This window comes from Argiope bruennichi, chromosome 6 (assembly GCF_947563725.1).
Source record: "Argiope bruennichi chromosome 6, qqArgBrue1.1, whole genome shotgun sequence".
NCBI lineage: Eukaryota > Metazoa > Arthropoda > Arachnida > Araneae > Araneidae > Argiope > Argiope bruennichi.
The window spans coordinates 88,473,735-88,615,084 of NC_079156.1; the positions used below are offsets into that span (position 1 = coordinate 88,473,735).

The following is a 141,350-nucleotide window of genomic DNA, read 5'->3' on the forward strand; positions in this document are numbered from 1 at the left end:
GTATTGTTCATTTAAATTTATTCTATAGTTGTGATGCACTGTGCAAACTTATATGTATTGTGTCTTTTGAAAACAATTTTTTCTTTCTACTTTATTTAATCAGGAGCATACACTTGAGATTTTATAGAAGCTGGCATAACATCTGCAAAATACAGTGACATCAAATGTTGCATTATTTAAATAAACGATTTCACATGAACTATATAGCAAGGGGGGGAAAAAAACCAATTTTTATCTATCTGAAAAATGAGTATTTATTTCAAATTTTACACTTAAAAATTTACAAATTTGGCAGCTGATGGATGTAGTCAAATATAATAAATTATCATCAGTGCACCATATCATAAAAACAGATATGAGTTATTTGCAGCATGAGTAACTTCTAATGACTGTTCTGAATAAAGTTCACAGGAATGGAATCACATCATCGGCGCCACGATCGAGCTTCACTGTCTTCCTCTTCATCCTCTTCTTCTTCATCATCTCCTTCAGGAACTGGAGAAGTAATCTGTATGGTGGGAATACATTATTAGATTGTACAGTCAAACTAATTAATCTTTATGGCCAATTATATATATATTATTAATTCTTAAAAGTTTCATGCATAAAAATTTAGAAGTAAAAATGCATATCATTACAACTAATGCTTATAAAATTATGAATACAAGAATGAAAATATATAACAGAGTATAATACATAATTGAAGCAAATTGACTAGATTATAATGCATAATGTCTTATTAAGTGGAAAAAGGAAATTAAGATAGCTGGAAATTTCCACATCAAAGGTCATAATATCAGGGATGAGTCGAATCCATACATTGTGTCATCATTATGGAGCCAATTTTCCAACAAGATAAAGCCTGATCTAATGGAAGTGTTGTGGTCCATCATTCATATATACTTACGTGGCTTGATCTAAAGTCTATTTTCCCTTTTGGTTTTGCACTATAGTATCCTATAGTAAAGATTGGCAATGGTCCTCTCACTCAAAATGGGTGATATCTGGCCAAATATTGTATCCTGGGTTCCAATGTCGCCCCTGAAGAGCACTGACCACAGGAAAAAGAGAGGGGCAGGGTGTGAAGAGGCAAGTAGAGGACACCATGTGCAGTAGTGTTTGTTGATTTATTAGGAATGATTCTTGAGCCATCAAAACCATATATTCCTCAAATATTAACCCCTGTACATAATGTAATTAAATCTATAGCCTAGAAACTGGTGCTTGGTCTTTATTTCAGAAGACAGGCATTTAACCACATCTACACTACATGAACTATCAGACTAATTAACAGAACAGACAACCTGGGCCGTTGTGAAACACAGGAACTCGTCGTAGCTGGATGGGAAAACTTTACTCCGATTATCTATACCTATACAATCCAGATGTTTTCAACTAAATTAGATCGAGTTTTATTTTTTCTAATAGAAAAATATTCAAAACCTCAACAAAATTTTAATAAAATGTTTAAGAGGAAAATCTACAAAACAGTATCTAAAAAAATTTGTATTTTGAAACAAACTCATCATGTATTCTCATATTACTGAAAATTGATAAAAAAGGAGGTGTTAGATAACATGATATATAATTATTAACCCTTTCGTGATGGGCATGTCATATATGCACCACCTAGGAAAGTATCTTGCAGCTGGATGTACAATCCTTGCATTTCTGGATATCAAACTCATAGAATGGTGATAATATATGCATTTTAAATTTAAAAAAAAAATTTAAACACCATTATATGTTATCACCTCCTTGTATCCATTACTTTTGGAATAAATATCGTTTAATATCCTGACCTTTAGTTTGCTCATATTCAGCCTGACCCTGGTATTTTACTCCTCAGCTGTTGCAGGGAGGGGAATAATATAAATGAACAGAGGTGGGTTGTGTAATTTTCCACTTGATAGAATCATTCGCATTTTTGGTCTCCCATCAAATTTCTTTTTCTTTTTTATTACAGTGTAACTGTAACAAATCTTTTTGGGTTTTGCTGTTGGATTTGGCATAACTTTCGGATACATTTCATGCACTTTTCTTTTTACTACGGAAAGCCTTGGTTTCGGTTTTATTATGGCAAGAAAACACCATTTTTCAGTAGAAGAATGTATTTGCATTAAAATTTAATAAATAAACTAAAAAATGGCAACATTAGAACTTAAACTTTACTTTTATTGATTTTTTTTCAAAGTTAGGCTTAGAGATGCAAAACTCCCGTCATGTGGGATGATTTCATTCCTGTATGTTCCATCCCATATGTGCATCTAGGATTGAGGCCTCCCATCCGAAAGGGTTAAAGAGTCATGAGTTTTGAAAGTTGCCTTCATAATAGTTGCTTAATTATTAGCAAAACAGTTTTCTACCATAAAAAGGTTAATGGTCAGCAACAAGGAGACACAATTTTACTCGGTATCATTTTTGAAGGAGAAAGGATGTACTTAAAGCTTAAAAAAGACTCACTTAGAACAGCTTTAGTGCATAGCAAACTGTTTAACAATACACAAACTGATCATATATTCACACATTATTGAAAATTAACAAAACACTACATAGTATAAATGCTAAAGAACTGTGAATTTTGTAAATTTTCTATAATTCAATAATCAAGAGCTTGAATTTAAGCAAGGAGAGAGAAAGAGAAACTGAACAATGACTTACCTGCTTTGATTCTGAATCATTATTGTGGTCTATATTCTGAACAGCAGTTAATTGAGGATCATGGAACCAAGAAATAGAAAGAATGCTATCGCCAAATTTAGAACCATGACCATGTGCCTAAAACAAGAGATAAATTTTATATAAAGGAATATTTTTGAAAATAAAACTGTTATACAATGTCTTTCAGGACAAGAAATATCCTTGGATCCAAAGATATATTATATATATATATATATATCTTTTTTTTAGCTAGATATAATTATAATAGTAATATTTTTCTCTTATCATCCTTTGCATTTAATTCTTTTTTGTCAATATAAATCCATCTAATTCCTGATATTAGTGGCATAAATAACATCTTCCAGATAGCCAAATATGTATTTCTGAACTAGCCATAAATTAGTATTTTATTCCATTTTGTCAAAATTTAGTTTTACACATACTCTTCACAAATATTATTGAATTCTACAAACTTGTGTTCTTTAATTAGTACTTCCTGGGAAGAAGATATGTGATGTGGCTCTTAAGATAATAACTATCAATGATATACACTGAAAAACCACAAAATCAAGAACTAACCACTAATTTATAGATTCATTTTGTTTCTAAATATGGTTGATTTTGCAAAGCAAAGCTGAGACACTTATGATGCATAATTCAAGGGAGTACTTAAAATACAGCAATCAAATTTGGAAAAATCAATTTTTTTTTTTTTTTTTTTTTTGCAATACTTTGCAAAGGCAGCCATCGTTCAAAATATACATTTCAGTATTAATATCTAACTTTGTAAACAATACCAAGATAATACATTTCTTCATAATAATAGCTGTTGTTGCGGCTGTATATATCTATGTATCATCTGGATGTATGTTCCATATATCTTCCTAAACACCCAGTATAAATTCAAAAACTTATTATATATGACACAAAAAAGAATATTGCCAAGTTAAGTTGCCAAAGCACAAAAATTAATTTTACATTAAATTCATTAGAAATACACAAATTTTTTCTCTACATTTTTAACTATACCATTATTTTTTAAAATTATTTTAATATGTCCTTTGACAATGAACTTAATGGTCATAAAAATAACAATTTAATCATGCTTAAAATTAAATTTAAGTCAATCACTCAATGGAGATGATTCTTCTTATACTTCAACATTTGAGAGTAAAATCTGGAGTTAAATCTAATATAACAAATACTAAAACTTGTGAACAAAATTAGATATTAAAAATTTTAAAAATCTTTTAGTTCAAATGATATTCTAATTTAATCAAATGCAAATGGTAAAAAACCAAAACTTTTAGAGTAGAATAATAATTTTTTTTTAAAAGTAATATACCAAAATATTTTTTTAAACATTAATAATATTATACAAGGGAAGATTTTAATTACCAGTAACAAAAGGTATATATCAACTAGTTTATATATAGTTTTAATTAAAAAGGTATCTGTCTATTAGCATTTTTGTTACTATTACTACTTACACTTTAAGTAAGTGGCTATATACCTCATCAAGAGTTATTGCAGAACTTAAACCGTTTGTAATGTTAAGATTAAGGGTGTAGGGATTTTTTTTATTTCAAATCATTAGAATCTTTTAATAATAATCACATTTTAACTATCACTTTATTTTGTATAAAAAATGATTTGGTTTTGCCGTCATATTTTCTTTATCAAACAAACTGTATAGTATTTCTGTTATTATTTACTAGTCACCTTTGGTGATCACCTGTTTTAACAGGATAAATGCTCACTAAAATTTCAATTAAATATTTTATGCAACTTAGTCTCTTAAACAGCTTCTTCAACAAAATATTTTTAAGCTTCAAATTTTGATAGTCATACAACTCATATTATTATAAGCCTAAAGCCATTTTGTTCATTATACTATGCATCTCTCAAACATAGCCTCCCATATCTTCTGCCAGTCCTCATAAAATTTGAGCTTCTGAAATATTCTTTGCTGCAACCATGCATTTTTTTTTTTTTAAATTTTATATGAATACAGAAAACAGAATTGTTTGGACTTTAATTTATGCAATATCTCAAAGAGTTATTCAAAAAAAAAAAAAAAAAAAAACTGGGTTTTTTTTCTTCAAAATTCAGATTTTAATTTTACTTTCAAAAGGATTTAAATAACATAAATAATATTTTTTAACTTTGTTTTGGTTAATAAATATACTTTAAAAAAAAGATGGAATCTAAATTTTATGCAGACCTTTGGTTTTAAGGAATTATTTTCTGTGAAATATTCTATACACTCCATGTTTTAAATAATTATTTTAAAAAAATTAAATTTTGTGATCAAATCTCAGAGAATTCTGCAGTTTTGAATACTATAATTTTAGACCAATCAACAATTTTATAAACTTTGTTAAAGCTATGTTATTTTAGCAGCCTATTACATATAATCTATTTATTTTGTAGATGGACCTTTCTAATTGATATCTGCCACATGGCATTATGTGTTATTAGAACATTTATCTATCTTCTGAATTTTGCAATATTGTCATCATTTTTTTATACCTCTCATAAATTACAGAAATATAAAGCAGAAAAAATGTTCTTTAGCTTTCAACTATGGAAAGAAAAAAAAATCCTGAGATCAACAATTGATGAAACAATGAAAAATTGAAATAGGAATAAGCTTCAAGTTAAGCTAATTTAATCTATTGATCAAAACCAGACAAAAAATTGCAATTAAGCAAAAATTTGCACATCTATTAAAATGCATCACGTAAAAGATAACTTTTTAAATTTTGAAAAAATGTAAAATGTATTTTTTTTCAACAATATTTTTGAAAGCTATTGTGGGAAAATGTCAACATTCAGCCAATTTTTAATTAATTAAAATTCTAATAAAAATTTCAGAAAAATGCTATGCAGTGTAAATTCTTAACTACATGCACTAAATTTGGTAGATGTAGGTAAAACGGTCAAGCCTGTAGAGCAGCAAGACACACATATTCATCTTCATTACTGCTAGAGATGTACAAATTAATTATCAATTTTGCACTTTTCTTTTGGCTATATTTTTAAAAATCAATAAAAAAAAAATTACAATTCAAATTTTTAATTTCACTCAAAATTTTATTATTTCTTAAAATAGGTATTTATATAGGTAATATAGCTATTTAAGTAAAACAGCTATAATTTAGTCATAAAAAAATTGCTTTTTTTCAACATGTCAATAATTTCTTACTTTACATGACTAATAGGCCAGGGGACTTTATTAAGATAGAATATGTAACTTCTTTATAAATAAATTTATTGATTCAAACAGCATAAAATATAATTATTCCTGTCATTTAAGACATTTTTTTTTCTATTGGAACTATATGTCAATGATCTAGAAATTAGCTATTAGATCAAAATAACAACAAATACCTTGCATGCATGTGTAAGTGTGTGTGTGTATGTATATATATATATATATATATATATATATATATATATATATATATATATATATATATACACACACACAAATTTATTTTATTTTAATTGTTTTATAATTCAATGTTACAAATAATATGGAACATTAAAAATAATTTTTCTCAATTTCATAACTAGATGGTGGCATTGATAATGGAATCAAAATTTAAAATTAATCAATTAACTCATAAATAATCTATAAAAACACTGTAATGTCAATGGCAAAAAATTCCATCTTTACAAATATGAGATACATTAGAGATAGGCATATAAAATTTGAAATACTTATTCAAGTTCTTTAAATTTAAGAATTAATTGTTAATCAAATAAAGAATATTTCTGTCAAAAATATTTATTCTAAAATATAGAGTGTTTACTTACTGTCTCTGCTTCTTGTCTTGTGCTAAATGTAAAAATAAAGCCTACAGAAGTTTCTTCAACTTTTTCTACGCTTCCATATTGCTAAAAAATATATACAAACATCAGTTAACAATTTCAAAATGCAGTAAAATAAACCAAAAAAAGTAATGATATATATATATGCATACACACAATCTACCAATAAGTAATTGGACACCTATGATATTACAAAAACACAATGTATTCATATTCAATGGTTAGTAGAGCCTCCACCTGAGACATTTATAGCCTTTATACACCGAGGTATGCTTTTCACAAGTGTTTGGATGATTGACAGTCGTATTTTCTTCCACTCACTTGGACAAACATGTAAATTCTTTCACCAATTTTGGACGGTTGCTATACCTTTTAATTTGGCGACCCAACTAGTTCTAAAGGTTTTTTTTATAGGATTCAAGTCTGGATTCTGGGCAGCCAGGTTAGTCGGTTCAACCCATTGTTACTCATAATAATCCATGGTGGACCTTGTAACGTGCCAAGTGGCTGGAAATTACAATGGATTGGAAATTACACTGGAAATTCATACTGGAAATTACAATGATCCAACCCCAAAATTGCCACAGCATAGGAAGCACATAATAATGGAGTCAGAATTAGCATTGAGCCTACCATGAATTAGGATCAAAGGTCCTATCCATACTACGAGAAACATCCCTAGACAATAATTCCACCACCGCTAAAGTTTACTGTAGGCACAATCATTCTGGCAAAAGGCGTTCTCCTTACATACACCAAACCCAGACTCTGCCATTCAACTGGAAGAGATACAACCTTGATTCATCACTCCAGAGAACCTGTTTTCACTAATCTACAGTGCAATTTTAATGTGCCTTGCACATCCTCAATTGAACGGAGTGGTTGGATTTTGTAATTAAAGGATTATGGGCAGCAGCACAATCATGGAAATGAAGCAAATATGCTTCTTTGCAAATAGTATTTATCTAAGCAACAGTCCCATATGCTTGTTGGAACCCTTGGAATATGTGGGCCATTGGTTTGGTGCAGTTTTTCTGAATTTCTTTGGACAACCAACACTGGTTGGTCTTTATCTCTCCAGGTTGAAACATATTCTGACAATACCATTCACCTTCCACTTTTTAATGATAAAAACCACTGTCGATTTTGGAATATTTAACTCACTAGATATGCCCCTAAAGGATCGGCCATTTCTATGATATCTGACAACTATGCCTTTCTCGAAATCACACAACTTCGAATTCCATGTATCTTGCTTGCAACTAATGTAAATGCTGTTTCTTATACGATATTTAAATGCAGAAAGTGTGACGTAGATAAGAACCGCAGATATCCTCATTTGCATGGATGTCCAAGCACTTAATGGTAGTACATGTATGTATGTATATATATAGATATATAGTATTTAATATAAGTATGATTAATATAATGTATAATCAATATAATAATATTATGTGTTTTATAAGAACTGTGAGTAGATAAAATAAATCCAGACAGTCAAAATTAATATTTATTCAAGCTCAAAAATTTCAAATACAATTGTATTTATTCCATGATCAATTAATGCAATAAGAGATTTCATTAATAAATACCATAAGGTGCTTTGTTAAGCCATCTTTGTTAGTTGATCCAGTTACAAGTATCTTTCGAGGACGATGATCTACACTATGGTGACTAAAAGCTGGTACATTCCTAGAAGAATACCTGGAATTCACATGTCTAGATTGTGGTCCTAGTAAAGGCGAATGAGGTAAATTGTCAAGAAGTCCTAGAGCTTTTGCCTAAATGGAAAAAATTTTAAAAGTCTTATAAACCATTTTCAAAAATGGGGAAAAGTTCTTTTGAAATGTTATAAAAAAAGGTACAAGGCAGTTTTGATGAATAGTATTTATAGATCACTATTACAACATTTCAATTAAAAAAAATGACCTTTTTGATAAAGAGTACAACAACTATTTTTAAAAGAATGTATTTTAAATATGTAATATGCAATGAAATCGAAATAATTAGTTTCTTTCTTGTATGTCAAAGTAGAAGTAGATATTTAGAAAAATATCATCAAAAAATAAACTACAATATCTTTCTGATACAGAACATAATTCATATTATTAAAGTTTGTCACATAAATCCTAACCAAAAAGGATTAACAATTTTGGAATATAATAAATAATTTTTATTTAAGAAAGTAAAATTAGTACAGTACAGTATTAGCAATTACTTTATTGTATTTCTTTATTTCCATACTTATCAATTTAAAAATTGAAGAAGTAAATGCAGATTTTATTTTAAATATATTAAAATTCCAAACTAATTTATTTATTTATTATGATGCTTCAAAATAAATGACTCTTTTACTACTTCAATTAGTAAAAATGAAAATATGATATGATTTTATGCATTAAATTAATATTCCTTTCTGAAGAAATCCTGTAAAATAGTAAGGAAGAATTTCAGAATTTTAAACTCTAATCAGATAACGAGGATAAATCTCAAAGAGGCATCCAATCTGAAACCTTTAACTCCAAAAATCCATACCATGCTGACACTAGGATGCTAACAGTGTTACATATTTAAGTACACAAGCCTTACATTCATGGTAGATCATTATTGAAATCCAGGTTTGACTTTTACACAACAAATAAGAAATCCTGATACATTACTGATTTGTGAGAGAAAATAATATGAATAACAAAAACAAATTTTGAAAAAATAAATGGATTAATTTAGAAATATTTTTTAAAAACTTTTCTTTAATATTATGATAAGGAAGAATAATTAAATATATAGTTAATTACAATTTATCAATCAAAAAAAAATTTCATCTTATCTAAATCAATGCATGCAAAAATGTATAAGTTGGCCATTTTATGTTAAATGCACTTTACATTCTAATCCATTTTTCTAGCATCGGGTTTCAATTTTTAAAAAATAATTAAAATTATTAGGCTTTGCAGAAAGTTCAAAAATGAACCAGACTTTTCATTTACATCATATTCTCAATAAACATTTCAACACGGTTAAAATCCAAATAAAACAAAAAGTGTAATTTTATTTATTGAAAAATATATAATACAAAAACTACTATTCTTTGAGAAAGAAAGAAAAAAATGTGCTTGAGAATTCAAGAGCTTTTAATTTCTTACTTTTTTCTTCAATTCATTAACTCTTGACAGCAGTTCTGCAGTCCCAGAATCATCTCCTGTATGCTGTTTATTATACAAATCCATTTCAGCATCAAGTAATTCTTTCTCAGCCTAAATTAAAATATGATCAGTTAGATTTAAAAAAATTACACATTTGTGAAAACTACTGACAGCTGCAGGCAAAAACATACATAAACATTTTGAGTGTGGGGAAAAAAATGTATATGGATAAAATATGTTTTTGATCATAAAAATCAAATTAAATTAAATTTCTAACTACAGAACAACATTATTCAACATAATAGCCTAGCAGAAATAGAGGAAAATTATTTCCTGTAATTGGAAAAGAAAGCTTCCATAGTACATATTTAACTTTTTCACGAAATTATTAAACACAGCATATTGTGCATCACTACACACATAAGTTGATGGTAATGGTGGAAAGGGCTTTCATGCCCATGGACTGCCAGTACTTTTGAGGGTTTATTACCTCCTGCTCTACACCACTGCTCTTCCACTATATGTTTATCAATGCAGAAGAGGACAGAAGGAGAAAGTATCAGATTATCTATGAAAAGGATGAACATTCCACTCTTTACTGAATAAAAAGAGTATAAAAACAGACTGAGGGTCAGTTAAAATATAATTAAGGAATTATATTTCTATTCATAAAACAGACTAGGCAGGAATGTTGAGAGAGACAGACAGAAGGAGAAACACAATTTTATGACTTCTAACAAAATGGTTTCATTTATAGCTGAACAATGAAGCTTTAGTAAGGTTGATTAAAATTATTCGAATCCTCAAATTTAAACAATTTTGGTATCAACTACACATTGAGAATAGAATGCAAAATAAAAAAAAAAATGCCATCACCAATAAAGAAACATCAGAATAACATTTTTTAATGATAATTATTTTTTACGTTAAATGAATATTCTACAGATTTTTTCCTTTCAAGAATTTATCTGAGTGCATTTCCTCCCCCTCTCTTGATAAAATAAACTTATTCACAATTAGAATTTACTTTCTTGTGCCTTCATTAACATTAAATACATTAAGCAGAATTTTAAAATATAATTTTTACCTGTTATTAATAGCACATTAATTACAGAAAATATAAGTTATGGAGCTAAACTTATATAAGCAAACTGATTATCTACTGAATATCAATATTTGTCTTTTGAAAATAATTAATTTCCTAATTAAATATTTTTATTAATGCATAACATTATAAACATAATATAAAGTAACAAAAAAGTGAGATTTATTTAATACAAACTTCAGTTTTTGTCAGATGTGATTGACTGCTGGCTGTTTTCAGCATATTTTTCAATTCCAATGAATCTTTCTTCACATCATTTTGAATAGATGCTATCTTTTCAGAAAGAGTTTGTATAGTCTAGGTAGGGAAAAAAAAAAAAAAAAAAAAAAAAAAAAACGTATGAATAAATAATGAAATAATATTAAACAAAAGTTTAATTTCACTCAAAAAAATCAACACAAATATTGATAATGTCTTTTGTTTCATCATTTTGCTTTTTAACACTAAAAAATAATACAACTTCATATTGACATAATGAGTTCCTTAATCATGAAAATCTTTCATTGTCTTTCCTATAGGAACATCAATATTTTAGCATCGGCAAACTGCATTACAATTATTCAATATTTCAAATTATATCAATATATTTGTCATTGAATATATTTCTATAATTATCATGATGAATAAAGAAGTTTTACTTTAGATGGTATTTGTAAATAACAGAAAACTGAAATTTATTCACCCAAGAACAATGAAAAAGAGATGCCTTGCCCATTTAGAAAATTATAAAATGTATGTGAATCTGTAACAAAACCATATAAAATTTAGTATACTTTGAAATATATTCATTACCTGAAAATTATTTCATAATTTTTTTAATTTATTATACGTTTAATTCAAAAAATTAATTATCTGAGTATATTAATCTCACCTGCTTTAAGAATTCCTTTTCTTTTTCATTCTTGCACTTGCTTAATTTATCCAAAATAACCTAGAAGTTGAAAAATTGACAAAATTAATTTTTTGTGTAATAATACATTTTTTTCATAAAGTTTTTATATTTTAAAAAGTTAGAAAACTTTTTTTATTTTTTCCTATTATTAAGTTGGAAGAAAAGAAAATATAGCAGAAAAGTGAAAAAAGATTCCTTTTTGTCTAGGTTAAGTATATATGTATGCTACTTGCATATATTTAGGATATTTCGAGGAGTCTAGCCTTAAATACACAATTCTTCACTAATTTCAAAGCTGAGACTTTGCCATGAGGCCATCAAAGTTTTAGAAAATTAAGAGAAACAAGACATACATGCATATTGAAAGGTTTTTATCTATTAGTAAAGTTATCAACTCATAACTTATACAGGGTAGCAAGTACAAAAAACTTCATAGAAAAAAACCTATTCACCTTAAAATATGTGTTTTCTCTACAACTTATCTCTATTTGGCTCAAAAAAACTTCATAGAAAAAAAAACTATTCACCTTATAAAAAATGTTCAAATTATTAAAATAAATTGAATGATTTCTCAAAAATTACAGAATTATAGAAAAATGAAAATTTTCAAGAAAATTAATTTTAAAAATGTAAAAAATATGTGTTTTCTCTATAACATCTCTATTTGATTCAAAATCACAATATGCACACAAAGAAACATTGATTGTTAGATGAGCATGAGAGTTGTAAAAAAGAATGAGTATAAATAAGTATTTTTTTTTAATGTTTTTTGGAAATATATGATTTGGAAATTAAGTAATATACTGATATCAACGAGGCTTAAAAAGAGAATATAGAAATGTGTTCAAAATTTTTATGCACTGGAGAAGTAACTTACAAAATAAATAAATAAATGAACTCAGCATTTCTTTTGGGTGTGCAATTTTTGTGTGAATCATTGGCTCAGTGGTATATAGTTAAAGCAATAAAAATTAGTTCTAAAGTTGAATAGAAAAAAATCAGAAGCCCTTTGAAGTTTAGCTGACTTTTATGTTTGAACTTATGTGGTTAAAAAATGAATTAATTTTTAAAATACAGATTGAATTTATTATACATTTTATATAAATTTTTGAATTCAGGGTGCTTTTAGGTAATAGGTGGTACAATCAGAAAAGATCTGTAGAAATTTTCTACAACTCATATCATGAGAATCATCAGAATAGGCTAATTCTTTAAAAAGACTTTACCTAAAAGTCAGAATAATTCTTGATCTTCTGAAAACCATTAATACAAATTTACAAAAATTCTAAGCACTTTAAATAATAAAACAGTCATACTTTTTTCCAACAAATTTAGAATATCTAATTAGCAGTTACATGAATTTAAGTAAAAAAAATCTGAAAGGTTGGAAGCAATTTACCTTCTGATGTTCAATTTGTGACTTTAAGAATTCTTGTTTTTTCTTGTGCAGTTCTAATCGTTTTTGAAGTGCATCCTGTAATTAATAAAATCAACAGTTAAAAATTTAAGTACACAGGATATTGATCTTCATATTTGAGGGAACACTAACAATTTTTCTTAAAGTCATATAACTTAATCAACAAACATCAAAATATTTTGGATAAGAAGATAAGAAAATAAATAAATTCTAAGGTAATTCTTAGAATACAATAATAATTTTTTTATAATCTTTTAAATAAACATATATGACATAAGAAAAAAATAATATATGTCTTTTTTTTTTTTTAATTTAGTAAAGTGGCCACATTTTCAGATATCCAACACTTTTAACTCAATTTTGTCAATTCACAAAGATTCTGAATGTTTGGATTTTAATTTTTACAAGGTACTAAATGTTTATTATGAATGCCATCATAGTTTGAAATCTTTTTTTCTATGTAAAATCACTATTTGAAATTAATTAAACAATAAAAAATTCATTTGAAAATTCATGAAACATTTATCTCATGTCTAAAAAAATACATTTGTTGATAAATAAGATGATCTTTATCTCTTTAATTGCTTAATTTAATGCTGAATAAATTTATTGATCATTATGCATTTTTAAAACATACAGAAATTCTCATATTCTAATAAAATTTTCTAACATATACCAGTTAATAACATCTTTTAATAATAATAAACAGAAATAAAGAATGAAAAATGAGAAGCTTAATGCAGTTTTATAATATCTTTCGAAACAAAACATTTTTATATAACAAAAATTCTTACATTTACCTGTTTCTTTACTGGCTCTTTATTTATCCTTCTTGTTTGTGTAATGACAGGAGCAGGAGTGGAAGTAAAATTTGGTGTGCTTTTTTTCACAGATGGAATGAATACTGTTCTAGATAAATTTCCCTTGGAAGTATATATAGTTGACTGTAAAAAAAATTCTAGAAAATTATATGTATATAACAAAAAAGAATACCTTCAAGCATATATTTTATATGTAATTTAAATCTGACTATATAATATAATTTATAAAAAAAAAAGTTAAGTAATTAAAAAGTTGAAGGGCATTTCATGTTGAAAAGTAAATTAAATTTCTGTGCAAACTTAATATTGAAGCAAATAATTTTCATTTATCCCCCCCCCCAAAAAAAAGACAAATAAGAAGTGAGAAATCCAGTTAGAGAAAAAATTAAAAAAATGTGCAAGGCAGATGAATCATAAAACAATGCCTGGTTGTCTTTGACAAATGTCTCTTCTCAACATTTCATGGATTTGCTAAATTATGGAAAAAAACTAAGCTAAGACAGCAATCACATAAAAATGAAGAGTGGTCTAAAATAAAATTACACAATATACATAACAAGAGTTTCAAAATTAATAGCAAATTCAAAAAACAAAAAGAAAACAAATCATAAGAAGAATTAATAATGGGTAAATGAATTTTTTTTAAAAATCCACCCAAAGAAAAAATTCTTATATTATCAAAGTTAATAAAAGTACTTTTTCTACATATGAAAAAAAGAATATGCATTTATTAATCAGTTACTTTTTTGTCATTTACTCTCAAAAGTCACTTATTATAAAATGCTGGGACACCTAATCATCTAAGGGAAATCTTTTCTTTTTTAACATATACTTTTCTTTATTAAACATTAAAATGCCAGTTAAAGAAACATTTTCTTTTTCAGTTCATAGTGAATAATTTATTTTTTCCTTAACCTAGTATTAAATGAGCTTATAGCTATACTTAAACTAAATGTGAAAGGGGGGAAAAAATCTCAATTCACTAGAAGATAATTTTGTATTACTGTTGTCATTAGCCCATGAAGTTTATAAGATAATCTTGATTTTGGAAGGGGGGGGGAACTTTTATTATTTATATTTAAAAAAAGTCTGAAATCAGCCATATTAAAATAACCACAAAAAAGTGTTTTGCTGAAAATCTATTAATAGCCTGAAATAGTTCAAACATTAAAAGCTTTATCTGCTATCTAAGATTTTCTTATTTATTATATAAAGACAATTATCGAAAAAAGTTCAGAAACATTGATATAAATCAAGATTGTTGCAAATAATTTAATCGGAAAATTGATTTTCTATGATTTATTTCAAAACTTTCTCCATTTCCTGAAGCCAATAAACCCACCCTAATAATATCTAATAGGCCATTATCAGATTTAATATAAATAAGAGTTGAATAAGAAAACACTTTACCATGTTACTTCTCAAAACATCACTTTGGCGTGTTTCTTCTGCATTCAGGTCATTAGAATTATTTATTTGTAATTGATTAGTTCTATTTAAATTATTTACAGAAATTTCATTTGTAGTTTTATCTTCCTCCTTTTTCTGTGGATTGTGATAAAAAACTTTGATAAATCTATTATTTAATATAGCCTCTGCAGATCTATAGGCAGCAGTTGCTTCAGCATCAGTCATGAATTGCACTAAAGCAGCTTCAGGATCACCATCATAGCCAACCTAAATTGGCAATAAAAAATTAATTATTAAAATTAATTAATTGCACAAAATAATAATTTTTACTTAACAAAAGTGTAAAATCACATATTAACATGAACACACACAATGACAAAAAAAAAAAAAAGGAAATGAAAGGAAAGGAAAAAAAAAATCATAACTCATTAGAGTTAATGCATAAACTCAATGCAACAATTAGAGGGGGGAAAAAACCCTCAAACATTTAAAAAATAATTTCAAAAATACAAACATAAATTTAAATGCATTACTTTTGTATTTGTTTTCAAACATCAATTTTAATATTAACAAACATTTAAATATGAAAAAAAAAAAAAAATCTATTTTTGTAGGGTTTTCACAGTTCTAGAATATGCCAATGGGTGCTAAAAATATGAAGTTAAAACTGCAAATGATTCTTTCACTCAGTACTACAAATAAACTAATACTTGTCCAATTAAAAGATCAAATTCCCAGAAATTGAAACACCAGGAAATTTTTCAGAAGATAACTCTTTTTGTAGTGAATAAATGCAATCAAATGTAATTATTACTTTAATTATTCAATACACAGTTTTAACACCTTTTAACAATTTTTGATAGCAGCAATAAAATTGTCACTATTAAAAAATTTGAATACACAGCAAAATTTTAAAAATCAGATTACAGGGCTGCCACTGAAATCTGGGAAAAAAATTCCCTGTGTTTTCCCAGTACATATATTCAAGAAATGAGAAAATGTGCAAATAGCATTCATGCACTAGTTATGATTTTAAGGAGTGGAAAAAGCAAGGAAAGGAAGCAACAATGTAACATTATTCGAAATAATAGCATATTAAAAGAAGATTTATATTTATATACAAAAAAAAAAAAAAAAACTAACTTTATTTATTATCCAGAATTTAGAAAGACAAAATTTACAAATTAAGGAGAGGAGGAGGGGACAGAATATTACCTTCATGCTTTTTAATTTTAAGTCACACAAAAATTAAGGACTTGCATGAAATAAAACACAAAACATTTTTGTTACCATGATACAAATCATTTAATGATTAATTAACAAAAAAACATAACAAAGCAAGATTATTTTAATTCTTTTTTCACTATGTATTTAGGCATCAATTTCAGCAGATTTTTCAGATAATAGTTCCATGGAGATAATGGACTTAATCCATAACAAATAAGGTACAACATTTCTGCATGGCCTAATGTACATTTTTTAACTATTTTACTTTCTGTGAACATATATAAAATATCTCCTGGAATTAATTAAGGGACACATGTAACACAACAAGTTTTAATGCCCATAAAAATTCAGCTTTAAATGATTGTTCTTGAACTAAAAAGTTCAAAATTGGCTTATTCTCAGACATTAAAACTAATGTTTTCAAATTTGACAAGTTGTTCCATTTAGATACTAAGTCCAGCATCAATGACGACTCTTTTGAACAGGCACACAATCCTGTATGTTTTCCTCTTTTGACATGACTAGTAAGAGCCTGTTTTTCCATATTACTTAGGCTTATAATCTTCTTACAAAACGAGCTATATGCAACAAACTGATTTTGTGGAACTTCTCGAACCATTCAGCAAAATCAGGATTGATTTTTTTTATACGTCTAATTTGTATTGCATACGGATTTTGAGCAGCTCGTTAATTTTAAAATATTCTCTGATCTACTTTGAATAAACTCCCAGTTTCTTAAATAATAAACAAACCATTCAATAAACTCAATTATTGTAGACTAAACATCACCACACTGCTAAAGCAGATTGAATGCTGCTAATCCCACAGAGAAATGCATTTTATTCTTTTGAGCAAATGCAGAAATGTAGCACATCCTAATTAGCTGTAATATGAGAATCTCGTGGAAAAAGAACTGTCTCGCAAATCAAAACTAGAGTGGTCTATACAGAAAAAAAGGGGAGAGTGAAAAAGGGAGTTTCCAGATTACACAATTACAAATGATATTGTTTTGTTTTGGGAAGCTATGACTATGATCTATTATTCTTACAATCTTCAGAGATTGGTATTTTTTTGGTTGGGAAAAGTAACTAAAAAAACTAAAAACTCCTGGTTTTTGTGAACATTTTCGTATTTCCTTGCATTTTCCTGGTAGTGTGGTAACTCTGATATTAGTACAGAAATAAAAATGTCAAAAATTTACAGAAATAAAGCAAACATTGATTATTAAAATCCAATACATTATAGGCAATGACATACATGTATTGTCCAAAAACTGTCAATGACATACTAAAGACTACAAAAATCTTCTGATGAGTGACATGATTCATATATCAATGCATATAATATGATATTATAAAAACAGAACTCATAAATAACAAACTGTATTTGAAAGATTTCATAATATTAAGTGATAAAAGATATTACCCCTTAAAAATATATCAAAATTATAAACACTGCAGATTTGAAAAAATGCAAAAGTATAAAATTCTTACCTGAAGATTCACAATTCGACCAAATTTAGAAAAATGACTATTAAGCATAGATATTGTATTCAGATGTTGGGGAACTTTTCTAACTTCTAATGTGCTACGACTATTGTTCAGTTTTTTTACTATTTTTCTAGGACTTGCACCTAACCGGCTGTAATCAAATGTCTTTCTTTTCAGTTCATTCACAACTATATTAGCACTTTTGTTCTTTTCTTCAGCTGTATAAGATTTCAAACAATTCTCTGAATTTTCATCAGCAGGTTTGATTTCTTTGTTTCTTTCTTTTTCTCTTTCCTTTTCTACAGTCAAATCTGAAAAATAATTTTTAAAGGCTTATGTAACCAGTTAGTTAAAATTCTTCCCCCCCCCTCTTAAATTTCAACAAAAATTAATAATAAATTATAAAAGATTCTAAGCATTACCATAAAAAGATTTCATTATATCAAGAGTATTTCAAGCATTTCTCAACACAGAAATTTAGAATACAATAAAGAAGTTTTTGAAAATTATAAATAGATTATGATCACATTAATATATATATATCATTATATTTAAATAAATGAACTTGGTTAATTTAAGTACATCAAAAAACATTTTTTCTAATCCTTTGATTTTCCTATTTAAAATAACATTACAATACTGGCCATAAACCAAATTTATTTTGTTTCATTCAAAGCTAAAACTAAAAATTGCTTTTGTTTTAAAATTGTTTTGATCAATGAAGTATTTCCATACCTCATATCTTTGGTGACTGCAAATGAATAATTTTTAGAAGAACCTAAATTCACTCAAAAATTATACAACTAATCTATTCTGTAAAAAAAGTAATATTTTTGCTTTAATGATCTTAAATTTTGAATTCATTAAATATAAATCTTTGATCGTTCTCTCAGAATGATAACTATTGCTAAACACACAGAAATACTTATTTACAATGGCTGGAATAATTCTGAAGAAATATATTTCAATTCTTTTAGACAATTTAAATGACTGAAATTTTAGTTAAATGGCAACTTTTACAATATTCAAAAAAAAAAAAAAAAAAGTATAACAACAATTGAACCTTAATATATACCATTTGGGACTGGCTATAGGTAAAGTCATCAAAATATATTTAAAAACTGGAATAAACAGGATGAATTTTTATACTCGGGGGTTTAAAATAGTAAGATGTTAAAATAAAAAGGTCTCAAAATATTAAAAGGATATGAAATGCTGTACTTTGTGCTCTTAAATAAAACAAAATTTATATGCTATTTATTTATCAATTACTTTATTTAAATTAGAAGCATGCAATGATCTTTTTTTCTTAGCCTTTGATGAGCTATAAAAAAAACACAAGTTTAGAGAGTAAACTGAATTATTGCCAAAATGTACACTTATGTATATTTTTCATTATTGCCATGAAGATTCAGGAATTAGGCATCTGTCATATTGGTGAGTCAAATTCCCTGTGCAATCTCCAAAATATGTTACCATCAATGATGTAAGATGGGTTTTAATGATTCTTTGAAGCTGCTTATTAGCCTCGAAGTTCTTTAAATTTCTTTTAAGGAACGAATGCAAAGCAGAAATGTATAAATATACATTCTCCAAAGTCGAAATTTTGACAAATTTTAAAAAGGCCTAATTTGCCAGCTCATTGTCTGGGATTCCTGCATTCTCCATATCTTTTAAATGATTTAATCAACTAGTTGAATAAGAAAACAATTTTTCCTGCAACAGTCTGGGTTCCTTGTCCCCCTACATGGAGAACACAGCTTAAAACTAATTTTTATCACCTGCCTGAATTGAAGAACTAGCTAGGTTGACAAAATAAAAGTTTCAAACTAATAAGGAGCTTTTGAGGAATGAATATTAAAACTCATGTTACATCACTAATTGCAGTTTTTTTCAAAAAGAACAAAGGGAATAGGATATACTGATATGACAAATGTTCAAATCTTCTTGGTGATTATGTTGAGGTACCCATCATTGTATATAACTTTAAGTAATAAATTAATTTTATTTCACCATTTGTCTTTTTTTTAATAGTCCATCTGAGATTTAAAAAAACAAACAAAAAAACATGGTCTTTGTGATATCTCAATAAAGTAATATTAATAAACACTGTTTTTTATATAGTATTACTCAGTCCTTTATCTCTCAGAAGATTTATACAAATAAAAGAATAGGCAATACTGTATATTATTCATAAGTTAGTATTGGTAGTCATGTAGTTTCATTAGTCTGAAATTATAATAAGTTAATAGTTGTGAAGTTTTACCTTAAACTGCAGAACTATTTTAAGAAACCTATAACAAATTCTTGATTAATAACAAACTTTTAATTTTAAGGCATTCTAAGACCTATTCTTTAATACTACTTTTTCATCTCTACTTTTCTTTAATCAATTTATAAGTACACATTAATATTACAATTCAAAAGAATAACGAAGATTTAAAGAGCACACTTCTATACCCTTTAAGATCTTCTTTTACAAGAAGATTTCTAAATCACATCATCTAATTCTTACATCACAAATAAAAATTGCAATCTCTACCATTAATACATTATTTGAGTGCATCAAACTAATTTTCTGTAAAGAAGTTGGCATAAAGTTTCAGAATAATAAAATATACATTTTTTCTTTTATTTTTGAGGCTCAAAATATTTTTTATAACAGTATATTGATAATTCACTTTATAATGTGTTTTGGTTTGAAGTATCATATTAACTGTAAATTTATGACACAACACATAAATTTACAGTTATTATACACAATTGCAGTAATATACTCACTACCAACAGTTGGAACTCCAATCAACTCTCTTGCTCTGTGAGTTTTATGAAATGGAGGAGGCATTTCATTAAGATTAAACATCATGCCTGGAATTCCAGCACCTGTAGGAGGAAGAGGGGGAGGATGATGAGGGGGTGTCATGTGATGCACAGGGGGAGGAACCCAGTAGTTGACTCTTGGAACAACATTCATGCCAGGAGCTTCTGGGTTGTAGGGTTCGGGAACATAACCTATTGCATAAGAAGGTGCAAGTCTTGTATTCAAAAAATTTATTTCATACACACTTACAAAAAATATCTACTATCCACACAATAACAATAAATTATTTTATCTACAAAAATGTCTTATTAAAAAGGATAAAGAATGAAATTGAATAATTTAATCTTATATAGAAAAAAAATTTTTTTTATACTTGTAAAACTAGATTGATATGGTAAAAAAAACTGGAAAAATAAGAGCTACAATGTACTTCAAACTAAAAAAAGTTGGAAAAAATTATACTTAAAAAATATTTCTCATTTGATTACAAAAAAATTACTAAATATTTTCAATGAAGACTAATATATTAATAGCTTAAATCAATAACATTATTAAATATTAATAAATTTACCATCAATAATTCAGAAATTAATAAAAAAAATTGATTTAACAAATTTGTAAAACTAACAGAATGTTACAAAAGCTATGCTGTCAGTAAAACCATTTTTTATAAAAGATATTTTAAAATATTAATAGTATATTATAGTTTATATACACAATACAAATATTTGTATTAAAAAATAATATTCATGATCACTTTTATGATCATAACACAATAGAGAATCCTAAGAAAATATTTGTGTTTGTCCTCTTAAGACATACCTGGTGGTGGTAAAGGAGGTAATGGAGGTGGAGGGGGCGGCAAAGGTGGTGGTGATGATGGTGGTGGAGGAGGCTGTTTCGGTGATTTGGTACCAACAGAATCTGAAGGGGAGAAAAAAATTATGAATTTAAGATACAAAAATCTCATGAATTAGAACAAATAAAATCTTTTATAATTTTAATAACCTAACAAATTGATGAAGCAATAAACCCTATTTATTATGAAAGCATTGTTTAAGAAATTAAATAAATTCTGATAATTTCAGCAAATGAAAGCTTAACTCTGATACCCTTTTTTAATATTTCAACAATACCAGTTTTAGAGGGTTGGGCTGAGTGGATAACAAATAAGACAATAGATACATATGGGATAAGAAATATATAAATTATTTTAAATTTATTTTCATACAACAAAATAAAAATACAACAAAACAAAGCTTATCTTTATGGCAATTCTGAATTTCTCATACGATTAAGATTTCATCCACCCAAAAGAAGCAAACATATGTAATATGTACATACATAACTAAATAAATGTTTATATAGAGTTATAATTGAATCAAGTCCATTGAAGCATGAAAAACACACATAATAAAAAAGGTTTTCTTAAATTTTTAGGAAAATTAAAACTATAATGCAGTTACAATGACTAATAGATTAAAAATAAGTATCAACTAATAAATACATAAAAACTTTTTTTAAAAAAAACAAAGAAGCAGTATTTTATTTTAAAATGACTTTAAAGGAATTTTTCTTCATTATACAAATGAATGAATTAAAAAAGTTTAACACTTACTGCAATTTAAATTTGCACATAAAAAAAAAGAAGTTGTGGATAAAACTTTGTTTTTGATTTTTCAATTAATTATGTTTGAATTCAATTAATTATGTTTTTCAATTAATTACGCACTAAAATTATTTAGTCTTTAAAAAAATTGTATTTTTATATATTTTTAAATAATACCATTCAAAGTAGCTACAACTAAAAGAAAATGAGTAGACCTGCTGTAGAAAAGATCGGGCATGTTACTATTTATCATAAAAAAAAAAAAAAAAAAAAAAAAAAGAGTAATTGCAGCCTTCAGAAAAACATTCACTCAATAATAATTCTTTATAAAAGTCACGTATTGAATTGAGTAGCAAAATATTCAGCTTTGGCCTATTCATATAAGAACATTATATTTTCTTTTATGTTTCTCAGTACTCTGAATTCCTCCCCTTATATTCTTTAAACATGCTTCAGGAAAACCAGAATCATTATATAAAATGCAAATCAGTATTCCTTCAGAACTATTTATTCAATTTTGTTGTTCTTTCTGCTTTTGTGAAATTAAATAAAATGTATCAACTAAAATGACTATCAGATTCAATCAGGAAATTTATATTCAAAAAGGTTTCTATTCAACTATAATATTCATTTTAGTTCATTTTTGTTGTTTATTTCTCTATTTCAATAAAATGAAATCTCAGATGAGATTAAGGTTATTATTATTATTTTTAATAATGAATCAGCATCAACATATTCTTGGATTTTATATTTACTCAATATTCTTCAGTAAAATAAACATTCTTTCCATTCCTTCTCTCCACTATTAATGAGCAAAATTATTAAAATTAGGTGAATCTGCAGTGACTTAATTATTTGTAATAAAAAGGTCCATAAGAACTAGCAAAAAAAAAAAAAAGTATGAACGTTAAAATCTATCAAAACAATCCAAAGTCATATTGAAAAAAGAAGCATACACAAGCATAAACTTCCAGATGAATTTTTTTTTACAAATGCCTTGATAAAGAAGACAAGAATTTACAAAAAAATTTAACTGTGAATTTTACTTTCTTACTGATATTTTGATTAATATTATTAATGCTAGTCAAACCCAATATTTAACCAAGTTTATTAAACAGGAGTACCTTCATAACGGTCCTGTGAAACGACTCCAAAATTCAAAACAGAAGATACATCTTCAACAAGAATGGGATCTGTTCCATGATCATAGACACACAAGTCCCCTCGCAGACAATAACCTCTTTCATCATAATCTTGGCATCTTTTGGATATTCGTTTGCTAGAATAACTATTAAGTTGGGAAGGCACTACTGCTGAAGGAGGTTTTTGTCTGTAATCTGTATCTCCATGGTCACCATGTTGTATCTTTATTGATCTTTCAGGCTCAGGTTTTGAGTGATAGTCAGTTTTATCGCGATCTAAACAAATAGGAAAGGAATAAATGGACCAATAAACAATAACCCAAATGATATATCCCAATAAACACATCTCCTTTCAAAATCTTGCCTCACAAATAAATTCTTAAATTTATATATATTAAATTGCTAAATATCATTTTTAAGTAAAGGCCAAATTGCTGTATAATGTATAATGAATACTTTAAAAAACAAAAAGGAGATAATATAATAGATGTAATTATAATGTAGGAAAATTGATATAAAAGTTTAAGAGTATTTAAATTAATTCATAAAGCATATTTTTAATAATATCAACGCCATACAAAATTTGATTTACAGCTTTAAAATTATCACTGCTTAGAATGCTATTACAGGCAAAATGTAATAATTTATTAAAATTTTACTATGCTCATTATATATCACAAGCATGTTGAGTAGATTCCCTCCCTTTTTAATATTACTGAAAAAAAAAAAAAAAACCTTACAATTAATATAATTATCATAACACAAATTTTAACATATTAACATAAAGCTATTAAAACTGAAATTGATTATTTTCATGAAATAGAATTTTATGCTATTTTGTTTCTTATTAATCTGTAAATGCTGAATATTGCCTTGAAGCAATCTATTTAATTATGACACATAAAATATTATGTTTGAAGCTTTAAAGCTTACCATTACCAATAAGATGTATATTGAAAGAGTTATTTAATCCATTCATAACATTTACATGCAACCCAGATGTTAATGAATATATACATAATTTTTTTTTTCACTTGCATATTCATGTTCTTTTTGTTTTATTCGTATGAATAAAAATGTTATATTTTATTCAGCACTGTTGAATAAAAAATTGCTAGTTGAAAAGAAAAGCATTTAAAATTATTTTATCTTTTTTTTTTTTTTTTTTTTTTTTTGTCAACTAAACCCTGATGTTGCTGAATAATAAAAAGTTGTTTCTTAGACAAAAACCATACATAATATGATTTTTTAAAGTACTTTTCACGTGATTAAAGAAGTAAAAGTCAAAAGAACATTTTAAAATCAACTTTTTTTTAACTGGGCATTTAAGAGTTAAAGAAATTCAGGTATTGTTTCAAACATTCCAATAAATTATGGCTATTCTATCATAACAAGTAGTCTATATAAACAATTCATTCTGATTCTCTATGAATTTTTCTAAAGAAATTTTCTTTTTTAAATGGTAGGTCTAGGTATAGAATATTGCATATCTTAAATGAAAGAGATACTCTAATCATTTACACAATTGAATGATAATTGAATATTCTAAAGACCAATTTGCAGACAATATGTACAATGGATTCTTATATAGAGGTCTATCATTTCACTCTTTTATAATAACTTGGAACATATGGAATTCATTAATACCACATATGTATGATCAAAGATGGCTCCAGATTATCACATGAGCAGATTTATTATAAAACACTGAATCAAAAAGAATAATTTCAATTAAGTTCAAATCACTTAAGGCATTAGCATACTTTACATTAATATTGATACTAAATATCTCCATAATTATCTAAATGAAAACAGATTGAGCATTATATACAAAAATAGCAAAACAATTACATATACAATTTAGTTACAGTGTCTATGGAAATAATATTAACATGAACATTATCATGTATTTTATATTATTGATAAAATTGAATATTTAAAACAATACATTATATTCTAAAGCAGAAATGGCAATATCAGATGTCTATTATAGAAATAATCAAATTAAGTATATATAGTCGTGATATATATTTACTTGATAAGTTTTCTGTTTGGTCCATTATCATAAAAAATATTTATTGAAAGTTTGCCAGTAATTTCTATTCATAGCAATAAACATGTGATTTCTTCAAAAGCAAAATCATGTGGCTTTCATAAACTGAAATCTATTTAAATTCCTTCAAAATTAGAATGACACATGCAAACTGATTTTTAAAAAATGTAAATGATTAAAATAATTTTTGAATTTAAGCAGAAAGAAAATTTTTATTTATTTATTATTATTATTGTGTTTTTAATTTACCATCAATTGATCGCTCTCTTGATCTAGACCTTGAAGAACGTGAAGAAGAACGGGACCTGGAACGGCCCTTGTCCCAGCTATTGCTTCTTGAAATTGATTTGCCCCTATCATCTACTCCATCTTCATCACTCAGTTGTTCTTTCCTTCTTCGACTGCTACGCCTATCACTTTTTTCATCCCTGAATTTGTCACTAGAGCTTTTTGAATAGTGATGGCTCCTAGATTTAAATTTTTTGGACGGAAGTGAATCATGTTTTGAATTCTTGTCATTTTTATCATCACCAAGTGATCTTTTACGACCTTCTGATATTTCTCTACTGTAAAAAGAAATATATTAGTGAGCTTTACATATATATCAGATAAAAACACTCACTATAAGAGATTATAAGAATCTTAAAAAATTCTTAAAGATATATATATTACGCAAAACTAAATAAACTTAATATACACAAAAATTATTTGAATAATAATACCTACTTTAATAAACTAAGAATAAAGTTTTTAAAATGAAAATTGCATTTAATTTCTCCAGGAAAGGCGCAATTTTTTTGATTGATAAAAAAGAAAGAAAAATACATTTCAATAAGTTTTTTTTTTTTTCATTTGATTTTTACTAATATAGAGAAAAAAAATATAATGCAAATGTAATTGTAATAATTTTGATTTTTAAGATTAGAAAGAGTGTGATTGTAATAATTTTGATTTTTAAAATCTGATTAGAAATGAAATGCCATCTAAATAATTAAATTTAAAATATGTTTAAACTCACCCTCTACTTCGACTTCTATGCCTATAAGACCTATGTGAATGTTCCGGACTTCCAGAACTTTTTAGTTTGACAGCAGAACTAAGAGAAGGTTTTGACCTACTAGAACCATTTTCAGAATTTACCTAGAATAATGAGATATAGTTTTAATTATAAATTAATCGGTAATAGAACACTGCATTGGCAACTCTTGAAAAACATTCTAATGAACTTCGCAACATTCTAATGAAGCCTAATAAGAACATATACATGCATACTTAATGTTTTTATTTTTTTATGTAATGGACTTTTGTAATTTATGATCAAATTAGATTTAGCATCTTAATCTGAAAAATAATTTTTTGAATGGTTATTTAAAAGTAATTTTTTTAAAATTTCTTCAAAATATATTTTATGATTTAATAGTTTTTAATACATTATTTTACTAATATTCTTCATTCACTTTAATAAAAAAAAACAAAGCTTTATACTAAGGATATGGTAAATCACATCGTATGACCAATTAAATAATATTAGTTTTTAACATATTTTACACAAATAAATGAATAAATAAAAATTATTAAACTGACACCTAAATGTAACCTGACAAAGCCAGCTTCTTAATATATGAATAAATACTCAGAATTAATAAAATCATTACTTACATGATCTGAACGACCATCAATCTCAGATTTTCCACCTTTTGAAGGGTCGTTCAGAGACACACCGTGATCAGCAGAATGCTGTGAAGTTTTTGCATTATTATTTTGATTACCAACATCAAAAGCATCTTTTGAGTGGCTATCTGATGAACCGGGTAAATAAGATTTATTTTTCAAAGCATCAAACAAGAGATCTACAAATGGCTTGGTTTCTAACAAAAAAATAAAGGAGCACATTACAATTATAAATTAAATATGGAAGTAAAAGAAAAAATACTTCAGAATCTAAACAGATTTCGTAAATTATTTTTTAAACAAATTAATTTGAAACGTAAACCATACCAAAAAAAATTACATTTTGCATTATTTATCAATCATAAAATTTTAGGAGCAATGCACATTTATCAAATTCTTTCCTTTACCATAACTGGTGACAATATATTTTAAATAAATTAATTATATTTGAAGAATTTAAGCAGTTACTTTTTTCTTCTTTTTGTAATGCAGCAACTACTGATATTTTCTTCAGATAAAAAATGTCCAATCTGAATACCAAATAATTTTTTATTAATCATGAATAGAATAAATTATCAATCTACCAAAATATATTTAATAATTCAAAATTTAACAGTAAACAGGAAAAGAAGAAAATTATAAGCATATTTAACTATTCTGAAATAAATAAAAATAAATAATTAAAAAAAATCAATAGGAGGGTTATTTTTTTTCTTCAATTATTTATTTTCATCAATAATAATATATTTTATTCTCCTTAGAAGATTTCAATGAAAAATTTATAAATCCTTGAAAATTATAAATAAATAAAATAAAAATTTCTAATTGCTCAAACATATCAAATAATAATAAAAAAAAATTGAATGAATTTTGTATTTTTCTTAAAGTTCTGATTAAATAGAATTTAAATGTCTGTCTGTAGCTACAAAGATATTTAGTAAATGATTAATAATATCGATAATTTTAGGTTAAAGAACTTCCCTATTTATAATTTAAGAATACTTTTCTATAATCCATCATCAATGAAAAAAAAAAAAAAATTGTAATGAATTCCAACATATACATAAAAATAAGTAACTGCCCAAATATTTTCCTCAGATTATATCCTTCCATTATATGCAAGTTTTGTCAAATAAAGAATAAAGAAATCTTTCCAGTATAAAAGCTGTTAAATTACTTCGAGAGTATAATTTTTTATATTCTAAACAATTACCTTTCATAAGAAACACATCAAGCTGATCTAAACAGAATTCTCGTAATTCATCCTCAGTTCTTTCCTTTTTAACAAGAGCTAAAATATATTTGGCTAAAGCTGTTGGATCAGCATCACACCTAAAATAGACCAAAAGAGCAAAATAATAAGTTTGAAATTTATAAAATCATGAAATAACTTATATTTGTATTCAATCACTTCTCATTTTGAAATATTCCACAATCTATGAAAAAATTACACAGAATTTCATTTTTAAAGAAATATGAAAAATATGTTTTTATTTCAAAAATACTACATTTCAGCCTTTTCAATCATTTTAAAGAATTATAAAGTGTATTATACTAGCTTTCTAAAAATTTTCACCAATTTTAGTTCTTACCATAAAGGGAATGTTTTATCTTTATGAAAAGGGAGGAAAACTATAAGCAAAAAAAGAATTAAATAAGCAGTTAATTTTCAGAAAAAGAAAATTTTCTGCATCTTAAATAATAATTCTAAAAAACAAGACACATGTAACAAATTAAGTTTCTCTATGAATTTCATATTTCATTCTTTTTTAACAATTGAATAATGATAACAATCAAATTATTAGATCTGCAAAATGCCCTGCATTAAATTACTGAGTCTTGAAGTCATATGTATTTATTTTCAATTAGACAGGAAGTGACCAAACGATTAATAAATAGTTAATTTTTGAATACATTATGTACTTACAAGAAATTCGGTTTGAAATCTACCATACTCCCAATTATTTTTTTAAACGTAAAAAAAGATATTAATTTATTAAAAAAAATATTCATTCATTATACAAACACTTTGCTTGAATATGACTTTGAAATTTTCCTTTCAATTTTAGTATACCAAAATTAAACTATGGTTTACATTCAGTCAGCTACAACCTATCCAGTAAGATCAAGCTGCAGAAACTTTACAATAGCAAGAACTTGTCCCATAGAGAAAGATCTTACTGGAATCTTATAACTAGCTTAAATAAATATAATTTGAGTGACATTTATACTTTATCATTCTGAAAATGATAACATTATTAAACACAAATTCTCCAGTTTCAGCACCAATATGATAATAATAATAATATAATCATTCTTCTAATAATTGCAATGATTTTCATCCTGAAATGATTGCTGCATATCTCATATATACAAAATCTACACTATAATATACTCAATCAATTTTCATAATTTTTTTTTTCCCTGATTATAATAGTTGCTATTAATGAAAATATAATATATAGTGTAAGAAAAATTCAAATTGCAGCTTTCTAAAGAACAGAATACAATAGATTAGCAATTCAGACACATGCATCTATCTATAAGATATTGTGATTCATGGAAGGTTCAAGATAAAATAATTATTTTCAAATCTATAAATTATTCGCAGAATTACAGAAACATAATTCCAATATATAACATTTAAATCATCAAGAAATTAGAAGAACCATTTATTAACTAGGAAAAAATAAGTAAGTCACTGATATGCTATTTAGTTTTGGATACATTGTAAAATTTAAATGATAAGTATGTGACTAGTAAATACACATAATAATATCACTGCAAAGAAATAATAAAAATTCTTATTTCCTGTTACAATTAATTTTCAATGATATTTTGAAAACATAATTGTAAATATACATTAATAAATATTTTATGATAATTTGTGAAATCAATATCCATCAAGAAAAAAATTAAAAATTATACTCAATTTAACCTGATAGATCTTTTAAAGAGCAAAATACAAGATTGTATACTACTTACATAATTAGCAGATTTTAACAATAACAATAACATAAAATAAAGGATGTAGTAGTAGCAATATAACAAGGGGTGGGCATGAGGTTGAAAATTGAGTTCGGGATGAGATTTAGTATAATGGTAATATACATTCAGAGTGTTCATATGCAAAATTATTAAGGCACAATAACCAGTCAATTTTGAGAAAATGGTCCTCAAACTTTTAACATAGCTTATATACTAGTAATGTGTTACCGTTGCCGGGGCACGGATAGTACAGTGAATAAAGCGCTAGCGTAGCATTCACGAGATCCGAGTTTGGTTCTGGGCTAGCATTTTTCTCTTTTTTTTCTTATTTATTTCAAATCAATTTAACAATTTTAATATTTTTTTCCTTTTTTTATTCAGAACGAATATATATTTTTTAAATATTCAGAATGCTTTAAATTAAATTAATATTTTAAAGATGGTTTCAATTAATATGATACTAATTTTATATGGAAAAATAATTATGCTCATGTATCTGGTTCCTGAATTATAATTCAATTTTAAGTTTAAAATAATTATAAATTTAATTTTAAATGTGAAAAAATTTTAAAATAGCTATTTTTATCTTAAAATTATTAAAAGTTTTAAATTTTTGGATTTAAATAAAGGATTTTTGGATTTTGGAAGGAAATTTTTGGATTTAAATTTGTTATAACTCAACAAAGTCATATTTATATCTGAAAGCATCTGAAATAAATAAAATCATATTAGCAAACATTCTAAATGTTGACAATCAAAAAGAAAAAGTAGAAAGCAGGTGTTAAGTTATGGAATGTACAGGCAGATGGTTCAAAATTTTTAGTAATATCTGATATGCTTTGTGCCATGCCCAATTTTCTGAAGAAAAACAAGTATTTTTTTAAGATAAATGAAATTTGTTTTTTAATCAATTCCTTTAAAGTTTCTCTGGAGCACAATCCTTATTTATGAATTGTACAAGATGTGGAAATATATCTTGTTCGAAATGTTTTTATAATTACTAATCTGTCTCCTGTATGTAATAAAAAATTAATGAAATATTTTTATGATATCAGTAATTTAATTAACATTCATCATCATTTAAATTACATTTGTAATTATTTTTCCTGCTTAAAATTTAAATTATAATTCAAATATTAAGTGAGTGAATATTTATTTTTGAAAGAGACTCATTTTGAGAACAAACATTTTTTTAGTGATAAAAGAGTTACATATTAATTAAAATTGATTGTAATTTTATTTAAATAATTTTAATTAAATTAATTTTTTAATTACAATTTAAGTATGAAGAAAAAATACATTCATTTTTGCACATAAAAATTAGTATCATATTAATTGGAAACTATCTTGAAATTATTAATTTAATGTAAGTCATTCTGAATATTAAAAAAATGCATTCATACTACTACTTATTTTTCTTCAAAAAATTAAGTTATAATCCAAGAATTAAGAGAATAAATATTTACTTCTGCACAAAAAAGAAAGAAAGAAAGAAGGGAAGAAAACAAATTAATTAAAACTGTTTGCAAATTATTAAATTAATCTGAAATAAATTAGAAAAAAAATAGAAAAAAAGTAAAAAATACTAGCCCAGAACCAAACCTGGGTCTCGTGAATGTTACACCAGCACCTTATCCATTATACTAATCGCACCTCGGCAACAGTAACACATTGACTGGCTATTGTGCTTTAATATTTTCATGAATGAACATTCTAAATCTCATCCTGAGCTCAATTTTCAACTTTGTGCCCTCCTTTTAAAAGTCAAATTTCAAGATGTTCTTTCTTATCTTCGTAAAGGCTATTACATAAACTGAATTCATTCAAAATGTTACTTGTTAAAATGTGGTTAAATGTTACTTGTTAAGTATAAAAACAAAAAAAGCTATGTAACTTTTAAGTAATATAAAATCAGAAGTTTTTAAATGAAACTCTGAATAAAAATCTAAATAGCAAATAAAAAAATTCTTGATAGAAAATAAAAAGAAATTCTAATATACAACTCTTTTGTAAATAATAATAAAATTTCAGAGTAAGTAAAATATGAAACTAACTCAAACAATTCACAAAAAGATAAAAAAATTTAAATAAATACAATAGCATTAATTATCAACAAAAATTAATATGTAGATTAAATCTTTAAAAGTATATAGTACGATTTATACATCTATAAATTCTGTCAGAACACCAACCATATAAACCCTCTAAAGTGCACCCTCTATGAGGTATCAATTTGTGCATGATTCTTCAGAGGTATCAGTTTGTGCATTATTCTTCAAAGTCCAGTGGTGAAATACTAACTTGAGGTACTTTGTGGGAGGAAGGGAATAGCAGATACTTTTATTGCCTGCTTGATTCCAATTCCCTTTTGAAGTATTTATTTTGATCTGTCAGAACATTGTACCTCCCGTAGTGATTTTTTTTTAGTTTGTGTGTGTGTGTGTGTGCATTTCAATTGTTTGATAAAATCCAACACAAATAAAAGAAAAGTACGAGAAATCCTTTTACCAATTTAATTTTTATGAAGATTTCATTTACACTTTTCTATAAATCACTGAAATGACAAACAATATAGTATAAAGGAATATATTGAAGATTAAATACAATATATTTCCATATTTTTAAAGCATTGACAATTGAAATAACTGAATAAAATCATTTATTTAACATTCCTTACAGTTTGAAATTTCAAATTATCCTTAGTTAATAATCAATATGATAATTTCCAACAATCCTTAATTTTACATCTTCTTTCTTGTCAAATTCCATGAAAATATATTTTAATGATATATTACAAAACATTAAGTTGAAATGTAAAGAAAAACAAAGTAATATATTATCAGAATTAAATTCTATTTTGAATATTAAATTCAGTAGTTCTATACATTAGTGATAATAACACATATGGAAACAATTTCAGATGTGTTATTATCTTACATAGAAATCATGATTTTATGATTCCTATGTGCACAATTCAATGTAAGAGGGTCATAACTTTTCTTAATTCAAAAATTAAATTATCTCGAAAAACATTTTATTGGCAGCGAAAATAGCTGAAAATTTTTAAGTATAAACATCAGTATAATTTTTATATTGAACTGACAAAATAAAAATGAAGAGTTTAAACATGATTCTTTATTTAATTTTGGAAATGTCCTTAATTCATTTTTTAAATTTATTGCTGGAATAAGGAAAAATTTTAAAATTTATAATCAGAATTAGTGAATTTTTTACTTAAAATTGATAATGCTTTCGATACCTAATTAAAGAAATATAATATTTATTAGAACAATTAATTCACTTACATGCGGCTTAAACGAGATGTCAGCCAAGACTTGAACGCTTCTGTATTTTCGATAATCATTGTAAAAGTTTATTATTTTAATATATTACACTTGCTAATGTTTTTGTAAATAACACGGGCGATTCACAGAGCACAGAACATTTGTACAAACATTAGAAACAGAGCATGCAAGTGTGTACATGTAAGAAAAATAAACATGTGGAAGATCATAACATTCTTTTCGTTGATTGTGAGCACAAAAAAACTTTTTTGTGTAGAAAAGAGTAGTTTTCACACCATAAACACTATGTTAAGGATGAGAAAAGTATTTAATTTCCTTGGAATAATTTCATAAATTCACCTGGAAAGTAGTCGACAACACCAAATTGGCCTTGTCGACGATTACGATTACAGTTTTATAATTCAATCTCAATATCAAATTTAAAACGGAAAAAAAATAATAATATAAAAATAAAAACTGAGTTCATAAGTATATTAATACTAGTAAATATATATTATTAAAGAAGTGAACTTTTCTTAAATATTATATAACTCACAAATCAATAGCTCAATTTTATCAATCACATTCATACAATTTAATCAGATCATAATCATAATTTAAAGGTGGTATTGTAGCCCTTTCCCTTTTTGTTCGATATCAAATTATTTCTTTAATGATTGAAAAATATCTATCATTGAATAATTTAATTAAGAAAGATATTTTGTAGATAAAAACATAGTTTAGAGATTTTTTATTAGTTTTTCTTCTTAATCTTAGTACTTTAGAATAATTGTTTGTTCAAATAAAATTTAAAGCAGCGTAAATATTTCATTTGAAATAAACAGATAAAATTTGAAAGAGTATTTTATATTTTACTCAAAATGGAAAAGCTTTAAAAGTAATTTTTCGAAATGATTCGTCGATTTGGAATTGATTATCTTGCATATTGAATATAAATATAAACAAAAACATGTTTCTGGGATATAGATGGATGATATCGGTTGATGAAATAATTTTGCAAATTTTAAAGTTTCTGTACTTTTTTTGACAAAAAAAAAAAAAAAAAGGACCTTAGCTTAATATTTCTATTTTTTTTTAATACTACGAAGAATTATATATTTTTTTCGAAAATCATTTATTTAATTTATATTTCAGAATCTTGAAAATTCTTTTAATTGTCAGAAAAAATGGCTTCTGCTTCTATTAAAATTTTTGATTCTGTTCTTTCGAGATTTCCCCAAAAGTTTTCGTTTGTTTTTGCGTATGGCTCAAAAGTTTTTTCGCAAGGCACCAAATTGAATGAAGTGAGATATATGGTTGCACATTTCTTTATTAAATATTTAATGTAATCATTTTTATCAAGTTATGTTGAGTTTGATCTCTATAAAATGATTCATTTTTGTTTAGATGTGGCGTTATACTTTAATTATGTAAATCGGTTACTTTAGCTTGGTTCTTAATACCTGTGTTGTATTTAATATTTTTAGTGAAAGGCAATTTGCTGAAATTGCTTTCTTTTTGTGCAAATAATTCAGGCAAGCTTTTAAAATGTTCTGATAATTGATTTATTAATACATTGTTAAACATGTTCTAATGTATTAAAACACTGAGTATTTTTTATGATATATTCTTTAAAATAAAGATTCAGGAAGTGAAATTCTTCACACTAGTATCAAGCTTCTTTTTAAAACTCTTTCTTCTTCTTAAGTTAGTGTTTCAGGAAATGAGTATAATGTTATTCTAAACTTGAATTTTAACTATATATTGATACCATGTTAAAACCATATCCATGTTTCATTGTATTGTAATTATATCTATGCTTTAAAATGGGGGAGAAAAAGTTATTTGTTTATTAAGTATGTGGCATTGCTGAACATAATTAATTGATTAACACATCTTTGGTGATTTTATTATTGTTATTATTAAGTATTGTTGTAATAACAGGGTAGCAATGGTACTGGAAAATTACAGGGAATTTAAATATCATCCGAAATGTAGGAAATTGGAAAAATTTCCATACAAACTATGAAAGTACAACGAATTTCTTCTTTTTCCTTCCCCCCCCCCTTCTAACAGATGCCAATCTCAAAACTTTGCTTGTATATGGATACTGTATTAAAAGATTGTAGCCATAGCTCCAAAAATGAAACTACACCAATCATCATAGGGAACAGGGAAGATAGTATGCAGCTCCTATGATACAATATGCTTCTTCATCCATTGTCAACTATGACTTGCTTACAGATAGATGTGATTTGGTCTTCTAAACTTTTATGGGCACCAAAACCTGTTGTGTTACATTCGTCCTTTAATGTACTCCATGATATGCATACACATGATCACCAATAGTAACATATCCAAAAAAAAAATTTATTAAAACTTGTGAAAATGTCCTACCTTATTTATTACCAATTAGCTCCATTTTTTTCCAACAATCTTTTAAGAAATCTTTAAACAATAGAATATTTGCAATATGCTTTGATGAAGCTTTGAACTGCATTTCACAAAAATGTCAATGAATTTGGCTGCGGAAAGTGTATTTAGTATCCACAAGATATGCTTGTTCGAAATCTGAAAAAAAATTCATTAATTGGTCTAAGAATTGTGTATGATATCTTAAATTTTTTATGGAGGTATTTTAAATGTTTGCTTCAGTAAGTTAAATTACCTTGTGCAAGGCATTACAAGGTGTCCATCTGGTTGGGAAATGTCAGGAAAATATATTATAAAACTGGAATTATTTTATAAATCAGTAATTTTTATCAAACATGATAATTCACTGGTATTTTTTCTATCGTTGGCAATTAATGAAAAGCAAACATTTACTGTTAGTTGAAAATGAGCTATGGAAAAGAATTAACTTCCATATCTAATTAATTGCATATATAAGTATATAAATATATTATAATTTCTCTGAAAATTTTTGTTTGCTATTCTACAGAATGTCAAGTTATTAACAGAATTAGCAGAAATGATTTTGCGCATTATGGGAAAAGGCAGTGTAACTAAAGCCCAGCTCCTGTTGCTATTCTGATTTCTTTTATTTAAAAGGATATATAGAGAGAGTTATCCTCCCCTCCCCCCCTTCATTCTTTGAACATTAACTCAATCATGCCACATGTTATGAAGGTGAAAGTATGAATTTTGAGTATTAATATTCAAAACCATTTAACCCATTAACTGCCAACTAGGAGATATCTCGTAATAAATGTGTGCACCAAAACTGCGGGCTGCGGGATATCACATAGTGTGTGCTGCAATTTTATACTGACCTTGACACCCAGGGCAAGATGCTCTAAATTTGCTTGGCAGATGAATAGATTAAATTAAATCAAAATTAAATCTTAATTAATTTATTCATTAAATTTCCTAATTTTTATCTTAATTTAGCCCATATTTACTTCATTTTCTCTCTTATTTCCTGATCTAATTCCAACTATTTTTATTTAATTAATGCTACAGAAGCTCTGTGAAATTAATTAAATTGACAAATTCCCACTCTCCAAGTGAAAGGAGAAAAATTTATTGATGTAAACACATTCTTTTAAAAAATCCCTATAATTCCCGTACCTAAATCAACATGGTAAAGAAATTTCTGTCAGAATCTCACAGTATATAATCATGGGGATAAATATTTCATTCACTCATTTCACTCTTGTGTCATTCTGTGAAGTGATGCACTTCATCACTACTTGCCTGTACATAAATCATGCCTCCCAGAATGGTATAAAGCAAAGTTTTAAAATAACAAAAGTGTCTTCTCTCTTTGGCCACAAAACTGCTAAAAATATGCATTTTACACACACACACACACACACACACACACACACACACACACATATATATATATATATATATATATATATATATATATATATATATATATATATATATATATATATATTACATACAAATCTATGCATTATAAAGAAATGAGTAATATCTAATAATTTGAAAGAAATGAGTAAAGCAACTAATAGTTTAAGACATTTTAAATAATAATATTAGATTTTAAATTTGATTATGAAAAGCATTTTTTCCCCTTCTTTGCTATTACTTATAGGATGTCTTGATTGAACTTCTAAAATAAAGGTGAAAAAAAAAACAACCTTTCAGTATAATATATTCAGTATTATATGATCAATTGTCCCAAACATAAATCTTGTATTGCAAAATAACTGCCTATAAATGTTTATTATATGAAGTGTGATTTTTTTTTTATATTCGAATTCTTTTAATTTTGGTTTATATTTAAAAATTTAATTTTGGTTTCCTTATTAGGTTTCATGGCATTCAAAATGTGTGCCAAATGTGTTTTGTTTGTTTGTGCCTTGCATGAAATAAATATATAGTTTTATGAAATTACTTCAAATGAATATCTTCGTCATATAATGAGCTATACTTCACAATAATAGATACAATATTTTCGCAGCGATTTGTGTTATAAAGTCATATTTGATGCTATAAAATTTGTTCATGTAGTCTAGACTGGAGATTTCTTTTATATTAGGCTAGGGCTGTAGAAACATTGGTCTATTAATCGAAATTATATTTAATTCTGAAATTTAGTTTTATGACATAGATTTGACTTTTTATTCAATATTCAAATATTTTTAATGAGCTTGAATTAATTATATGTGCAAATATTTATAAAAGCTTTTATCATCATCATCATAATTCTGTTTTTTTTAAACTGGCCTTTGTAGTAAAATTGCCTTTGTTACTCTAATAAATTCATGTTTTTGCTATACTATCCAGCATCCATTGCTAGTATTGGAACTTAACAAAAGGCATTTACAATACCAATTTTGATAGTTGATGACAATTATTGTAAGCTAGTAATATATATATATATATATATGCCACTTTATGCAGTCAAATAAATAACATGATGTACTGGAATGCTTTTTTTAGTTTGAATTGAAAGATTTATTTATTTTCACTTATAATTAATAATGAGTTTTTTCCTAATTTTTTTCAGGGTGACATGATTGATTTTGTGTTTACTGTTGATAATCCTCTTGAGTGGCATAAAGCAAACATGCAGACAAATCACAAACATTATTCGTTTATAAAATATGCAGGTGCTGAATTTATTAAAAATATTCAAGAGAATTTTGGAGCTAAAATGTATTTCAATACTTTAGTTGAAGTTGAAAATAGGGTAAATATTATGGACTGTAAATTTTGATGTAATAATTGATCATGTTTATCTGACTGTTTCTTAATATAATTTCTTTATATTTAGTTAATTAAATATGGTGTTATTAGCACAGCTCATCTTATTGAAGACTTATTAGATTGGCAAACATTATATATAAGTGGTAGACTGCACAAACCAGTAAGTTTTGTTTTATTCTTTTATAAGTGTTATTATAAATGTACTGTGCACTGAAATTTTACAAGCAAAATAATGTGAAACAAAATATGAGAAAGTATACTGCTCATTTAAGTATCCCACATCTTCTGCTTCTTTTCAGCAATTCTATCTTGCTAAGGTGCAAGACATGGAAGAATGAGCACATATCTAGAATTCCTCATCCTTCTTTGACTTTTTTATTCAGAGTTTTTTTTAAATTTATTTTTTAAATCCCTCATGTGTATATAAAAATCATGTCATTTCTGATCATAATATTTTTGCAAAACATTGCATATTGATTGCTTATATGGCTAGTTCATATAGCAAAATAATTCTCAGAGTGACACGAAGAATAATTTTTTATATAATATCTTTAAATGTGGCCAAAATTATCGACCTTTTTCAATATCATAAAATCAATAACAAATTTTTAAAAATCATTTTAACATGCAGACTTATTAATATTTTGTAAAAAAAAGTGATTTATCAAATTTTAAGAACAGAAATTTTCTATTTATTCACCATAATTTAGTTCAATAAATGTTTAGATTCCTTATAGTAAATAAAAATTGCTCTAAAATATTTTATTGTGAATTAGTATCTTTTTCCAACAATATTTCAAGTTATTCGCAGTTTTTATGCCACTTAAGTGCAGTGGGTCACCTTATTGTTAAATATAAACATCCTTTCATTTTTCCTCTCACCCCAAATTTGACTAAATAAATACATCCTGTTACGTGTGCAAAAGTGCACAGGATTTTAGAATCTGAGAATGAACACTTTTATTTATCTTCTAATTTTATTATGCATTTAAAGTTAAAAAAGGTTATTTAGTTTTAAAAAATGGATAAAAAATTGACTATTATACTTGAATTTAATTAATTCTATCTGAAATTATAATAGATCATCTTCTATAATTTTCTCTTGTGTTGAGGTTGAAAATTCTTCCTAATTAATTTAGTCCTCCTGTCTGTAAGAATTTCTTAGATTGAAGTATTTATATCATCTGCTGCCTCAAAATTTAGAATTTTAGCTTAGATAACCATCAATATTTTTAATTAATTTATATCAAATAAAAAATTTAAAAATTGTACAATTACTTTTATTCATAAAAAAGAATAACTTTATGACTTAAGTGAAAATTCTTTATTCATTTAATTTTAGTATTAATCTTTACAAACAAGAAAAATGTAACAAAACTGTACTATTAAAAATATTTTGTCTTGTAAGGTATATGAGTTGCTTGCTTACGATAATTTCTTTTTTGATCTAAGGGAGAAGAGAATCTTGCCATTGAATTAAATATGATAACCACATATTGTTGAGAAGTGATTAGAAATAGATTGCAGAGTGATAAATAAATAAAATTTTACTTTTCTTGTAATTCTTTTTTTTTTTTTTTTTTCCTTAATCCATTTATGTGTATTTACTTTGTAATTACATATAATTAGAAAATAATGGAAATCTGTAATGGTAGCTTTGAATTTTGGTGCTAATTTTTTGGAAGATTGTAAGAAAAAAATGAATTCAAAGTTTTAAACTTTCAATATAAAAAGAAATTCATTTTTAATATTAATCTTTTGCTATTATTTTTAAAAATTCAAATTCAGTATGTATATTATGTAAGTTTTATCTAAAAGTTTTTATATTTTGTAAACATATTTGTGATATTTAGAACATAATAGAATGTTTAGTATCTAGTGGTTTTGTCATGTATGAAATTAAGAGCAGTAGAAATAATACTTAATTGTAATTTTTTTATGTATTAAATATAATATTTTAATTATATCTTTAGGTTAAGGTTCTAAAGAAAGTAGAAAATGCTGATATACAAAAAGCTTTGCAAATTAATTTGCAGAGTGCATTACATGCATCATTATTATGCTTACCTGAAACATTTTCTGAAATTAAGTTGTTCCTTAAGATTGCAGAATTGTCTTATTCAGGTAAATTATAATTTTAGTTGCCTTTTTGTTTTTAGAATTTTATATATGATATGAATAATTTATTTTACATATTATAATATAAATGCTTAAATATTTTTTATAAAGCAAAGATTATACACTATTATCTTAATAAATAACATATACACTAAAATCATCTTTAATAATGATTATTACTACTAATAATAATGATAGTTTTAGACACTTGCATAAAATTTCTTTGAAAGAAATATTGAAATGTTCCTTTTTCTTGATTCACTATTTGTAATTTGTCTTTTCTATAGGAGATTTTAGGATGTATTTTGGTGAAGACAAACGAAAAATAGAAAATATTGTACAAAATCAAGTATCTTATTTTCGTGACTTGTATGCTGACCAATTGAAATTAATGCCTCAACTTCATTGGAATCAAAGTCAGTGTACAATTGAGGTAAACAATGCTGTACAAATTACTGTACTAATGTAACATTGAATGAACATTGAAATAAATATATCAGAAATTATCAGAAAATATAATGTTTAATTTTTGCTATATATGTTTTGATAATGATAATCCAAAGGAATAAACAATTTACAATTCATGCTCTTCTGGAAGTTTATATGATTTAATTGCAATTTTAGATGAATCAGGCATTCTAGTTGCCTATTAATTCTCTTAACTTTATAAATTAATAGTGACTTTAGATTGTGTATTTTGAAATATGGCAAATCATTGCAGGAAGAATCTACTGCATTTTTTAAATATTATTATTTTGTAGAATTTTTTTGTACAATAAGAAAATTTTTGTACTAACTTTTGCATTGCAGACTGTCTATATTTGGGCACAATTTGCAATTGTGAGTGAGTCCAAATTAGAGATCTTGAAACTAAGTATTTAGTAAGGTCTTGCCCTTATCATCTGAATACAATTCTACATCTATATTCTAATCTTCCTAATATATAACTTAAAATGAAATATTTGTCTAATTAATAAAGCAACAGAGTGTTTATCTAATTACCTTTCTATTAACCATTTTTTGATAAAATGATGACAAGAACTTGGTGGTCTTTTGTTAATCATTCAAGTATTATTGTGCAGTTTAAGATAAAACTATAGGTTTGTCCTGGTATTTTATGTGAGAATAGAGATATAGTTAATATGTTAATTAATATTTATTTCACTTTTAATATGTTAATTATATACAGATGAATGCTTATTTCATTATTAAAAAAATTATTTACTGCCTGGAAAGTACTATGAATATTATTTATATTCTTCAAAATTTTATATTTGATCTGAAGACAAGTACAATAATTTATCATTTTTTTTTTCATAGCAAGATGGCAGTTCTGCAACTACTTTGCATCACTTAAATCTACTTCCTAAAACTGTCCAGCATAATTTATTAGCCATTTGGAATAAAGATGGAAGATATAGAGATTTAGAAGATGTTTTACAATCTCTAGCTCATGACCCTCAGTGTAGTGAAATGGTAGAGAAAGGTATTTATTTTTGTGTGAATGCAATTTAATGTCAAAAGAGTTCTTACTTTAAAAAACAAACTAGGACCATGATGGTCAGGGCGTAATGTCTCGATTTGAGAAAAGTAGGATTCCAAATTAACTTAATCCAACCCCAAAACTGCTGTGTATGTGTGTCTGACACATTTCCAATCCAATGTTAAAGGTCAAAAGTCCTCTTGCTTATGTGGCACAGAAATTTGTAAATTGTATGTGGTCCGATGTATATGAAATAAAATATTTCAGGTCAAAAGTCCTTCTGCTTATGTGACATAGATATTTCGGCAAGGTTTGCAGTCATGTGTTCTCCTTATCATCTGACAGTAATTCAAATTTATGAAATCTGCTTTAGCATCTGAATTGTTTCAAAATGGGAAGAAAATAATATTAAACTAAAACTAAACTGCAAAATAAGTTAGTATACTATCAACAATTTATTATGTAACATCTTAAATTGCATACAAATTTCAACTTTTTTATTCAAATGTTAATTACTGTAAAATTTCTGTAACTTTCATCTAATTTTTTGACAATATGAAATAATTACACTTTTGAAAATAAAAATTTAAATCTTAAATTTAAGTCTGTAAGAGCGAAAATATATGATAAATTAGTGAAAAAGAGATGCAGATTTGAATGAATGATGTTAGTTATGTTCTTTTAACTCCAGTGTGATGGCAAAATAATTTGACAAGAATTACAAAAGATGAGTGCTAGAAGATGAAGTCAACATAATGAACTAAATTATAGGAAAGGAAGCAAATAAAGAATAGAAATTTATATGCCTTATCCATGTCAGTGCATGCTTTTCTGACTATCATTATATACATAATGCATTTTCTAACTCTGTTGACTTAATAACTGTCTTAAAAGCAAACAAACATGGGATATACTTTAGCACATTAAGAAGTACATAACTTTATGTGATAATATTGTTTGATTTTATTTTTCTGAAGTATTAAAATGCATGTATGTGTTTTAATTTTAAATAATCTATACAATTTTTGATGTTATTTATGTAATTATGGCTAATAAATTTTAAAACATGAACAATATTTTTTTTATATGCTGCAATCTTTACAGATAGCCTCATGAATCGATAAGCTCTAGAATATTATATTTAACTATCCAGAAAAATTTATCTATTTTTGGCAAGATCTCTTATTAAACAGTTAAACAAAATTCTATTGTAATACTAAATATTAATTTATTAAAATCTGAAAAAAATTTTTTGGTCATGTTTTTGAAAACATGATTACACTTTAATATATTTTGAAAAAAATTAATGTGATAAGAAACAAATTTTAGGTTTTTAGTACTTAATGTAATATTGTTTTACAACCTTTTAGTAGAAAAACAATATTAATATTAACCTAATTTAATATCTTAAATATCAGTATAAATAATGATGGTTCTGTTAAATATTAGCATAATTTAACAGATAAGAAAATTAAAGGAGCCGTTTCCAGATATTTATATAATATTGTAAAAAAAAAAAAAATCAGTTATATTTCAAGGAGAGGCATGAACTGATAAATTGTAGATTTAGAATGTTAATGGATAAATGAAAAAAAAAAAGAAGTAAAATTTTAATAACTATGTATATTTTATGTTTAAAAGTAATTTAAATAATAATAAATACTAGATGTTTTATTCATATTTTAAATTTTTATTTATTTTAATTTTTAACAAAATGAATTTACTTTAAATTCCATATAAATGAACAGATAATTTTCTGGGTTTTTTTTTAGCTATTTGTTTCTAGAATATTTCTAATAGTTTTTCAAATACATATTTATCTTACATATTTTTAAGATGTGGCTTCTTGTTGTTTATTTTTATACATTTCACTAATTATTCAAGGGGGGAAGCATTTCTGCATTCATTAATGATATTTTAGCTGTCATATATCATGTAAGATTGAAATTTATCTTATTATCTTATTTATCAAATAAGATCTTTTTGAATCAAATTCTTTATCTTATTTGAATCAAAAACTTTTTTATGAGTGTTTCGTTTTTTAAAGTGTGTCATGTATCAAATTGAATCGATTTATCCTCATTGATTATTTAATATCTTTTTTAATCCTTTAAAGGACCATTTTTTTCTAGTCATATTATGTTAAAATATTTTTAGGCTTGAAATTAGAATAATAAAAGAGATTCATTTAGCTTTTTAGATAAATTTACTTTGATTAATTATTTAATTTGGTTAATTAATAATTAAGTAACAAATCAAGACCATTTTGTGTGAGAGAAAGAACTGAAGCATCTTAGTTTCTGTTTTACTAAAAAAATTTGTCAGAACTTATGCCAACCTACATAATTTCATACTAAGATTGATAAATTTGGCGGGAAGCATACTTCCCACAGCCCTAGAAAGGGTTAAAAGGAACTGTGAAGGTACTGAGTTAATTTTTTAAAAAATATTTGTTAGATTAACATTAAATATAAAGGGGTATTTTTAACAGTAAATTCACATGATTTATTTCTTGATTACAAGTAGTAATTTAAAAAAACAGAACGCCTGATGACCATATTTTAATCAAAGTAATGAAAAGGCAACAGGAGTGCCATGTTTATTCCTCAAACTGATAGAAACATGACAAAGAAATATAACTTAAAATTATGAGTGTACTCTATTTAATATTGGATGATATGCCTATTGACTATAATGCAATATATTATGTGATAATTTTGCAATAATAAGTTCTTAATTAGACTGATTATTTGCCTGTATCTTTAATCTTATGTAATTCATATTTTAGATTCCAGGATACTACTTTAAGAATCTTACTGATCTTGAAAAAATAACAAATCAATAATTTGTTTTACTAAATTATACATTTATCTATTTATTCATTTACCAAATAAAAAGTTACTTTGTTTTTATTTTTTGTGACATATCATTGAGTACTTTGTTTTAATTTAGATATGAAATTTGTAAAGGATATATGATGTGTATTTTTATATTTAATTTTATTAATCCCATATAATTCATTTTTGTTTTTATAGCTATTCGCGATATTACATTATGGTCCAGTATGTCACAAAGTGCTAAAGGAATTTTAACAGCTGGTAAGTAATGATTATGTATCATCAATGTGTGAATAAAGATATATATGAATACATTTTTAAAATTATTACAAATAAAATATGGACTATCAATTTTACAGGTGTCATAAAATCATTGAAATATAGTTCAAGAAAAGTGAGAAAAATGATAAAATCAATGAAATAACTTTTACTTTGTAATTTACTAGTACTTTTTATGTAGACAATTTCTGTAGTGTAAATATGAGATTATTTATAAAAATATTTTCTGAATAAATATATCTGACTAATCCTGTTGATAGAAAATTTATTGATTATGCAAACAGATTAAAAATAATAGTTCACATGCACAGTTTTGATATAAAAAATTAAATTGTACTTGATATTGTGTATATAAAAGAAAATTTTATTTTAAATAGCTTACAGTTATTACCAAAGATGTTTTTCTAAAAATATCTGATTTGAAATCTAATAAGCATTGTAAATACATTAAATAAATGCTTTAATTAAAACTGAGCTTCTTAAAGTATTAAGATTTCAACTTGAAATAAATAGTCACAACCAAACTGAAATAGCAAGAATATTAGCAAAGGAAAATCCTCTTTTCTCTATAAAAATTGGCCTGTCAGAATTAGCTAAAAAGAAAGAGAACTAAAATGATGGTGATGATCTGAATTTTTATACTGAAGCATAAAAGAAATTATTATAAAAATTCTTTTCCAAGAAATGTTGAAAATTTATGAATTAACATTTTACAATTCACTTATTTCTAAAAAGTGAACTAATATACATTTTTTTCTAATGTTTTCGATATGATAACTTTACCATCAAGTATTTCTTTGACAATATTGTTGATTCTGAAGAATGTAACTTTTCAAGTAATTGAAAGAAATACTAATTAATTCTATTATTTGGGTACATAAAATGCAATTACTTGTATGACAGCTATGATTAATTTGGATATGGCACCCTCTCGATTACAAACAAAAAGGTTTAAACACTCAACTATCCTCAATTTCTAATCCCAAAATGCTGTTATAATATGTTATATAGTTACAAATGCTATCTTGGTATTCTAAAGCATAATTTTATGTATAGCTGCTTCCCCTTTACTGTAAAAAAATAACATTTCTTCAGTTCCTGAATCGATGAGGGGAGGGGGGGTAGGCAGAAATTTTATCCAACTGTCCCTGTTGGATAATTTTAAAATATATTCAATTATCTAAATGAGTTAATGTAGCAGTTTTGTTAATTTTAAATATTTTTCTGAAATTTGAGTAATAGTTCTCAAATTCAAGGAAATTAATGTAATTTAAAATAAACCAACAAAACATTTTTTTTATTTGCCTTTTTCAAAAATCATTAGGGAAATTAAAATCCACCAATTTATACAAGTTATAAATATCATTGTGCACAGGTTACCAAATGAATATTGTAAAGGACTTGAAAATATAATTATGTAATAAATATAAATATAGAAAGTATAGATGTGATAAATATGAAAATTTATAATTCCTAGTTATTTCTTACCAGAGACTATAAAAATCATTCCACATATCTTAGAGAAAGAGGAAATTTGCAAAATAATGTTAAAATTTATTAAGTTTTCTTTAACACTTGAAAACTTATTACATTCTAATGGATAAAAAACTATTGATGTAAATGCAATTATGGATTTATCAAAAAAATTTTTTTAATATCAATAATTATTTATGGTTAAAAACTACTAAAGAGTTGCTACTAGCGAGTATATATATATATAAAGCTAAAATCTACAGCAAGTGTGCAAAAAATGTTTCCAGTGAAGTAGGCAACAATTCCATATTCAAGTAAGTGACTTAAAAAATTTAAAGAAACTGGTTCTATACATTTTCTTCTAGTGACAGGATTTTCTAAAAATAATCAACTTATAACTTGTATTTTTCCAAAAATAAAATATTTAAGAACAAAAATTAAAATTTTGAAATACTACAAACTTTCTAATTCCATGTAAAAATTCATTCTATCGATTATAATTACAAAGTTATTAGTATTATAAATTGAACACAAAATTTATGGGCACAATATTTGAAGAAAATTTAGTTCTAAACAAGAAGAATCTATATTCTGTATAATAAAACTAAAAAGAAACCTTTTACACTGAGCTCTTTGTACATTATGTATAATGAAATTAAAAAGAAAGTTATTGAAATTCATTTAATTATGAATTGATTATATGTATATTCTATATAATCAATGGCTGTTTACGAAGAATTGACTATATTATATGGGTCCCATAAAATGTTGATTGTATTGCTATCTATAAAAATGTGTATGTAATTAAAATTCATTCAATAGGGCTTAAGGAATGCTTTTTGCATTTTACCTACCATATAATATTATAAGTATGCCACTATAAATAATAAATTTAAAAAAATGCCTTCAAGAAACAATGTCTAAAATGCTGCAAAAGCAGAAAAAGAGACGAAACCTTAGGTGCTGTCTGCAGTATGGAGGACTGGTCAAGTCAAGCAACATCTATTGCAAAATATTCATACCACTTTTGATTATGTATATAACCATAATCCTTTCGCCCAAAACATAATTACCATGTATTTCCTGGCCCACTCAGTCACATTACTGACTAACACCGTCATATCTGCAGAAGCTCAGATTTAATCTTAAACTGGTAATATGGTCATTCATAAATTTTTGTGTACTGTAATGTTATGTTGCCTTTTTCTATAAAGACATTAATATTTTGTGCATCTTGTTTCTTTTCAACTCCTCTTTGCAATCTGAATTCTTCATTTCTTTTGGAAGTAAAATAAAAACCTTGTACATTTCCGAAGAATTTATCCTTTAATATGATTACAACTTGAAGATGAGATAATTTTATTGCATTAAAATTCACCAGCATATCTCTATATTATTAGAAATTTATTTCTACAATTTTACATGGTGTCACTATTAATATAAAATTTGTTAAATTAAATGACTTTAATCTCAGTGTAAAGACTGATGGTAAATTTTTAAGTAATGCACCCAATACACTGTAGCAAATAGTAAAAACAATAATGGGAACATTTTTCGACAAATGTTATCGAGTCCAACTTCATCCAGTTTTGAAATCCAAGAGAAAATTATATTCTTTTGGGAAGATACTGCCTGTGGTTTTACTTCAGGTGTGCTGCAAGCCATATGTTTCTTGATAATCCATTGTATCTTTCTTCCACACTGCATGCAGGATGGCTGCACAGATGTCTTTGATTTCTGAAAAATTATTTGGCTATTTGAAATTTAGAATATTAGAGTAGGATGCAAAATTAGGGCTATAAATGAATGAAAAGTATTTATTTAATTCAGATTCTTTTGATGACTAGCTGGTTCATTGGAATTATTGTACATGTTCAAATTCCAATTAAATATGTTACATATTATGTATTGTTCATAATTTCCTCAATAAAGCATTAAAATTTGAATGGAGTCAAGTTCCATAAAATCATAGCGCAAATAAGACGGAGCTATTCATCTCATTTAGCTTATAACTTCGCATTTTCTTTATCAGTATTGTTACTTCAATTTCTTATTTTCCACATTTACTTAATGTTAATATTAAATAGACTGTTACCTATTTTGCTTTTAATAATAGAGAAAAAAAATATGCCTGCTTTTTTCTCTCATTTGTGACGAAACAATGAAAAGTAATGTAGAAAATTATGCAAAACCAATAAAAGTGGTATCCCCCAAACTTTCTGACTTACTCTCTCTTAAACGTATCATGTCAGAGAGCGGCTTGCCAGGCTTTGTTGTACAATAATTATGAAATATTAACCTTTGTCATGAATGTGGCATTTTTATTGAATCTATCGTGTCATCCTTGGAGAGTGATCTCTGACATGCACTTAATAGTACCCAAAAATCGAATGAGTGTTTTAGACACGTTTTTCTCAAAACAAATAAAAATTTGATGCATAACTACATTTTTAGTCACAAAATCACATGCCATATTTGATATATTTAAGTCACTGCATTTTTGAATTATCGAATTTACACGTTTCTGAAAGTACAAACCGATAGACAGTCAACCCGTTGTTGGTTTTGGCACAAAATTTATCAAGTATCTACACTATAGATGTTAAATATGTGTACCAAATCTTATCTATCTAGAACTCTTGGTTTTGTAGTTATCTTTTAACTTATATTCGAACAGCCAGTCTTCCTGTCAACAGATTTTACTCAAAATTTGATTAAATCTGCAAGCTTGGTGTAAAGACCGTATACCAAATTTCAACTGTCTAGTTCAAAGCATGTTTGAGTTGTCTATGTCACAGACAGACGAACATTTTCCAAAAATATTTTTTTAGAACTCAGGGAGGTCTGAAACATGGAGATTCTTTGAAGTCTGTACGTTTCAATTTTTTGAAATGCTTTTAATCTTTTGAAGTTCAAATTTTTTGACGATTACTGTACGTTCACTATACTACGTATTCGAGAAAATAAAAATATATGAGTTTTTACCATGTGACACAAAACAATGAAAACTGTTTGACTTTCGTGACCACAATGGAAAGCATTGTTGAAAATAAAGCAAAAAAATGTCAAAATTCAAGAAACGTTGCTTGCTTAATTGATATTATCAAAAAAGAAAATAGTGTTAAAATTACATGTTTTGTTATTTAAGATGAAGCACAAATTATTTTTGTACAGTTAAATTTTTGGAAAACATCACGAAAAAGCGCCAAAATGTCGCTTAATTTTTAATTTCTTAAAATTGAAACTTTAAAAAAAAGGTAACTCCAAGGGGCATATTTTCATCAACAAAGCATTGTTGAAAATAAAGCATAAAAATGTCAAAATTCAAGAAACATTGCTTGTTTAATTGATATTGTTAAAAAAGGAAATAGTGTTAGAATGACACGTTTTTCTATTTAAGATGAAGCAAAAATTATTTTTGTACAATTACATTTTTGGAAAATATCACGAAAAAGCGCCAAAATGTCGCTTAATTTTTAATTTGTTAAAATTGAAACTTAAAAAAAAAAATAACTCCAAGGGGCATATTTTCATCAACAAGAAAGTATTTGTCCAAATTAGTAACTCTGGATTAAACATCTGACATGTAGAATGTTATTAGATGGAAACACATCTTTCTCTTTTATTATAAGCTTTGATAATACTTCTAGCAACAGGCCGTGTCTCGCATCTTTCATGTTGTGAGCTATATTTTAAATAAAATCTTAAACTTGTACATTTCATTCCTAAGTTTGTTTTAGAGGATACAGATTTAACTTAAAATATTTAAATACCCGTAATGAAAAGGATGCATCCTTTATTTTACCTTTTTCATAATGACGTTGTAAGCAACGGCAAATTCTACTAAAGTGGAAAAAACCATGAAAATGCACGCAAAAAGCCATATATCCACTGCAGTGATGTAGTTTAGCGGTGGAAGCTGAGATTTGTTTTGTTGAGCCTGTTGAGAAACATAACACTTATTATTAAATGAAAGATGAATTTTAATAAAAGAATTCACCGAATCAATAAATCCTAGCTAGAAGACAAAAGTTGTTTTTGATACAAATAAAGTTTTTTAAGGTATCCGACTAGGTTCGGAGGGGATTTGTTTTAAAAAATTAATGCTTATATGATATTTTTTTTTATTATATAAGGATAAAAGAATAAATAAGTGTGAAATTATTTATATATATATATGTTAGCTTTTGAAGAAAAAGTATATTTTGATGTAAATTTTAGCATTTATTTACAAAAACTAGAATTGTTCGAAAGAAAAAAAATTGTTACAGCTTTTCATTTTGCTCTGTAACATTACATGTGTAACATATCTAACTATTATCTAAGAATTATACTCAAAAATAAAATTTTATGTATGAAATTATCTATGAAATTTTGGAATTTTCTCAACAATATTTACATTAAATAATCATAAACCAACTTCTAGAGCATTCAACATCAAATCCATACTTATTACATTCTGCATAACATAACGAGCACTAATTTCAAATTTCATTAAGGTATCGTGATTCTTTTTTAAGATATGACGATACGTGTACAGTAGAATTATGAAAAATCTCATTCTTCAGAAAATGCATTTAAAGTTTTTAAATGCTTATAAGCAAGTTTCTCTCATATGTCAATAGTTTGTTGTAACTTATCTTCTAATTCACATAAACACAAAATAAATATATCTCTGGAAACAGGATTTTTTTTTTTTGAAAGTACAAAAAAATAAAGCGAATTTTTATCCAAATTCATGTTTTCAACCCAGGTGGATACTTTCAACTTCATTTGTTCTAATTAATACTTGCGTTTGATTTCATTATGGTATGTACATTATTGATTCCATGACTGAACGACCCTATTTTAAAGTTATCAACAGATGTAACTATTGTTCAGAAAATTATAAAATATTTTGTTGAATATAATGAAGAGTTGAGAATTTGTTTGAGCGAATAAAATCAATGACCCTTTAGCTCAAAATTTTATCGCCATAGGATATTTTCCTCTTAATAAATTACACATCTAGCCTACATTTACGATAATTTACAAGTTTTCTTACAATAAATCATATTCAATATGATGGACACCATTTTTAGCTGCCATCTGGAATCGTAAGAAACGGGTTCCACAACTGATCGCAGTGTGTTCAGGGAAATGCTATGAATATGTTGTGAAATGCTATCTTTAAGCTCAGATAAGTTCCTGAATTATCATAACTAACCAATAACCCCAAAATACAAAAGTTACATGGGTTGAATCTGTGGATCGTGGATGTTGTAGATCGTGAAAGTGGCGGCAGATTACGTGTCTTTTTGTGAAATGATTTTTGAGGGCTTCCTTAATACTAAAGCTGGAAGGGCGCAATCTTGGATAAAAATCATGTGTGAAAGGCACTAACATGCTTGTAGATCCAGTACAATTTTATTTTGAGATAACTATGTATATCAGTGATCGAGTAGACCTCTGGCACTTAATTCTTCGAAGAAACACAGGTAGTAATGGGGCAATAAAGGATGCAGTAAACCTACACCGCACGTTTATTTTTGGTTACTGCAATGGAAATGTGAGTTTCGACGTTGGTTTTTTGGATCCTGAATTCTGTCCAGTTGGCAGCTGTCACTATTTTGGCTCTCTCTGTTCCAAGGCCAAAATGAATTAACCTAAAGTGAGCAAGAAATTGAAGTAAGAATTGATGGCGAATCTCGAAAACATGCGGAAGCAAACTCTGCATAAGTAGAAACTGGTAAAGATAATACCGAAAGGCAGCATATGATCTTTTGTCCAGTTGAACGCGACATGACCAATCTTTCTGCCATCCAACAGACACTTGTACATTGTGAGTTTTATCCTCTTCCATCTGAGGAACAACCTTCTCTGTTGTTTCTGCGGAAACATTTTTTCCCCCCAGAACTAACATTAAACAAATCTCCCTCTCTCTCTCTTTTTTTTTTTTTTTTTTTTCAAATTTGATTATTATTAGTCGAAGATTTTTAAGAATCAACTAACATCCTTTCAATGTACTTAGGACAAATCTTCCGAGTACGATTATTCCGTAGAATAATTAGTGCGAAATTACTGTTTGGTGAAACAATTTAACTAACAAAACCAAATCTGATGAATGTAACAACATTTTAATTAGCAAAACCGAACATATTGATATATCTCCGAGAAAGTTTCTAGGGTTTTATAACAGCTGCTGCGTAACGTGGGCAAAAAAAATTGCGTTTTTGTCTCTTCTTCGCTTGTTTAAAATCTTTTGTTCGTAAATTATTTATCGAACAAGTTTCCGATCGAATGACACCTTATTGGGAGACCTTGTGCTTCCCAGTTGCTAATACATTCGAAGATAAATTTTATAACGGAATTCGAGTTCCTGCATTAGAAGATATTTCGCAGCTTGAATGTTTTGTTTTTATCATGTTAACTGCCAAAGTGACTTTATTTATTCGTTATTTTTATGTAATTTTTCCGTTAAGTTTCAGTTGAGAGAGTTGTGAGCTCGTTTGTAATAGATGACAGTTGTTGTCGAAGATGTAGCCAAGAATGGTTTTAAGTGCTTTTATTAAAGTTTACTATTCACTTTAGAGATTGTATAATTTAATGAGTACTAGTTATTGTTGATAAAAAGATGTTGAAATCTACATAAAAAAATTAATCGTAAATATGTAAATCTTTCATTTCTTCCAGCAAAATTGTGAATTTTTTTTATTATTATTCGTTTAAACAAATTCCTATCCCTTTATTATGTCTCTACACAAAATTTCGTATAAAATATTTTGTAAAAACTTTTCTTAACAGTAGTTTCGTCTGTAGACAATTTTAAAATAGGATTGCTTATTTGTGGAAACTGTGTACTGTGTACTTATTAATTCGTCAATGCTTATTGTTCTATTTAGAGAACAATTTCATTTCATTTCCGTGTCGAAACAGAGCGTATTCCAATACTTCGTTCTTGTTTCTCCTTAGAAATCGGTATGCTTTTCCAAACTGTAAACATAGAACGTATGTGGGATTTATTTTTATTTCGACTCATTTGGAATCTGACACCAATTTTTTTGCTTACAGAAAACATTTAAACTTCTTTCATATAAAAAAAAATGTGTATTCAAGTTCTTCTGAACAACGCATGCATCTCTTATTAGTATGAGTATGGACTGGAAATTTTTAAAATGGAAGATTTTATGATAGTAGTTTTAAAGTCTTTAATTTTAAATTTATTAATTAAAGATTAACGAGTTTGACATTTTAGTTAATAATATTGAATAGCACAGAATAGGGATAAGATAAATTTATAATTTTCTTTCTCCATTTCGTGTTCCTTATCCGTATTATGCTTCCAGTGACAGATTTAAATATTTTGGGACCCTATGCAGTGTATGATATGAGATCCGTCTTTTATTAAACTAGACAGTTTAGTTTCAAAATCCATCACATTTTTAATTTAACATCAAGCTGATGATTTATTTTTGCTTATTGTTCACTTTTGTAATTTTCTAAAATGCATATGTTTTCTTTTTTCTTTTTTTTTTTTTTCTTCTTTTTTTTATGAATCATTGACTGCTGATTTACTTTTATATGTACTATTATTTAAGCAAAAACTCGGTATTTATAAATATTATAATACTTAAATAAACATAATGAAACAAATAAGATAGTTATTTTGATCAGCATAATTGGCTAGATACCTAATATTTAATAATTCGTAGATTTTATGTATTTTACAAATGTATTTATTCTGCTATTAGGTAATAAATCTTTTATTAATTGACTTGCTTACGACCCCTTCAATTCAGGGCCCTAGGCAACTGCTTAGTCGGAAATCCGCCATTGTATGCTTCACCCCTTTACACCACTGGTGTATGTCTTTTGGTGTAAGATTGATTTGAACTGTTTCGAATTTCCTAAACAGCGAGGGAAAATGTTATTTCACCAGTTAAGCGTAATGCTTCTCCTTTATAAATGTCTCTAACCCGATTTGTTTGATATTTACTGAAAATAAGAAGATAGTGTAAATTTTTTCTGATGATGATTTTATATATTTTGTGGGAAATTAAATTAATTATCAAATATTAGTTTGTCACTCTGATTATGCTTTGAAAACAGGTAAGAATGTAGTTCTAACTTGTATTCAAAATATCACTAACGACTTTGTTAGTACATGTTGCATAATAGATAAGGATGTTTATTGGAATAAAATTCAAAAATTCAAAATCTTATTCTCAAAGTTGTATCAATGTAAATGATTTCAATTGATGATTGAATTTTTATGTAGCGTCCATTATTTGACTATGATGCGGAAATGATGTTGAATAAATTTCTGGAAAGAAATATAAACCGACATGATTGAATTTTCGTTTATTTACTTCGTAGTAGTCTTCCTGAGTACAAGGACAATCTCAAGCAGGTGAATGAAAATTTGCTCATAATAGTAAACTAGTTTTCCTTTCTCTTGATACTACAGAAATGATGGTATTACATAGTTCATATTAATAGCCCATCTCCGGTGACAGAACATAAAATCTGAGGGAGGGGTTTGTGCATTGAACACCAGTGATGTGATCTATCTTGTGCAGGCTACGGTTGGGGTAATTGGTATATTAATTATGAAGTTAACAATTTAACAAATCCTACCTGAGTGCAGAGTGTAAGGAGCGATGTAATGCTGAGAGCAACCCTGGCAGGCACTGCTTCCAGACTCAGCCAGAAAGTCACCCAGCTGACGACCACTATGAGGGTGGAGGGAGCGAAGATGTTAACGATGCTACCCGTCAATCGACGGATTAAGGTGATGTTCAGATATAAGTATGTGAAATTAGCTGAAACAAAAAAAAAAAAAAAAAAATGAAACAAAATGAAAACAGCAAAAATAAAATACGTTTTTCATTCATGTTTATGAAATACTGATAAATGAAAACTATATACAAAATAGGTGCTTAGAATTAAAGTACCCTTTTTTTCAAACCAGCACATCTGGAAAAAACCAGTGGGAGTTGTCTCCTTAAAACTTTCTCGTATACTATCTAATAAATATATTATCCAATGAACATCTTGCACCGCATTGGCGTACAATATTAACGAAATATTAGCCTTTGGCGTGAATTTAGTATTTTTACTGAATCTATCATGTGACCTTGGCAAGTGTTTTGGCGAATACAGACCGACAGACAGTCAATCGTTTGTTGGATTTCGTTCAAAATTTGGTAGATGTCTATACTAAAGATGTTAAATTTGTTAAAACATTTTATTTAGCTAGCTAGAGTTTTATCTTCATTTTGTAGCTATCATGCTAACTTATATTCGGGCAGCCGGACAGACGGATTTCTTTTGAACGGATTTTGCATAAAATTTGATAGGAGTCTAAAAATCTGATTTTATGCCTGTATACCAAATTTTATTCGTCTAGCACAAAATATAATTGAGTTGTCTTTGTCACAGAGAGACAGACATTTTCTAGAAATGTATTTTCCTAGCTCATAAAGGTCTGAAACGTGGAGATTTGTCAAAATCTCGAGTTTGAATTTTTTGAGATTACTATATTTTCTCTATACTTCACATACGAGAAAATAATAATGATTTTAAGAACCATAAATGTCAATGGTGCTCAAGAAAATATAACCAAACATTTAACAATAGGGAAAAATTATGAACAATATTTGGAATAAGCATAATTCAATCTCAATGCTATAAGAATTCAATCATAACCGCGTTGTATATCATTTGCGGGTCATAAATGAGATAGGAATGAAATAGAAAATAACAACTGTAATACACACACTAATGTTAATTTTAATAATGTGAAAATGCACTTAAGTAATTAGTGGGTACTTAAGTAATTCTTTCAAATCTTTATCGCATATTCTGTCATAAGTTTTCATGCCAGAGAATACCATACATGGTGTTAGTGTATAATAGTTATGAAATATTAACATTTAGTGTGAATTTAGCATTTTTACTGAGTCTGTCGTGTCATCCTTGGCGAGTTATTGGTCAATTAATTCCTGGAATACGTTAATAGTATCCAAAAATAGAATTTGTGTTATAGACATATTTTTCTTAACCGATTGAAACAAAAATTTGACTCAAAACTGCACTACTAGTCCCAATTCCCATACCAAATTTGATATAATTAAGTCACTGCGTTTTTGAGTTTCTGAGTTTACATGTTTTTTGAAATCACAGACAGTCGACCCGTTGCTGGATTTGGCTCAAAATTTGACAGATGTCTATATTATAGATTTCAAATCTGTGTACCGAATTGTATTTATCTAGCTCTCTTCGTTTTATAATTATAGTCTTAACTTATATTCGAACAAAAGGACTGACGGACTTGCTCTGAACAGATTTTACTCAAAATCTGATAGAAATCTGCAAATTTGGTGTAAAGATCTATACCAAATTTCAACTGTCTATCTCAAATCTTTTTTGAGTTATGTTTATCACATTAATTTTCCAAAAATATGTTTTTCGAACTCAGGGTGGTCTAGAAACGTGTAGATTCGTCAAAATCTCGAGTTCGAACTTTTTGGCAATCACTATACTTTCTCTATACAATGTATAAGTCAGCCATCTGACTCTCCGACCCGCCACGAAGGCACCGGACCGCCGTAACAGCAACACTGGCGGGAACTGTGGTTGAGTCCTAAGGGTCATCACCGGCCACGGTACAATCCTTCCCGAAGGAAGTACGTCCCGTCATCGATGGGATGAGTCAGATCCCCCACCTATTAGTGTACCCTCCAGGGTGGCGAGATCCAACCACCATGCCGAAAGCATCGAGGTGCCCCCTCGGGGGTATATACAACGTATAAGAGAAAGTAAAAATAATTAACATGATTGAAAGTTTCTTTTATTTTTGACCTTCTGGGGAAGAGTTTATACGTGTTTCCTAATTCATGCAACCACTAAGATTTGACATTTTTTTTTTTTTTTAACATTGTTGAGAATTGTTGTAACAGTTTTGAAAGCTTTGAATTAATCCAGAATCGGATAAGAATATGTGTTCGAATATATTACTCGAATGAGCTATCGGAAACATGAAGATATAGAAAGGAAAAACCTATAAAAGTTACAAAATTTCATTTGGCAATATACGCCTAGAATAAAACATGTAGGTGTCTAGTTTCACTACAACATATACAATTTCACAAGTAATGTACGATGGCAGCGAATGTATTAATAAATTCTTTTGAAAATATCTATTTTGTAATCATTTAATAAAGAACTAAATTCTTGTGACGTGATTGGTGTCATACCATTGCAGTATTCGTCAACTATTGCATATTCTCCTATGTTCATTTGGAGTTTCAATTAATACTGTGGTTGCATAGCCCTATAGTTTATCTGGTCGATATTTACGATCGTGCTTTCCTTTGTGGTTTGGTCCTTTTTTTTAAAGTTTATTTTATTAATTTTCACATTTTAATCATCAAATGTCGTCCAGAATCTACGAACACAAGTGGAAAACGCAAGAGCGGCTAATAAATTCTAAAAAAAATGCAATGCTACAACAAATAGATCTTGTATATAAAGTACCTTCATTTGCCATTTACTGGGCTAAAATTTTTTTATTTAGTATCAGGCGTGAAGTGATCTATATTTTCTCATGCATAAATGAGAGGCATGTGATGTCTCTTAAAATTATATACTATCTATTTATTAATTAATATTACTATTTTTCAAGCACCTATTTTCTTCAGCTGATTCTGAGATGACCTTGTTATCCAATTTCTGAAAGTTTATGCTCTAAGTGAAGTATTTATTCTTATTTGAATAGTGCATTTACAGCAAAAGAAATTGAGATAAAATTCACATAATATAAAACTGGAATTGTTACCTTCTACATTAATATGAAAATGAAGTCATTAAAAAGAATGCTAAGAAAAATAGTCTACAAAAAGAAAATTATTTTTATCTAAAACAGAAAAGGGTCAATCAATTTTGGTTTAAATTTAAATTGCGATTTCTTAGTATCAATGAGAAGGACAACCTTCAATGGGCATTTCATAGATAAATCTATATCTTTTATGATTCATGACAAATATGAAAATAATTAAGAAGTAATTTAAAAAGATTTTGCGTTTCTTTATAAAAGAAGTCGTGAAATTCTTTATCTTTATTAAAAATAAGTGTGTAAGTGTTTTAAAGAAAGTGTAAAATCAAAAATCAAGCATTGGAATTGCTTTTCAATAATTTTATTTAATGTATTATGCATTGTAAATACAGCATGTATATAAAGGATTTACTTTTTAAATTCTTTTATTTAGTATCAGGAAATACGTTATGTTTATGAAATACAATAGACTCCCGATTATCCGCGGGCGGGTTATCCGCGCCTGCCGCACTAAGTTTTCTTTTTTGCTTCCAAGCAAAGGGAAAATGCTTCCAAAGCAAGAAGCAAACACAAATGACTGAAAAATGAAATTTACTTACTGAAATGAAATTTACAGTTATGCTTTTGTAATTACATAATACATTACAGTATTAAAACAGTACATATGTATTAATTTTTCTGTGTATCCTTGACGCCTCTCGTAAGTACAAAGCACTTTTCTGTTTTCATTAACAAAATGTATTTCAGGTTAGTTTTGAGTGATATACTAAAATATTAAGCGTTAGTTAAACATTTCCTGCTGTTTATTTTACGTTTTATTGTACATAAAACGATTGTTCAAAGTTGGAATGACTGTTTTCTCTTTTGCTATACCCGTTTTTAGCATCTTTCGGATTATCCGCGATTTTTGTTATCCACGGCGACCGCGCCACCCAATTCCGCGGATAATCGGGAGTGTACTGTACATTATAATGATGCAGTAGTATAAAATTTGAAGATGAATATGACTCTAAAAACAGTTCCAGAAATCTTAAATCTTTCGTAATTTTCGTCATAAAAAATTGATTTTAGAATGTAAGGAAACAAGCATCATTCTCATAATAAAATAATATACGGCATTTTTTTTATTTGTGAAATCTAAGCATCTTAGACTTCCAGCATAAAATGTAAAAACTTACAATAGAAGTATCTGTAAAACAGTTCCTTACCTCCATTGTAGCCATTAGTTATTTCATATGTTTTCAGTTCTCCAAGTTGAAACTGTAAGGGTTCCATTTTTCGAACAAACATGACAGAAGGATAAGCTGTTCCATCATCCCAACGTAGTTTTACTGCTTTGTCTGAAGTGGACACTGGTAAAAATAAACGCTAATGAATTTTTACTGAAGCAAATAATCATTTTCAATTCCGAGTGCTTTTTGTAAAATTGTTTCTTCATCACAAATTTTATTTTAGTTTAGGATAAGACTGAAGAATTATAAAATTCCTCTAGAAATAAGATGGATAATTCTCGGGGAATCCATACTGTTGGTGGAATCACTTCTTGCAACTGACCTGCATATCACGTTGCTCCTTGTTAAAAACGGACAAACTGGAGTGTTTACACATTCGTGTTTATTCGTGCAGGTATTTACTAGTGAGTACTACTATACAAGGAAGGAGTGTGGGATTACACACCTGAATAAAGGAATGCATTTAGAATTATCTACTCTTTTTGCCATTGTAATTGGTAATACTGTACACATTAATACCGAGATAGAGGTAATGCAAAAACTTTAATGAATGTCATTGGGATAGTATAATAATTATAAGTTGAATGATTTCAGGTGTTCAGTTGACTTTCAATGTGAGAGAAAACCGGTCTTCAAAGCTGAACTCTATCAATATTGAAAGGTCCTAAACGCCCGTAACGTGATTCCAAGCGTCTGAGACGTCTGGTAATCACCACGAAGTTTCATCTGACTCTCATTAAGTATAATTTATTGAATGCATGTGGCGCTTGCTTTATTCATTAGAGAGGTTTGCCTAGATAGGTTGGGAAGGCAGGGAAATTCTCAGAAAACTCTGAAAGGATGACTGCACATACATTCCTTAGCAACCATCAGTTAAGCGAGGTTCCTTTTGTATATCAACCCCTTAGAATAAATGCTGTCAATGCGGTTTTTGAGGGAATAGGAGATTTTCCTTATCTTCGGAGATGAAACGATTGTTCCAGTATTCTGAAATACCTAAACTCGAATGGCCTTAAGAACGAGTGGGTTAAAAGTAGTTTTCAGCGGAGTTAACGATTCAGAAAATGAATGCAGCTATCAACGCTTTGAGGGTATTATTATATTAGTGATTAATTTTCGGCCAGTAGTCACATATGGCTGGCTAACTGGCAAGTGGCTAACAGAAAAAAATTAGCATCAATAAATAGCAGAAGAAGGTTAAGATGCATGAAACATTTATAATAGTTTGGTGTTGCGCATATATTTCTCTTATGGAACCATAATTATGGATCGAATTCTGTTCCAGTTTCTGAAGGAAAATACTGAATAAAAGGACTGCTAATTACTTCTCTGACGTCATAGCATCTCAGAAAGTTTGTTTGTACTGATACTTCAGGCAGCTAATTACTTCTCCTGCACTTTACCTTTGATAATTTGTCTAGTTAAGTTCCTTAGTGACCTTAGTCCAGTATACACCTAACCTTCTGTTCGACTTCCTTGGCTTGAAGCAATAGGAGGCATTTGGATAAAAAGTAAAAATCTGCACTAAAAAATCGCAGTAATTAAGCATCGCACTGACATATTCATTGATTCAAATAATGAAAGCAAAGAACTTTCCAACATTAGCCTCATATCTCAAACTTCTTAAATCTCTTATATTTGTGGTGAATAGCATATAAGCCAGTTAAAAACTACGCTACACGAGCATATGCTTTTGTATCCTGGTTATGTTAACCATAAGGACTGCGAACCATGAGGTCCCAGGTTCTATCCTCACGCATTACAATTCGCCACATTGATGACCTCGGACGATGAACCTTCAACCTTCGTACAGCTGTTGTGTCGCCATTTACCCGCAACCAAAGTCGTCAGACTCACTAGACGCAGATAAACTAAAATTCTTCAGACTCACTTGACGCAGCAAAACCAAAGTCATCACACTCACTTGACGCAGCAACCACTCACCCACACACACTCGCTACTCAACTGGGTACAGGCCCATTAGACAACAGCTAAATACATCACCACTCAACAGCCATATCGTTCGTCTCACCTCTGACTCACTGGAGGGAAGAGTCTGTGGTGAATAGCATATAAGCCAGTTAACAACTACGCTGCATAGGCAATTACTTTTGCATAATGGTTATGTTACTGGACTGCGAACCACAAGGTCCTAGGTTCTATCCTCGCACATCTCATATCGCCAAATATTAATGGGAACTTAAGCATATATTACTCCATAACGAAGGAGTTAAATATGCAGTCAAAAATTGCTTATCAAACACTTTTCATAACGAGTGATAAAGAGCAAAATAAAATTTTTAAAAAGTGGCTGGTTTAATGAGCGATGTTTTGTAAAAAAGAGCGGCGCGGGGATATTGTGACGTCACATACTGGATTGGCCTTCTGTATTAAGTGCTTGTTGAAAAGAGATCCTTTTTATCTATATGGAAGAAGTTTTGGCCTTATGGCATTGTTGAATGTGACTCCAAGAGGTTTGAGCAAATGCTTGGAGAATCTTAATCGATGAGATAATGTTTTAGGTCGAGATTATAGGGTTAAAGATGAATCTCAATGACATTGATGAGCTGGTGGAAGAATCCAAAACAATCGAAGAACTTATGAAGCTGCATTCTGTATCACAGCAAAAAAAAGCAATGGAGGATATTTGGCCAGAAGAGGAAGAAATAATAAACTCAACAAAGCAACAACCTTCCAATGATAAAAGAGAGATGCTAAAAGTATCGGAAATTATTGCATCGTACATTCAGAAGAGTAATCTTAGTAAGGTAGTAGTTTGTGCTCTACAAATTCATTTAACAATAACGCTATGTTTAATTTTCTGCAGATTTTGAAGCAGAGTCAGAGACAAATGTGTTAAGCAACATTCTTGGAAATAAAAAACATACATTATAAATATTATATTACATTATTATACATTTGTTATTTGTTTTACATGGATTCTTATAGAAAATAAATGCTTCACTTAATGAATGTTTCTCATTACGAATTAGATTCAGGAACCATCAGATTTAGGATATCTACATTTTGTCTTGACTTACTGAGAACGATGGAAAATGAACAGCGCTGAGTGTCAAAAGGATAGTCTTCAAAGTGCATCATACAGCTGACTTTAAAGGCATACCTACGAAAGGGACAAAAAGAATCATTTACTTTTATTACGTATTTGTATATTACTAGTAGGTAAAAAGAAATCCCAAAGAAATAATTTTTACAAAATTAAAAATTATGGATAATGAAAATATACAGCTTGACAGAGTTTTATTATTATATTTAAAAAGAAGTAGATTTTTTTTCTTCTTTTAAATCTCCAGTACAAATTTTGTACTTGTTTTACTCAATGTTTCTCTATCAACTGTCCCTCCGCGACCATATTATTATATTATGAAGTATGTTTTAATTGATAATTTTTAAAGAAACAAATATGTATTGAAGATATTTAGATAAGATTTATATACATTTGGAATAAAACAGTATAATATTGTTCGCTCAGTCAATAATATGATGTGTTTTTTATTTCTCGGGTATAAAATGGGAAAAGAGAGAAATATTACAGTTGTCAAATAATTTGATCTCGAGATTTTTAATAAATCTCTTCGTTTTACTTTTCCCTGAATCGAATTAAAACAACTTTTAGACATGTGGCTGTCTGTAAGTATGACAACTCAAAAACAGGAAGAGTTAAGCATATATAATACAGTATATTGTTTTCCTACCATAATTGGTTATTTGTATTGCGTTTTGCATTTGCATCTGTCAAAGCATTGTTTGTTTAAGGGCTTCGAAACACGATACCACAAAATTGTAATAAACTAGGTAGATGAAATGTGAAATATTTTTGTCAATCGAAATATTTTCGTATATATTTCGTATATATTCGTATATATTTTTCGTATATATATATTCGAAATATTTTCGTATATATTTTATGTTACTAATTTCAAACTTTTCACCAATAAATAGATTGTCTGTCCGCTAATTTATTACTAACATGATAACTTATTGAGTTGACAATTACTGAGTTAACACCGTAACTCAAGAAACCTGAAATTTGATATATAATCTTGACAACAAAATTGCAGATTTGAATCAAATATTTTATTCAATCGGCTAAATGGAAGAGGTCAAAAATATATTCGATTCTTCAAAAACACGTATTCGATTTTCGACGAACCGAAAATGTAAAACTTGCTATATTGTGAGATTATAAAACAAAGTAGGAAGGAGGACATTCATACTGGCTTTTAATCTTTAAATTTTGGTAGGATGAAAGCATAAGATATTTTCTTTAAGATGGCAATTTTTAGAAAGGGACAAGAAAGTGTTTTCCCCTCTTTTTTAAATCATTAAATGAAAGATCGTGATCATATTCCTACCGCCTATTTAGCTACTTATTCTTTTTTTTCTTTCATTACCCACTCATCAAACGTAGAGCGATTCAATAGGATTTGTAAGCAAAATTTTCTACCGGGTGATTAAATGACAAATAGATAGTAGATTTCTGATGATATCATCTCTATAACCTATAAGCAGTGGTGAAATTCAACTGGTTTGGAATTTGTACCATTATCATCTGTAAAAGAAAAGTTAATCCTTAAATTCTGAGTGTTGCCAACGTAACCAATTTTTCCTTTTAAAATTAGAGGCGGGCTTCGCCTAAGGCCGTTAGACTGAGAATGAGACTCAAATAGATCAATTAAAAAACCTTATTTTTCTAGTTCTAGTTTTCTAGTTACTAGTTTTCTAGTTATAAATCTGTAAAAAAATATATATATATAAATTTTGTAATTGATAAAATATTAAGACAATATTAATACTTTATGAAGTATAAATGGTCGGTTACTTATATGTTTTGTTACATTTAAAAAGTGATTAGAATATTAATAAGCGTCGAAAATTTGCTTCAATAACATTGAATCCAAACGCGGGTGCTATACAAGCTGGAGTCATAACAGATAAATAAAAACAAATACTTATGTATAAAAACAAAAAATGTTTTGAAATATAAAGCTAAATTGCCCAGTTTATTAAAAGAGGAGCGCTTGATATGCCTCTCCTGAGGCTGCAAAATACCTAAATCCACCATTGTCTAAAATAATGTGAGAATAAAATTGAAGCTCTAATGTTTGCTGTTGACAATAGGATATATATAATGGTAATAATATTAAATCAGTTTATATTATGTTCATGGCAGTTAAAACGCTGATGAAAAAAATATTGTTTTTTTCTTGGATCTACATGCAGGTTTTGTTTTATTTGTACAAGTAAGGATACGATATTCTTTTCTGCAATGTTGAATTAAAAGTTGTTATTTTAAGATAAGTTATTTAAAAATACGTATCTCTACTCGCATTTTTTTTTTTTTTTACTCAACTAAAACCCCGTGTTACAGATTGACAACAATTTTCGCACATACGTAGTATAGAGAAAGTATTGTATTCGTCCGGAAATTCGAACTCGGAATTTTGACGAATCTACACGCTTCAGAACTCCTTGAGTTCGAAATACACATTTTTGGAAAATGTCCATCTGTCTGTCTGTAACAAAAATAATGCATCTTTGAGCTAGATGAATGAAATTTGGTATATGGTTTTTATATCGAATGTGTAGATTTCTATCAAATTTTGATTAAAATTCATTCAGAGGAAGTCTGTATGTCCGTCTTTTCGAATATAAATTAACACGGTACCTACAAAACAGAGAGAGGTAATATTTGATCCCTAGAATTATTATCTATAGTGTAGACACCTGTCAAATTTTGAGCGAAATCCAACAAGGAGTTGATTGCCTGTCGGTATGTGCCTTTAAGAACAAGTAAACACCATAGCTTAAATATGCAATGACTTAAATATATCAAATCTGATATGCGATTTTGTGATTATAAGTGTAATTTTGTCATATTTCTGTTTCAATCAGTTGGAAAAAACACGTCTGAAACAAAAATACAATGTTCGGATCCTATTAACCACTTGCCAATTTTAAAATCGCTAAAAAATCTCTCTGTAGATGACATGATAGATTCAGTAAATATGCTAAATTCCCGCCTGAGGTTAATATTTCCTAACTACTGTACACCAATACCCTGCAAGGCGTTCTCTAAGGTAACACCTTTATTACAAAGTATGCGAGAAAGTTTTATGGAGAGCACTCCCGCTAGTTTTTTCTTAGTCGTACACCATATTTAAAAGAAAGAATGGTTGTTTAAAATATTTTCCTCATGATTTATTCAAGAAATAAAAGTCAAATTAAAAAAAAAAAATCAGGCATTCACAAGCTAACTTTTGCTTGAGTATCGATTGGACAACAGGAATTTCAATTTTAAAAGTTTGCTTTTCAATAAATTTAAAAATATTGGTAAGTATTAATATTTTTTTTTTTTACCAGAAAATGTAATGTGGTACCAGATAATGTAAGTGTGTAGTCCAATAATGTTTACAATGCTGATTAAAAAAATAAGATTTTTATAATAACTCAATGGACTTGACTCACTTTCAAAATTAATGAATTATTGTAAACTAATTGGAAATTATTTCAGTTGCATCAACTTTTTTTTAATAATAAAAACAAAATACTATTCAATTTTTTATAAATACACTCATGTCCAAAATTAAGGTCACAATCATAAAATCTGCGAAAAATGAAAAACTATTCACTGTGTTTCCACGAAATTTGGCACAGAGGTACACTACAATGGAAGAAAGAACATAGACACATAAAAACATGGAAAAGATTTTCATTGGGAATTAAGAAACAGGATATATCAAAAAGTGCTACATTATGAATCAGACATAAAACCTTTATCTCAGAAAAAGCCTGTCTAGTATGGAATGCGACCACCGCGCACTGCTATACAGGCTTCACAATGAGCTTTCATACTGTTTATGATGGTGTCAATAAATGCTTGAAGCAACAAAGCCCACTATTTCAAAAGCGCGGCTTTTTACTCTTGGAGGGTATTAGGAGGGGGGTTACGCTGTACAATGGCTCTTCCGAGACCATCCCAAACATGTTCAATAGGATTGGAATCCGGAGGCCTCGATTGCCAGTCCATACGTCGAATATCCTCTTCCGCAAGAAAATCATCAACGATCTGAGCTCTGTGTGGATGCGCGTTTTCATCCATAAACATGAAGTCTGGGCCAAAAGCACCCTTCACATAGGTGGACAAATTTCACAACTTCAGAAAAGGACAACTTCACATAGGCTTCAAGGATCTCATCCCTATAGCGATGTGCATTGACAGTACCCGCATCGAAGACGTGCAGTGGTGTACGACTGCCCAACATTATGCCACCCCAGATAAGGATTCCTCTGCCACCAAATCTGTCGATTTCTTTTACGTAGAAGGAATCATAGCGAGCTCCTCGCTCTCTCCAGATGAAAATTCAACGAGTGTCACTCTGTGTGGTAAATCTCGACTCATCACTGAAAAGAACACGCCCCCATTCTTACAGTGCCCAAGACTGATATGTTAGGCACCATAACAGCAGGGCTTTTCTGTTGGATGCAGCCAAAGGGACGCACTCAACTGGTCGCCGGGCATAAAGAGCCCTCTCTGCTAGGCGTCTGTATACTTTTTGTCTGGAAATTCTTATTTCAGACGCAGCAGCAAGGTCACGGGCAAGTTGAGGAGCCGTTGTCAGCCTATGCCGTCGTACACTTAATGCTAAATAGTGATCCTGTGTAGGCGTCGTTGCTCTGTGATGGGCTTGGCCGGCCTTCCTGGTTACAGTACCATTTGTTTGGAATTGATTCCACAACCTGGATATCACTTTCAGTGCCACTTGTACCCATCGAACCACCTCCGCTTGAGACAGCCCAGCTTAAAGCCTGCAAACGGTTCTTCATCTCAAAGCATCGTCTAAACGATTATGAGAACTCATTCTCACTGGAAACAGGTTAAATTTTTTGTTTTAATGCAATATTCACAACATTGCAGGCAAAAATCCCAGATGCCTAAACGGTCTAATTCTAGTAGTTCTCCAAAAACTAATACTAAACAACATTTTTTCCCACAACAAAGGTTAATATCGTGTTAGCGGTCCTTCACAATATATAAAATATAATTTGTTTAAATTTTACTGGTAGCCATTTAGAATTACTTTGAAAAACATTTTTGTGACCTTAATTTTGGACATTAGTGTATTTAATCATTTGATAAAAAGTGAAACAAAACAAAGAATATTTTTTGTAGAAAATATAACATAATAAAAAACAAATCAGTTTTATTAAGAATTTTAATGAAATTATACATTTTAAGTTTATAACCAGGTATAATTAAATTGAATTTTATTCAGGATTTAACATTTTAAAATGTTCATGATGGACGGGAGGTATATATGGTAATAAATCCATCATATCCGTGTATTTTTCAGATGTAATAAATCTCCTATTTTTCTTACATAAAAGATAATTTTATATGTCTGAAATTACTTGGAATTATTTACTTTCCTCGTTGTGTTGACAAATCGATAATTTTAAATTCAAAATTTTGTTGTATCGAAATTTTGTTGAACATTTTGTATGGTGCATCTCTTGTAAATCTGATCCAGCATATAGTTAATCAATTCACGGTTTCTCCATCGGTATTTTTTTCTTTTTTTTTTTTTAAACCGCTTTTTTCAGAGGTTGGGTTGAAAATAAATTTCTATGTTTAATTTTCACGTACTAAAAATTTATTATGTTTTCGACAATTTTGTATTACTTTATAGTAATCCTGGGGAATATGCAAGGAACTGGTTTCTGGATTGAATAGTTACTGGATAGTTTCACACCAAAATCCCGATCGCTCGATAGAAATGAATGTCCTAGCAATAAAAATTTATGATCAATGATATTTATTTCGTTGTCATTGTACTGAATAATCGGTGGTGGAAGTAAACATTATTATCGACACACAAAATTAAAATATACTTTTTATTATTTATAAAATACTGTACAACCACCGATTTTAAATATCAAAAATAGATAATAGAAACACTCTGTGTCGATTCAGACATGATGTCAAACGGTCACATTTGCTTCACCATAGAGAAACCGGAGCTAAATTTTGCCTTACTATATTTGGTCAAATGTAATTTCAATATAAGATGGACTTGCACCACTTTCAAAATAAATAGACTTTCAATACCGTTCAGAGCTATAACTTCCATCTCCCAAATACTAGAATCTAATTTTTTTTTACAATAAATTTTTTACTCATAAAAAGATCATAACAACTGCCATTATCCCCATTTTTTTCAAAAATGGACATGTCCCACTTTCAAAATAAACCGCTCATATGTACTATAAAATTTTAGATCATGCAATAATTTGCTGCAAATGATGTCTGAAAAATAAGAAAATACGACTGATCAGATAAAGTTATGCTGTAGTACTTAATTATTCCAAACTAGGCGTAATATGAAGTTTCTAATGCATAAAACTATTTTTGAACTACGAAACCCTATTGCTATTATTTTTTCCTATACCAAAATGTAAAATTTCTATCAGAATTGAATTGATGGCCCATTCAGTTGTTGTTATTAACACCCAATCAGTCATTATATTAACTTAATATATTTTACAAAAACCTAGACTAACCCGGCCCATTCGATTTTTATTCTCTAAAAGTCTTAAAATCTACGGTTCCGTGATAGTGGTAACACCATATTTTCGTGATAGAAATAATTAAAGATTTGGGTTATTATACGATAGTATTATAAACCCGAATTTTTGAAAAGTTATGCGAAAACTTTTTCCTTTCTCTCTACTTTCAGCATTCAGCAAATAAAAAGATCGTTTATCTAAATATCATCCCTGTTGATAGTTCCCGCCTTTTTCGATCACTATACTGTCTTTTAAATAAGATTTCACAAAAGTGTAAGCAAAAGTTTTAAATCAAAGCATATAATCTGAATTTTGCTTACTAGAAATTCTGTTCCTGTCTAGGAAAAAAATTAAAGGGCAGCAGTTTTAACCAATAATTTCTAAATTTCAAGACACGAAAACTGAAGATTTATTCCTAAATATGCTTTCACCTTGTTAATGCATCGTTAAATTTAATGTGAGATTTTCTATTTTTCATTTTCTTACTAAAAATTCGAAAACCCCTGCACGATTCTATATTTATAGCGAAAATGATTTATTATTAAATTTACTTAAGACGATGGGTATTTTGTTGTAGTTTAGACGAAGAAAACGCAAAATCAGATGGTTGCGGGTTCAGACACATCCAAGTCATCATTATGGATTTGGGTATTTATGATCTGCATATTAAATGTAGACTTTGGCTTCTTGAACCTAGTTCATAATGAAAAATAAACTTGTTTTAAAATCCTACATTTCCATCGTCTTAATTATAACAAAATATTTACTTTAATTAACTGTCGAAAAACAGTGAGCGTGTGAAAAATGCAAACGAAGCTGGACAAAGCAAATCGCTCTGTGTTACAGTCGCAGTTAAGCTGATGTTTTTATCATACTCGATGACACAGTCAATCAGTTTTTCAATTTTGTTCTTACCAATCCGCACAAGAAAATATTTGCTATTTTCACCTGCCGTTGACATAAACGTTGAATTATCAATATATACATCATCCTGAACCTTTGAAAAACATGATATTGGTTATTAATAATTCCAGTATGTATGCTTACAATAAAGATGACTGCGCGTAATGTATTTGTGTTGGCGCTCTGCAGACCAGACCATTTGACCTACTGCTATCAATGTATATGTATATATATGTGTGTGTGTATAAAATTTCGACACATTTCCTCGATAATTTCTGAAAATATGATGATGATATCGTGTCCACGTTAGCACGGAAAAAGGGTGCAGTAGCTTTTAAGGGTAAAGACCCCTGAGCACCCGAGGGCAGAAGTCTGACTTCTGGCTCATATGAAGATTAAACACACATTTACTTGCAGAACCCCTTTTTACAAGGGGGGCACATTCACACACCTCACAGATAGAACACAGATGAAGAACAACCATGCCCGAACCGGGATTCGAACCCAGGACGCCCAGCTCATGGGGGAAGAAACGCTACCCCTATGCAAGGAAGCCGGCTTCTGAAAATATTATTGTACAAAATGAATTTTACATCCCTTCCAAATCTTAAAAATATCTCTTTAATGATACCTGTTTATTTGTCGTGCAAATTTTCGTGAAGTTTGGGGATTTTTTAAAAAATATTTTTGCCTAAATTTCAACAATAGATTACATTTGTGACCTGAAATTCAAATCGTTATCATAGTTTCATAAAATATGTAATTATCCGATTTTTTTCCATCGTTGGAAGCTAAAGAAGAGGAATTCTGTTTTATATCTGTATAATTTACAAGGTGATTGAAAAAAAGTTACAATACTGCAAAATTTAGAAGATAAATGAGTCCACATTTACTTTTTTTTAATAGCGCTATGATGTCATAAAACTGATCTTCATTAAAAAAAGTTCATGCACTAAATGATCAAAACATATATAAAATTATTAAAATGCCATAACTTTAATACCTACGACAGATTATTGCTTAAAAACTATTTGTTGATGAAATCATGGAAGTTTCAAATAAAAGATTTATTTGAAATTTATTTAAAGTACATCCAGTATCTCCAGCGAAATACTGGTTTCTATAGTAACGAGTTAGTAAAAAATAAAAATGGGAACCTCTCGGCAGAACGCAGTCTTTTACTTTCCTCGATAGTCAGGAGAGTGTTCTGTCTTCCGAATGTCTGAGTCACTTTGGCTTGTTCAAAAATGACGTCCGGTACCCACAAATAATCGGCGCATCTATTGTTAATGATGGAAGTGTTAATGATGAGGCGCTCGTCCAACCAATCTGTGCGCAGATATCCGTGCAGCCTGAAGTCCTACAAATACATAGACATTGAAGAAGGGCCGCGGTGGCCTGGTGGTAAGGTCTCGGCTTCGGAACCGGAGAGTTTCAGGTTCGAGACCCGATTCCACCGAAGAACCGTCGTGTAAGGGGGTTTTTTGCACGTTAAATCCGTCCTAACCAAACGTCTTCCCGCTGGTGTGGTGTGGAGAGGGGGTTGCCAGCTCAGATGTCGTCCTCGTCATGTGACCACGGTTCAAAATTACGAGGTCCGTCCCAAAATAGCCCTAGTGTTGCTTCAAACGGGACGTTAATATAACTGAAACAGTGAAAAAATTTTAATAATGATGAAGTTTAGTTATATTAACGTCCGGTTTGAAGCAACACTAGGGCTATTTTGGGACGGACCTCGTAATTCTGAACCGCGGTCACATGACGAGGACGGCACCTGAGCTGGTGTCCCCCTATCCACACCATACCACACCAGCGGGAGGACGTTTGGTCCGGATGTTTAACGTGCACCAGATCCGCTTACGCGATGGTTCTTCAGTGAAATCTGGTCTCGAACCTGAAACCCTCCGTTGCCGAAGCCGAGACCTTATCACTAGGCATTAGTAGTGATGAAAGAAACTCTAATAAATAAAATTTTTTATAAACTTAAATAGTTTGACAAAAGTTTTGTTGTCATGTATCAAAATAATTTTCGACCTACATATATTTTAGTAGATATCACCTTACATCATGGTTACATGATGGAAGTACAAATGCTTGTCATCTAATATTTATCGGCACAGTGGTTTTTGTTGTACTGTAAAGGAACATTACAAATAACCAGATCTCACATATGTAGTAAATGCCAAAAATGTATTTCAGTGTATTTGACGTATATCACGTGGTCATCCATTTACACTATAGTGAAATCATTGACTGATGATTGTATAAAAAAAGTTTTTGTAATCAAAATATATGTTAATTAAATAACTGTCAAAATGGGATTTATATTTGAAAGCAATCCAAATTTTATTATTATCAAAACTTAATGCTTAATGCCCGCCTCTATTACGTTTTCGATTTAACACAATAATTATTCATTCAATTATTAATTTGGATATGGATTATTTTGCATTGCCTAGTTCTAATATGTTTCAGGCTTGAAAAGGCTTCTTTACTATTTTAGTCTCAATTTCCTGTTTATTATTTATTATTATTATTTCGAGCACATAGGTTCTGCTTTAGGTGTATTCGTCACTGAAAATCTTCAAATTATAAGCACTTAGTTTGAAATTATTAGTAAGCATTTAAAAAATTGTTTAGCTTGAGAATACATTGGAAACACACTCTAAATGTTTATGAAAATTTAATTTTATGATTAATGATTAAAATGATTAATTTTTAAAATTTATTGATTAGAGATTTTCATAATTTGAATCCAAAGCAAATATTGATTCAATGGTGAGCAAATATTGAGTCAATGATATTTAAACTATTCGCTTAAAGATGAAAGCTGAGAAAAGTAATTTGTAATAAAAAGAATAGAAAAACCATGCTTTTTGAACAATGTGCATAATTAATTCCAACTTAAAACCTGAAATAGTTATCAAATAGAATTAGTAATTGCTTCAGTAAAATGAGTTACCTAATTATAGCTTTGGGTAGCATGTAAATATGACAGTCAACTCTGATAAATTCCATCAGCAACTTTTATCAAATGAGAAATATGTTTAATCTCAAGGTTTCAAGTTTGAAGTTCAAAATTTTCCTAAATTCACCAGGAAATAATAATTTATTAATGTTATTAAAACTTGTTAAATATTTGTGTTCTAACTTAAACACCACTGGCATCGATTCTAAAACAACATCACGTTTGCGCAGGTGCTTAATCTCAAATTTCCTGGCTTAATGTTGAACTTTTCCAAAACATTTTAAAATATTATCAGAAAACTATAATTTAATAGTATTTTTAGAGTTAAATTGGATACTTGAGAATTATTTTTTTTACTAATACACCATAGACATTCTTCCTAAAGCAACAACATACTTACATAGTCAGACATTTATTTAAAATTTAAATATTCCACGTGACCAGGCATTTTATTAATTAGGATTGATACAAATAAAGAATTGAAAACAACCAATGCACTTACCATGGTAGCCTCGTTTATTTCATCCAAATCGTATATCACCATTGAATAAGTCACATTTATTGGTTTGCCTAAAAAAAAGTAAAATATGAACTAATTACATTTTTTATAAGAATTAATTTCACAAGACGAAATGTGCTGCACACGTGAAGTGAAAAGTAAAACAATAATTATTTGTGATAAGCAAAGACTTTAGCAGTTTACTTCTTTGCTTTAGCAGTTTAGCAATTATAAGCTATGCAAAGACAAAATTCTTATGATAAAACAACCTCAGAAAAAAAAAGAAAGAAAATTGCTGAAATTTCCCTGTTAGCTCAAGATCTTGTAGAATGCTTCCACGTTGTTGTTTTGTGTTCTGAATGCCGGCCAATATCGGGGAGATATCGTAAGAATCAGAGAACATTATAATGTTCTCTTATTTATATGGTTGTTGGTTTTTCTATATAATTTTTATGATATGAATCAATGATCTTTTATTGATCAAATAATGATAAAAATGGACAGTTTCAAAAGCAAAATGGTTGCCGAAGGTAGTTAATAACAAATAAAAATGAAAACCTCTCTGTTTTGTGTTCTGAATGAAGGCCAATATCGGGGAGATATCGTAAAAATCAGAGAACATTATAATGTTCTCTTATTTATATGGTTGTTGGTTTTTCTATATAATTTTTATGATATGAATCAATGATCTTTTATTGATCAAATAATGATAAAAATGGACAGTTTCAAAAGCAAAATGGTTGCCGAAGGTAGTTAATAACAAATAAAAATGAAAACCTCTCTGTTTTGTGTTCTGAATGAAGGCCAATATCGGGGAGATATCGTAAGAATCAGAGAACATTATAATGTTCTCTTATTTATATGGTTGTTGGTTTTTCTATATAATTTTTATGATATGAATCAATGATCTTTTATTGATCAAATAATGATAAAAATGGACAGTTTCAAAAGCAAAATGGTTGCCGAAGGTAGTTAATAACAAATAAAAATGAAAACCTCTCTGTTTTGTGTTCTGAATGAAGGCCAATATCGGGGAGATATCGTAAAAATCAGAGAACATTATAATGTTCTCTTATTTATATGGTTGTTGGTTTTTCTATATAATTTTTATGATATGAATCAATGATCTTTTATTGATCAAATAATGATAAAAATGGACAGTTTCAAAAGCAAAATGGTTGCCGAAGGTAGTTAATAACAAATAAAAATGAAAACCTCTCTGTTTTGTGTTCTGAATGAAGGCCAATATCGGGGAGATATCGTAAGAATCAGAGAACATTATAATGTTCTCTTATTTATATGGTTGTTGGTTTTTCTATATAATTTTTATGATATGAATCAATGATCTTTTATTGATCAAATAATGATAAAAATGGACAGTTTCAAAAGCAAAATGGTTGCCGAAGGTAGTTAATAACAAATAAAAATGAAAACCTCTCTGTTTTGTGTTCTGAATGAAGGCCAATATCGGGGAGATATCGTAAAAATCAGAGAACATTATAATGTTCTCTTATTTATATGGTTGTTGGTTTTTCTATATAATTTTTATGATATGAATCAATGATCTTTTATTGATCAAATAATGATAAAAATGGACAGTTTCAAAAGCAAAATGGTTGCCGAAGGTAGTTAATAACAAATAAAAATGAAAACCTCTCTGTTTTGTGTTCTGAATGAAGGCCAATATCGGGGAGATATCGTAAAAATCAGAGAACATTATAATGTTCTCTTATTTATATGGTTGTTGGTTTTTCGATATAATTTTTATGATATGAATCAATGATTTTTTTAGTGATTAAATAATGATAAAAATGGACATTTTCAAAAGTAAAATGCTTATTAAACTAGAATCAGATATGTTTATTCACTGTATATCATATTTGTTTAATTGTACATATGGGTAATAAAATAATACGAAATTACCAGGAAAAAAGGGAAAAGCTTTGTTAATAGAGGATTCGACTACCCTGATTTGTTTACAGATTATATGTGCGTCGGATGGATGCATAGAGGTTATGAACAACATTTAATGAAATATGAAGCCATTGTTCCTGGGGAGCAATCTCTAATTCCGAAAGCGTAGACGGTGGAAGAAAACCGAGCACGGAGTTTTGACTACAAATATCCCCACAAATGTTCATTAATCTGAGGGGTTCCAAGTAAGATTAACTAATTCCTCTTAGTGCTCTTCAAACCATTTTTGAACGATTGTAGTAATGTGTATAGGAGCGTTGTTGTCTTGACATTCTCTGGGAAATAAAATCTGGAGAAAAGGATGCTTCCTGATCCCCCAGAATATCGACATAGTGAGCAGCTGTAACCTTTCCATGTAGAGTAACAAGTGGCCCAAGACCATGTCAATGCATCGCACACCCATACCATAAGGAAAGTACCTCCACTCTTCACAGTCGGAATGAGGCAGTCAGGAAAAAATGCTTCTGCGAGCTTTCTCCCCGTATATATAACCCATAACCATAAACGTATAACCATATAAACGTATACATAAACAATACCCCCCCCCCCCTCCCTCATAAACATATCCAGTTGTCTAAAATATAGTTAAGGTTGATTCATCAGATTAGATGACTGATTGCCACTGTTGTGGTGTCCAATTCTGCGTGTTTTAGACAATTGGCGTCGCTGAAAATCTTGACGTGATGTTACCAATGGTTTGCGAATTGCAACCTTTTCATAAACGTTCGTAGCGCGAAGTTCCCTTTGGACAATTTTTGCTAAAATGGCGTTCTGGAGATGATTATTTATCAGACGTTATTTGGAATAAAAGTTGTTTACGCTTTCGGGCCGCTTTACAAATCAACACTCTTTTACCTCTCTCAGTAAGCTTGTTTTTTTTTATCCGCTGTTGTGTTGCGCCAATGCCACATTATCGCATTTCCTGTACGCTGTCATAATATCTGATACAATGCGTTTGAACGCTCAAAATAAATGACTGTTTCAGTCACCGAACAACCAGCAGAAGCATATCAACAATCATGTCTTTTTCGAACTATGATAAGTCTGTCATTTCTGGAGAATTGTCCCCATAATTCGTTGAATGATAAATTCTTTCAGGCCAACAAAGACCCATACCATATCTTACCCCGTACCATATCCAATATCTTCACGCAGAAGATGAGCATACTTCACAAACTTATTTAAAAATGAAAGAGATGAGCGGAGAACTATGTATCGCACAGTGCGCCATATTTTGGTGATGCCAACGTTATGGGGGCATAAATATCAAGGACTTTCCTCACCATGGGTAGAGACATGTGATCAACGGTTCCATGATTTTGGCTGTAGAGGAGCTCATACAGAATGTAGGATCACCACACTGGGAATTTCTGTTGAATGATCGAGAAACAAAGGAACTATAGATCACACAATCCCCAAAAATCTTGGTTATGGCAAAGGAAAAATAAAAGGATACCATGGAAAATAGTTTCCATCAGCAATCAAGGAATTTCTATACTGAAACTATCCACTCCCTTCCTGCACAATGGGATCAGTGTTTCCATATGAGTAACAATAATTTATAAATGTATTATCACACTTAATCTGTAATTATAATGTCATTATTAAAATTTCTTTTAATTTTAGTCTTTATTTCAGAACATCTTAAATTTTTATTATTTCTAGAATTCCTGGTTCTCAAATATTAACAAAATTAACGACATCACAATATTATTGAATTCAACCTTCAAACTGGAATCACATTTTATTTTCACCAATTACATTTGATTAATATAGAACAAATTAATAACTATCCTATATAAGAATGCTTGCTGTAATTGAGGTCATATAAATAATTTCTGCATCATGAGAGATAAGCACATATTTCCAAAGGGAAAAATGTTTTAAAAGACATAATAACTTAATATTTTATGATGTTTGAATCAATTACTCTAAACGTAATAGAAAATTATATTTTATGTTATTTAAATCAATAAATACTCTAAATGTCTTTAAAAAAATTTATTTTATATTGTTTGAGCCAATAATTGTTGTTCTGAAAAAAATTTAAATTTTAAATTTTAAAAAGTTTAAATTTTTATATAATACCCCGATCATATTAATAATATTTGGAAATCTATTCTTGGCACAGTAACATTTAAAACAAAATATGTTTCATTTTTTTGCGATTAAAACGTTCTGAGGAATTTTCTTAATAACTATATTAAATCAGTTTACGGAAGTGCTTTTATGACGCTCAGCAATTCCAAATATTTATTTTGTATTATTTGATAAAAATAAATATTTGGGATATTAAATGTCATATCATAAAACGTATGCGATCATTTTATAGCATGACTGCTGTATATTACTCTGTTTATTTTGCGATCCAAATATTTATTTTGTATTATTTGATTAGATTGATCAAGACTTAAATGCTGTTCGATACTGAGAATAAGTAAAAAAACTAGATAGCATCTTCTTGTAGGCACACGTCATTGCAAGAACTTCCTACTTTCCAGTTTTCACTTCCGCATATTCAAACCAAAGAGAAAGAATTCTAATCTTTAAAAAAATTCTGACGCTGTTACGTTTTTTTTGCTTTGATTTAGAGGGTGCGGATAAAAAATTATTTTTCAAATTTTAGTATACCAATAAATTGAAATTTAAAAAAAATTTTGTTTGTTGTTTTCACTCTGCATAATATGTAGCAATAAAACTGAAATGGTTTCATTTAAGGTATCCGACTATGTTAAAAACACTGGTTATCGACCACATTGGCGAATTCTTTTTTTTATTATTATTTCTTGTAGTTCAGGCTTTCCTCTTTCCAAAATAATATTTTTTAGGAAAAGGAAGGTCTGACCTATCATCCAGGAGAATTTTAAACAATTTTTAGCTAAAATTTTTCTTTAACTTCAATTTTCTCAAACTTTAATTTTTATAAAAATTATCCACCATTAACATGATATCTCAAAAACTAATAGAAGTATTTACATAAAAATTTCAGCTTGTGTTTTAAATACTGTGGGCAATGAAATGAACCAAAAGTTTTATTGTTGGTGAAATACTTTTTCATTTATAGGTGTTTTTAGAAAAATTAAGTTGTAAATTTATGGAAAAAATGGATATATACGTACATTTTTACCCATAATTTCTTTGCATCTCAAAATGTTTCTTAAATTTTGGTTCATTTCATTCATCATTCTTAAATTTGGTTCATTTCATTCTATAACTTGTGTGCAAAGAAAAATTGGATTGCTGCATTATAATTTTGTGTAGAGTGTTAACCGTTTTGGTTAAATTTCATTAAAATTTACTACAAATTTTCCTATTTCTCCAAATATATTATATTTTTAAATAATTTTTTGTATTTATAGTGTTTATAATTGACAATACATCTAAAAAAATAAATAATTTTTAAAAAATATTCTTTCGAACGTAGTCGGTTACCTAACTATCCTAATATCTCTTTTGAAGCAACACAAAGACTGTTTTGGGACAGATCCTGTCATTTTGAGTTGCGGACATATATTGAGTGCAGAATATGAACTGGCATCCTCCTTTCTACATTTCGTCACCTCATCTATGAGACACCACTTGTAAGCTTGTACCAGATTCATACACACGATGGATGTTTTAGTATATTTGGGCATTAAGCCTGAAACCTTCCAAGTCGAGATATCTTACCGCTAGGCCACCATAATACCTAATTTTTTTAAAAGTTGTAAATTTTTTATTGAATTAAAAAGACAATCCAAACTGAAGTGTGGACTTGTACGATACTCCTATCGAGTCAAGCATCCATTTGTCATGACCTGCAATCCCATTCTAAGGTCTCAATGACCCGATGGATAAGATACCATTTGCAATATGGAAGGTCTCGAGACTGAAACACAAGGTAAGTGAAAAAAAGAAATGGAGCAAATTTTGGTTTTTAAAAAATAAGCGATGATTGATAAAAAGTATTGAATATTCTTTTATATTTGAACAGATAATTAGAATATTATTTGGTGAGTACCGGAAAAAAAAAATTGAACATTACCGGAACCCAATATTGATCAAAATAACAAAAGATTATGTTTTATACTTCAATATTGTAAAACAATGTTGCGCAATGCTATTTTTCTAAATTTTGCAGTTTTATGCAACATTGTATGTTATATTGAAATAGTAGTATATAATTAAAAAATGCATTTTTAAATATTTGTTAAAGGCAACAAATTGCAACATATATTTTAGTATTTTTTTCATAGATTTCTAAGTGAATTAACAATTTTAGTTATTTAAAAAGATAATTGAAGTATACCTTTGAATTTCGGAGGAACATATTTCTTATATTCTGTTGGCAATAAATCCAAACAATCTTGATCCATATCTTTGATTCTATAAAAGAAACAAAATACAATTGTAAATATTTTTATAATTGTAAAAATATATTAAAACGAAATAATTAATTTTTTGAATTATTTTTTTTTATCTCAAAATAGGCAAGACTTAAACATGCACTGAAATAATTCAGAATTTTTTTTCCTCGAACAACGAAGCATTCTTGTAATATAGTGGATCCCAAATAATTTCTGGAGTTAACATAAATCTCGCACTTTTAATTCAACTTCTAAAAATTTACTCTAGATTAATTTAGTAAATTTAACTTTCTTCTGAAAAGTCATATCTGATAGTAAGTGTTTTAAGTCGTTGATTAGACTGTTTTAGACACATTCCTATTTATATCTTATTTTTCAAATTATTGATAATTTTGTATTAATACTACTTTAGATGTATTAATATCATTTAAATTAAACATGGAATAATAGAAATTTAGAAGACATAGAAAGAGAGAAGAGAAAGAAGACATAGAAACAAACTTAAACATTAAACAAATGTCATTTCCATAGCGAAGTTTGATTTGGTACAATCGAATTTCAAACCAGTTTACTTTTGTATCCATCATTTCAAAATGAAATGTAATTTTTAACTGTTGTTATTTGGTTTCTTTTTTTTATGTAGTGAAAAATATGTTTTCTCTTGTGATGATAAATTATCTATATACAAATTTTCTACTTGAGATATCGTCTTATTTGTATGATTAAATTTTGTCATATCTACATTTTTTAATATTATTTGAGAGATCAAAACGTTTATAGAATAGAAAATTTGATGTTCTTTAATGGACTCTGCTGGATTTTTCTAATAATAATTAAAAGACAAATGATTGCACATTGAAATATTAAATCACATAAAAAGTTCGAATTTGTTCCATGTAAAATAAAAAATAAAAAATCAGAGCTAAATTTACTTTTATTGTCAAAATCAATATCGTCAACTTCACTGATGTCAATTAGAAATAAACTAGGAGCATATTTTTTTTCCATATAACTATCGAATAGGATTTAAATGTTTAAATTTTAATTTGTGATTAATTTATACAAAGATTTAAAGATTATTTCATACAAAGAATTAAAAGAATAAATGAATTTATGGAACAGTGTTGTAAAATTTTGTAGCGTTATAATTGGCGTAAGACGAGCTGCATTTAATGAAAGAACAATACAAAATAAATAAAAAATATATTTATTTATTCCTTCTCAAGTACTGATTTATTTATGCTTACTTTTAGATTAAATAGTAAATAGTTTAATTATTTTTTTTTAAAGTTTTTGTCATTTATTTAAGATAGTAAGTCACGTACGTTCTGAACATTTTTATAGCCAAGTATTTCCTTATTTGAGTTACAAGATTCGGTATGATCACACATATTAATCAAAGATAATTACTTCACTCAAGTAGTTCAATTTTCGGGAAATGGGACTTCTAGGACATCATCTAACCAAACAAAAATAATTACTCCATTTGAATTAAATATTATTTCTTTTCTGCAGAGTTTTACTTTAATTTCCTCTGTAATTTACTTATTTTTACTTACATGGTCTCTTAAATTTTATTTATTAGTGATTCTTAAGATCCTTTTTACGATAATCTTGTGAACCAATTTTATATATTTAAAAAACATAGAAAATTATATCTGATTTAAAAGTATATAATTTTTGTATTATATTTAGAAGTATTATATTTGTTTAAGTACACACATATTTTAAAGTCAAAAGCAAATAAATTCTACTCAAACAAACATTCATATTCCTTTCTTATACTAATTTTTTTTCAACGTTTAAAATTATACTGAAACCCAAAGTAACGATGCCTGAAGTAAAATTACAGTTTATCCTATTTTAAGATGAACTGAGTTTATTGTAGACTAGCCGCCTTTGGCGTCCAGCCGGTTCGCCAATCTTAATGTTCGTTAAAATTTTAATAATGGAATGTTTTATGCAATTCCTACTTTAATAGCTTCTTCATCAAAATATTTTAAAACTTCAAATTTTGATAGTCATTTAATTCATTCATAATATTATAAAGACCTTCAGTCATAACGTAATATGTATCTCTCTAATTTTCTGTTAGCTCCCGTGGAATTTATGCCTTAAATTAAAGTGGAAAGGATTAATCTGCAATTAATATAATAATATTTTTTACGCAAATAAAGCATTTTTTTATAATATGATTACTGAAAACAGAGTCACAGAGCGTTTAAACTTTATGGACACTGAAGAATATCTTTCTTAATTTATGTAATATCTCAAGAATTTGTCAACAAAATCTTCTCAGATTCATCATGAGCAGATCGATAAATTAACAATGTTTAATTTTAAATGCATCAAACACTAAGAAAATAAAACGAATCTTTTAAAATAATCGGTCGAAAACAGGTTAAAAAAACTACTTAAAAAACGATGCACTTAAAACTATAAGCATATACAAAAATATATAACTAACATAAATACAATTTAATTACAAAAGCATACAACGAACCTAAAAATAATTTAAATCAAGTCTCATCCGTTGATAATAGTTGTCAACAATCAGAACACAATGCGCATATGTGAATTTTCATCGTCAGTTACGATAACGCAAATGTGTGAATTTTTCTACTCCCGTTGGGGTAACGCTATGCAGATTAGAAATTTTTAATTTTCCTTTATTCTGCTTTAATTTAATTCAAAAGTACTTCAGAATGAATCTGAAAGATCGGTTAATTAGCAATGTTTTACTTTAAATGCATCAAACATTAAGAAAATAAGCAGAATCGTTTGAAATTATCGGCCGAAAAATGTTAAGCCTAGTCTCATTAGCGTGGGAAAAAAAACGGAAGCCTTATTCATTTGGCGGTGGGGAAAATGAAAAGATTTTTTTTGGCGGGAAAGTTAGTTTTTAATTAATAATTAAAATTCTAATTAAAAATTCAAAAAAGGGACCCCAGGTGCACATTCCCGACCTACAAGGTATACATGTACCAAATTTGGTAGCTGTAGTTCAAACGGTCTGGCCTGCAGAGCGCCAACACACACACACACATTGAGCTTTATATAAGTATAGATTTGTGACTCATTATTTATGAAGATTCATCTGAAAGCATAATGCATCGCATAAGTAAGCACATTAATTAGAGATAAGTAAAGTAAAATCGGCTTAATATTATTTTCAAGTAATTATTTAGAAAATTGTAATAGAATCTTTTAGAGCAAGTATTTTTTTTTCTTAAAAATTTTGAAAATTGCTTTTGTAAGAATTAAAAATTTCCGTGAGAAAATTTGGTATCTTATTTTCTGTCTAAATTTATTTAACTTTGTCTCACTTTGATCATTTTTTTCCCGATATAATGTAAATCAGGGCAATTTTTTTCCCGTACTAACTCTAAATTTTATATTTTGTTAAAAATGCATTAGGTTAAAATAATATTTGTAATAAAAAATTTATAAATGAAAATTTTTAACTTACTGATAAGCGGCAGACGATAAAATGGAAAAAACGGATATTAAAAAAATCTGTGGCATCAAATTGTCTAAACCGCTATTTTTCATAATGATTCTAGATACGAAATGACTGCAGCGCAAGTCTTAGTTGTCCGTCACGTAACTTATCCAAAACAAAAGGATGATTATTTTTCACCATGGAAATGCATTTATATAAAAATATTAATAGATTCCACATCAAATCAACAGTAAGTGCAATTCTCACCAAAATAAATAATACAACTCATTCTCATTAAGAAATATGAATGAAATAGTATGGAGATGATATGTTATTTGTTTTCTTTCATAAAAATGGATGCATATAAAGTAAATTGATTGATCTTCAAATTGTTCCTATTGTTCACAAAGACGCAGGAAGTTTTGAGCTAAGCATGTTAGGTAAAAATTGATTCCTAAAAAATTCATTGTGTGTATAATTATTTGAGCAAAAATAGCTTTTAATCAATAAGTATTGTTATTCCAATATTGTATTTCCCGTTTATTTGCGTGACACGTGAAGCAAAATATCTGTTTAGTTTTCATTTTTTTTATGGAAGCTAAACAAAATATTAACTGTAAAGCATAAGATCATCATTCCAGAAATACAAGCATTATCATTATATCTTTATATAAGCATTTCGATTAGATTTAATTCTAGAACTTTGTTCATATCTTTTACCTGAAAAGTTCTGGAATATCACGCTACATTTCTTGTTAAGCCTAGTTCGAAGATCCGCATTATTTATTTCACGAAACTTTTTTATACTTTTATTTTATCGTTTGGCATTTATTTTTATAAATCTTCTTTCATATTATAGTTAAGTCATTTGGATTTTGCTTATGGATTTCAAGAACATTTTTTTCCTTTAATTTCCATTTTAACTTTTGTAAAATAAACGTATTTATCTACATATACTTACCTACCTTTATTAAACATATTTATCTACGTATTTAAATGCAAACCCATATATACCTATATATACATACATAGTAATATTCCACTTAAAGTTCAATGCTACGGCTACATTCTTCTTAAATGTTCTAAAACAAATGTATTATTGCTCGGTTTTTGCTTAATGATTTGGAGAACTGTAATTTCACTTTAATTTAGCATCATTAATTTTACAGAACACATATGTTTTTAAACAAATGAGCTTGTGGAAGATTGTTACGAGCGAGGATAGAACCTGGGACCTTATGGTTCGCAGCCGAGTAATATGGCCACAATACAAAAGCAGTTGCTCGTGTAGCGTAGCTGGTAACTGACTTATAAGCTATTCACTACAAGCTCATAGGAATTTTTTTTTTGTTCGGAATATTTCGGAATATTTTTTGTTCATAGGAATATTTTGTGTTTATTTATGGAATAAGAAATATCATCTTAAATTTTAATGAATATTTCATTTTCTAAAACATGTATTTGGTTCTTTTTTCTTTTCTTTTTTTGCCATTAGATTTCATTCGAAATTATGAAAATAAAGGTTACAAATTTTTTTGTACTGAATTCCTAATTGTAAAATTACAAAATAGAAATTATGCTTCGCAAAATATTTTATTTTTAAAAATAATACTAATATCATCTTTTATGAACACACTTTTAAAATAATGATAACATTTTATGCAAAATTAATTGAGTTTGTACTAGAAATGGATATTTGATGAAAATATGCATTTAAAAAACAGTTTTCAAAATTGTGTTTACATTAGCAACTGTTATTTAAATCAAAAACTTTCTTGGTGTTTCTTTAATACATTTCTGATCTGACCAAGAAAAAAATATCGATTTTTTTTGTCAGATTTTTTCAAGTGATATTCCACAATCCCTTATCGGATTCATGATTAATTTTAATAGTTGTATTATTAAAAACGTATTTTCATATTTTCCTTTTCTATTGTTTCTATATGCTTACAGATTAAAAAAATGCTATAATATACTTTAAATTTATATATTATAATGGAATTTTTCGGGGAACAGGAAAAGGGGACGGTATTTTTTGGTATGTGCCAAATTACCGTAATGAATTTTTAGAAATTCTGTGGTTTTACTGCTATTGCATTTAGAATCAGCGAGAGAGAAAATGCGTTCTGCCCTTGTCTGAACTGTTAATATAGGTTATAAAACAGTTTAGCTGATTTTCTGCTTTAAAGTACAATGAAAAAAATTCCCCTGGATGGCAAAGGTAGATTACTTTACAGCTGAGTTACCATCTGGCAACATAAATTGTTGATGTTAGAAACAGTCAAAATTAGGGCATGAAAATAACTTTTCAGCCCCTAACTTCTAAGATAATGCAGTTATAGAAAAACTTTAAACACAAAAGTTGTTCGCCTTAATGAGGCGCTAAATTGGCTAATTTGTTTTATTTTTCTGTTTTCAATATTTAGAAAGTTATAGCGAAATAAAAAGTTCAACCCACCGCTATTTCTACTCCCTTTGACCTAGATGGGGCGGCCATTTACGAACTCGTTCAAAAGTTTTACTTTTATAACAACATATTCCAAGCCAGTCAAAATCCAATCAAAATTACTCTAGTTATTATATTCACGAGATCACATAACTTTTTCAAGTTTTCGTGCAACTATGCTCAGGGGCAGGTAGAGAGGAAGACTTTTTAGCGATAAGAGATGCGATAAGGACAGAATCTGGGACCTTGTGGTTAGCAGTCCAGTAACTTACCTAAACGATCGTTCGGGTAGAAGAGTTGTTAACAGGCTTATATGCTATTCATCACATACTCTCCCTCCAGAGTCGGAGGTGAGACGAACGATATGACTGTTGAGTGCTGATGCGTCAAGTGTGTCTAACAGCTTTAGGTTGCTGCGTCACGTGAGTCTGACGACTTTGGTTGGGATAGGTGGCGCCACAACAGCTGTACGAAAGTTGTAGGTTCATCGTCCGAGGTCACCAATTTAGCGGTATGCGATGCGTGAGGGATAGAACCTGGGACCTTGTGGTTAGCAGTCCAGTAGCTAAACTATTTTACCAAAACGATCACTCGGGTGGAGGAGTTGTTAACTGGCTTATATGCTATTCACCACAACTTCCTATTGATCCATTTCGTTTGAAATTTGATTCTACAATTTTAGTGGTAAAATTACATGCCAAAATTTCCTGCCTTCCAGTGTCGTTATGTTTTTGAAGCATCGTGATCACAAAATGTGCTTTTCGTGACCGAAAGCACATGATCACAAAATGTGCTTTTGTGCTAAAATGTGGCGGAAATCTTGGTGTAGCTTTTGTATTATAGTGCTTTCCTTCTAAATATGTGAAAATAAAAGTACTAAATGCAATTCTTATTAGTGTGAAATTACATTCTCATCGAAGAACTGCATTAGAAAATTCGTATATTGACTTTTTGCAGCTTAGATTTAAAAAATTCCAAATACATAAGGAACAAGCGCGCTTTCTATTGAACGCTGCTTGTCTGTTTTTTGAAAAGAAACTCTAATAAAAATTGAACGGTATAGTGGAAAGTCATTTTTTTAATGGACTTGTTCTTATTAGTTTTTAATGTGACGGTTTTAAGGCTTAAATAATGCATTTTATGTTATACGGTCCTTCCTTTAATAAATTGATCATTTTACTGACACACTATAATACATTTATATTTATTTTAGGTTATTATTTTTATTTTTGGGAATCTTTGTGGAAATGCATATGTTTTTCTTCATTTTGGCGCATGGCTGTAGAGCATTCATGTTTCTTCCCGATTTTTTTAAGCAGGTGGTGGTGTGTATAAATATTGTAATAATAAAGTGAACGTAATGAAACGAAGAGGAACCTGACAAATTATACTTGGCAAAGTGATAATGTTTTATATTTCAGAAAATATTTATTTTTTACAAATTTATTTGCATGGCTATTTGGCTTATAAAATTTTATAAATTAACTATTTACACTCCTTTTCGCCAAATCAAAGGTAATTGCCACTTTCTGAAGTATTTTAATTTTTCACAAAATTTCCTAGAATTTTAGATGACCTCTAATCGAAATCTTAAATATATAGCTTAAAAATGAGTACTTATCCATAGATTTAAGAATATCAGGATATTTTTCTCCTTTTCTAAGCCAGTAAAAGAACACATTTGTTATCTATTTTGGAAACTCAATTGACAACTTTTTTCTCTTATTTATAATGAAATTGCATTGTGTATTACTAAAGAAAACAATGTATTCCAATATAAATAAATAAAAGTATATCATGAAATAAATTGGTACTTTAAATTTTATTAACATATATTCTGATTAAGAAAGTTTGATTGATTCTGATTAAGAAAGTTAACATATATTCTGATTGTTTTTAACCAGGCTAAATCTGCTATTCTTTCATTACGTAAGTACTGTATGATCATGTCTATATTATTAAATAATCTCATTCATGTACGACGTCATTCTGAATTACTAAGAACGACAATTCATTTCTATTATTTCGCAAACAATGCATTTTAAAACAAAAAATGATCTTTCCCCTTAGGATTTTCATAGATTACAATTGGAGGAATCAGAACAAAAAGTAATTAAAGAATTTTCTATGAAAAATTTAATTTCAATTAGAATTTTCCTGATTTAGAAAAAAGTTGCAATATTAGTTTCACTAATTAAACTGATTATATTGAAAGGAGTATCCCCCTTGAATGACAAGAGGACCTAAAGAAAAGCAAAATCTCCTGAATAATGGTTACGCTGATTCTAGCGAAAAAGAAATATCGCTATAATAACACCGGAAATAGACAACTGACTATTCAAAATTTATCCCTTTCATTGGATAAACATGAGGATCATAGAAATTTATATTCTTTTTCTTTCTTTTTTCGTATCTTATAAGTTTGCTGAATACCACTTTTAAAATTATTTATGATCCGACTTTTTTTTTTCGTGTCTTCGTTAAAACCTATTTTCTCCTGCATTTTATTTGGTTAGTTTCTCTTCCATTTTTACTTTCTCGTATACGAAGAAAAGAGGAAATATTGTAAAAGTCAAAAAAATCAACATGATGAATCTCCGTTTCAGACCTCAATTCAAGTTCTTAGTTATGTATAAACCTTGAGACAGAAAAACACATTTTTGGCATTAAATCCAGCTGTCTGTGAACATGATAGCTCAAAAAGACTGTAATTTGCTATATAGAATTACAACCGAATTTGCAGATTTCTATCAAATTTTGAATGAAATCTTTTCATAGGAAGCCTGTCTGTTTAGTTAAAAATCTAAATACAAGTTTTAATGAACTAGTAACCAAGTTTACTTGTAGTTGTATAAGTGAACTCGGTAATTACAAAACGAAAAAGATAGGTAGATTTAATTTGGTACATAGGTTTAGCATCTAAAATATAGATACTTATCAAATTTTAAACCAAATCCGTTAAACGGCTAACCGTTTGTCGTCTGTATTGAACTCAATAACCCATAAACGGAATGAATTAAATCTATGAAATTCGATATGTTATGACTAAAACTGTCGTTTTATGCCGAAATTTGGTGTCAAAAAAAGACATTTAAAATACATATTCTCCCGATAGATTCGATAAAAATGCTGGATTCATATCAAAAATCTATGTTTCATAACCACCGTTCACTAGTCTCATGCAAGGTACTCGTGACCTTACCCAAGGTCCCCATTTTATGCGGAAGAGGGATAAAATTTCTTTTGGAAAGAATGCGAGAAAGTTTGAGAGAGACCACTCCGGTCGGTTTTTAAAGTAAAGAGAGAATATGTTATTTGAACAAGGCTTCAATGTAGAAATTTTGCCGTCAGCACTACGACATACCTGCTGTAGAATTTGAATATAGAAAAATATAGTTTTATTTTTAATTCATTTATTTATTTGAAAAAACACAAGACAGTTCAAGAGCTGCTGGAATCCATCTGTCGCCCCCTTCCTTGATATGGCTCTGATTGCAACTAAAATAAAACAACACAATAACTAAAAAGGTTTATAATGTTGTTTTGAAATAATAATACTAGGGAATCATAAAATCTTTACCTGATTGCAAAATATATTATGGAAGAACCAATGAATATAATATTGTAAAATTTTTACTATGCAATTGCCATGTTCTTAAAAATTTTTTTAATCTAACATATAATTAATACAGAAATATCGTATATTAGATTGTTATCAAATGGAGCAGCGAAGAGAAACAAATTCAGTGTGTTTTGTTCCATGAATTAAAATCGGCAATTACTATTCATTGCCACTTTTGATTTTGCATAAATTACAGAGTATTTAAGATACTCTGAACTTGAAAATACTGATACTGTCAAAATTAGGATTATAGATAATGTGTTTAGTGTGACAGCCGAAATGGTGGACAGTGCTTGATGAGAATTAGAATACCACTTTGACTTTCTTCTAGCTACCAAGAATAATCATAATGAAAATTACTAACGTAAGGGGCTTTATTAAAATATTGATAACCCCCTATAGAATAAATCGAAATAACCATGTATAAAATTATAAAAGTTTTTTAGAATAATTTTTTGTAATCTGGGAATAATTTTATTATCGCCCTATACATGTATTTGATGTATTTATTCATAACTTATTTACATCATAAGATTATTTTCAGAGATTTATTTGAAATTGGTAACTTTGGTGATTAGCCATTTCGTTCTATAATATGAAGTAAGAATTCAATACAGTTGATAAAATGAAAGATTTCAAATTTTCTTTGTTTCAAATAGTTTTTGTCGGGGTAAACGGTTGAATATCCATTGTTGTTATTACAAAATGCCATTAAAAACACACAGAGAAGAAAGAGGTGTTTTAACACAAAAGTCAAAAAAGATACTTTGGAGGGGTTTTTTTTGTAGAAAGTAAATTAACATATTAACTACAGAAATACATTATTTAATATATCATAATTATATGTGTATGTCTTTTACCATAAATACAAATTGCTCAAAATTACATAACACTTTCGATTTGTATCGTTCATTTTAGGCATTATATTTGCGATTCTATATAATTCGAAAATAATCTGGAGTGATGTGTATTTCAAAGTGAAACAACGGTAATTTAAAGAAATTATTGAACATTGTAATTACTGAACAAAATTGAACAATATTTTGAAAAGAAAAGTTAATTTAAGATATTGAAAAAATAGTTGTTAGCATATTGCCATTGCCTACACATGCAGTTATTTCTTTCCGTATCCAGTCATGCAAGTTTTTTTCCCGAATATAATAGGGGATAATGGTTTAGAAAGTATTCATTTCTAAATTGGTGATGAAATAATGTGAATTTTATAAAATTTCAGTTTGAGATACTAGTTCAAATACTGCAATTTATAATATATCTAATAAACTTACCAAACAACAGGAAAAAAAAAAAGACTACGTGATAAACAAAAAATGTTTACCAAGTGAGATATAGCACTTTTTACTACTCTTAAAAGAAAACAAAAAATGTATTTATATAGAAAGCGGTATTACATTTAAGAAAATATCAATTGAACACTACTGCTAGGATGACACTGGACGGCTGATTTTGAGTAGGGATATTCCTGATTCACAAAGGAATCTCCATATCAAGTAAGTCAACCATCTAACTCTCCGACCCGCCCGAAGGCACACGGATTTAAACCATAAAACTGAATGACCGGACCGCCGTAACAGCAACATTGGCGGGAACTGTGGTTGAGTCCTAAGGGCCGTCACCGGCCACGGTACAACCCTCCCGAAGGAAGTACGTCCCGTCATCGATGGGAGGAGCCAGATCTCCACCTATTAGTGTACCCTCCAGGGTGGCGAGATCCAACCACCATGCCGGAAGCATCTCATCCTCAACCGAGGTGTCCTCCCGGGGGATTCCATATCAAGTAAGGAATCATGACATATCATATTCACAGGAATTTATTTTTGTAGCAGCCGGTTCAAAGGTTCAAAAAGTGCAATTTATTTATGGTTGACAATGTTCGCTCTCGTCTTCCAGCTATCGTCTCTCAAGCAGAGGTTATTTCTCCCCCTCCCTGCTTGGGTGAATTGTTTTCTCTCCTGATTTGAGCTCGTTTAAGAATTCATGGGAGTTTTCTGGTAATTATGCAATGTTCTCTTAATGGCGTACACAGTTAAATGCAATATGTGATCTACCATTAAGCTCTAGAATGTCAATGAGTACTGATATCAAAATGGAAAACATATTATAAGAACAATTGTATAATCTGTTGCTCAACAAGTTCAGACATGGTATATATTGTCTTGCCGCACGCAACAGTCATGCGCTGACTTAACTTGCATGGAAACTGTATTAGGTAGGTTTTCTACACGAGGCATGTTTTTTTCTTGGGTTCTAAGGAGCACTTTTTTATTTTATTGGGTTCCTTAATCATGTATAATGCTTACTTAGTTCATATTCTTGTGCTATACTTTCTTTGTATTAAACTATTTTAAGACATATCTAAACTATTTTAACACATAGACTTATTTTAAATACTATATGAAGATATAAAGAATCATATTTTGGCTCCATTCGTATAAACCATCACTATCCCTAAATTATAGGCACAAGAATATTTCCAACAAACGGTATTTTCCATCATTTGCAAATCAGATTAATTTAGAATTCTGCGGAAACTAGCATTCTTAATCATCGGTGTTTGTATGTAATAACACGAGCAAACAAACACTTCATCTATAGAAAAAAAGATCCCCAAATTTATGTTTTAACTTTGCTAAGAGTTGTATATCCTTAAGAAATATATCCAGTAAATAACAGAAAAGATGATAAAGAGTGAGGGAAATAATTTTCTACAGAAAACATCCATTTTTGCTCCGTTGTGAGGGAAAGTACAATAAGGACATGTCTTTTCTGCGAGTTTCGGTGGTTCGTTCACATTCTTCTCTGTTACTATTTCAGTAAATTCTGAATCATCAGCCCAGGTGTTCACTCGGGACTTCTTCATTTCATTATTTTCTTCAGATGAAGGTTGTTCAACTTTTATCTGAAATTTACAAAACAAGCCATGAAAAAAAATTTATATATAACTTACGTAGAGTATTATAACAGTTTCAAGTAATGAAAAAAAAAAAGAGATACAATGGAGCGAAAAAATTGGAAAAGCAATGAGTTGTATTTTATTACAAGAAACAGCTCGAGTGATTTTCCTGAAACTTTTTCGCATATTCTTTAATGTGTTATCTGTCTTTCCAAACCACATAAATTTTGAAATATTCATATGAGCCATGTGTGAACTCCATGAGTGTTCAGCCTTTTTTTTTTTTTTTCAAATTTCAACATAGAAGAACTGTGTTCTTCGTAGTACAGTGGAAAAATCCGGTAATTTGTATTTTTAACCGCATGCAATTTGGGGAGAACAATAATTCTGAATAATCTATTAGCGTGCATTCTTTGGCGATTAATTTCTAATGTGTAGTTAATGCACAACTATCAAAATGCTGGATATGCATTTTGAATACCTTATTTACCGACCAATTGAAACCAAAATTTGGTGCAAATAACAATTATAGTCGAATGATGATTTATCAAATTTCACTGATTTAAATCATTGAATTTATGAATTATAGTGTTTGTATGCTTGCAAAAGTACAGACTGACAGGTGATCAACCCTTGATTTATTTAATTCTAAATTTAATATTTATTTACATTTTTGAACGCACCAAAATTCATTTGGATAGTTATATTCATTTTCTAGTTATTATGTTAACTTGCATTCGGACAGCCGATTTCCTCTGAATGGATTTCATTCAAAATTTGATAGAAATCTAAACAATTTGTGTAAAGTCCATATACTAAATTTCATCCGTCTAGCCCAAAGTTTTTTCCATAATTCCAAATTCCAGACATAATTCCAAAGATGTATTTCCCAGATTCGGAAAGATCTGAAGCATGGTAATTCGCCAGAATTTCAAATTCGAATTTTTTGGCGATTATAATACTTTCTCTTTGTATTCTTCGTATACGAAAAAGCAAAAAAGGTAACCTTTTAGGATTGAGTGTAACAATTTAGAAAAATAAGAAGTAAAATAATATAGTAATGAAATTAACTTCACTGATAAGATAACCCATTTTTAAATATACATACCAAAACTGAAGAAAATTCTTAATGTTATTTTTTTGATAGCATGAAATATGCGATTTAAAATAACGAAATCGGGTTGATTTTTATTACAACAATTAAAAGTATTGCCATAAAACTTATTTAAGATTTTTTTAAACAGAATTACATACAAAATTCTCTAGCACGCATATTCACTTTTTATAATTTTTAGACATCTTTCCTCAATGGTCTTTTTATACTGGCAACTCTTTCTTCTAATAAATAACGAAGCTATGTTGAATTTGGATTACTTATGTTTTGTAATGAGAAAATAATATATTTATTCATATTTGTTTTTTCTAAAAGTACAGAAAAGAAGATTTTGTTAAATGTGCGTACAAGTATTCACCTTTTGTTGCGAATAAGAATTATAACAAAAAGCAAATTCTATCAGAGTACTGAAGACCATCAAAATGCACACGAAAAGCCAGATGTCTACGGCTGTTATGTAACTCAACGTCGGAAGTTGAGATTTATTTTGTTGAACCTATGAAGAAAAGTAATTTTTCATCATAAAAAATAATTACATTTTAAAATAATTTTTAATCACACATTATGAAAGTTTTTCAACATTCTCGTCGTGATAGATATATAGATTTATAATATATATATATAAATAGATATATAGATTTCATAGTGATAAATGTTACAAAACATCATAAAATGTAGTTTTTATATAATAAAGATATTTCTTTGGAAAAATTTAGAATAATATTAGTATTTTTCAATCAGATTACTAAATTTTTTGTACTTTGATTTGAAGGAATGGCCTTTCTAATACTGTATTGCAATAAACAACACACATTATCTGGTAGTTAACTCTACCCTCCACTACAAAGCAAAGTTTCGAAGATGTGTTCTGCATTGCACAGTGTTCAGCCGTGATTTTCAACATTTTATAGTCAGATTCTCATAACTGATATAACTGATACATTCTGATTGATACATATATATGTACACAACTGATACATATAAAACTTGATTCAGTATGCAAATGGTCCATAAGCCTGACAATATTTTCAGAAGAATTAAATTGAAATTTCCAACTTTTATTTATCTGCCATCCATCTAATGTGTTCTCTATTAACACAAGATAATGTTTGAAATCTCCATAATATTCAAAATGCCGTATAATAACCTGAATATATTACAATAATATTATTGAGTACTTTGTTCTAATAGCATAGTCCCCTAGAATACTTGAAGTCATCCTTGTGATTGTTTCATTTAGAGATTTGAAGTATTTTTCAGTCACGTATTGTTCTAATAGATTTATTTGCACAGAGTAACAATTGAAAAAAAAAATGGTTTCTTAAAATTTATAAGGCATCGATTCTCAACCTGTGGGGCGCGCCTCCCTAGGGGGCGCTAGCACACCAAAGGGGGGGCGCGAGAATATCCAAGGGAAAATATTATTTTAAAAAATTGATTAACTGACTGAAAGCAAAGCACACATACGCATAGAAAACAAATTACACTTCAACATATTTAATAACTTATTAAAGTAAAACAACTTACTAAATCAAAACTTACTTAATCAAAGCATACTAAATTAAAAACAAATTTAATAATTATTAGCAACTTCCTTGGGTCTGTTTTGCAGAGCAAAGTTTTTCGAAGGAAGGAAGGATTAGTATTAGAAAAAGCCACTCTCAGTTCTGTTTCTATATTTTGTCTTCAAAGAAGCCACAGAAGAAAATCCAGTTTCACAAAGGTAGGATGTTGAATGGTAATAGAATGTGAAATGCCCTTGTTTTTAGTGCAGAAAAATTATCCTTCCTCCTGCCCAAAATTCAAATAGTGATTTATTACTAAATTGTCTTTTAGTTTCGCGACTTGTCTTGAAGTCTATGAATTTTTCTTCCTCATGAATTGAGAGTCCTTCGGGAGTGTTATGAAATGGATCCCTAACCCACTCGTAACTTGCTACCAGTTTATCGTCAACATGAAAATACTTTTTAAAATTCTTTGCCAGCATGGAAAAATGATTTTAAATGGTTACAAAAACAACTTTTACATGTTCTTCTTCAGCCTTGTAAGTTTGAGTACAATCATCCACATTTGCAAACATTGTTAGGTTTTTTGCTTTAAATTTCTGCTCCACAATTCCAATTTTCTACAAAAAGCATTAACTTTATCACTCGTATCCAACATATGTGTATTTGCTCCTTGGAGATGAGGGTCCAAGTTATTTAATTTCTCAAATATGTCAACCAAGTACCTCAATTTCATCACAAATGAACCATCGCGAAAATTCTCGGCCTCCGGTCTGTTTTCTTCTTCTAGAAAAATGGCGCTTTCTACTCTTAATTCATAAACACTTTGCAAAAATTTCCCACATGATGACCATCTTGCCTCGCAATGAAATAGTAAAGCTGAATGTACTGAACTCATGCCTTTATAAAGTACGGAAAAGATTCTCGATTTCAGGGGTCTCATTTTTATATAATTTACTACGGTTACAACAGTAGTTAACACAATATTCAGACCAAGACTCATTTCTTTCGAAGCCAAAGCTTCTCTGTGGATCATGCAATGTGTGCACTGACGCGATTTTTGTTTTACAAGTGCTTGTATACCTCGGAATCTTCCGGACATTGAAAGAGCACCATCGGTGCATATTCCGACGCAATTTTTCCATTCTATGTTTGCCTCGTTCAAAAAATCGTTTAAAATAGCAAATAATGCGAGCGCTGTTGTTTTGAGTTCTATTATTTTGCAGAAAAGTAGTTCTTCTACTACTAACATATTATCACAAATCCGAACATAGTAAATTAAATGAGCATCTTTATTACTATCTGTTGCTTCATCAAGCTGTATTAAAAACAATTTGCCACACAACTTCGAGAAAAGCTGACACTGTACATCTTCAGCTATATCGCCAATTCGACGAGCAACAGTATCCTTTGAAAAAGGTATGGACTGCAATTGTTTTGAAAAATTATCTTCAAACATAGTTTCTACAATCTCAAATGCTGCTGGCAAAATAATTCACCAATGATGTGAGGTTTTTTACATCTGGCCTTTTTATATGAACTTTGAAAGATGCAATTAAAGCTTTTTTATTCACAGACAAAGTTTCTTTAAAAAATAATTTTTGCTTTTCATATGATTTTAATTTTAATTCGAAGAATTCTCTGGGTTTGTTTACGTACTCACTATGAAGCGTTTCCAAATGTCGTTTAAGTTTATTAGGTTTCATGCTGTCTGCGACCAACATTTTTCAGCAAATGATACACAGGGGCCTTTCTTCTTCATATTTTTTAGTAAACTCAAAATTTAAGTATTCTTGAATATTTTCTCGATTTTATTTTCGGAACCACGCTCGTTTGTGTACTTGTTGATGTTTGACTATCGTCTAATGCTTGCTTACTTCCGCTTAAAAATTTATCCATGAGTCTGCATAAATCTGTTGCCGTGAATATTTAATATGGCGAATTGCAATTAACACGAAAACATATATAACATACACATTCACGATATATTCGATAAAAGAATCGACTCGAATGAGACTGGCTGGAATTGAAACTTGCGTTATCGAACATTTTCCTTCCTATGAGAAAACATTTAATCCGATCATGCTCGAGACGGCATCGGTCGTGTGGATTACCTTCCACAAACATTGCTTATTTTTTTCATTTTTGTTTAATCATGCTTCTGTTTTATTTCTTTTATTATTTTATTCGAAAAAATGTATTCCCAGTTTCTAAATTTAGCTCACTCCGTGTAGGTTAACTTTCTTTAAGAATTTTTCTACTTTCATATTCTTTTAACGTTATCCCCCTGTTTGGCTTTCATTTCAAATATAATATTTAAATTTTCCCCGTTTTCATTCGCTTCATCTGTTTACCGTCCTCTTGTTCAAAATGCAAGATGTGGTTTCTCGCCAACGTTGGTTCGCTTTTATTCTTGTTTTGGCAGTTAGTTAAAAATAATTTAAAAACAGGATCCACAATACTCAATATACATTATTGTTGTATAATTTTATTGTAAGGGGGGGGGGGAGGCGCGTTGAAAATTATGATTGAAAACTGGGCCGTGAATACTAAAAGGTTGAGAAACGCTGTTATAAGGAATGATTGTATAAAAATTGCTTCATTCACTTTAAATTGTCCTCGGTTTCATTATGTTCAGTGCAGTCTGTTCGATGGCTCTGAGAATAAATTCCTGATGTGGTTTCACTTACATGAATTTGATTGAAATTTTGGTAATTTTGATTGCAAATTCATTTTATACTACTTATCAACCAAATATCAAAATGATTTTTAATAATTTTTAAATCATTGTAAATTTAAGATATATTCTCGTCATTTATAACTTCGTTGATCGAATAATTTCAAATAAGAAACTTATATTATTCTTTTAAAGAAGGTCAAAATAATAGCAAGGCGAAGATAAACGGTGCCCTGTGCATGATTTTATTTTTCCACTCCCCATTCGTTACCGATTAAGTGAATAAATAGTCATGATAATATATTTTCCCTTACTCATCCAATTTTATTTTTAAAAAAAGTGGTTTATACACAATACTAGTACACGGAAATTGACAAATGCACGCAAATATTATAGAACGCTGTATGAGAAAATTTACGCAATATTCTGTGCGAATTATACTGCGCTTCGTGGAGCATATCTGTGAATCGAAAAGAGCAGAATGATTATCGTAACAGTCAAGGATCTTAAAATTGAAAACACCTGAAAAATAATGACGCCAGGTTTAAATTTTTATTTCAGTCCAGTTGTAGCAAATTATATTGAAACAATAAAAATACTTTTGGAGGGCGAGTTAAATTATTTACATCAATAAATTACTCCTCTAGTCTGTTTTTAAACAAAATACCGTTATCTGATTAATGAATACCCAAATAGTACAATCTGAAGCATTCAAATATTCCTGGGTATAATATGGACGTTTGAGAACAATTTTTGTCCTAATAAGGTGGTAGCTATATCTTTCCTCCCCTTTCTAAGATATTAAACCATAAGCTCATTATGAAATTCCAAAAGATTATCTTTGTGCAATAAAAGGGAAATATTTACCTGTGTGCACAGAGTAAGAAGAGAAGTGATGCTGAGGGCGACTCTCGCAGGGGCGGCCTCTACTCGAATCCAAAACGTCACCCAACTGACGGCCACAATCAAAGTGGATGGAGCGAAGATGTTGATGATGCTCCCTGTGAGTCTTCGTATTAAACTGATTTTCAAATAGAGATATGTAAAGTTGGCTGAAAAAAATCACGTAATTATTTATTTTCTCTTAATTGTTATAGGATTGTAAAAAAAATATTTTTTATTTCTTTGCAACGTGAAGATGCACATTTGTATTATAAAAATTTTATACTTAATAATAAAAAAGCTTAGTAAGTAGCTTGGTAATCATTAGATTTTTATTAAGTTTGACAAATATATATTGTAAAAGGTCCAAAAGCCTATTTTCTAGATATTTTTGAAAATAATAGCAGATTGAAATTTCAATTTTATATCTATTTCTTATTTTATTATCATCTTAAATTGAAACTGATGGGTACTGTAGGTAATAATTGATTAAGAAAGAATTGTTTTTGTAGACATTAAAGTAAGTTGTGGCTTGTATTTTTGGAGATTACAAACGTCATGCTGTGTATGAAACTAAACATAAGCGTTTTATGAAAAAGAAAATTCAATTGTAATACCTGAAAACGCACAAAAAAATGTACGATTTTATAACGCACACAAAACTTTTTATTACTAAATATTGACAAGTGGTATACATGAGTTGCATAAACGTATTAGAGATGGAGTAGAGGTTAGAGCTTCATATTCTCGTGTTCAATCCTGCGTTTGCAATTCAATTAGATTTCGTTTATAACTTTAAACGAGACACAGGATAGGATTTTGTTTACGATTTTACAAAAAAAAAAAAAAAAAAAAAAGCTGTCGAATGAAGCTAGGCTTTCTAGGTATGTGTAGTCTTATTATCTAATATGTTTCTTATTTTAAATTTAACTTTTCTAAAAAGAAAAATATAAACACGTACAACAATAATCCTTTGATTAAAGCATTTTAGATAGCTATACATGTATGTTTATATTCTATTTTTCAATTTGTATAGAGTCACTCTCTTCTGATTACAATGAAAAAATTACAAATAAATAATGTTTAGTAATTCTTAAAAATTCAGCATAATGAATATATGTTGTATAAGTATCTAGAAATATTCTTAAAATTTCATTGAATATTTACCTCCATTATAACCATTTACTTTTGTATATGTCACTGGTTTCGTCAGTTGGAACTGCAGAGGTTGAATATTTTTGAAAAGTGTAAAGCCTTCATTCTCTTCGTCCCATTGAGGGTGCACTTCTTTGTCTGTGGATGACACTAAAAGAAATGTCTGACTATGATAGTTATTATTTTGGTAGCTATATGAATGAACTATAAGTTACTATAAATTTGCTTTTAAATGCTTGTAAAATACCAGAGCATTTTTTAAACTCTGTTAGACCATAAAAAACTGAAGAATAGAGAACAAAATGAATTTATTATCAAAAGTTATATACGAACATGACATGGAATTAATTAAAAATACGTATTCCGCTAAAAATTGTTTTGTTACAAAAGTTTTTTTTTTAATTTTGAACAATATACTTTGAATTTTATTTTAAAGTCATAGTTAAAGATTTCTTTTTTTCTTTTTTTTACCATTCTTTTCATTACCTGTTATTACCATATATTTTATTTAACTAAACCCATTTAACGGTAGTATTTTATAACCACTTTTTTACTTACTTTTTGATTTACTAGGACTTTGAAATTTCTCACAAATGTATTCCAAAGCAATATAGTATTTTAACAATTTTCAAACTTTTACATTTTTAATTACTTGTAGATAGCTTATAAGACAGTTAACAACTACTCTACCCGAGCGATTGCTTTTGCATTGTGGTCATGTTACTGGGCAGCGAACCACAAGGTCCCAGCTGCTATCCCCGCTCATACCAATCCTCTGCACTAGAAAGAGAATACGGAAAAGATAAAAGAGACAATGAACGATAGCACAAAAAAGTGGCAGAAAATCAACACATTTAATTGTGTTCATAAATTTTCCACATGATTATATTCACTCACGATGATTCCTTGAATGGAGCAGAAAACACGTTCTATAAAAAGAGAGATTTATTAAATGTCAATATCTACATACATCTTGCAAATCAAATGCAATATGCGGATTGTATATGTTCACTTTGGACTTCAATAGTCAGACACTCATTGAAATGAGGTCTGAGATAATTATTGGCTACTGGAATATAAAATAGCCAACAAATATTGCCGATACAAATTATATATAAATGTTTGACTGAAGATCTCACATATGGCGAAGAATTATCTTACACAAACACGATGTCAAATTGAAAAGTTTGCTTTGCAATTTGCGAATGAATGTTGCTGATCAACATAGCAGTTTTACAAATACCACTCTTTAAAATACAAGCTCAAAAATTTTCAGTAGAACTTCTTCAAAAAAGCAAATGTTAAGAAGCATAATATAATATACTATATTTTCACGTTGCTGTACAATATTTTGAATGCCAGATAATATCACAAAGATATTGTAACATTGTCGTTGGGCATTGTATGCTATTAGGGCTCACAGCTCATAATTTACTTTGCTTCGTGTAATGGAAGTGAACTCATACCATGGGGATTTATTCTCTCTCTCCCATCGCTGTACATATTTTTTTAAAATTTTCATTCATATTCAGTATCTATCCAATGAATACATTAAAATCAGAAAGCCATTCATTACGATTATACAAAAATTTAACCTTTGTTGATTTTCACACGCTTTCAGTATCTGAAATTATGCTGGATCACATGGAGGGTTGTATAGAAACGCGTTGTTCGTTTTGAAAACACGTGCATAGATAATAACACAATTTTTCTAAATTTGGCAAATCCAACATATCATAAATACCTAATAAAAATAGTGCAGCTTATGGTATTTATTAGATATTAGGTATATTATTCTCTTCATTTATTGTCTGCTGTACTTATGCAAAAACCTTTAGGTAGGTAGGTAGTCCAGGATGAGATCGATGACATATACAGCAATTCTTCAAATTTGTGTATCATTTCTCTTACAAATTGTACAAAACAACAGCATCAGCATAGCTAGAGGGTGCACTACTATAGACGTGAAGTAGATTATCGTTATTTGGCTACTCATAAAATTTTGTCATTTTGTATTGCCACATTGTATAGCTGTAACTTGTCGAGTGTTCGATTTAAACTGCAACTCTCATTGCAGTGCCTTTTCTTTCTCCTAAGACGATGATATCACACAGGGCAGTGTCTTATTCCAAATCTGGGAATCTGCATACCATGGTATCTTCTCGTTTCCAGAAGGATTTAGATAGATTTATTCAGAGCCGACGACACAATGTGATGTCAATGAAAGAGAAATTCGTATTCTGATATATGCCAAAGTGATTTTCACTTTTTCTTAATCTCTTCCTTATATCAACGATTCCGGCGCTGCAGATACTCTGTTTAAAATTTTTACTATGAAAATTATCTTAAATAATTGTAATTAAATGTCACCATTAGAAGTTTTTGAAATTTAGTCAGCTAAATTGCATTGTTGAAAGCTAGAATGTTATTTTTTACATCGTCTTCGAAAGTACATCTTACATTATTTTCATTCACAATTTCATTTTTTAATTTTGTGCAACATGATAACTATGGGACGGTAAAACATAAAATTGTTTTAAAATTATTTTGTACTTATTATAATGAAATATGGGATTTAACGAAGACTAAAAATTTAAAAACATCAATAATAAAATATATTTTCAAAAAACGCCCTTTTATAATTATTTTAGACAATATAATATTTTGAATATATTTTAAATCTGGAGACCAAAAAAAAAAATCATAAATGTGTAATGCATTGAAAAGTAAGAAAATTACGTCATATTAAATATAATTACGAGCGGAAATTCTTAAAATTTACAAAAATTTAAAATATATATCATAAATGAAATTGATATTTCAATTTATTTCGAGTATTTCTATCGATGCTGCCTGCCTTTATAAAAATTTTTGGGATTTTATATTTTTATTAAATAAATATTTTCTATATATTTAATATTATGATAAAGTCTTCCTTTTAAACCTTTTTAATTGTCATTTTTTGATAATGTACAGCTGAAAAAAATGTCTTTAATTTTTAATTGATTTTTCTGCAGATGCTTTCAATAAAACATTCTTTTCTATGTCTAATAAGCTGATTTACGTCTTTACATCAAGTTATTCAAAAGTTATGTTTCCTCTTCATGTTTATCTTTCATAGAAATTTGTCTAAAATATCTATTTGCAAAATGTCTGTTTTCTAACTTAATAATTTTTTATGAAATTTTGAAAAAACCCGCTTATAAATTTAATGGACATTTATTTTTTTAAATTAATTTTTTATTTAATACGTAGCTTTCAATAGACCGAAAAAACATTTCATTGATCTTAGATTAAAAGAAAAAAAAATATGTGATGGACTTGGAATGCAATGATTAAATACTAATTTGAATTAAAATATTTTTTAATAGGAAGTTCCCTGGATTTATGAATTCAATTATAATTAATCTGATTCAGTGGAAAATCTCACTTCTATGTGGGATCTATCTAGGAAAATATTATGGTTTAGATTACTAGATCCAAAACAATAATATTTGTACCATGTAGAAGTTTAAATAATGTGCAATTGACTTACATGGCTTACTCATCATCAGAATATGACTGAGTATTATGAAGCCCATCTAAAATACTTAACTTGAAAATTTAGAATGGAAAGTTAATCTAGTGAATCAAGTCAAATGTATTTTTAGAAAAAAAAAATTCAATTAATTTACTTACTCATAGTTATTGAAAAGACACAGTGTTGAGTATCAAATGGATAATTTTCAAAATACATCAAACAGCCAACTTTAAAAGAATACCTGAAATAAAAGGATTATTTTATTGGATTATTTTGAGATTATGAAGTCAATCAGTATCATTATAAAAATGAATATTTCTTTCTTGCAAATTTCATGTGTATGGGAAATAAATTTCGCAACATCTTTTCTAAATCGCTTACTTCTATGATTTTAGAATATTTAAAGATGTCTTGAATATTTGGAGTCTAAATGATATTAAAAAGTCCTCCATATATATATATTTTTACCATAAATTAGGTTTTATAATATTTATAGTTTTACTGTCGATTTACTGTACAGTAACCAATTCTTCATCTGATTGTCAGAATTGAATACACACACACGCGCGCGCACGCACACACACACACACACACACACACACACACACACATACACACACACACACACTAACACACTACTGTGATCAAAAAAAGTATCCGAAATGGTAGCATAAAACTAAAGGCATAAATTTATTGCATCTTTTTCAATTTCACCTCCTCCGACTGTAATGCATCTCTGCCAGTGTTTCTTCCTATCATCAAAATATACTTAAAAATTATATTTTGAAACGCATTCAGAGTTTGTAGCAAATTTTCTTTTATCTAATATATAATTAATTAACTCCAAACGGTTTGGCAGTTTCTACGTAGATCATTATTTTTTTATATTATTTAGACCATTTTTCATACTAGAAATATATGCTCATCTGCAACAGCTTAAAAGTTATCAGTTCTTTTACGATTAGAGTGGACACCATGTTTATATACCATAAAAGATCGATAGTAAAATTATAAATTTTATATCATCTAGTTGATGCTGAAACTATTAATAAATGATTTATATTGGATTAAAATGTTCTATATGCAATATCTTGTAGATTCAAAATATTGCAGAAAATGTTATTAAAATATTTTTAGACAGTCTGAAATTTCAAAAGTAAGCGGCGTGAAATTATTCCAATCTATGACGTTTCGGATACGAAACTGATTCAACAAATTATCAAATAATCGAATCGGCTTCATGTGTTCGAAAATTAACGCATTAATAAACATGCAGAAGTATAGTTCGCGATCTACAATCAATATTCGTTTCTAGAACTTTCCTATCATTCTCCGAAACATTTTCGCTTATTTATAGAATCTAATCAAATTCGTTTAATATTTCCATATTAACATATTTTTACTTTCTTCCCTTTTCATAAAGCAAATGAATTATGACTCTATGAATAAATCTGAGTTATAATTATGCGCATAAATGATTAAAACGATATTTTATCATTTGGACATAAAAACGAAATGTTACTTTTTTTTCTGTTGATGCAAAATATATTACCGGAACACTGTTGAAAATGGCCAAATCGAACGAGAAAAGAAATTATGTGTTTTCCTTGTCTTAGAATATCGTTTCTGTAAAGGAAAATCACGTTCCAAAGAAGGTACGCCAATGAACGTCTGGAGTTTCCTTAAGTCTGATTAGTCTAAAATTATGGATTTTTTGATATCATAAAGTAATGATATTCAAAACTTCACAATATTCAGATATCTATAGAGGATAGACATGCTTTTTTTATTTAAAAGTTGGAGTGTTAAGAATATTTCACTGAAAGAAATTTCTTAGGACCAAAGGACTGTATAAAATTTAGATTTCAATTTTTTTTTCTTCAAAAGTACATTTATTGACTGAAACAAAATAAAATGCTATTATTTACGTCATACCTTTTGAAGATAAAACTGAAATCTGAATTTTGTGATATTTCAGAGAATTGTTTATTGAATAGTTCTTTGAGATTTTGCATAAATTACAAAAAGAAAATTCTGTAGTGCACAGAAGCCTTCAACGCTGAACGATTATATTTTTTTGTACTCATATTTAAAAAAAAATTGTCTTTGGCTTCAGTAAAAATATGTTTTTATATTATTTGAAATTTATTCACTTCTGCTTCCATTTCAATTTTAAAATTTGTTAGAGCTGACAGAAAATACGTTACATAATATAATAAGATACTTAGTACTATAATACATAGAATGGCTTAAGAATTCTCTAATAGTATGAGCTATATGACTCTTAAAAATTGAAGTTTAAAATATTTTGCTGATGAAATTATTAAAACATCAAATTACATAAAATATTTAATTGAAAATTTTAGCAAGTATTAATTCATGCGAACCAGCTAGTCGCCGAATCCTTGCCAATAATATTGATGACTGTATATGAGTGTACTTATGTATGTTGATACTTTTTAGGCCAGACCGTCTGACCTAGAGTTATGATACTTGGTATATGTATGCATTGAAAACATCTACCATCGGAGTTATCTTAAGTAATACTTAATATAGAACTGTATATTAATTCTTAATATTTTATGCTTAAAATAGAAAAAAAAATATTATAAATATTTCATCTATATTAAGTAAATTTTAAAAAGTATTTTAAGCATATTTTCCAACAAGGGTCTTTGAATTCTAAACGAAAGCAAACATATCCCAAATTATAATGCAAAAACTTAACAACTACGGAAGAAAACCAAAGTTGTTGACAAGTGTCCAAATGTCGCTATTAAACTTGAAAATATTTTTTCGTTTTTGCTTTACAATCAGAAACAATGTCCTATTATTGACTCAAATCATTACTGTTGATGCAGAGTTTAGGAAAACAAGCGATATATTCACTTAAATCTCTGAATAACCTTCAAAAGATTTAAAACATATTTAAAATACTATTAACCAGAATAAAATGACCAATTTTAATTGTTTTAGGCTAGAAATAAGGTTGCATTGTTAAAATGTTTACGTGATTTTTAGCAAATTTCAAGGGAGCTGAAAATTTATAAATTAATCTATCAAAATTTATAAATTAAAAATATCTTTGGGAAAGAAGTCACTAAAACCAAATTATATAAAATATTTAATTTTAAATTTTAGTAACTATCAATATCAGCGAACTAGCTGGGCGCCCAAGTTTGTAACACAATATTTATGTTTGGGATTTAATATTCAGACAAATAAAACTAAAATAATCACACACTGAAATGTTGTATGGGCAGTTATGAGAAATTAGAAAATAAATTGAATGAAACCTTTCCGCCATGATGACATTCTTGTTCTTATTGATACGAAAAAAAGTATTTCCCAAATTCTGCGTGGATTTCGACGTTTCAAAAACTATGTCTGGCGTCCAGATATGCTGGGAACATCTGACGTTCGTTACTTCACTTGTATTTAAAATTAAATGTTCATCAGTCCAAGCCATGTTAATATAGCCATGCATTCTGAAATCCTGGAAAACAAATGGGAAGTTTTAGAGTTTTGATTTTAATATCTATTCATTTAGACTATATTATCTATTGCAAAAATAGAAATATTCAAGGAAATCATTTAATAATACCACATCATTTAATTAACCACATAAATCTTGAAATATAAAATATCTAGTGACTAACTAAATATTTTATAACATTAAAACATTAAAAAAACTCAATATACCACATTAATAAGATGGTTATCCGAAAAGTAAATTTCCCATTTTGCCAATACAGAGCAGTCTCTTACATTGCAAATGTAAGAGACTGTAGTAGTTATGTATAATATACATAACTAGATTATACAGGTAATGACTGGAGAGAGATGGCTCCAGTAATGATCCGGGAATGCTCTACTTTAACTGTAAGTAACAGAAAAACCTTGAGGGAGAAAAAAAAATTTGAGAAGAAATTTTTTTCTTATTTTTCTCTCTATAACATTTCTTTATTTCATAAGTGATAGTAGAGATTTTCTAGGATAGCTGATAGCTGAGTTAGCATGTGAACACGGTTTGGCATAAAACCTTGAACTATAGCCACTATCGAACTTCATTATCAACTATCGTGGTGGGTGTCAGGAGTTAGTAGTTTGTTTCGTTATTTTCCAAAACATTATAAAAATATTTACACGGGAAAACATAAAAGGCCTTTTCCAAGCATCAGTGTTCGGTAAATATCATCTGTTAATAGACATTTAGCAGACGATTCCTTTTCAGACATTTTATAACTACTGCCATTTTTATTTTGTTAAAATATTATTAAAAAGTGAAAGCAAACGATTTTTTCTTTGATAAACATATTTTGTTAATATTATTTCGTTTATTTTTTGTATAATAGCTGATGATCAATTGCAAACCTTCTGGAATCAGGCAATGTTTGTAAGATACGTTGTTATGTTGAAAGAATAAACAAGCCGATGGAATTCTAAATTGCTTGGAGTATTATTTTAGTTTTAAGAATTTAAGATGCTCTGCAAGCTATAGTTTGAAGCTTAAGAAAAAGAGTAGTTTTCTATAAAGCATGCAAAAATCAATGATACTCATGTGGAGTTGATAATGGAGAAAAAATAAAGCATTATGTTTTGGCAATTCAACAGCCAGTTCCAAAAGATATCTCGATTCTTGATATTGGAAAATGTAATGAAGCATCCGCTGTTCAGAAGATCATATACTAGGCAGGGATAGAGAATTTGACTTTCGACATTCATAACTCAAATCCAGTTTCATGTCAAATATCTTTAAATCGTTTGCATCAAACTTTAGTTAAGAATCGTTTCTCTTCATGAATATTAAACAAAAGATTTTATGAGTGCTTACCATATTTTCTGTGTTGATTTCTTCCAAATCAAAAATAGTAATTGAAAATGTAACATTTAGAGGCAGACCTGTAAAAGACAAAATGGTTAAATAATACTAAGACATACACAATAATAATAATAATAATGATAAAACGATCTAAAATAATTAAGTGAAATAGTGAAAGAATAAAAACTCGTGCGTTGTTGATTTAGTTTGAAGTTTACTTTTTAAAACATTTTTTTTTTTTCTTTAAAAAAATTTCGTGCAAATACTGTTCTATAATTTTACTTAAAAGTAAAAAAAAAAAAAAAAAAGAAAAAAGAAAAAAAAAGAATTGTTATTTCAGTTTTAGAATCAATCAAGGATTAAATAAAATATACCATCAAAGCTTCTAGGAGGCAAATATTTTTTGTATCCGTTTGGTATTAAATGTAGGCAATCTTCATCTTCATGTTCGACGCTGTAATTCCAAACATAAAATTAGAAATACAAAAACTTTCATATAAGGCGTATTTTAAAAGAAAAACAATTCTTTTATATCATAATAAATCTTACCGATACTAAATCATTCTCTTACTGTTATAAAATCATGCTCTGCACTTACTGCGAATTTCAATGTTTACAAGGACAGAATATTAACAGATGATTCGTAGATAAAGAAATTGAATCTGAATTGCTATTCTTATTTCTCTTTACCTAATTTATTTAAATGATAGATGCAGCACAAAATAAATTACAATTTGTTTTGTGCAGAGATGTTGAACTAACTCAGTTTACGCTTTTATCTTATTAACTAATAACACGCAAAAACAAAAATTAGCTTTTATAAAGACAAGACTATTGCAGCATTTCTAATCTATACTTATAATAAAGCTCAATGTGTGTGTGTGTGTGTGTGTGTTGGCGCTCTACAGGTCAGGTCATTTGACATACAGTTATCAAATTTGGTACATGTATACCTTAGAGGTCGGGAATGTGCACCTGGGGTTCCTTTTTTTGAAATTTTAATTATTAATTAAAAACTAACTTTCCCGCCAAAAAATCTTCCATATTTCCCCACCGCCAACTTTTCCGCCAAAAAAATCTTCCATTTTCCCCACCGCCAAATGAGTAAGGCTTCTGTTTTTTTCTCCCAACAGTAATGAGGCTAGGGTTAACATTTTTCGGCGGATTATTTCAAACGATTCTGTTTATTTTCTTAATGTTCTATGCATTTAAAATGAAAGATTGTTAATTAATCCATGCTTCAGATTCATTCTGAAGTACTTTTGAATTAAAATAACACAGAATAAAGGAAATTAAAAATGTCTAATCTGCATAGCGTTACCCCAACTGGCGTAGAAAAATTCACGCATTTGCGTTACCTTAACTGGCGAAGAAAATTCACGCTTGCGCATTGTGTTCTGATTGTTGACATGACAACCATTATCAACGGACGATTTAAATTACTTTTAGGTTAGTTGTATGCTTTTGTAAGTAAATTGTATTTATGTTAGTTATATATTTTTTGTATATGCTTATAGTTTTAAGTACATCGCTTTTTAAGTAGTTGTTTTTAAACCTGTTTTCGACCGATTATTTTAAACGATTCATTTTATTTTCTTAGTGTTTGATGCATTTAAAATTAAACATTGTTAATGAATCGATCTGTTCATGATGAATCTGAGAAAATTTTGTTGATAAATTCTTGAAATATTACATAAATTAAGAAAGATATTCTTTAGGGCCCATAAAGTTTAAACGGTCAGTGACTCTATTATCAGTAATCATATTATTAAAAAAATGCTTTGTTTCAGTAAAAAATATTATTATATTAATTCCAGATTAATCATTTACACTTTAATTTAAAGCATAAATTCTACGAGGGGTAACAGAAAATGAGTGAGATACATATCACGTTATGACTGAAGGCCTTTATAATATTATGTGTGAATTATATGACTATCAAAATTTGAAGTTTTAAAATATTTTGCTGAAGAATCTATTAAAGTTGGAATTGCGTAAAATATTTAATGGTACAATCGGATTTTAACCCCCTGCTTGGCATAATTTTTAAATATCGCCAACAATGGCCTCGCGAAATGTTCGAAAGCAAAGGAGCAGATGTTCAATTATCGTGCATAATAAAGATTGCCAGCTTTGGTGCGTTATCGCGACTTGGCAAAGAAGGGGGTTAAACTCCGGTTTAACCTATTTAATTATTAAAATTTAAACGAACATTAAAGTTGGCGAACCGGCTGGTCGCCAAAGGCGGCTAGTAATAAATAATAATAAAAAATTTCCTATAAAAAGCGTTGACAGTTGTTATACATATGTCCATTAATTCAGTTTTAAAAGAATTATTTCCTAATGTTCATTTCAATTATAGATAAAAAGTACTAATTGGTTCTTTTTCATTCTGGATTTAAAATAATTTTTCTTTATCACCGTTAAAAGAAAACTATTGAAAAGCCTGCCTTCTTCTGTTGGACATGGAATTTTAGAGAAAATAAATTGAAAAATAAAAAATATTGAAACAAGAAGATAAAGCTATATTAGCACAGTAATAAACAGTAATAATAAATTTAAAAACATTCTAATTTTGACTTTATTTTCCTTTATTGTATTGTTTACAGCATTTTAGATTTTTTAAATTTTTTTGTTTTGACCTACAGATTTAACTAACAAGAAAATATTTATTTATCTTTAATTTTCTAATAAAATTGTAGTTTTAAAACATATTTCTATATTTTCCTAATTTTTAGTCTTTAAAATATTTTTGAATTAATTACTACAATTATTATAGAATTTCCGAATACTTTTTTCCTTAAATTTAGCACTAGATGGCGCCTCTAATATAGAACCAAAATTGAACTAAAATCAATCGATTCATTGCTAATTAACGTCTGAAAATATGAAAATATTATTATTCAATATTTTTTTATATTATTGTATGTTATCTCTTTTATGATGTTATTTTGATTTCTAGATTTACGAGAACAAATTATCTTCTATCTTTTACTCATTGACAAAAGCGTGTAATCCAAAATTTTTTGTTTCTTAATATTCTACATTTCATAATTGATTAATAAATATTATATAATCTTAAAATAAACTTTCCTAAAATTCTACATTTTATTGTATCACTCGAATGGTATTAACCTATCACTGATAATAAAGTTATGGAAATTATAGAAACATTTTTTTCCTCAGAGAGACACACATACATATAAAATTTATTCTAAAAATCTAGAACTTAAGACATGAATGAAAAATTCCATCTTTACGAGTTATATAGAAACTTTTAAGTAATATAAAATAATTCAATGCTAATTTTGTAATATATATAAGGAATCAAAATAACACAATGTATTCTTACCGACACGTGGATTGAGCTGTTAATCCAAATAATAACATAAATAATAAATATGGGAATTGAAAAACTTTACTGACAAGCAACATTTGATATTTATATAAACAGTCTTCCTGAAAAATACCCAATGTCCCTCTTTTCCAAAAAAACACGCCAATTCGCAAACATTCGTTTACATTGTAAGTAAAGCGTTTCCAGGAATAACCGTTACCAAATCATTCATTCCAATTTGAATCTCCTAAAACTTATTTCCTGAATCTACCTTAAAAGCGTAGGAAACAAGCTTAGAGTTAATCCAGAACCATTCCCTGAAACTGCTTGGTAAACTAAGTGAAAAAAGTTGAAACGTCTTTTATTGTTCTCATCGTTGTATTGACGATGCATTGCACGCAAATTTGAAGTGCAGATACATTGATGAAATGCAAGTTGTTTACAAATATCGACTGCTCTGTGGATCCCATTGTTGAGCTGTGTCAATTTCTCAGGGTAAGATAATACTCACATGGGTAATTTTTTGAGTCATTTATTCATTGATTTTTCGAGAAGAAAGTTAGGATTAGATCACTTGTAATTGCAACTATTCGTAGTTGATGAGATATGGATTGCCTTATTTTGGTTGATAGTGGCGATTATTTTCATTTTTTTTGAGTGGATAGGTAATTTGCGTGCAATAAATATGGAAAAAACATGGAAACATGTTGAATGATTCAAAATTAATAAAAGAGCTTTGTTTGCGATAATAATGGAAAAAATCATGAAAACGTGTGCAAGACTCAAGCTTTCGGCTGTAATTCATTAATTTACTGAAAACAAATGTGCTGACTATAGCTTTTAAAAAAATTGAACTTTTCTATCGCAAACTTCAAGTTATCATATTTTATCATATCATTTTTTAAGTCACTTATATCAATCCGGCAAAAAAACATCACGTTCTTATATAACTCATATTTCGCAATCACCGACACTTAGAAAATGATGGTTTTTGATCATCTGAAAATCATTTTTTTTCTCACGAGGCCAGAATGTTTTTCGTGAAAAACCAGTTTTAAATTATTGCGTGACTATCAGACTAAGCATAGACTTCGATGTTTAGAAAACGATGGTTTTTTTTCCATTTCAAAATCTTTCAAGGTCCAATATTTTTTTTTTTGTCAGAAATTAGCGAAATTTTTAGATCCTAGAGAAATTAACAATTTAAAAAAAAATTATGTAACTTCCGATACTTCCCCTCGCTGTTTCGCTTCCCATTTTCTTCTCTGTGCTTCTTCTGGAGATGACTTCTTATAACCCTGCCCTGTATTGGCCAGACAGGAGAATCGGATATATGGCGGACATTCACGAATCGTAACTTTTTATTGGCGATATGACGTCTAATGTGACAACCTTCTTTATCATTTTCTAATAACCCTGAAAGCGAAAAATTGATGCCTCAAAAGCGATAAATCGCCAGTTTTCTGCCCGTGCATTTTGTAGAAAAAACACTATTAATTATTGTTTTTTGGAAATATATTGGGCGCTTATAAAGCGCATGATACATTTTGAACTATAGTATATAACATTACTCAGGACTTGCATTATTGTATAAATTTAACCAAGTTTCTAAACTGTAACATATTGTAAATGCAATAAGCTATATAATAATAATATGCAAACAACAAGTTAATTTATATGTATTAGTTTTCCTAAGCAAAATACCGAAAACTAGGAAAATGTTTAATTTATTTTAGCTTAATAGAGACTGTTTATCATGCTGTAAAGGACTATTATCTATTCTCAGATAAAGAAACTTTTACGCATGCACCAAATAACGCTCATTTTACCAAACAAGTCTGAGATGAAAGATTTAAACGTTTACATTCTATTTAGAACTATATTAAACCTAAATTATTAGGAGAATTAGGAGGCGAAGCAACCACGGATAATCCACAAAATTGATTTGTCATATGGACAATAAATACACAAATTTTGAAAAAAATGATTCAAAATAATAAACTTAAAAAGTAAAACGTATGTAATAGGACGAACTAACGAACAAATTCGGAAATGCTCTCATTTTACTTTTCGCAGTTAAATAATAATCTAAAAGTCGTAGGCTTGCTTTTCCAAAAAACAGTAGTCACAATTTTTTCTTCACATTTACGAGACTATACTGTTTTTCTCTTAAATTTGGCTAATGCAGAGAAAATTGAAAAAAAAAAAAAAAAAAAGATGAATAAATATAATTCTCGTGTCATATACCAGAATATACAATTTCCTCCCCCCCACAATCATTAGTGAAGCAAATATTAAAACTTTTGAAGGCGATAACTCTCTGAGTACATGTAATTTGAATCCATTTTGAACGCAATAATTATACTTTTCTAAACAAATCAATAAAAAATAGCAATAATTTTCATGTTAACAATGGTAAGAAGAAGAAATCTTAATACAATATAAAAGTAAACTGAAAACTTTGTTTGCGAAAGTAATTGCCAAATGTAACTTCTCTTGGTCACACAGACAACATTCTTGCGACAATCCATTTCACATTGGACAACGTGATGCGCGCTTCATAACAACCATGCATTTTCTGTATATGGTTATACAGGATGCCCACTTAAATCCTTTACATTCCCAACCTCCACACCAAGCTTTAGTACGACAGCAGTTTCATTCATGAAAGTGGTATCTAGTTGTAGTAAGCGATCACTTACAGTGCCACCTAGCAGCGAATACCGGAGGTAACATTCTTACTTCGAAAACGGTCCGAGATAAAGGGAAAATGTCAGTTGCAAAATTTTGAAATAGCATCGATATACACTCATGACCAAAATTAAAGTTACAAAAATGTTTTTCAAAGTAATTCAAAATAGCTACCAGTAAAATTTAAACAAATTATATTTTGCATATTATGAAGGACCGGTAACACGATATTAACCTTTGTTGTGGGAAAAAAATGTTCTTTAGCATTAGTTTTTGAGGAACTACTAAAATTACACCGTTTAGGCATCTGGGAGTTTTGCCTGCAATTTTGTGAATATTGCATTAAAACAAAAAATTTAACCTGTTTCCAGTCAGAATGAGATCTCATAATCATTTAGACGATTCCTTGAGATGGAATGCCGTTGGCAGGCTTGAAGCAGGGCACTCTCAGGCGGAGGTGACTTGATGGCTACAAGTGGTACCGAAAGTGGTATTCAGGTTGTGGAATCAATTCCAAACAAGTACTGTAACCAGGACAGCCGGCCAAGGCTGTACAGAGCAACGACGTCTACACAGGATAGCTATTTGGCATTAAGCGCACGACGGTATAGGCTGACAACGGCTCCTTAACTTGCTCGTGACCTTTCTGCTGCGTCTGGAATAAGAATTTCCAGACAAAAAGTATACAGACGTCTAGCAGAGAGGGCTCTTTATGCCCGGCGACCAGTTGAGTGCGTCCCTTTGACTGCATCCAACAGGAAAGCCCGGCTGTTGTGGTGCCTAACATATCAGTCTTGGGCACAGCAAGAATGGGGGCGTGTTCTTTTCAGTGATGAATCGAGATTTACCACAAAGAGCGAAACTCGTTGAATCTTCATCTGGAGAGAGCGAGGAGCTTTTTATCATCCCTCCTACGTAAAAGAAATCGACAGATTTGGTGACAGAGTAATCTTTATCTCGGGTGGCATAATGTTGGGCAGTCGTACACCACGCACGTCTTCGATGCGGGTACTGTCAATGCACATCGCTATAGGGATGAGATCCTTGAAGCCTATGTGAGGTTGTTCCTGGGTGCGTTTGACCCAGACTTCATGTTTATGGACGATAACGCGCGTCCACACAGAGCCCAGATCGTTGATGATTTTCTTGCGGAAGAGGATATTCGACGTATGGACTGGCAATCGAGGCCTCCGGATTCCAATCCTATTGAACATGTTTGGGATGGTCTCGGAAGAGCCATTGTACAGCGTAACCCCCCTCCTAATACCCTCCAAGAGTAAAAAGCCGCGCTTTTGGAAGAATGGGCTTTGTTGCCCCAAGCATTTATTGACACCCTCATAAACAGCATGAAAGCTCGTTGTGAAGCCTGTATAGCAGTGCACGGTGGTCATACTCCATATTAGACAGGCTTTCCCCGAGATAAATACTTTTCTCGGATTCATAATGTAACACTTTTTGACATAACCTGTTTCTTAATTCCCAATTAAGATATTTTCCTTGTTGTTATGTGTCTATGTTCTTTCTTCCATTGTAGTGTACCTCTGTGCCAAATTTCGTGGCAACACATTGAATAGTTTTTCATTTTTCTCAGATTTTATGTTTGTGACCTTAATTTTGGACATGAGTGTAGTATAAAGAAGATTTTATACGCATCATTGTTATGAACAAAACGCTCGAAGTCCAAATTTATTTGCTCGAGATTTCTGAAATTCTTAACGCCCTATAGTGTAAAAACGACAAAAAAAATCACCACCTTAAAGATACTTTTATTTTTAATGTTGAAAGTTCTACAATATTAATTTTAAAAATGTTGTTTGCGTCATTTCTAAATTTAAAAAATGTATTGGGTATTTTTTTTTTTTTTTGCCGGAAAAATAACATTTTATTTTGTGATGTCATAGTTTCAAAAAAGGCGAATAAACAAATACACATTTTAAGTTTTCTCTTCTTGATATTAATGCGTATAAAGTTCTTATTTTATTAAATCAATAACGCTCTGCCTATCGGTCTGTAGTTTCAGAAACATATAAACGCGATAATTGAAAAACGCAATAACTTAAATATATCAAATTCGATATGAGATCTTGTGACTGCAAGTGTATTTTTGTGTCAAATTTTGACTTTATTCGGTTGATAAAAGTGCATCTAAAACAGAAATTCGGTTTTTCGAGTATTATTAACCGTACACCAGGGATCAATCGCCGAAAAATTCGACAAGGATGACATGACAGATTCAATGAAAATACTAAATTTAAGCCAAAAGTTGATATTTCGTAACTATTATACGTTAATGCCATGGAAGGAGTTCTCTGGCACGACAAGTTTATTAGAAAGTTTAGGTGACTGAGATGCGCGAGGATAGAACCTGGGACCTTGTGGTTCGCAGTCCAGTAACATGACCAGGATACAAAAGCACATGCTCGTGTAGCGTAGTTGTTAACTGGCTTATATGCTATTCACCACAGACTCTCCCTCCAGTGAGTCGAACGATATGGCTGTTGAGTGGTGATGTATTTTAGCTGTTGTCTAAGGGCCTGTACCTAGTTGAGTAGCGCCAAGCGTTATGGCGATCGTGTGTTGGTGAGTGGTTGCTGCGACAAGTGAGTCTGACGATTTAGTTGCGGGTAAATGGCGCCACAACAGCTGCATGAAGGTTGAATTTTCATCGTCCGAGGTCACCAATTTGGCGAATGGGTATCAGCAAGGATAGAACCTGGGATCTTGTGGTTCGCAGTCCAGTAACATGACCAGGATACAAAAGCATATACTCATGAAGCGTAGTTGTTAACTGGCTTATATGCTATTCACCATAAAAGTATGCGAGTTTTGGGAAGACCACTTCCTCTGATTGTTTATACTTATATGAGTCAAGAACAATGTGTCTGATACGCTGCCTTCAATTTCCAAATCATGCATAATTATATGCTAATGCCCATTGGAAGCTAAGTAATGCAACTAGTTTCTTGGTAGCATTTAGGGTATTCGTGTATTATTTCCACAATAGTATAGTTTCTTTTCTACTTAAGAAGACGACAACTTTTTTGAAAATGTGTTGTATTGTTTTAATTAAGAGGCCATTAAACAGGAAATATGTATGCGTCTACTGTGCAAACTACAGATTGAATGAATCAAAATTTGGGACACAAACTCTTCTGCATGTACAATTCCGATTTTAAAGGAGCTTCATTTCACCGATTCAGATAAAAGGGATCTGTAATTCCAGTAACTTGAACAACATTGAAATTCCTCTACCTTTACTATTTTTCATTTAATTACAGTTTTAGTGAGCCCGACATTAATTTTAAGGATCAGAGATTTCTCATCAAACTCTTTTGTCACAGAAATAATAAGTCTTCTATTGCTGTCAAGGTATTTTGACAAGTACATTGTTTTCTGTCGAAGGAAGCATGGGAAGGGCGGTCACAATCAAATGAAATACAGAAACATGTTAGTGCAGCTGTTAAACAAATAATAACAAGCGTTCAAGATGCATGTTAATGAACGGAAATGAACATGTACAGGGCTTCAAACCTGATGAAATACGAAAAGAAAATATAAGATACACATACAGTTAACAAGTTTTCTTTTTTTCATGACAGGAAAGTTGTTTCTGATTCGTTTTTAAAAGTAAAGAACATGAAAATACTGTTTCCCTATCAGCTTTTTTTTTTTTTTTTTTTTTTTACAGAAATTAAAGTCGTATATTCTGGAATGTGTGTTGCAATACAATCAAAATTTTGTGCATTGAAGGTGGTTAAACACCTGCTTTGTTTGGATTACACTTATTGAATTAGTTGTCGTTTTTGCATAGAATTATAATATCAATGAATGACCTGATTTTATTTAATCATCTTAAAGATGTCATAATTCGATGCATAAGTACAGATTAGGAACCGCTTTAAAAAGATAAGGGATTGTTTAGATAAAATAAGATAATGATTTTTCTAGCTAAATTTCAAAAAAGACAAATATATTTGTATCTTTAGATCCACGAATGAAAGTAAATTTAATGGCAAATATTAGACTTATCATTTATTATTCGGAAATTGCTATTGTTTACTTAAATTAATAAAAAGAAATTATTTATTTTCCCCAGTGTCTTTGAATTTCTTTAGAAAATAACTTAAAAAAATATATAAGTTTCTATTAAAATGAGAATTGCATATTTTAAAATTAATTAGAAAAAAAAATATTAGCTGTCTAATTTAAATTGATTTCTTTAAATATGATTTCAGATATTTATTTAATGCCAATAGATGGCATATGAAAGAACTTGGTTCAAATTCCCTTTTTTTAATTCTCTTTTGTAACTATGATATTTTGATTATGGCAACATGGATTAGAATTCTATATTATGTGTGTTATTGGGACTATGTGCTGAAGTCATTTCTGTTTGCTCTTGTAAAGAGGAGTTAACTCTGTAATCTTTTCATTTGTTTCATATTCACATATAAATCGAATTCACTATTAGCCAAGTCATAAACAAATATTGAATACGGAAAGAGGTGAGTTATTCATACTTTTCGTTTTCATGCATTTTCTGAAATATTGCAATATTAACGAAACTTTTTTAATATAGTATATTCAATTGTGAGTTGTATATTCGAATCTATTGTACGCAATGCTAATTCCTTATTCTGCTAAAATTTGTTTCGTAAATGAAATCTAAGTGAAAAAATAATTAAAAATTAACAATATTTTTCAAGTAATTATTTATATAGGATAATAAAAGGAAGACAGTTTTAGGATTTAAAGATGTTGCTTACTTTTTGAAGTACATATAAGCTACCAATTCTCGACTTTCTTTATTACTGTTATTAAAATAAATACAATTAATTTTTTTCGTATTGATGACAAAAGATTGATATTAGTTTTCATGATTTATTAGCTTTTACCAGGAAAGTTGTTTGAAGCAACATGCTGCCATCTTCTATTTGTTAAACTTATTTTTTTTTCTTGAATTAAATAAAATTTAGAAACACTTAAAATACAAAAATATTCATACTAAATAAATTTTGAATGAATCCTTAAGTTTTTGTGTATGGTGTAAGCAATTTGATAATCTTAAATTGATTTAAAGAGCTATAACAAATGATTAGATATTAGAACTATTTTAGAGCTTTTAAATAAAACTCGAGGTTCTAAGCTAAACATATACTTCAAAATATTTAGAAAACGGCAATAACCATGAATTCTTTATTTTTGAAAAGTTGCAAATATCTCTTCGATCTTCGTAGTTATTTTCTTATCTATAAGCCTCTTTATTGCAAATTTCATAGATTTCATTTCAATTCATAATCTCAAAAATGCATCAGAACTTTTATCGAAATTTTCTTTAAAAAAATAGTTCTCATTTCCTACTAAAGCCATGTGTTTTTTCGTAGATTAATACAAATGAAAAAGATTTGTGGATAATGGATAAAAAGTTGTTTTTGTGTATTTTGTATATCATTAAATCAAATTTTTAAAAAAGGGCCATTAAAATTAAATGTTGAATTTCTGAATTGTATTCCTACTAAGGAATTTCTGAAATGTATTCCTGCTTTCATGCTAATATATTCTATTTTAACAGTTATAGAAATTTTAATATAAGTATCATTGATACAGTTTGCCATTAATAACTAAATGATAAACAATATTCTAATTTCATCCATATAAATTGATTTGTCCCTCGACTTTTTTTACATTTCTAAGATAAAGCCCATTTTATGTATATGACATTATATTTTTCTTCATTTAGCGTAATGAAGAAAATTAAGGGCGCACTTTTTACTACTTCACTTTGATTACTAAATCAAAAAATTAACATTAATTTTGATCACAAAACCATATAATTTCATCAATTTACCAAATGTTTGTAAATCCGTCCTAGGTATGAACAAATTTCATACATGTAGAATGTTTCTTTCTGATACATGTAGAATGTTTCTTTCTGATACATGTAGAATGTTTCTTTCTGATACATGTAGAATGTTTCTTTCTGATACATGTAGAAGGAACTACACATGCAATATAGACCAAACTTAAATTACTCTTCTAGCGATAAAAACGTATTTCAATTATCTTTTTTGTTTTTACTATAAATCGAAAACACAAACTGATTGACACGTAAACGCGATTGATTGAACATTTTGTGCAGATTTTATTTTGTATAATCTAAGAATCTGACAAAGATTATATACTGCATTTGATATATTTTGTTTACCTAAGTTGTGGCTATTTTGAAATATATTGTACCTGAACAAAGTCGTCATTCTGTTCTAAAAATGCATTCGTTTGAACTCTGCGTGTTTTAAAACCTGGAGGTACATCCAAATCATTAGGACAAAATTTTCAACAATTGCACGACTTTATCTTTGTATAACTGGTAAATAGTTGCCATTTCTTTTCTGTCACTTAAAGACGTACATAAATGTTTGCATTTTTGCATACATTTCTGTATAGATGTCTTCTTGTTTTTAACTAGAATGCTCTGTCTTTATATTTTTGTGCTTTTAGTCTTCATTTACGTTGCGTTGAGAATTACGAACAAACAAAAAAAATTGTTTTTCAATATCATTGTTATACTCCCCCCCCCCCGAACAAACAACATTCAATGCTATTTTCTCCATAATTTCTTCTTTCTCGAATTTCGATTTTTGATGTGTGTGTTTATTTTAATTTTGCTTTTCTTTTCTGTCACAAATAACGCCCGAGACAAAAACGTGCTTTCTCCTCTTTTTACTTGCTTTTCAAGCTCCAAAGTTATTGAAAAGAATTATTTGAATCTTCTTCACAGGCGGTTTGTTTTGTATTGATTGGTGTCAACGTTTCTCTGTATTTTTATTTAATAATTTTACAATATAAATTAATTAATAAATATTACGAAATATAACTTTTAAATTAAAGAAAAAATCCATAAATTTGATTAGATTAATTTTTTTCAATGTATAGCAGCAATCGATTCTTTATAATATAACAATAAAGCAACAATTATTTCTGAATATATATGATGAAAAAGAAAACAGTAGTTAAGCCTTAGATATGTCAATTCTTAGATCAAATGTCAATTTCTTAGAAATCTTCGATTTCCTCAGTATTACAACATTTTATGTGATTTGATCTAGATGTTTAGAAATTTCAATTTATATTTGAATATATATATTTCTTTTGAAAAATAGAACTAGTGCAAATTTGAATATATAGAATATCCTTTGCATAAATAAAGATTAAATACACTTAAAGTGATCATATTTATAAGATGGTTGTCATTTTTGGCCTTGCTACTGTGTTTAAAAGTAGTTTTTGATTAGTGAAAGCAACAGCGTAATTTTGAGGGTTTATAGTGAACCAGTGCCAAGATGGGGAAAATACGAACTGACATTAATGTTTTGGTCTAGTTATTAACTTTCCGAATTTCAGAAAATTGTGTATTATGGAATTATTAAAATATATATTCCAGAAGAAAGATACATTTTAATTGCCACTGTCGCAAATATTGAAATTTTCCAGCGATGGGAAACATTATATAAAAAATATGATTAAAACTTTATAGCATATTTAACACATTTTCTCAATCTTCTTTTGAGTAATTTACAAATTCACTTCATTTTATTTCACATGACTAATTTCTGTAGGCAAACTCTGCCCGAAGTCATGAATTGTATATAAAAAAATGCACCATAACTGTGATGAAATCTTATCACTCTTTTCTGTAAATGGTCAGATAATGCACCCAGTAGGCAAAAGCAAATCCTGTGAATGTTAATGGGAAAAGTATTCGACAAACGCGGTCTATTTTTGTCACATTCCTGCTGGCTGGGCTACAAAGCCATCGTCGATATTTCTGAAATTTAAATCTTCTTGAATTTTCTTGGGAATAAGTATCATCTTCATCTGGGTCTGCAGTCCAAGCATTATTTTCTTTATCTTGAACAGAGGTGATTTCTCTTCGACATCGAGATGAATCCACCTATTAGTAAAAAAAAAGACTTTCTATTAATATATATTCAGCAATTATTCGTTATTTCATTGTGAAAATAAAAATAAATACATCATATGCTGTTATCAGCGTTCTTAGCATTGAAAGTAGTAACTGCATTATATAACAATCGAGCAACTGCACTATAAAACCAAGTCGAGCAAAAACAAGCGGCACGGGCGTACCATCCTTTTCTCGAAGCAGTTCAGGCCATTTTCGACCCCCTATAACTTCGTTGTCGATAAAACTAGAAGCCGGAATTTTCAGTAACCAAGCAGGCATTATATAAATACGGTATATTTCAAATTCAATTAAATTTGAACCAGTAGTTTAAGAATTATAACTAGTCAAAGTTTGTGAATTTTGTCACTGACTGACCGATTATCAAAACTCTAAGACACTTCTAGCGGACACAGAAGCTTCAAATTTAGAATACAATTAGTGTTTAGTGTATAAATCAAGGGAAAACTAAAATATGCGTGTAATAATGGACGGATCTATAAATTTCTCAAAGTTTCGAGCATTATCCATTTTGTCGGCGAATTCGTTGCTAAGTCGCCAAATAGTTGCCAAGTTTGCCACCAAGCTCTGGGACCACTGGCTCAGCATCCGACAGCATTCAATACAGATTACTGTAAAACGGTCTTTCTTATGATGACACTATTCGCGCTGGGAAGCAAAATTACAGGTTTGTAACAATATATAATTTGAAATAATTCAATTTTTACCATAGAAGAACTGAGTTGCGAGACTTGGTTTTTTTTTTTAACAAGTTATGTTTTTGATGGCATTTAGTTTTTATATACAGAATTTCATTGACGTTACTCGATAGATGCACTCACTGGCATTGTGCCAAGTCATTATTTATGTATATATTTTGGTAGCTTCGCAACTTTTCTTGTTTCCGATTCTTCAAAAACATTTTTGAGTTTTGCATAGAAAAAAATATAAGCGTTTCACACCTATCTGTGCTTTAAATGAATCAGAAATAAGTAAAATGCGTTTAATTGAACTAACAATTCCAACCGAAGGTTAAAAAAAATAAAATTGTTTTAGAAACTTTGACATGAAGTTTTAAATTTAAAAATGCCAGTATCATCGTAAAGCTGGAATCATGAAGGTTTGAATCAATGCACTTTCTCTTATAGATTTTGAAAAAGGATATGTTTTATTTTAGGAAATATTAAAGGCGCTCAACTGTGAGTTATAGTCAACATCAAATCTGTTCCTATTTTGTTCATTTTGATATGTGTTTTGTAATATGAGCTAAACTTGAGTGTGGAAACTCATTATGATAAATGTCTAATTTAGTGTGCGATTTTGATAATAGAAAATATTAAAGATCGTAACTCATAAGACTATTATTTTTTATTTATTTTAGAAGCTTTTTCTGAAATATTATTTTTTCAATAAAATATGTTATATAGGCACTGCTGAAATGAGTTATTTTAGATTAAGTGAGGGAACTTAAAAGGGTGGAACATATTTGTTCCATTGGTAGTTCCAGTTGAGATGGCTAGTCCCACTGGAATTCTAGATTAGAGAAAAAGCAATAACAAATATCGAGAAAATATTTTTTTTTTTCTTTAGGATTGTTTACAGAGTGCTTATAAATTAATATCACGAGAGTAAAGTGCAAAACATGATTTGCAAAATATTTGACACGTAGTATATATAGTTTTGAATCTTTTTTTCCCCCTACTTTCTATTGAGCTCTGAATCAGCGAGATAGATTCAATGATTATAGAATGAGCAAAATCCTGTTTGTCCATGAGACTAACAGGATTGTGTCTGTCCTGTTAGTCTCATGGACTAACCATGAGACTTGTGTATTCTGTTAGTAGTCTGAGGATTAATAAATTGGAACGACTCGGCATATAGGTACAACGTTAAACAGATTATTTGAATATCTATTAATCTAACTGTGATAGATTGAATAAATTAATGTAATTTCCAGCATCATAATTTTGATTTAATAATGGCTTTTTAGTTGTTTCGAATGTACTGTGCATTTTGGTGTCCAAATGAGTGCCCTGTCCTAATTTAATTCTGAAAAGTTACTTAAAATAGGATAATTTTTTTAATTGATTCAATCGTTACTTCGCAAATTATAGAAAGTAAACCATCTTATACCCATTAGTTTTTTTTAGAAAATAAGCAGCTGTATGGCCAACATTTAAGTTATATGATATAATCTGAAAACATAAAACTTACTCGCTTTATTACAAAACTGTTATATGAAATGGCGAATTCCACCAAGTTAGCAAATACCATGAATATGCAAACAAACAGCCATATATCCAATGCAATGATGTAATTTAGTTTTGGAAGCTGCGATCTATGACTCTGAACCTGTATTGAAGGGAAAATTTAAATGATTTATGCAAATAATTATAATACGATTATCTTTTGTTGCATCAGAGTATTGAATTTGTTCTAATAATATAGAAATAAAAAATGTTTATAATTCATATTAGTTCAAATGAATGCTAATAATCAGTACAATAAAGTAAAAATTAGTATTCCTGAATACTGCTAATTGCAGCAGTGTTAATTAGTATTCGATTATAGTAAAAGTATTACACAAACGAACGATACTTTTCCCAAATCTTATCCGCAAATACAATTTGCATGCTTCAAATTTATAAAAAAAAATACTTGAAATCTATTTATCAGATATTATTGTAGCCACGAACCTGCATATAGATGTTTCGCTATTTTTTTATTAGATTCAATTTTTTTTCATTTCAGTCATGTGGAGAATTATTATTGAATTTAATTTAAATTTGATGGTTTTATATTTCTTAGATTTTTTATATAAGAATTCCGAATGAATCATCCATCAAAATTTTAAATTTGAAAAAATATACGACACGATGGTAAGCGATGCAAAATGTAGAGGCATATTTTCATCAGGTTAGACTAGGCAGATGCCGAGGGCACAGGGCTGAGACGGGGAGGGTGCAGGAAGGTCGATATATAAATGTCATTAGCCTAATTGTCAAATTAAAAAAAATGTTGAAAATAAATTATATAAACTACAAGGTATTTGTATTGCAATTTGTCTCACTTTAAACTATTAAAATCATTTTTATATAAAGGAAGGCATAATTAACCATCAATTTGATATTAGAATGTTAATTATCTAATAATATATATTATTATTAGGATGTTAATATACATATAATAATATAATATATAATTATATATATACAATATACGAATTTGGTTGTGTTATTTTATATTTAGCAGGTTTTACAAAAAAAAAAAAAATGTTGTATTGTTTGGAGCTAATAATCTGGGATCTACATTGCATTATCATTGATGATTTTATTGCCAATAAGAAAAAAATAAAATAAAAAACTAATAATTAAAGTTTCATTATTTTAATCTTTTTATAGCATACATAGGCCGGGATAGCCTGGTTGGGTTGGTAGAGCGTTGGATTCACGTCCCTTAGGTTGCGAATTCGAACCCCGCCGCCCGAAGATTCCCCGCGTTCTTAGTGGCTGATGCGCGTATAAATCTGTCGTGGTCACAAAGTCCTCCATGTTGAGAGTTAATACCACTGGAGGTACTAGATCAGGGGTGATCGTTCTCTGATTCAGGTCTAAATTACGATCTGTGGATGAGTGAATGAAGTCCACCCTGTAAAAAGGATGTGACGTGTGTGTATTCAAGATGTACTCTTAGCCCTAGTTGACTCTACGATAAAAACAAGAGGCGCTCTCCCTCAGGCTTAAATCGGCTGTCTTCGAACAGAGGGCTTGTCCGTTGCAAGTGCCAGAAGAAACAACAACATAGCCTACATATTTTGAGAAATGTAGCATATGTATGTAAATTTAATTTTGTAAATGCGTGACCGAAAAGAAGAATCCTTTAGAATTACTCCAATTTATTTTATATGGAAGGCATTTTATGCACAGGAGAGAAGCGATAAGAGTGGCGTCAGTCTACATCGTCATAAGAGGGCACAAGACAGAGAAATGTGTCCCTTCAGTGATTTTCTACGAGATTCTAATAGGGATTTCTTTGTTATGCGTCGACCCAGGCAAAGGAATCTTAAATATTTTGTAAAGAAATTCGCAGGTGTTAAGGATTTTTATCCCTTTGTTTCCGGCGTGGGAACCACAGGGTCAGCAATTTTTGTTAAGCGGGTGCTAGAAATAATTAAACAAAAAGGTAGGAATTGGATCAGGAAATAAGATATTTTAGAATAAAGTTAGCATGGGCATTTACTAATACAAGTTGAAAATTAGGATATTAATTAAGATTTAAATTAAATTAAGATATATCATTTACCAACTTATATATATTATACAAAATAACGAATCTAAAATCATCTAATAGCATGATTATTAAATTAAAAATATGCTTAAATGTGAAACCAAAACTAGTTATTATAAGAGATAGCTAATAATGTACACACTGTAGGGTAAAAAAAAAATCTTTATCTGACAATGCAGGAATGTGAAGAGAAAGTGCCCATGTCTTTCCTCAAATAGTCGATAAAACTGCATTTAGTTGCACATATAATACGGCATAACGATTTAGACATTGTTGTCATCCGGCATTAAACTTAGAATTGTAATAATAAAATTTAAAAAGTTTTATAAATATATCCAAAAACTCTTAAAATGCCTCTATCAAAACGCAATTATTTTATTTTGTATAGTATTAATTTTTAGGTTAAGAACAGAAATTTGCTCTTTTGAAAAGGTGAAACGCGATTACGAGTTTGAGAATTTTTGCTAGTACAGGCAGATTCAAATGAGATGACATTAGACTTCGAATGTTTAAGTTTTGCACTTCGTTATCAAAATTTTGTGAGTGTAAGAAATTCAACAGAGCAAGATTATGAATATTTGATGGTTGAAGGTCAGTTCGTTTTGGAAATTTTGGTTATTATTAATCGATTAAAGAAATCTATTTATCAAGTTTCATCCAGCGGATATAAATATAAAAGAAAACACAGATCACGCAGATCCGAGAGGTTTCATCGGAGTACTAAATAAAGGATTGTTTGTGAATTCTAAAGGTTATCGAGGCTCTGTCTCACTATATACGATTCGTGAATGAATTTTGGAAACGGGAAACATTTTTCGTTGCAAAATGAAAGTAACCAATCCTGAAGCAAAATCATAAGTCACAAAGAATATTGTGGGTTTGAAATCGTATGTCATATGGACCGACATTGAAATCAGTGATATTTTAGAAGTATGATTTGGAAAGTCTGGAACAAGATTAAAGAAAGAAAACTCAATATTTTTGGTCTCAGGCAAAGAGGTGGTTCAGTGATGGTCTTAACCAGTTAACTGTTTTTGACGAGTATACTCCTCATGGTAAAAATAAAACATTTTGCGTTATGACGAGTTTATTCGTCATAACAAATTGCGTAAATATATGCTGCAATTTAGATACCCATTTTCCCAAGAGGTCGAAACAGTTTATTGGTTAATAGCTTTTTACTAAATCAATATCTCTTCTCGTTACCAATTATCGCCAACTATTACAACATTATACTAAGGCATTTGAGGGCAGCCCATTGTCATTTACTGAGCTTCTAGGTAGTCATCAGTGGAAATCTTAGTGTTGGGATTCCTGGCGTAACCCTAATTACATGCAACCTTTTAGCGCATGCGCGCTGGTAACGTCAGGAAAAAATTTCCCATGATCCCACAGAGTAAGAGATGGATGTTGAAGTTTGAGTTTGGGTTAGGAAAATGTGTATGATAGAACCAAAGATGGTTGTGTGTTTTGCAAAGAATTAGTGCACGTAAAATGAAATATGTAAATATTTGTATATAATTATCTGTGCCTGTGTCCTAGTCCAGCAAATAAAAGTGATGATAAAAATTGAGAATACTTGGATTAATGATTTCGAAGTTCATGTGATCTAATTCACCTTGGAATACCTCGATTCCATTTCATTTAGAAGATCCCGGAATGACAAGGTAAGAGTGAATTTTTACTTACATTTCGGTAAATTTGAATTTGGGGCCTAGAAATCCCAAAATTTAGCAAGACGATTTTTCGATTTACACTGCAAATTGCATTAAAATTTGATTTAGCAGGTATTTTCACACCAGCTTGTTATTAAATGCACAGCTAAGGGAAGACTTTATTAGCATCAAATATTGTACATCTCTACAATGCTGGTCAATATTTTGAATGCCATGCAATTTCTTCGATATCGCAACGATATTATTGGGCATTTTGTTTTAATTGAGCATATCGAATATTTTTTAAAAAGACATGAGACAAAAGTTAACACTGTTCAATTCATGAATTTGTCATGAATTTTATGTCGTTTATTATTTTAAAAAATATAATTTTGAAATTGGATGATTCTTTCTGAAAGATCGGTACATTTTCTCTTGGAAAATCTGAGGCTTTGTCAACGAAATAATATTGCTGTGGATAATAAAGTATTTCTCTCACTTGTGTGCAAAGTGTGAGGAGTGAAGTCACACTCAAGGACACTCGCGCAGGCGCAGCTTCCACTCGGATCCAAAAAGAGACCCAACTCACTGCAACGATGAGAGTGGAAGGTACGAAGATGTTGATGAAGCTTCCCATCAGTTGGCGCACAAATACGAAACGGACAGATATGCCATCTAATAAAAAGAAATAATACTATTATAAATATTCTCAAGACTTCAAACACTATGTTGAAAAAAGTAGCGATATTACTTTCGGTACATTCTTCGGTTGTAGATTCTCCATTTGCAATCTCACTCAGCCATAACTAATATTTTTTCCTCAAATGTATTTGGAGTTCAACAATGTTAAAGAATCAAAGAAAGTTTTTAAATATTTTTATAATCAAATTTTTGTTTACTTTCTTACGTATTAGAGTTCTAAGAATTTTATAATTATGTATTATTGGTGATATGGCGAAATTTTAATATTTTTAGATTTAAATTCTCAATTAATTGTTTACTTTTATTTTATCACAATTAAATATGAAAGGCCAGATCTGATTATGATTTTTTTTAAAAAATTGATTTCAAAATTTCACAATAATTAGGCACAAATTACAACGCGCATTAAAGAATAAAAAGTGGAAAAATTTAATTCAAGTGAAAAAAATTGAAAACATTTTTAAAAGGCACTTTTTTATTAAAAATGAAAAATGTAGAAAATAATTTTTTTACAAGAGAGTCAATGCAATTGCAAAACAATGTGTTTCTGAAAACAATAAGATATGGTAATTACATCGTTTTTTTTACTGATCAAAACAAAGAAAATGCTTAAGTATTTAAAAAAATTAATTAATGGAATTCAAATTCTGATTTTATTTAGATTATTTATAACGGTTTTCGTGCTTTCACGAATTTTTTTTAAGATCCAAGTTTTTATTAATTTTTAGTTATACATTTTAAAACATCAATACAAAATTTATAAAATGTCTTTAATAATTTCATTTTAAAAGTTATGAAACAAGTGTGCAAAATTTGTTAACTAAATTCATAATCCAAAAGCTCATTCGACATTCATTTTACAACAGTTTAAAATGAAATTTATTCCAGTTAATTAAATGTCTTTAATTAATTTTTGCATTTATTTATTTACTTTTGTGAAGATTATTCTCCGTTATAGAAAAAAATCACATTTGCTTCGTTTTTTTATATGCAAAAGAAATAAAAGGAGTAATTTAACAAATAGGATAGCCCTCTAGCGGCAATAGAGAGAAACAAGTAGTCAACCGCTAGCCGTCGAAAAGCAAGCGCTGAGGATTTGTCTTAATTGTTTTACGTGCTGATTGTGTTGAATTCAATTGTTTGTCTGTAGCTCATTATATCTTAAATATAATTTTATTTGATCTAGGCGGCATCTGTCATTTTTCAATCGCTCACATTAAGAATAAAATAAACAACAACAAAAAACTATAATAAAAATTTACCTTTTCCTTCCAAAGCAGTGGGCTGCCTGAGAAAAAATTGGAGGGGTTTGAACTCATCGGCAAGAATGAGATATTTCGTTCTGTTCTCGATTAACCATTCCAGTTTGACAGTCGACAGGACAGAATCCACTGAAAATACATGTAAGCATCTTCTTGAAAAGAAATACATCAAGGATATGCATAAAAACAACTACATATGAACAACTGGAAGCGAGATATTTAAACTGAAACTCCAAAGTGATTGGAAAGAACGTAATATTTGACTTCAGACTCAACCAGAAACTTAGAATTTATTAAAAGATTTTATAATCAACTAATAATCTATTTTCAAAACAATAATTACTTCCTTTCTAGCACAAAATTCCCAATAACGTTGCTTCGGTATCTTCGCGATATTGCCTGACATTCAGAATATCAAATAAAATCATAGAGATATCTAAATATCTTATGCTAATATGAAATTTGTAAATTAGTTCTTAGTAGTGTGAGAAGTGGCAGTTGCATTATATTATTCAATAATTTTGAATCTAAAGATTTTGTTAAAATGAAGGAAATATTTTATCGATTGATCATCTCGCAAATAGGTAAGAATTTTATATATATATATATTTAATATTTATTATTATTTTATGAAATTGTAGCTCACATCTGTAATTTGCTTTAACTGTCGAAGTAAGAATTTCCATTGTTATTATATTTAAACAATATCTATATGAAAAATATAAAGAAATCTGTCACCAATCCCATGTTTAAGTAAAAATTTATGAATAGAAATGTATTATTTTATAATATTGCGAATAAAATTTTAACGCAATATATACAAATATATATATATATTCAATAGTTATATTGAAAATAATTTGTTCTCTGTTTCTGACCTGGCAATTTACATATTATATATTTATTTGCTTTTTAAAACCCCTTTAATACTAACTTTAAATTAAAAAAAATTTCTATTGATAGTGTTTCCAATCTTCCTACTATTTTAAAGTTCATCGAATAACTATGAAATATTTCAGTTGAGTGATAAAAATTTAAGAATAATTTTAAATGACAAATTTTATTTTTTGATAATCATTTTTATTTATTGTAATGTTTAGATTTATCTCAAAGCATTTAACTCATTTGCGACCGTAAGCGGAATAATATGCTCGTTATATCTCTTGTTTATTTCTAACCTTGAATTATTCCGCGCTTTTGATAAATGATTTTTTTACCATACGAATTTCTCTGCTATCCATATGAAAATTATGTGCAAATTGTTCTGCTTATGAACACAAATAAGATTATTGTTCTTTGTAAATAATTTTTTCCGAACATGGAAGTCAATAATTGCAAAAATTAAATATATACTTACAAAGTTTCATGGGAAATTCACAATACTGCGTGTCGAATGGAAAATCCTTGAAAAACATTTTACATCCGACTCTAAAACCGAACCTGCAAAAACAAAAGTGTGATAATTTCTTTCAAAGAAGGACTGTATCTAACCAATATATATTTAAATTGTTATTTAACAAATGTTTATATGTTATCACAAAAACTCCAAATTGGTAAATAATATTAGAAATAAGAATACCGTTTCCCAAATTAGTCCCATTGTAGGAAAGAGAGGTTTAAATTTTTAATGGATGCCACAAATCATCGCCGTTCTTGATGACAAAATGAAGGCTCTAGGAAATGCAAGAATCATGGTCATATCATTATCAGGAACTGAGATCTGGAGATTTTTTGGAGAATAAATTCTATGTGACATTCCGTCCTACCAGAAAGCTATAAAAACCTGAGGTACTGAAATGAGTTATTCTCTTTGGAGTTTTTTGTTCGCAGTGCGAGCTACCAGACTCTGAGCGCTCTTGCTATTGCGGTTACTGTTATTTGATTAATGATTTTTGTTCTCTTGTTTTACTAGTTTCTATAAGTGCTGTTATTGTGCACATCTTTGCTGCGTTTTTGTTACCGTAATTTGTACTTCTTGAAACATTCATGGAATAAAGTGCCGTTTTTCACCATCCGTCTTGTTGCACTGCTGTCACCTCATGCTCACTGGACTATTGTCTTGACAATATAATTCATGATCTGAAATACTCCCAGCTGAAGTAATAAACTCAGCAGTTAATGCCAAACTTTTTGGAATATTCTGAATAATTCAAATGGTTTAATCAGTGCGTTATAAAAATGCATCGGTGTATATTATTGATCAAAATATTGTAAAAATTAAGAGTGCAGGGCAACATATTTTATTTTTATTGCGTAATTCTCTTAAAACGTCTAAATAAAAAAGACGTCTTTAAACTCTTAAACGGAAATTTATAAATTTTCATTGCCTTAGCGCAGCGGTTCTTAACCTATGGGTCGCGACCCAAAATTGGGTCGCGAAGTATATTTCTTGGGTCGCGCTGAGTCGAACCAAAAAAGTTAGTAATACACCCAATTTCAGACATTTTAGAAATGACGACTTGAATAAATATCAACAATCGAATTCGAACAACAATCGAATTATTTTCAAAAAGTTATAAATATATTTTAATTTGGTCAATAAAAATGATTAAAAACACTTGATTATTAATTAAATTTTCCTTGGATCGAAAAGTACTTTTGTTTATCTTTATTATTAAAAAAATAAATAAAAAATTTGTAAGTTAAAAAAATCATCATCGTAGGACTGAAGATTTTTTAAAAATACGATCTAAAATAAAGCAATGAAAAAATTTTGACTTTTTTTTGGGGCGCGACATGAACATATTTCTCAAATTTGGGTCGCGGCTTAAAAAGGTTAAGAACCACTGCCTTAGCGTTCGAACACAGATTTAGCAGTGCGTGTCTGTTCTAACATGTTTTTTCAAGTGTGATAATTCGGAAGTATTTAGAAATGCTTTACGTTTACACATATGCAAAAAAAAAAAAGAAATCCCAATGGTTAGCAACGTCATTCCTGTAAACACCATTAATTTTGAATAATTTAATGGTCATGAAAATAATTTAATGATTTAAATAGTTTAGAACAAGTGAAAATGAGTACTGCAATACAAAAATACTACTAGTAAAGTTTATGGAATAATCTATTTTTGTATTCAAAAATATTTTGAAATCTATGATTTTTCGTGAACTATGTACCATTTGTGAATTAATACATTCTCCAGCCTTTTTAACCCCTGCAAGGCAAGATCGGGTCCTGTTAAATACCTATTCACAATTCACAAAACTGGTCCTCTGCGTTCTTCAATATGCATCTTGGTAATTTAGCAACAGTTTCTTTAGAATGCTTTTAACGAATACAGATCGTGATTTGTTTTACTGAAAACCTTGTTTGAGATATTTATGAAAACTTAGATTCATAATAATGTTATAATACTGATGTAGTGTCCGTCCTCTCTATCAGTTTTGACAGATTATCACCAAACTTCGTAAATAGGGTCGCCAAATGTTCAAAACAGCCTACAGTTTGACTTGAAGCGGGTGTTCATCATAATTCAGTGAAGAATTATAAGGACATTTGTTGATTAAAGAATGTTTACGAAGGTCAAACTGCCCATCAAAAAACTAAATAAAATTACTGCAAACAAACAATACTTTAAGAAAAAATTAACAAAAATTTGGTAACCTTTATTATATTTCTTAAATCTCATAAAATGATAAACATGCAAACCTTTGTGAATATGAAACCATGTTGCGCTCATCAATGTGAATAATATTCTCACGAACGTCGAAATCTTGCTTTCTTTCAGCAGCTGAGAATATGACTTTAGGTACCCAGATGAATCCGGCGCAGTCGCTGTTTTTAACGATGGTTCCATTCATTCTTAGTCTGTTGTCCTTCCACACAGTTGTGTAGTATCCATGAAGTCCGAATTCCTAAATGCAGGCGAAAATTATTTTTAGATATACATACAAAATCCCAAATAATCTTTTAAAACGTAATTCTTAAGAATATATTAAAGTACAAAAGTTTATAGTTGCATATGTTGTTCGACTGGGGTGGGGGTTATAATTATAATTAAATTGTGATTTTAAACGCTGTAACTTAGAAAATGCTATCAGAATTAACTCAAATGTCTGCTGAATGCAGATGAAGCGATGAGTTTTGTTTGGCAAAGGAAAAACATTTCTTCAAAGATTTACCTACAGATGGTGCTGTAAGGATCATTATACAAAATAGCTTAGGGAGCGCCTCACAAATATTTCATATGAAATCAATTGCAGGAATGTTATTAGCGAAAAAATTATTGTGCTTTCGTATAATTACAGTTTTGTTCTTGGAAAAAAATGTACATGCGAGCGTTCGTGGTAATATGACGTACAGAAAGTTCTCAATACTTAAGAATTGCTCAAGAATATGTTCAGTGTGCTATCTATCGATGAATAATTTTTTGTACATGCGAGCATATTTGGTAACATGACGAATGGAAAGGTTTCAACACTTAAGAATTTTTCAGGAATATGTTGAATAGGCTATCCACCGTTGGATTTTTTTTTTATTTCATCAAACAAAATCCCATTACTTAGTATAGTATATTAAGAAGTATATTATGCAACTATTTTATTCAAATGTAAAGCCAATCTGACAAGGTATTCGTAATTTAAAATCCTTTAAAATCCCAACTTTATTGAAAATTATTCTGTTCCAATTTATTTTTGAAAAATTTTGCTCTATATAATTAACTAATGGATCATAAATGAAAATTTATTCGTTATACGGGAGGAAAAAATGAATTCAAAAGTTTTACACGATACGTCCCTATACGAAATAATTTCTCTGAGAACTGGTAGTCTAATTTATAAAAATCATGGTTCTCAGGAGTCGCAGAATTTCTCACGATAACTATGAAACTAAAATATTATACGATATTTTATTTTTGACCCCCCCCCCGTTCCCCCCCAAGATAAATCGACCCCAATAAAATGCAAACTGTGGCCAATCCTGGCGAAATCTTGGCACCTTATGCATAAAAGACCTTAGAAGTGTTGGTGTAATCTGAAAATTGCGAAAAACCCCGAGAATATAACCAATTTTTTGAGAAATCTTTGCATCTTATGTATGATGGAGCTTAACGTTCTGGAATAATATTAAGAATCGCCAAGAGAAACCATTATTTTGGCGATGTTGAGAATCGCCAAGTAAACCCAGCGGGGCACAAAAGTAAACAAGTATATAAGCCTTTGCATTTATATTCATTAATATTGTTGGATATCGGCTTCTTTGCAGTTTATTTTACAAATAATTAGAAAAAAAAATGAACTTTTTTTTTTTTTTTTTTTTTTTGAAGTCAGTAAAGTTTAAGGAAAAAAAACATTTCCAGTGTTTTGATATAGGGTATCGATTTCAGTTACAAATATTTCCAATTTAAGAATATCAAGTTCACATGAACAAAAGAAAAAAAAGGGGGTGGGTGGGTCGTGGTAGGAATATATATAATTTGGTCATTATTGCTCGAAGTTATGAGCGTTATTTTGAGGTTTGTATTCATTTTAAATAAAAAAAATTAAGTCTAATATAAATAGAATACATTTTTTCTTCTAATATAAAAAAAATTATAAAATTGTGAACATGGCTTAATTTTTTCTAAATTTGAATCAATACTGTAGTTCTTTAGAGAAATGACAGTAACACAAGAATAATTTTTATCCATCTAGTTTTCTATTATATCAATTTCAACCACTTTCCTTTTAATTAAATTTTTTTTTAAAATATCTTTAAATATGATATGCAACAGTAAATTTCATTGTTATGAATAAATCAAAGCTATTTCATTATTTCATAAAATCTTAATTTGTCAAAAAAATATTCTTATATCTCAAACACTTATCCCAATCTTTACTTATATGACTTGTAGTAAAAGATAAGTCAAGTGCAATTGAATTTTAAATTAGAGTTAAATATTATTGAAATTTTATCATTAAATAAAATAATATTCGTTAAATCTTCTATTAATCTGCTTGCAAACCAAAAAAAAATCTTATATATCAAGTCTTTCATACTCTCTACAAGATAGAAATCATGAATTATTATCTGGTGAAAGAACAGTAAATATAATGAACCAAGACTTCATCTTAAACCTTATATTTTTAATCGGATCGGTGGTTTTTGCGAGTTTAAATAGGTTTATGAAGTTTGAAGACTAATACCTTAAAAAGGCTGCTTTTTCTTCAAAAAAATTTCCAATTTTTAACATAAAAACACGAGTTTCTATTGAATATAATGATTTGGAAGAATTTTGAAAACGAATGAGAATAAATTGAAGAATTTTAAGCACTTATTCATAGCGCCATCTAGTATGATTAAGAGGAGTGATTTTAAGATTTAAGTCAATTTAAACACCGCCTATAAACAAAATAAAAGACGTGAAGGAAAATTTCGCTTTAAATATAATTGAGTTACTTTAAACTGGAAATTTGGAATCATCCTTGAAATTAAAATTTTTTCTTTTGTTAATGAGTACATTTATGAAAGTAGTTAATAATTCATTGGATTAATTAAGGGAAATTTTAAATAAGTTTTTCTTTGAAAGAATTAAAAATTACCAACTTACCATGTTACTTTCATCAATATCATCCAAATTCGTTATGTAAAAGCTCATCCAAACTTTTTTGGGTTCTCCTAAAATGTTAAAAGAATGTGTTTCAAAATTAATGAATGATATTTTATGGAAGATTGCGATCAAATAACCGTTTTATCTAAAATAGTTCGAATCGTGAAGAAATTAAATAAATATGACTAAGATGAAGAATTTTTCATCACTTCCCACACAGCTCCACAAATATTTCACAACAGGAAGATGCCCGTACTCTTGTAGAAAATGAAGAATAAAATCTTATAAAGGTAATCTAAAAATAATTTTTATTAATGGCGTAAAAAAAATGATTTTTTCTGTCTTTGTTTGGAATTTCTTATAATTATAAGGAATGTTTTAATCATTTTATTCTTAAATTCATTTTTAGGTCGCATTCTTCGAAAAGATAAAAATGTTATAAAAATTAATTAATTCATTAATAATTAGACTGAAAATATTATCATCGTCGAAATAGGTAATTGTACAAAACTTCTTAAAATATAAAACTAAAATTTCATGAGTTTAAAATTGCAGGAATGAAGAGAAATAATCGATCTTGAACTTTCATCTTTGCTAGCATGAAATAAATCAGATTAAATAAATGCTTAAATAAGTGCTGATTGCTTGCAGCAAAATGGAAAAAGAATACTGTAAGGCATTGAGTTTCCTAATGCTGTAAGACAATAAGTATCAATCATGCATAATAATGTTATTCATAAAAGCAAATTTTATTCAATCATAATGAGTTGAAAAAAAGGACATGCATGTCACAACCATAATGATAAGAATAGTATGTATGTCATAATCACAAGATGAAAAATGAAATGTATGCCATAATTACAATAAAAAAAATGAGGTATGTTTAAAAATGAGAAAAAAAATATGTATATCGTAAAATAGGAGGGAATGTTATCACTTAAAGAGTAACAACAATCTGTTTAGAGGAATACGGTAATTCTATTGAAAGAAATTATAACATTTTTGACTAATTGAAACATTCTTGGGGGCATCATTGATAGAATGTCCTCACACAAACGTTTTTTGAAGTCATTGATTTTTAAAAAATGCGAAAAGTCTTAAGTTTTTGAAGTAATTTTTCTTTCCCCAAAAAAATTCTTACTGCTTCAAATATATTTCTAATTCAGAATAGTTATTTTAAATGCGCAGCTTTAAAGTCGAAATTTTCATTATAATTTACCCAATATGTCTGTTAAAAAAAGAATAGTAATGCTTTTTCTGTATAACAAATATTGCTTGTTTGCTTGATTAGACAATAAAGTCTTGATTTGAAACTATGCTACTTAGAAATTTTCTATTATGATTGCACAATTAAGAGGCCACTTGAAATGTAATTCCTTTTTCTTAACTGCATTGTACAAGTGCAAGGATCTTCCCTCCAACTAATATAAACTAAATGAAATACAGGCAGACAACCGTCGCCAAATCATTACAACTATTCAATATCTTGTACAAAAATTTCGGATTGCATGGCAGATTAACACTATTGTAATTTCAGCTTTCTCATTATATTGCTGAGATCTAAATTAATTTTTTCCAATGCTTTGTTTGCATTTTGTTCAAAGATTATGAAATGCAAATGATAATCTCCGTTAGTAATAAAAGTAATTTTTTATCTGTGCGTATTTGTTGGTATTAAACCATACAGATAATTGGAACTAGAGCTTTCAAATTTGACCCATATAAACCAAGTAATGTTTTATTAAAAATCAAGTAATATTTTGGCTCTTTCCGTCGATTGTTCCATCAGGAATGTTATCACACAAAAATGATTTCGCATGTATTGAATATTTTTAAAAATTAGATTTTTAATAAAAACATTTTAGCTATCCATTTTTTTCTGATTTTGATATATTTTCAAAAATATTTAGGTACATAATTTATGATCATGTATATATTTTGTTGCAGTGGAAATTAATTTTAAAATTAAATTTTATGAATATTTAATTTCGTATTTTCGCCTGTATTGAGAGCTAAGATTATATAGTTATAGAATTTCCTTTTTTATTTCATCACTTTGTGATATCTGTAAGCAGAGTGTTCAAAGAAATAATATATAAAGATATACTATAACCTGTATGCTTAAAGATTGTGGTTGTTAACCATCAATTCCTACTATCGATATGTTTTAATCCACCTAATTTGTTGCCTGAATTAAACTGTATCGGGATTTATTAGAAACGATCATGCAGTTAATGAACAGAATAGAAAAAATGGTACTAAAAATGACACGTTAAATGGCAATTATAATTTCAAGTTTAAAACTGGATTATTTTCGGAATTATGAATATCAAATTATGTTTAATGAGATTCAATTGAGTTCAAACAAATTTGTTTTCTCTCGAACAAGTTGTGCGCCAAATTCACCTTTATAAAAATGAAACATGAAATGTTTAAACCATACCTTCATTTACTGGAACTTCATATTTCCTGTAATCCTGTGGCAGTATATCGTGGCATTCCTGATTTTCTTTACTAAGGTGAAATGATTTTCAGTAACATAAAAAAATGCGATAGTAAATAATTGGTATAAAATTAACAAATCCGAAACTAACTAATAAACTTTATATGCATAAATAAATTTACATACGTGTCCTAATGGTTAAAAATAACACAAAATACATGATCTCACATGTATGAGAAATTAATAAAAGGACCTGCTATGCAAATTGAATTTAAGTTCAGGTAGCCACAAATTTGGCTACTCCTCCCCGCCACGAAGGAATACGGATTAAATCTGACTGACCGGACCGCAGCGACAGCATTGGTGGGAATTAAGATTGTATCCTAAGGGCCATCACCGGCTACGGTACTACCCATCCCCGAAGGTTCCATCGGTAAGAGAAGCCGACAACTTCCATTTCTGTACCTACCCGGGTGGTGAGGTCCAGCATTTAAAAATCATTTATAAAAGGCTAATAAAAAGCATTGTTATGCTGATGAGGTGCACAGTGAAGTAGTAAAGACAATGAACGCCTTGGGAATATATTTTTTCGCCTCCTGGCGTCACAGTGGATGATCCAGTACAAATAGCGCCTGGAGCCTTGTATTATATTTTCGCCGATTCATTATATTTGACTTTAAAAAGTGACATAAAGGCCCTAATATCTTCAATTCAAAGCATCTCCCTATGCAACACAGCCTACTATACAATATTATACTATTATATTATATTATTCAATATGCAAAAATATTAAATATTACGTATATTGTGCTTAATATCAAAGAATAGTGCACATTGTATGCCTGTTACTGGGATAGAAATGTAATGTCCTATTTCCTCTCCCTCAAACTCTACGCTACTGGAAGTATATTTATATTACTGTATGGAATTGTAAGCTGAAAGTTTAGCTTACAATACCGTACAATGTAGTAATATTTGTCATAGTTAGTTTTAAATATGAGATAATAAATAATAGGCATAATATCAAATTTTAATAAATAATAGTTAAATTTATTATCTTATGTAAATGTTACAGTTATTTGAAATTGATGAGAAGCTCTATTTAATGAAATGTATGTTGTTCATTTTACAATATAATATAATGTAAAAATTTCATAGTTAGTTTTAAATATGAGATCAAATAAGTATAATAACTGAAACTCGTATAAAATAAACTAAATTTCTTAGTTTGCATAAATTTCCCATTTAATTGAAACAGATGAAAAGCACTATTATATAGATAAAACGTATTTTGTCCGTTTTACCATACGATACAACAAAATAGTTTTCATACTTATTTTTAAATATGAGATCACAAGTAAATACAATAGCTGTAATTTAAAAAAATATATTTATCATTTTACCTAAATCTTGAATTACAATTAAATTGATAAAAATCATTGTCAGTTTAATTACAATGAAATACAATATAATGATTTTCATAATTAGTTTTCATTGTCTAGTAGAAAATCAATAACATGAAATGGAATATAGTATGTTGTAAATTTAGTATAAAGCAAAAAGCTGTAAATTCGATAAAGCTAAATTATTTGGTATTAAAAACCGATTACATAAAATAAAAATTGACTTACTATTGCTGCGATTCTGCTACAGACACAGTTATTAATCGAGAACTCAAATAAATTGTTATAAAAATCAAGGATTTATCTCTAAACACGATTACAGCCATTGCTTAGAAGGAAGGAATGCCAATAATAACTTATTTTTCTGCATTGACTTAGTTTATCAACAGTGGCAGCAGCTTTCGAAGTGGTTTTACCATGGAAATGGGATTACAAATTCAAACAAATCTCAGCAGCGTTTAGGAAAAATGTTTAGTAATAAAGCAGCACTGCTTTTACAAAATCTTGGCCACCTAATAAATGGTTTATCGATGGAGTCGGCAAGCATAATTCAACCTGTGGAATAAAATATTACAGCTTTTCTGATAATGGATTCATTTGTATATAATCTCTATTTGTAGATAATTCTAATGTTTGAGAGACTTATTTCGATGCACAATTCGGTTGCTAAAACAGACCGGAAAGCATAATTTGCAGTTGTTAAAAGCAAAGAAAATA

At 28.8% G+C, this 141,350-nt stretch overlaps 4 protein-coding genes across 6 annotated transcripts; 1 reads left to right on the forward strand and 3 right to left on the reverse strand.

Annotated features, from left to right (window-relative positions):
• Positions 1-222: 222 nt before the first annotated feature.
• Positions 223-33,971, reverse strand: LOC129971602 (RNA-binding protein 26-like). 2 transcript variants are annotated; one of them, XM_056085530.1, is made up of 19 exons: positions 33,593-33,971; positions 28,513-28,631; positions 27,288-27,496; positions 26,647-26,768; positions 25,878-26,194; positions 23,558-23,851; positions 21,647-21,748; positions 20,785-21,015; positions 18,007-18,314; positions 15,287-15,553; positions 13,856-13,999; positions 13,038-13,112; positions 11,618-11,677; positions 10,924-11,043; positions 9,642-9,752; positions 8,091-8,279; positions 6,484-6,564; positions 2,662-2,778; positions 223-508 (listed from the first exon to the last, which is right to left on the reverse strand). In XM_056085530.1, exons 1-19 carry the CDS (start codon positions 33,649-33,651, stop codon positions 425-427), a joined length of 3,009 nt encoding a protein of 1,002 aa, XP_055941505.1. In that variant the 5' UTR covers positions 33,652-33,971; the 3' UTR covers positions 223-424. The 2 variants fall into 2 exon arrangements, with proteins under 2 accessions (XP_055941505.1, XP_055941504.1); XM_056085529.1 differs by having other exon boundaries at positions 13,850-13,999.
• A 392-nt stretch (positions 33,972-34,363) lies between these two features.
• On the forward strand, positions 34,364-45,694 carry LOC129972868 (phosphatidate cytidylyltransferase, mitochondrial-like). Of its 2 annotated transcripts, none has more exons than XM_056087169.1 (8): positions 34,364-34,469; positions 38,553-38,735; positions 38,820-38,912; positions 40,726-40,876; positions 41,158-41,303; positions 42,191-42,356; positions 45,389-45,451; positions 45,550-45,694. In XM_056087169.1, exons 2-8 carry the CDS (start codon positions 38,559-38,561, stop codon positions 45,612-45,614), a joined length of 861 nt encoding a protein of 286 aa, XP_055943144.1. In that variant the 5' UTR covers positions 34,364-34,469; positions 38,553-38,558; the 3' UTR covers positions 45,615-45,694. The 2 variants fall into 2 exon arrangements, with proteins under 2 accessions (XP_055943144.1, XP_055943143.1); XM_056087168.1 differs by lacking the exon at positions 34,364-34,469 and adding an exon at positions 34,531-34,875.
• A 2,718-nt stretch (positions 45,695-48,412) lies between these two features.
• LOC129971818 (glycine receptor subunit alphaZ1-like) lies at positions 48,413-86,488 on the reverse strand. The gene is made up of 9 exons (XM_056085794.1): positions 86,428-86,488; positions 80,210-80,286; positions 73,951-74,018; positions 71,638-71,840; positions 63,031-63,113; positions 59,966-60,109; positions 55,559-55,743; positions 50,748-50,882; positions 48,413-48,679 (listed from the first exon to the last, which is right to left on the reverse strand). Exons 2-9 carry the CDS (start codon positions 80,274-80,276, stop codon positions 48,413-48,415), a joined length of 1,152 nt encoding a protein of 383 aa, XP_055941769.1. The 5' UTR covers positions 80,277-80,286; positions 86,428-86,488.
• Positions 86,489-89,596: 3,108 nt separating this feature from the next.
• Positions 89,597-136,835, reverse strand: LOC129971819 (glycine receptor subunit alpha-2-like). The gene is made up of 15 exons (XM_056085795.1): positions 136,788-136,835; positions 133,907-134,112; positions 131,615-131,697; positions 130,258-130,386; positions 128,793-128,968; positions 124,566-124,703; positions 122,077-122,342; positions 108,738-108,817; positions 108,376-108,443; positions 100,919-100,950; positions 100,034-100,212; positions 98,852-99,036; positions 94,161-94,298; positions 92,512-92,694; positions 89,597-89,653 (listed from the first exon to the last, which is right to left on the reverse strand). The coding sequence occupies exons 1-15, from the start codon at positions 136,833-136,835 to the stop codon at positions 89,597-89,599; spliced, it is 1,968 nt and encodes a 655-aa protein (XP_055941770.1).
• Between the last annotated feature and the right edge of the window lie 4,515 nt (positions 136,836-141,350).

Excerpts from the sequence above, each read along its gene's own strand:
- LOC129971602 (XM_056085529.1), bottom strand. The coding sequence starts at position 33,651 with ATGATTATCGAAAATACAGAAGCGTTCAAGTCTTGGCTGACATCTCGT. Across the intron at positions 21,016-21,646 it reads ACCTCCTTTACCACCACCAG|GTTATGTTCCCGAACCCTAC; the intron begins GTATGTCTTAAG and ends CTTATGCAATAG. Across the intron at positions 13,113-13,849 it reads CAGTAAAGAAACAGGTAAAT|GATGCACTTCAAAAACGATT; the intron begins GTAAGAATTTTT and ends TATTAATTACAG.
- LOC129972868 (XM_056087168.1), top strand. The coding sequence starts at position 34,759 with ATGGCTTCTGCTTCTATTAAAATTTTTGATTCTGTTCTTTCGAGATTT. Across the intron at positions 38,913-40,725 it reads GTGGTAGACTGCACAAACCA|GTTAAGGTTCTAAAGAAAGT; the intron begins GTAAGTTTTGTT and ends TTATATCTTTAG. Across the intron at positions 41,304-42,190 it reads AAAGTCAGTGTACAATTGAG|CAAGATGGCAGTTCTGCAAC; the intron begins GTAAACAATGCT and ends TTTTTTTCATAG.
- LOC129971818 (XM_056085794.1), bottom strand. The coding sequence starts at position 80,276 with ATGGATCAAGATTGTTTGGATTTATTGCCAACAGAATATAAGAAATAT. Across the intron at positions 55,744-59,965 it reads AACTAATGGCTACAATGGAG|CTAATTTCACATACTTATAT; the intron begins GTAAGGAACTGT and ends TTTTTGTTTCAG. Across the intron at positions 50,883-55,558 it reads TCCTTACACTCTGCACTCAG|GCTCAACAAAACAAATCTCA; the intron begins GTAGGATTTGTT and ends GTTTCTCAACAG.
- LOC129971819 (XM_056085795.1), bottom strand. The coding sequence starts at position 136,835 with ATGAGCTTTTACATAACGAATTTGGATGATATTGATGAAAGTAACATG. Across the intron at positions 131,698-133,906 it reads ATGGTTTCATATTCACAAAG|GTTCGGTTTTAGAGTCGGAT; the intron begins GTTTGCATGTTT and ends TTGTTTTTGCAG. Across the intron at positions 89,654-92,511 it reads ACAACGGAGCAAAAATGGAT|TTGCAATCAGAGCCATATCA; the intron begins GTTTTCTGTAGA and ends GTTTTATTTTAG.